The sequence below is a fragment of the Mirounga leonina genome, unplaced genomic scaffold, assembly GCF_011800145.1.
Source record: "Mirounga leonina isolate KUSES-001 unplaced genomic scaffold, KU_Mleo_1.0 Mir_173, whole genome shotgun sequence".
Taxonomy (NCBI): domain Eukaryota; kingdom Metazoa; phylum Chordata; class Mammalia; order Carnivora; family Phocidae; genus Mirounga; species Mirounga leonina.
The window spans coordinates 57649358-57791900 of record NW_023270447.1 but is presented as its reverse complement, the minus strand read 5'-3'; the positions used below and the strand labels follow the sequence as shown (position 1 = coordinate 57791900).

General features: G+C 44.7%; 5 protein-coding genes across 18 annotated transcripts in view; 1 reads left to right on the top strand and 4 right to left on the bottom strand.

Annotated features, from left to right (window-relative positions):
* The window catches only part of MKNK1 (MAPK interacting serine/threonine kinase 1), a 44440-nt gene extending 12142 nt beyond the window's left edge, over nt 1-32298 (bottom strand). The window contains exons 1-9 of one of the 8 annotated variants that reach the window (XM_035018646.1): nt 32213-32298; nt 21932-22102; nt 15437-15507; nt 14163-14269; nt 11916-12017; nt 8818-8915; nt 5814-5893; nt 4169-4242; nt 1501-1605 (exon numbers count right to left, since the gene is read on the bottom strand). In XM_035018646.1, the coding sequence (XP_034874537.1) occupies nt 1501-1605; nt 4169-4242; nt 5814-5893; nt 8818-8915; nt 11916-12017; nt 14163-14178 (475 nt within the window). In that variant the 5' untranslated portion in view covers nt 14179-14269; nt 15437-15507; nt 21932-22102; nt 32213-32298. Of the gene's footprint in view, nt 1-1500; nt 1606-4168; nt 4243-5813; nt 5894-8817; nt 8916-11915; nt 12018-14162; nt 14270-15436; nt 15838-21931; nt 22103-25558; nt 25637-32193 lie in introns of those variants that run through there. The other 7 variants (XM_035018647.1, XM_035018649.1, XM_035018648.1 and 4 more) reach the window with 7 other exon arrangements.
* Nucleotides 32299-36734: 4436 nt separating this feature from the next.
* MOB3C (MOB kinase activator 3C) lies at nt 36735-43950 on the bottom strand. Of its 5 annotated transcripts, none has more exons than XM_035018639.1 (4): nt 43557-43950; nt 39995-40462; nt 37734-37895; nt 36735-37370 (listed from the first exon to the last, which is right to left on the bottom strand). In XM_035018639.1, exons 2-4 carry the CDS (start codon nt 40410-40412, stop codon nt 37144-37146), a joined length of 807 nt encoding a protein of 268 aa, XP_034874530.1. In that variant the 5' UTR covers nt 40413-40462; nt 43557-43950; the 3' UTR covers nt 36735-37143. The 5 variants fall into 5 exon arrangements, with proteins under 5 accessions (XP_034874530.1, XP_034874532.1, XP_034874531.1 ...); XM_035018641.1 differs by having other exon boundaries at nt 43694-43950; XM_035018640.1 differs by having other exon boundaries at nt 43802-43949.
* Nucleotides 43951-59702: 15752 nt separating this feature from the next.
* ATPAF1 (ATP synthase mitochondrial F1 complex assembly factor 1) lies at nt 59703-85104 on the bottom strand. The gene is made up of 9 exons (XM_035018638.1): nt 84761-85104; nt 81795-81903; nt 78227-78277; nt 77551-77613; nt 74297-74347; nt 73111-73158; nt 69591-69686; nt 67393-67500; nt 59703-60861 (listed from the first exon to the last, which is right to left on the bottom strand). Exons 1-9 carry the CDS (start codon nt 85087-85089, stop codon nt 60667-60669), a joined length of 1050 nt encoding a protein of 349 aa, XP_034874529.1. The 5' UTR covers nt 85090-85104; the 3' UTR covers nt 59703-60666.
* Nucleotides 85105-88277: 3173 nt separating this feature from the next.
* On the top strand, nt 88278-89829 carry TEX38 (testis expressed 38). The gene has a single exon (XM_035020167.1). It carries the CDS (start codon nt 89243-89245, stop codon nt 89708-89710), a length of 468 nt encoding a protein of 155 aa, XP_034876058.1. The 5' UTR covers nt 88278-89242; the 3' UTR covers nt 89711-89829.
* A 3299-nt stretch (nt 89830-93128) lies between these two features.
* Nucleotides 93129-130038, bottom strand: EFCAB14 (EF-hand calcium binding domain 14). 3 transcript variants are annotated; one of them, XM_035018637.1, is made up of 11 exons: nt 128910-130038; nt 127318-127466; nt 121474-121619; nt 110870-110968; nt 107154-107264; nt 104910-105014; nt 103747-103938; nt 101984-102068; nt 99427-99540; nt 98269-98394; nt 93129-95001 (listed from the first exon to the last, which is right to left on the bottom strand). In XM_035018637.1, exons 1-11 carry the CDS (start codon nt 129089-129091, stop codon nt 94826-94828), a joined length of 1485 nt encoding a protein of 494 aa, XP_034874528.1. In that variant the 5' UTR covers nt 129092-130038; the 3' UTR covers nt 93129-94825. The 3 variants fall into 3 exon arrangements, with proteins under 3 accessions (XP_034874528.1, XP_034874525.1, XP_034874526.1); XM_035018634.1 differs by lacking the exon at nt 101984-102068 and having other exon boundaries at nt 99427-99538; XM_035018635.1 differs by lacking the exons at nt 101984-102068; nt 103747-103938 and having other exon boundaries at nt 99427-99538.
* Between the last annotated feature and the right edge of the window lie 12505 nt (nt 130039-142543).

Genomic DNA, 142543 nt, shown 5'->3' with positions numbered 1-142543 from the left:
GGTAGGACCAGTGAGGCTGAACTCCCTGCACACATGCCTCCAGCATGCACTGAGCTGCTGGCACAAGGTGGGATGTGTGCCCAGAGCGCCTAGAAGTGGCCTGGGGCTCTCACAACCTATGTGGCCGGCCAATATCCACAGTGGGGAAGGGAGCAGAGCTAAGTTACCAACTATTCAATCCACCCCCTCCCATCACCAGACAGATGGCTTTATTTTAAGGGAATTAATATTAGGAATGGAAATGCTTTCTGTCTGGCGGCGGATCAGGGTGGAGGAAGGAACACTCTTGCAGAACTACTACATGCCGGGCACTGTGCCCCAACTGTGTTATACATACACGATTCAGACACAGGCCCACACCGCTCTGTAAGCGAGCGAGAATAGTGCCGCACGCTAACCAGAGCAGCGTTTAACTACTGTTGATGAAGTAATTACCTCTCTTCTCACTGTAATTCTGCGGGAAGACATCATTACTGAGAGAGCACATAGCTGGTAAAAAGGTAACGCTAGAATCAGTTTTTCCATGGCACTGCTGTTAGGCACGTTTTAAAAATGTAACCATCAGACATATTTATGGAAATACAAAAACAATTTGTAAAAAGATTTAATTCACTATCAAAGTTCTTAAACGATCAGTCTTAGATAAGGGACTGTAAACTGAAGTGTAATTCAGACAACAGCAACCTGCAATTTACCATCATGTTCAACAGATACCTCAAACTTAACCACGTTAGTAGAAAAATGCATTTTCCATTTATTGTGAACAAGATATAAAACTAGATATATACTATCATGCTGATTTTGAAAAGAGAGATACAGGTGACATATTTTAAAAGACTAGAAGGGTGTGCCTGGGTGGCTTAATTGGTTAAGTAATCTCAGCTCAGATCTTAATCACAGGGTCCTGAGTTAAAAAAACAAAACAAAACAAAACAAAACGAGAAGGGGCACCTGGGTGGCTCAGTTGGTTAAGCAACTGCCTTCGGCTCAGGTTATGATCTCAGGGTCCTGGGATCGAGCCCCGCATCGGGCTCCCTGCTCGGCAGGAAGCCTGCTTCTCCCTTTCCCACTCCCCATGCTTGTGTTCCCTCTCTCGCTGTCTCTCTCTGTGTCAAGTAAATAAATAAAATCTTTAAAAACAAAAACTAGAAAACACCCAAATATTTATACTAGAAGAGTATTATGATGAGGCTTGCATCCTTCTAGGACAGGAAAAGGAGATCATCCATACCCACACACTCATACATCTTATTCGTCATGAAATTTAGTCTTTTTCCCCCCGTTCTTTCTCCCGTGTCTCTACCCTTCTTAATAGCACCACATCTGCCTGCCATCCAAATCCAAAGCCCAGCACCATTCTGGCTCACTCCCTCACCCTCATGCGTGGGGCTGTGAACTGCACTAGCTCCCGGCCTAGTTCTCTGCCTGATCTGCCCCTCCCCTTCCGTCCCCAGAGGCTGGCCGGTCCAACCCAATCACCGAGGCAAAGGCCTGGTTCACCTTTGGTGTGCAGGAAGTCAAGCGCAGTGGCCACATCCCGTACCACTCGGCTGGCTTCTCGCTCATTGAAGTGCTTCTGCTTCTGGATGTGGGCCAGGATGGAGCCTGGGGAGCAGAAGAGACACACAGGTATGACGTTTCGGGCCCTAGGAAGTATAAGTTCTCAGAGGTCAAGTCTGCACAAGTTTGGGGTGGGGACACAGCCTTATTCATCACTAAATGTCCAGCACCAAGTGTGGTACTTGGCACAGAGGAGCTACCAGCACAAAACTGGACTGAACATGGGGCGCCAGGGTGGCTCAGTTGGTTAAGCAACTGCCTTCGGCTCAGGTCGTGATCCCAGAGTCCTGGGATCGAGCGCCGCATTGGGCTCCCTGCTCAGCGGGAAGCCTGCTTCTCCCTCTCCCTCTGCCTGCCGCTCCCCCTGCTTGTGCTCTCTCTCTTACCATCTCTCTGTGTCAAATAATAAAATCTTAAAAAAAAAACTGGACTGAACAGAACTGGACTGCCATCTTCTGTGCCTGCCCATGATGAGCACAGAAGGGAGAGAAAACTATTTGCATGACCAAAAATATTAATGCCATTGAGGCAGATCTGGCTTCTGAAATAAGAAAGAACTAAAAGTGAATCCACATGAGGTTGGGGGGCCTCTCCATAGGAACATTTCCTCCTCTGCATCTGATCTCAGATCCAAACAAGAGCACAAGCTTTCAAACAGAAATGCCACACCCTCAACAGATATGTAAAGGTCTAGAAAGTCTAGAAAAAGGGGGAAAAGTGCTTTCCCTCTGACTTTCCTATTTATTATTAATAATATTATTTTTTGTTGGCAACGGCTAACATTTATTGAGTAGTTACTATGTGCCAGGCACTATGTAGTAGTCTTCAAATAGATTATCTTAGCCTTAACCACAACTGTGCAAATTGTACAAAATATAGTTATCTCCGTTTTATAGATGGGGAACCTGAAGCCAAGAATGGCTAAGCAACTTGCTCAAGATGACACACCAGTAAGTGGAGGCATCAGGACTTAAGCCCAGTAAGTCTGGCCTTAGAACCTGTATAGACTGCCCCTCAACTGGATGTGTAGTCTGACTGCTGGGGGCATGGGCTGCCCTGAATCAACCAGTCTCCTTACCTACTGCAATGGCTCTGGCCTCAGCAGGGCTGCACTCTAAGCAATACATTTACAGATGATCCCCAGCATTTTAAATGTAATGTCTTGGTGGTGCTGAGCAGGGCAAGGGCATGAGCACATGGCCTGGCTCCATGTGCTCTGTGCTCATGACTGGAAGTCAGTATTTCTGGGCTGGAGGGGTTATCTCTGCATCTTAAAAATGGCACAGGGGCGCCTGGGTGGCTCAGTCGGTTGAGCATCCAACTCTTGACTTTGGCTCAGGTCATGATCTCAGGGTTCTGAGATGGAGCTCTGTGCCCAGCGTGGAGTCTGCTTGAGATTCTCTCTCTCTTCCTCTCCCTCTGCCCCTCCCCCTGCTCGCTCTCTCTCAAATAAATAAATCTTTTTTAAAAATGGCACATATTTACTTATTGCTGGGTTTTGGCATAGGGAAGGGATAAAAGATCTTCCACTTGTCAGATTAAACAATGAAAGGATCCCGGCATGCTAGGGAACATTCCCAGATAACTGGCTCCTGGCTAGTCTCATATTTGCTCTACTGTAGTGAGTCTCTTGCTTCCAAATTTGTTAAAAGGGCAGATAGACAGTAATATGCTACCCACTTCTAAGATAGCCTTTGGCATACCCAATTGTTTTAATAATATTAATAGCTGACATTTATTGGACCCTTAGTGCCCATAGGGCACTGTGCCAAGCATGTCACATGAATGATCTCACTGCATCTTCAGAGCTACTGAAAGAGGTAAGTGCTGTCATGATCCCTATTTTACAGATGAGAACACTGTTTAGAAAGGTTATGTGACTTGCCCAAAGTCACACAGCTAGTAAGTGATGGAGCTACACTTAAATCCAGCTTTGCTGGGTCTAGAGCATGCTCCCTTAACCACCAAACCCCTCCACATGGCCCCCCACTCAGCTCCAGATATCCTCCCTAACCTGCACCCTGCAAATCTGTCCTCAGGCTGGGTGAGTGACGGTGAGGGCAAGGGCTGCTCTATCCCATTCTCTATGTCAGAAAAGCAACCTGAGTACACGTTCTAGTGACTGTGGGTGTGGGTGATGGCAGCAATGGTGATGGTCAAGAGTGGCATCTTTCCATCTGAAGGATACAGATCCTCAGGCCTCCTCTCTATCCTGGGTCTACTTCCTAAGCCATGGGACCCTCCTCTCCTCTGGTGAGCCTTTCTGGACTTCACAACGTATGCAAGAGTTTCCACCCCATAATTAGTTTAAATAGTGAACACATCAAAACAATGGATTGATAAATTGATGCCTAAATGTATCTATACATGAGTCCTATTACAATGAGAAGGCATTTATAGAATGTCCACACAGGTGACATTCTAGGCTCTGCAAAATGCTAATTAACATCCTTCCCTCCGGCCTCCCTTCTCCCAAATCAAGGGCAGTTTTAAGTCCTTCATCCTTTTTATTAGCTTGACTCATTTTAGAAGTCTCTGGGATTCATGATGGATGATCACCACCCTGGGTCTTAATCAGAAGTCCAAACACATACTCAACAGTAAGTACCTCCTTGCAATTTCTCAAAGACCAAGTAAAACCTTGTGTCATCTTCAAAGAACTCAATCAGCTCCAAAATGTTCCTTAAATAGGAAAAAACAGGAGGAAAGGGAAAAAAAGGGAAATGGTATTATATATTAAAGCCCACTTACAAATATACAATGAAAAAAATATACAATGCCCTGTCGCAGGGCAGAAATCAACCTGAAATCAGAATGCTTATTAAAGACCCATGTTTGAGAAGTAGCCAATGGTGTTAGCAAGACTCAGGTCACCTTATCTTTCTATAATGTTCAGTCTCTGGTGTTTTCACCAAGTCTGTGCTGTCAAACCCCAACCCTAAAACCCACTAGGTAGAGTTATAAAAAAGTCCCGGTCACATTAAACTGAATAAAATCTGCAGCCGACTGGAAGCAATTGCGGCTAATAACACTGAATAGTAGGTGTGTGTCCTGGAGGCAAGCAGCAAATAATTACTTGCCCTCCCTCTTGCCCATAAATCACAGGGCAGTATTTACATTGCCTGGAGAAAATGGAAACATCTGTCAAATAGACTTGGGGCCCAACGTGGGCACCGCTAGACCCTAACTGCTAAGCGCTGCTTAATGAAACAGCCGCGTTCCCGGCCGCCATAGCACTTGCGGCCTTCCCCGGTGAGCACTCTCCGGTGAGCACTCTCCGTCGGCCTGAGCATTACCCCGCGCCGCCAACAAGGTCGTCTCGGAACTCAGGAGGAAAGCCGCCGGCCTGGATATCGGACGTGTTGGGGGCTTTTTTTCTTTTAAAGAACGAAATAAACCAAGTAGAGGCTCCAATGCTGAACTCAGAAGCTGCAGGGCTGAAAATAAAAATCTGTCCCTCATCAAAAAATGCTGACCACTTTGGGAGACACCAGGCTTTCACTAGTGTGACGGCTTCTAAATAAGATGACTAAAATGGCCTGATTTGAAAGAAGATTGTAGAAGCAGCGCCTGGAGTTAAATCAACAGCAGCCCCCATCCTCCAAGCTTAATGACAAAGCCATCAATACCTGGTCACTGGCTCCCCGCTGACCCTGCTGTGCAGGGAAGAGGGGAGAAGCAGAGTCTTAGAGGTGACCCTGATTGAAAGCCACCGCGGGAGAAGCACTCATTTGGAGCTGGTGGTGAGCCGGCTGAGGCGGGGGCGGAGACCACCTTGGCCCAGCTGGCCCGCAGAGTGCTAGGCGGGCGCCCGGAGCCTGAGCGGCGGCCGCACACACGCTAACATGCTGGGTACAGAACACGGTGGTATTCGTACTAGCTCTCATTGTCCTCATCTAGTCATGAAAGCTGGGCCCTCACGGTGTGTGCCGGGCGACACTCGGTCAGCCTTGTTCCCACAGGCACTTGAAGGAGGGAACCCCATCTTCTCCCAGCCCCTCATTCGGATCGCTCTCTCTTCCAGCTTGCCTGGGTTGTTATTTACAGTACTTCAGCCTGAACGGAAGCAAAGGCTCCTGCCGCGTCTCCTCTCCCCTCTCTCTCTTAAACACGGAAAGGCAGAAGGAATCCTCTGCAGTTGTGGCCAAGGCATGTGAGCTAAATGCTGGGGTCAGGAGGTGGTAAGAAATGACCTTTTCTACAGCTAAGCATCCTCCCAAGAGAAGCAGCAAGTAACCCAAGACTGTACTCACTTGTTTCCTTGACACTGATAGAGCGTCTCCACCTCTCGAAATACCCTACTCCGGCTGTGCCCTGCTTGTTTTTCGATGATCTATGGAAAGAATAAAATCTGTCATACCCACCTGACCTTGAAACACCTCTCAGCGGGAGCCCTCTGGGAGAATGCAAGGCCCAATTCAGCCCACATCCAGTTTCAAGTGCGAGCGTGGAGGAGGTCTTGGTGACACAGGCACCGTGACTCTGCCAGCAACACACGAGACCGGCCCAAGCTTTCCAGCCTGGCTGGGGCCTATTTTGACTCTGGCCAAGCAAATACTGTGGAAGCCTATGGGGACACTGAGGCAGCCAGCAAGAAGATAAAGAGCTACCTCTACCCAGGTCCTACCTCAAGGGCATCTCTTCCTGTCTTAAGGGTGAGATTTACAACCTCCACTGAAGGATCTTCCAGGGTTGGAGGAAGAGCAAGGGGGCTGGAGGACGCAGTGGAGAGGAACTAAAGCTCCAAGGCCCAGCTCAGACTCTACACCTGCAGTTCTGCAGAGAACGTGCCCTTTGGCAGTAACTCAGGTACACAGTCTCAGTTAGTTCTTACAGCGCAATCCAAAAGACAGGAAGAGGTCAAACATTTTGTCCACAGCTCTGATAAGTGGTAAAAGTGTTGGCACTCAAGTCCAGAGCTGCCTCCAAAGCCCTTGCTATCCTATCCCTGTCTATGTCCCATGCAGTTTCTCTCAAGGAACCTAGAGACACTGTCTCTCCCACCTGTACCTGGAGATGCTTGGCAAGTAGGAACTGAAGGCATGGGTGAGCCAATAGATGAGCACGTGGTTTAAGCAGGGACTGGCTAACTCTGAACATCTCCACAGACCCATCAAGAGCCCCAAACCATTGCGAGTAGAGCCTGGGGGAAAGCCTTCTGCAGAGCTGGCTCTGCCTTACGGTCCCACGTATGGAGTGGGCAGCACAGATGGTAACACCCTGCTCCTTCATTCCCAGACCGCTGCGTAGAATACTTCAAACCACTCCCGTGTGTTACAGCACAAACACCCAGGACCAGGTGTAATATTCTATACAAGTCCACATCTGGTAGTAAACCACAGTGGGCCCACATTCTAAGCAGTCAGAGAGGTGCAGTGCTGGGGCACAGAAGCTATTTAACTCACTCATTTACCTAGCATTTCAGATCAAAGTCAGGAAGAATCTTCTAGCAGCAAGCTATTCAGCAATGGTATTATTTTCTCTGCAGAAGTAACGGGCTCCTGCTATCAGAGGTTAGGGCGCAGAACATGGACAATTATTTGAGGAGTTATGGAAGAAATTCAGGACCAGATTATCCTGAAACTCCGTTTCAACCCTGAGACTCTAGGATTCATCATTAGGATGCCTATAGGGAAGCCCTAATAAAACCCAATGTTGTGGGGCCATGCTGGGAGAAGTAGACCATCTCTAGGGAGCTTCCAAGGGACAGGAGAGATATGAGATGTGGGTCGAACTGCTCAAACCAAAGAATTACCAAGCCAGGGTTCAGTGTTTGCACCAAAGATGCCCAGGGGCACAGAGGGCCGGGTTTTCCTCTTTATGATCCAACCCTGAAGAAAAAGGTCTGGATGGATGCATAAATGTCCCCAAACCTTTGAAAATCAACTTATATTTGTGGCTTATTACCACACTTAAGCATATTTTTAAAAAATTACTTGTAATTTATACTGATGTTTCCAAAAAGGAATTGAGGTAGTACTTTTGTTACCATATGAAGCAACACTCCAACAAAAGGGAATGTGGCTTAAGCAGAAGTGTTCCCCTTTATTAACCCGCAGCTGGGACTATGGCCAGTTGGTCACAGGAAGAAACACTTCTCTCAGGAGCCAATTTGGCTGGGTTTGCCTGTATGAGACAGCACTTAGACCTGCAGGCTCAGGTGGATGATGTGAAATACATCTGAATTGCCCCCTTGGATTTAATGAGACCTTGTTTCTAGATCCGTGGTTCCCAAACTCTGGTGGGTATAAGAATCACCTGGGGAACGGCATAAAAAATACAAAGACCCAGGCCCTATCCTCTACCAAGAAAACTGGGTCTCTGTGCTATTAGCTCTCCAGATGATTCTGCTCCACACTGAATGTAAAACAGCCCTATATCAGGGCTTTCCGAACTTCAGCAAGTATCAGAACCACTTGGAGACCTGGCTAAAATCATATTGCTGGGCCCACCCCTGGTTTCTGACTTAGTAGGTCTGGGATAGGGCCAGATAATTTGTATTTCTGACAAGTACCCAGGCAATGCTGATACTGCTCATGCAGGAACTACACTTTGAGAACCAATGCTCCAGATCCATCCCTTCTTCCATCTAGAGCTGGCAAATGGAAGCACCGAGGGGTAGGGTGAGTCACCACAAGGTCATGTAGCAAGGAGCCATCTCTCCTGCCCCAGAGCTGAGTGCTCAGTCCTCATTATGGTGATACCGTGCATCACTTTATAGCATTGTGTAATTGGTAGTGTTTCTACTTCCAGTTCATTTTTATTTTCATCTTCATAACCACTCCGTTGAGACAGGAAGGCCGGGTGTTGTTATCCTCATTTTAGAGATGTGGGAACTGAGGCTAAAGGAGGTTCAGCGACTTGCCCAAAGTCAAGCAGTAGTTTGGTAAAACAGAGATTCGGATTGGCCTTCTAATTCCAAATCTGGTTGTCCACTCTGTGAAGTTTGCTCCATTTTTCAGAATAAGAAGCAGCAGCTAGACATTGTTCTACGCACTTTACACATACTCTATCCCCACATCAATACTCTATAGTTCCCATGATTACACCCATTTTACAGAGACGGAAACCAAAGGACAGAAGTGTTAAGTAACTTGCCTAATGTTACACGGCAAGTAAGTAGAGAAACAAAGAGTTGAATCCAGTGAGTCCCGCTTTGGAGTTGCCATACTGCAGAATATGAAATGTATCTGGCTTAGGCCCAGCTAGGACTGACTGCATGGGAAGTCAAGTCTGGCATCCAGATGAGACACTCACTTTGACCGCATACTCTTTGCCATTCTGCAGGCTCACAGCACCTTGAACTTTGGCATAGGCTCCCTCTCCAAGCAATTCAGAGGTCAGCTTGTACATATCTAGAGGTAAAATGGGTGAGAGGAATAACGATAAGTCACGCTTTTGCAAGTTCAGATGGAGGAAGAGCTTTTGTCACTCCGCTTCCCTGGTGTGACAGCATGGGCACACACAGGGACTCTGTAGTGCTCAGTGGCAGGGAAGACCATTAACTCTCCAGCCATCGCAGGACTCAGTTTCTCAACAACCAGACCACATCGAAGGCATCCTATTCCTCATTTTTTTTTAAATTTTTTTAGATTTTATTTATTTATTTGAGAGAGAGAGAATGAGAGACAGAGAGCATGAGAGGGAGGAGGGTCAGAGGGAGAAGCAGACTCCCTGCCGAGCAGGGAGCCCGATGTGGGACTCGATCCCGGGACTCCAGGATCATGACCTGGGCCGAAGGCAGTTGCTTAACCAACTGAGCCACCCAGGCGTCCCTCTATTCCTCATTTTAAAGATGAGGTCAGTGAAAGAGTTTCAATTCGGCCCATGCTCCCTGAGTACCTACTATGTGCCACACAACATATTAAATTCATAATAGAGACAGAGTTTCAATTCGGCCCATGCTCCCTGAGTAACTACTATGTGCCACACAACATATTAAATTCATAATAGAGACAGAGTGAGGAATAAAATATAGTCCCTGCCCTTTGAGGGTCACAGTCCAGTGGGGAAGACAGACATGCAGACAAGTGACTCCAGAATAAACCAGGCACTAGTAAGTCCTATCATAAAAGGACAAGACACAGTTTAAAAAAAAAAAAAAGCAGGGGGAGGGAAAGGTTAAATCTGTGTAGGGAAACTAGGGGATCCTCAGAGAAGGAGTGTGATTTCAGTGGACATGACTCACTCATTTACTTATTGGCTGAGCACCTGCTCTGTGCCCAGCGCTGTGCTAGGCACTGGTGACACAAAGGGGAATGAAGCACTGTTTTACTGTATACCACACACAGAAGTCACTGGAGGTTTCTGAGAAGTTTCCAGAAGTCACCCACAGGAAACAGGAGACAGAAGTAGGATGCAAACGGACACCTTGAGGTTTTTAGGGTGCTGACTCAGGGCGGTTCTAACGGAGTAATAGGCCTGGGGTGAAAGAACATTTAGGTGACCTGCCCAAGCTCACAAATAGCACAGACTCTTTGAGCCCCTTTCAAAGGAAGCCACAGCTCCATCATGGCCTCTGCTGAGCTGACCTCCTCCTCCCTTGACCTCCATTCTTCAGTGTTTCCTCTTGAGGCAGCCCAGCATTTAAACCCACAGGGTGAGCAAAACACTTTTAAACCATGAAATTAGATTTTATCACTCCTAGCATGAGAGGCCTATAATTGTACAAGCCATCCTTGAATAACGGATATACTCTTGTGTTGATTTGGAAACTATTCTAAAAACCTCGAGACTTTTGTCCACCCCACCCCTTTACACATATATCTACAGTTTAAGTTAAAGACAAACAAATAGACAAACCCTACACTAAGTACCTTCTCCAGTCCAACACGGCATGGTCTTGCAGCTGTTTATAAGCATGCACACTGTTGTTTCTAAGTATTTTAAATGACATGCTTCTCTCACAAAGGATACATTGGTATTAGCCTTTCGTGCATGTCAGGATAGGTTGGTCGTTGGAAGTCCAATATCCCTGATTCATAAAGGGCTTGTTATTAGAACCACTCTACGAAACAATCAATTCACTAGTCTATCTGCCACGTTGGAAAGAGGGACCATGAGGGGAAGCTATTTCAGGCTTCACAATGAAAGAAACATAATAGGTGAAGGGGGCACGTCACTCCTGGAGTAGCTACTGACCCTCCAGTCCTTTGCAAAATTGTACAATGATTCACCTCATGCCATCGCATGCCCAGCGATGACAGGACCAGCACTGAGCCTGTGCCTCACACAGTGTTCAAAATCTTTGATGATCCAACACCGTATCCCCTGAACACAGCATGTGCTCTTAAAATGGAGTCAAGGGGCGCCTGGGTGGCTCAGTCGTTGAGCGTCTGCCTTCTGCTCAGGTCATGATCCCAGGGTCCTGGGATCAAGCCCTGCGTCGGGCTCCCTGCTCGGCGGGAAGCCTGCTTCTCCCTTTCCCACTCCCCCTGCTTGTGTTCCCTCTCTAGCTGTGTCTCTCTCTGTCAAATAAATAAATAAAATCTTAAAAAAAAAAAAAAAACGGAGGGACGCCTGGGTGGCTCAGTCGTTGGGCGTCTGCCTTCTGTTTGGGTCGTGGTCCCGGGGTCCTGGGGTCGAGCCCCGCGTCGGGCTCCCTGCTCTGTGGGAGGCCTGCTTCTCCCTCTCCCACTCCCCCTGCTCGTGTTCCCTCTTTCGCTGTGTCTCTCTGTCAAATAAATAAATAAAATCTTAAAAAAAAAAAAAAATGGAGGGACGCCTGGGTGGCTCAGTCGCTGGGCGTCTGCCTTCAGCTCGGGTCATGGTCCCGGGGTCCTGGGGTCGAGCTCCGCATCGGGCTCCCTGCTCCGTGGGAGGAGCCTGCTTCTCCCTCTCCCACTACCCCTGCTTGTGTTCCCCTCTCTCGCTGTGTCTCTCTCTGTCAAATAAATAAAATCTTTAAAAAAAAAAAAATGGAGTCAAACGCATACAGCACAAGTAGCTGTGATCTCTAGGAGTCAACTCCTCTGTTTCTAGAAGATTTAACTTTCATTTGGAGCCATGGCCCTTGGTGTTCTCTCATCCTTTTACACAGTGGTTCTACCTCTCAGCAGCTCCTCCAGGAACAGCCGGGACAAAGATCACATCAGAAAAGGGCCGAACTGCACCAAGTAATCTCACGCCATATCCAAAGTGACGGATTGGTCTTTCTATCCCCTGGTGAAGTGCTGAAACCATTCAGAGTGCACCATCCGAGAGCTCTGTCATCCCACCTTTCATCTCTGTCACACAGATAAGCACAAGCTGACTCTCAGATGACGCATGCTCTGATCTAGACCTATGGGCCACCTGGATGCTCCTCCCGTGCTCGGGGAGCCACAGGCCCAGATCTGAGGAGTCGTGTGACCAACCTTCAAACTTCCCTGGTAAGGAGTCAGTGGCCCGGGCCTTCCGCTTCTTCTTTTTCCTCTTGTCACCCTCTGCAATGGGAAGGGGTTCACTGCTGCCCATCTCTGGGGAAAAAGAGATATAAGGGAAAGATCACTATACCGGTCAAGTCATAAGTTCACCCAGAAGGGAAAAAAAGGGGGGTGGGGGGACCCAGGAGCTTTACACTGATGGTTTTTAAATATCTGTGAGAACTATTGATTTGTTTGACCCAGGAGGCAAAACTAAAGGCAAAGCCATTATTGGAGATCATTAACTGTGGAAAGGAACTTAGACAGACAGGCTAGATTAAAAGAGGATAGCAGAGCCTGCTTTAACCAAGCTCATTAGTATATGGATTTAGATCTGCCACCAGTCAAACTGTAGTTCCCAACAAAAACAATGAAGCCATAAGCAGAATCGCACCTGTGACGTCCTCCTGCCTCAGCACCAGAAAGGCAAGACCCAGGGAGCTAAGCAAGGGCATGGGCTTGGGAGGGGCCCATGCAAATGAAATCATATGCTCAGGGACATCCGAGTGGATGTGCACAGGGATTCACAGGCCTTCGGTGGAGGTACAACAGGGCAGGGGATGGCTTTGAGGATGGCCCTAAATTACTTCAGGTCTAGGAACACAGACCTGAGTACCTGTGGAAGCCCGAGCGTCCTCTTATTTGAGAGGATGCAGTTAGGGTCTATTCAGAAGCCTGAGAAGTTTGCAGTTGACAGGTCTACATCGGGCTGCTGGATAAGGTCATTTATTGCAAAAACATTACTATCTCTCACTGGCCAGCAGGTTAAAGGGAGGCTCCCCATGTTAAAGGGCAGATTTGTGAGGCAGACATTTCGACACTGGGCACACCAGGCAGGAAAGGGTAGGGATGGAAAGAATAAACAGGAGACTGAGAGGGGGAAAGAGAAAGGAGGAACAGGGAACCAGGGCCCAATCAGGGCACTGTTTCTAAGACACTCTAGTAAGGGCCTTCCCCTGTTAAAGATAAATTACTTATAGAACATGTCATGCCCCTGATCCAGAGTGAGCCTTAATACTCTTTGCCTGCAGTTAGAAATAATAAGATTTCTCTGAAGTCTCTGGGTCTAAATCCCCACCAGGGTGATTAAACCTTTACATCCTTCTAAAATAGAGGCACTTGGGTGCTGATGGGGCATGCAGTGTGAGAGACTTTTAGACCAACCTTCAATAAACACAGGCTCTGGCTTGTTGGATTTTTTTTTTCTAAGAGATTTTGAAATGGAAGCTGGCTCTTTGCCCATCAAGGGGAAAGGCCCACTTTCTTCTCAGAGGACCCTGGCTGAACACGGTCAGAAAAATGGCAAGTCTGCTCAGGAAGATTGATTAGGGCCGAAGCACGTCTCTGTAGTGTTCTCAGAAGCAAGTACACAACATCCATTAGGAGAGAGCACACAGAACGATGGCACTTTCCGCACCATAATCCAGAAAGTATGGTTAGGCAGCCAAGTGTCTGACAGCTCAGTTTAGGTGCATTCTTCCTCTCATTTTTGGATCTGATGACAGCAGATTTTCAATTATACTTTAGAGAACAAATAAGCACGTGGATAAAAGGAATCCACAGAGGATCTCAAAATATTACTCTGGCCAATAGTTTCAAACACAAGATCTATCTGGGGACAGCAACACACTATGAATTCAAAGAATCCAACTTAAATATCAGCACCCAATATCCACCCTCACTAAGGTGAGTTAAAGGGAAAAAGCTGCCCAACACAGTGAGAAATTCTACAGAAATGAAACCCAGGGGGCTCTTCAGGAGCCCAGGGAGGGGCACTGGCCACTGGGACAGCAGGCTGAGGAGGAGGGGCCACTGTCCCTCTCGCCCTGCCGTTGTGTGCAGTCCAGTGCCAATCCGTTTTCTTCTCAGGGCTGCGAGGCAAGTGCAGACTGGACCGATTCTGGATTCCCTTCTCTTTCTCCTTCCTCTGCCTGCACTCAGACGGAGGGCCTAAGGACAAGCAAAACAGCCAAAAGGTAGGCAATGCAGAGGAGCAGCAAGAGAGCTGGAAGCATTATAATTCACAGGGGATGCTCAGACATACTTACGACTCTAGCTAGAAAACCCTGTTAGAGGCAATTTATACTTGGTTTTTACCACAGCAGGGCTGAGGGAGCCTCTTGTGGAAGAATCGTACCTCTGAGCACCGCCGCATATTCAATATCAGATTTTATGGCTTCACACAAAAAAATAGAGTACCTGGTCTATTCTGCATGGATTTCAATGGAAGAGGGTACGCCAGAAGGGACAAATGGTTAAGATTTTCCTTGGAAACAGAACTTGTTGAAGGAGAGTTGTTTTTGAAACTAGGAAGAAAAAAATGTAGGAAGGCAGTGAAGTGGAAAAAAAAAAACAACCATGTTTAACTTCCCTGTTTACATGGGGGGAGGGGAGAGGGAGCGGTGTCATAATCTTACCAAGGGGTTGATAGGTTCCCCATCTGGAGCCTGTCCATAATCTCTATTCTATTGCAGACAGTCCACTGGCAGGGTCTATGGGACCTTAATTTATTAAGCATGCAAACACTGGATGAAAGCTTCCTCAGGGGGTGCCTGGGTGGCTCAGTCGTTTAGCGTCTGCCTTCGGCTCAGGTCATGATCCCAGAGTCCCAGGATCGAGTCCCGCATCGGACTCCCTGTTCTGCGGGAAGCCTGCTTCTCCCTCTCCCCTCCCCCTGCTTGTGTTCCCTCTCTCTGTCAAATAAATAAATAAAATCTTAAAAAAAAAAGCTTCCTCGGGGCATAAGGCTCCACAATCAAGCTGGTCCTCGGCTCACCTCCTTCCCTTGGCCAGAGACTTCCTCTCACTGCAACCACTACAACCCAGCTCAAAAGTCTCTGCTCCCCCACCCCCAGTCTCCACCCCTTTGAACGAGTTCAGTTTGTACAAACACTTTGGAAATCAGTTAGGTACCAGGCAAATAGATGGCTTCACTGCACAGAACTAATAGTGCTCCTCCTCTGCTCCTAAACACCCTGCTAGAAGTACCATTAGAGCACTGGTGGGATCTGGCCTTGAGCTCTCTCTCCCCAGTGTTCCTAAAGGCCAGGACTGTTGCCTGTTCATCTCTGCATCTCCTATAAGCCATGGCACAGTGTCAGATACATACCAACCCTCAGAAAATGTGCACTGAAATGAAATGATAGGAAATGCTGCACATACTTAGTGTTAGTTGCAGTGCATGTCACCCAAGCCCTTTAGGTAACAAGTGCATGCACCGAAAGAAATGTGGGTCCACCTCTGCCCTACAGACTGCAGAGTGAGGCTATTCTGTTCTATGAGTTCTCTGACAAACTCTTCCTAAGAAAAAGCCCTGTGGCCCTTGACTTTCTAGCCAGAAGCCTGGTCTCTGCTATAGAATTGGGCAATGTGTTTGTGATTTCAGAAGAGGAAACGAGCACTTCTTTTAAGTCTTCAGACAGACTCCAGCTGGTGTGCAGGCTCCCAGTACTTCTACTACCTCTAGTCCTTACCTTCCCCTTGGTTAGGACTCGGTGGTCTACCATCCGTGTACTGGTGGAGGTGGAGCTGGAAAGGAAGCACACTGTTGACAGGGAAGGACATGAGCTTGGCAACAGGAGACCAGAGTGAAAATCCTGCCTCAGATATTAGCAGACATGGCACCAAGGCTATGCCAAGTTACTTTGCCTCTTAGAGTCTCAGCCTTCTCATCTACAGAACAGGTTTTAAAATAATATCCGCCCTTTTCAGCAACCCTGTGAGGACCCAATGACATACCTGATATAAATGTGCAGGAGAAACATATATGTATGGGTCACCTGGGTGTCTCTGTTGGTTAAGCGTCCGACTCTTGATTTCAGCTCAGATCATGATCTCAGGGTCGTGAGACCGAGCCCCGCATTGGGTTCCACGCTCAGCGGGGAGTTTGCTGGGGATTCTCTTTCTCCCTCTCCCTCTGCCCCTCCCCACCCTACTCGCTTGCTCTCCCTAAAATAAATGAATACATCTTAAAAATTATGAGTATGCACAGGTATGTAGACATATTAGACAGAAATACACAAAAATGTTAATACTACTACAACTTGAAAGAGTGCCTAATATACGCCAGGCACCATGCTATGTATTTTACATACATTATAATAATTCTAATTCTTACAATAATCCCTCAAGGTAAATATTTTGTTATATTTCAGGTGAGGAAACCGAGGCTCAGAGGTTAAACAATCTACTAAACACCAAACATCTGGTTAGTGCCAGTGGTTTAACTGGGATTCAAGCTCAATGCTACCTTTTGCATCCAGGACATTTCTAATCTATAGTAGTTTTCTTCGTGTGATGGGGTGATTTTTATTTTCTGCTTTATATTTTTCAGCATTTTCCAAATTTGATACAATGAAATGTATTACTTTTTAATGCTATTATTATTTTAGCCAAGTTTTATTTTCAATAAAATACACAATAATTTTTCTCCAATAGACACTGGAATTTAGAATCTGAATATACGGTATTTAAAATCATATCTAGATTTCTCTCTACTGAAATCCAATGATCAGTGAGGAAAAAACATTTCAGGAATATTGGTGCCTTGAAAACAACAAACACTATTTTAATTTTAATTTTTTTAAATGCTATTTTTTTTAAAGGAAAAACCTTGTAAAAAAGCAAAATGATGTAATGAGCATTTGAGCCTGCAAGATACCAGTTTAAATCCTGGCTCCCCACCACTGTGTGCACTCTGGCGGCTTGCTTAGCTTCTCTAAGTATCAGTTTCTTGAGATACCAAAAGAGGTCAGAGGCCTGGGCTGCCTGCACCACGAGGCTGTGGTGAGGGTCAAAGAAGACATGATGTGAAAGCACTGATGAGTTACTCATTCAACAAATACTGTATTTACTGGGCATCTATGGATTGTCCAGTGCTAGACAGTAAGAATACAAGAGAAGACAGTCTCTCTGCCCTTAGGAATTTAAATCCACTGACATATAAAACAATTTCAGTAGAGTGGGACAAGTGCCTTATGGCCGGCAAGTACCAGGTGCTGTGGAGCAGAAGACAGGCATCAAATTCAGCTTAGTAACTAGAGGAAGGGACAGCTAAGCTGCCATCTGAAGGATGAGTGGGAACTGGCCAGAGCGAAGCCTGGGGAGAAGGATGGAGAAAGAGCGTGTGCTAAGGCTGAAGAGAGGCAGCATGGCCGGTCAGTGTGAATTCGAGAGAACTCCCAGAGCCGTTGAGGAGGGGCCGAGGAGTCTCACCTATCGCAGTGGGACTGCAATAGCAACAGATATTCCCAACACATTAAGTACCCTTCATCCACTGTTCTCCCCACCGGTGACCCCAAGGCCCACCTCTGAAAGAACTGTCACTTCTCCAAAAAGTCTTATGAGCCACACTGCCCCCCAAAGCAGCAGATCTGTTCTCCATGTTTTGGTGGAGCCTATAGAGAACTGAGCAGCTCCTGCATCTGGCATGTGATACCCAAGATGATCATTTTCCCCCTAAGAACACAACTTTGCTGGCTAACTCAGCTCAGCAAATGTACTTCATGCTCCTTTCCCGAGTCCTCCAGAGTTCTTTTCAAAGTCTATGGTTCACTCCTTTTCCCAACCTATAAGAGTTATTTCCCTCAGTCACAAGGGCTTTCCAAAGAAGGAAGAGTGGTGAGAACAACCTAAGGAGTACAATTATCTGTTGTGTCACCTCCTCAGTCGCCAGCTGGTGGAGGCCCCCAAATAATGGAGACCTGACAAAATCAAAGGAAGGGGGCAGACACTCTTAAGGAAGAGCCAAGACTGAGAAATGGGAGGCTGAGGAGGAGGCAATGAGGAGGGGAAGACGGAGCCCAGACATTTACTTCTCTCTTTTCTTTAAAATTTTATTATGTTAGTCACCATACAGTATATCATTAGTTTTTGATATAGTGTTCCATGATTCATTGTTTGGGTATAACACCCAATGCTCCATGCAATATGTGCCCTCCTTAATACCCATCACTGGGCTAACCAATCCCCCCTCCCCCCTCCCCTCTAAAACCCTGTTTGTTTCCCAGAGTCCATAGTCTCTCATGGTTCATCTCTCCCTCCGATTTCCCTCCCTTCATTTTTCCCTTCCTTCTCCTAATGTCCTCCATGCTATTCCTTATGTTCCACATATAAGTGAAACCATATGATAATTGACTTTCTCTGCTTGACTTATTTCACTTAGCATAATCCCCTCCAGTTCCATCCATGTCAATACAAATTGTGGGTATTCATCCTTTCTGATGGCTAAGTAATATTCCATTGTATATATGGACCACATCTTCTTTATTGATTTGTCCGTTGAAGGGCATCTGGGTTCCTTCCACAGTTTGGCTATTGTGGACATTGCTGCTTTGAACATTGGGGTGCATGTGGCCCTTCTTTTCACTACATCTGCATCTTTGGGGTAAATACCCAGTAGTGCAATTGCTGGGTCATAGGGTAGCTCTATTTTTAAATTTTTGAGGAACCTCCAAACTGTTTTCCAAAGTGGCTGTACCAACTTGCATTCCCACCAACGGTTTAAGAGGGTTCCCCTTTCTCCACATCCTCTCCAACATTTGTTGTTTCTTGCCTTGTCAATTTGACAAGGGAAACAAAAGTGAAAATGAACTTTTGGGACTTCATCAAGATAAAAAGCTTCTGCACAGCAAAGGAAACAGTCAACAAAACAAAGAGGCAACCCACGGAATGGGAGAAGATATTTGCAAATGACACTACAGACAAAGTGCTGATTTCCAAGATCTATGAAGAACTCAAACTCAACACCCAAAAAACAAATAAGTCAAAAAATGGGCAGAAGATACGAACAGACACTTCTCCAAAGAAGACATACAAATGGCTAACAGACACATGAAAAAATGTTCAACATCATTAGCCACCAGGGAAGTTCAAATCAAAACCACACTGAGATACCACCTTACACCAGTTCGAATGGCAACAAATAGACATTTACTTCTCTGAAGGAGCAGTGCACAGTGCTACCAGCTCCAGCACACACACACAGGGCTCACCAGATGCCAATGTCCCAAGCATTTGACAAACACATTTTTTTTTTAATTTATTTGACACAGAGAGAGACACAGCGAGAGAGGGAACACAAGCAGGGGGAGTGGGTAAGGGAGAAGCAGGCTTCCCGCGGAGCAGGGAGCCCGATGCGGGGCTCGATCCCAGGACCCTGGCATCATGACCTGAGCCAAAGGCAGACACTTGACGACTGAGCCACCCAGGCGCCCCTACAAACACATTTTACGTATCCTAACTTCTTTCATCTTCACAACCCTATGAGATATTTTTACATTTTACAGATGAAGAAATTGAGGTACAAAGAGATTAAGTAATTAATTTGCCCAGGGTCACAAAGCTAGTTAGTGGCAGAGCTAGGATTTAAATCTAGACAGACTGGCTTAAAATTCAAGCTTTTAACTATTACGTTACTAGTAGTATATTTAATATTATTAATATTATTTCATATATCAACTATTATTAATATTATATTGAGGCATTCATGCTGAAAGGCAGGAGGGGTAGCCAGTCAGAATTAGCCAGGCACCAAAAAGAATGCTTTTATTTAGAAGCCTCAGCACAGAGTTTCCCTACTGATGTGCTGTGAATGAGACACTGATCCCCTCATGGGGCTGAAGAATATAATTTTCTGTGTGTGCTATGATGTCAAGAAGGCTGGGCAGCCCTGCTCTAGCTTACACAAATACAAAGGCATTATCACCACATTACCATTATTATATTAATCTGAAATCTGATTTATCAGAAGTTTCTTTGTCTTACTTGGAGATAACTTTGTATTTTGTGTTTTGGCATATTATGGAGGATGAGCTACAAACCAGTCCAACCACATTATTTCACGGCGGTTCTGGTATCAGGTACAAGGCTACATTCTTCTTCTATCTGACCTATTGGTTGGTTGGTGTCGTTTCTGATGGTATCATTACTACGTAGGGGACAAGGTCAAGGAAAAAGTATACTCAAACAGAAGCTAGTCAACTTTAAGGCATGATAGATGAAAGGAGCCACCTGTGTAATCAGCTCACTCAAAGGACAGTCTGAGTGTGATTCCAGGGGGCTAGGCTATTTCACAGGTTTCTCCCAAGAGTCCTGTGTGTAGGCAGGCTAGCCAGAAAGAGGCAGACTGCAGTATCTCACACAGCTACAGTGAGAGTTGGCAGTCTGAGGCCCACAAGAGTGCCGGCAGGGTGGTGATTCACAACAGGCCTCAGACAGGGCTGGGATAGCAAGATTTCCAGAGGGAAAAAGTCTGGAGTCAGGCCCATCTTCTTCCTCTGTTCTGACTCTTCAGAGCTGTCAGCACATCTCCTGGCGGAAGGAATAATCAGAGGAAGGACAGAGCGGGTAAAGAAGTATGTGCTTTAGAAAGAGCAAGCAAGAGGGAAGGACTGTATTTGTGTGAGCAGGACAGTATAAAAAGATGAAAAAGGCAGGCTGAAGTCAGATCACCCAACCTTATTAATGTGGCCACAAGGCCTTCCAACATCTGGTCCCTATCGGCTCTGCAGCCTCACCAAGCCTCAGTCATTATTTCAAGTAAAAATGAAGAGTGGCTAGTTCAGCTTGTGATTCAAACAATCCCACAAACGCTTTTCGTTGAGACAACCACCGTACCTCGGTATGCACACAGTGCTTTATGAGCATTTCCACTTTGTCACACAGAATATAAAAAAGATGTGTACTCAAGGGTTGAGATTCACTAAAATTAGCAATTTTTACTGCTTCATAAGGACCTTCTTTAAAAAAAAAACAAAAAAAACTAAGAGTATAGCAATGAGGAATACAATGACTGCAAGGACAGTTCCAGGCCACTGCCTTGATTCATGCTAAGGCATTATTGCTCTGCAACAACAAATAACATCTTAGTGCTGTTACAAAAACAGTTTTGACCTGGTAGATACCCTGAAAAGGTTTCAAGGACCCCCAAGGTCCGCAGAGCCCACTTGTGAACCACCATTCTAGACAGTGGGGAGGGACTAGGCCGTGAAACCGGCTGTGATGTGCAGAACCAATGGGCAGCTGGCTGGGGACTGGGAGAGCAAGGAGAGGCTTCTGTGGCTGGGAAGAAGGCAAGGAAGGCCTGTAACTAAGGCAGGGGTGGGAAGGAAGAGAAAGAGATGAGGGGATGAAGCCGCAGAGGCAGAACTGGTCTTAGTCCTGCCGAGCGACTGGAGACGGTGGAGGAGTCAGAGATGTCCATCTTCTTTGAAGGCAGGGACGGGGCCTATTATCTCTCTGTCCCCTCTGCCCAGCAGGGAGCCAGCACAGAGGGGGACCTCAATATATGTTTATGAACTAAAATCAAAGAAGGGGAGAATTCAGGAAGGGGAGCTAGTTAGGAATGGGGAGAGGGGAAGATGGTGTGTCACTGGGAAGCTTCAAATGAAGAAGGGTGACACACAGCAGCAAAGGAGTAAAAAGGCTCACAGATCAGACTCAAACCATCCTCACCCAACCCTCATCTGACCCAACCTACAACTAAGGCATTATTTCTAACCTGCCAGGCATGATGGAGCCTCAGGCATTCAAGAACACTTCAAAAGAGCATCATATATGTCACAAATATGACAAGTTAAAAAAAACCTGGAAAGATACATCTCAAGCCATTATTAACAATGGTTACTTTGGGAGAACGAAACTTGGTAGGTACAGAATTATACTTTTCATACCTCTGTTGTATTTGATTTTGTTATTTATGGCACAGCTGTTTTACTTTTATAATTACAAGTAAATATATATGTTTTACTTACTGCACAGTTTCCCTTACGACCTTCTCTCCCATTGTGTTCTGGTAGAAATGTGCTCATCCCTACTACATAACTATCTTAGGCACACCAGGCAGCCCAGCCAATCCTAGCTGCCTACTGAATACCGAAATCTCCCACCCACCCTTTCCTCTGGAAGTATCAGATAATTTCAACCCAAAGCAATCTAAAATGTTAAACAAAATATGCATCCAATCTTACCTTGCCCAACTTCTGAGAAGTAAATCCTCTGTAAACTGAAATGAAATAATGAGATAATGCTCCTGTCGGAGGGCTGCTGTCTTCCAGCTCCAGGAAGTGTTTCAATAGTCTCTGTAGGTAGCAGGCATTCTTCACTTCCCCACTGGCTGTTGCTTCATCTGGCGTGAAAATCTTAAAAAAGCAGAAATAGAAAAGATACAAAAATCTGACTTCTTTAAAATGACCAGAGAAGGTAAAGATCACCCTACGTGTCCCCCAAACCTATGTGTCACACAGTAAGTAGATATACACAAGACCATCACAGATTTCCCGTCTTTAAAATCAGGTATTTGAGCATCTGAAAATGCTGATACTAAACATCTGAAGATTTAACGAGGGTCTGAGTAAAAGTTTTCAGATTCTGTTTCCGCTGTGGGAGTCCAAACTTGGACCTGGAGGACAGATCTGGACAGCTCTGTTCACTGAGGAGTGTCCTGCGGAAGGTAAAAGCTGACATTCTCTGTCATCGACATTTTAATTTTTTTTTAAGATTTTATTTATGGGCGCCTGGGTGGCTCAGTTGTTAAGCGTCTGCCTTCGGCTCAGGTCATGGTCCCAGGGTCCTGGGATCGAGTCCCACATTGGGCTCCCTGCTCTGTGGAGAGCCTACTTCTCCCTCTCCCGCTCCCCCTGCTTGTGTTCCCTCTCTCGCTGTGTCTTTCTCTGTCAAATAAATAAATAAAATCTTTAAAAAAAATAAAATAAAGATTTTATTTATTTGAGAGTGCGTGCACATAAGCAAGGGGAGGGGTGGAGGGAGAAGGAGAAGCAGGCTCCCCACTGAGCAGGGAGCCCGACGCAGGGCTCAATCCCAGGACCCTGGGATCATGCTGAGCAGAAGGCAGAGGCTTATCCGACTGAGCCACCCAGGCACCCGTCATCCATGTTTTTAGAGATGAATGAACTCTGGCTCCATCTCTTAGTGGCCAGGTCCAGGTCTCACAGGCAGGAGGCAACAGAGCCAGAAAGATAAAGTAGATGCTAAGAACAGCAGGTGGTATAAACACGAACAAGGTTTTAGGCCCAATGAATAATTATTGCTAGTTTTCCATGTGATAACTTCATTTTCTATATGTCCACTGTAATTTTCAATCTTTCGACTCTACCTATCATATGTCAAAGGTGATTTGCCAACTTCCCTACAAAATGAGTATCTATTTCTCTTTTCTCCACTGGAAAAGCTCTGAACATGCAGTTTAAATCTGAGTTCTGGGGCACCTGGGTGGCTCAATCAGTTAAGCATCTGACTTTGGCTCAGGTCAGGTCATGATCTCAGGGTCCTGGGATGAAGCCCCATGTCCATGCTCAGCGGGGAATCTGCTTGTCCCTCTTCCTCTGCCCCTCCCCCTGCTCATGCTCTTTCTGTCTCTCTCTCAAATGAATAAATAAAATCTTGAAAAAAAAAATCTGAACTCTGGGCCCTTGTGCTAACATTTCTAAACTGGTTTTCTAACTGGAAGCCGGATATGTTTCACCATGACCTCAAATCATGTGTCCCAAACTCGACTTGTCCCAACCCTCATCCTTCCTCCTTTCCCTTCTTCTCCATCAGATTATATCACCCTGCCAGGGGCCCAGCCACACAGGTCGTTTGAATCATTTCCACTGTCTCTTTCTCCTCCAACCTCGTCGTTCCAAATGCTTACACGGTCTGGCTTTCCCTCAGCCTGGTATGCTGCTTCTTGAAAAGAACACCTATTCATCCTTCAGGGCCCCTCACGAATTACTGAAAGTGATCCCACAAATTACAGCAGTCCTTGACTTTTTTCTACTTCACCCAGCATTTCATCACATCCATGGCATGCTATGATAATACACAGAGCTGGGTATTCACACACATATGTGGCTTGTCCACTAGGCCGTAAGCTCCTCAAAGGCAGGGATGGATCTTTTTCATGTTTGTATTTCTAGTATCTAACAGAGTATCTGGCTCAAAAAGGGCTCTAGTAGATATCTGACTACATTACTTCATCCATAAAATGTTTCTTTATTGTCCAATAGAGAGTGTTAGCATACACAATTATTTTTCCTATTGTGCTTTTTATTCACCAACAAATCTCTGTGGCCCAATGAAACTATTTCCAGGGCCCAAAGAAGCTCAGGTTACACTCCCTCTCCTTATGGCCACATCTCCAGGGACAACCTTGAACACCTTTGAGCTTTAACTCTTTGCCTTTAGTCTTGCCACAGGTTCCTTCTTGTTGCCTATAGTAGGAGTTGGCCAATTTTTTTTTCTATAAAGAGGCCGATAGTAAATATTTTAGGCTTTCTATGTTGCATGATCTCTATTGTGACTACTTAATTTTACCTTTGTAGAGTAAAAGCAGCCATAGACAATATGTAAATGAATGATTGTGGCTATGTTTCTATATGGATTTTATTTATTTTTTTTAAAGATTTTATTTATTTGCTTTAGGGACAGAAAGAGACAGCACGAGTGGGGTGAGGAACAGAGGGAGAGAGACAAGCAGACTCCACGCTGCAACCACAGGACTTGATCCCACAACACTGAGATCATGACCTGAGCCGAAATCAAGAGTCGGATGCTTAACAGACTGAACCACCCAGGCGCCCCTTTAATTAATTAGAGAGAGAGAAAAGAGAGCAAGCACATGAGAGGGGGAGGGGCAGAGGGAGAGGAAGAGGATCTCAAGCAGACTCCCTGCTGAGCATGCAGCTCAATGAGGGGCTCAATCTCAGGACCCTGAGATCATGACCTGAGCTGAAAGCAAGACTTGGATGCTTAACCAACTGAGCCACCCAGGCGCCCCTGGAATTTGGATTTTAGATAATTTTCCCATCACAAATATTAATCTTCTCTTGAATTTTCCCCCCAACCATTTAGAAATGTAAGAAGTATTCTTAGCTTGCAGTTCATACAAAACAGGTGGTAAGCCAGATACAGCCTGTAGGCCAACCCAGATTATTTCCCCTCCTCACCAACTCCATGAACATACACACACGAACGCACCTCGTTTCACTTCTACCTCTAGCAGGCCTGTAGTAAAAATAACCTTCAGAATTTATTTATGGATTTTGTGTTATTCTGTTGTTTGGAACTACTCAAGGGCTGGGGAGGTAGAAAGTGCATGGGATTTTGAGCCATGAGGGCCTAGAATCAGACTCCGGCCTTCCTATTCACTAATGAGGTTGTCTTGGACATAATACTTAACTGCTCTGCTTCACCATCATCATCTATAAAATGGGGGCAAGAACACCTATGCTGCAGGGTTATTGTGAGAATTAAATGAGCTAATGTATTCCAAGTTCATGGCACAATGGCACATAGAGTAGGCACTCAATAAATAGCAATTATGACTCTAGCTTGAGATATGGCTTCCCCAGATCAGTGTGGCCCTGGAACGCACTCTATAAACCAAAACTGGGCACCAGAAGGAATAAACTGACAGCAAAGTACAAAGGCAGAGAGAGAGAATTTGGAGGTTTTCAGATTCATGACCCAGGATTCTAAGTGCCTGATTGGCCCTGATTCCTTCTGGTACCATTTCAAATTCCTCTGGGTCTGTTTTCCTCCTTAGAAAGAACTTCTGACTCTCACACTGCCTAAATCTTTTCAGCATCACTTACCAAATACCCCAATGAGCACTGGAGCCCTCTTCTCCTTCCTGGACCTCTTCCTGGGATACGGCTGGGAAAGGATGAATGTGGCCAGACCACACCTACACATAGCGGCCTGCCACTGGGCCTTATATAGGCTGGGAACCCAGTTTCCTCTCATTTCTTCTGAACTTCCTGCCTGTATATGGAATGAAATTTTTCCAGAGTTCAAGAACTAGTTTTTCTATAGAAGTTTTAGAGCAAAAAAGCCTGTATACAAACAAGGGATCCATCATATTATTTTCAAATAATATGAAAGTATCCGTGAAGGGCAGATAAGACTAAGGCTTGTGGTATCTCTGTCCTTGGTCCAAAAAAGCCTGTCACTGCCTTGCTCCAACACTTCTAATAGGTGTTCACTGCCTGGAATAACCAAGCCCCTATGCTATCACTCAGGGCCTCCACAACCTTGCCCCAGATTACCCCTCCTGCATTATGTCCTACCATTCCTCTACAGAAATCCTGACCTACAGTCCAGGCCGAATGGATGATCTGTTTCTACCTAATTGCCCTCGACAATTTCCAGCTCTCCACACTTGTGCATAGTCCAATCACAGCATCTGTAACATGTGATTGCACATCTCCCCTTAGCCTATGAGCCGGGGAGATCAGACTATGATTCCTCTCTGGGTACCTTACACCTAGCACAGTGCCTGGCAGGGGGCACTCACTCAATAAATGTTAATGAATGAATGAAAACACCTGAAGTTATTCTTCCCTTAAACTGTTTTAGCTGGACTCTTATTAGCAGACTAAGCAGTCTGGGTCACTGCCAAGAAACAGAAAAACCAAAAAGAAAGAAAAGAAGCATGACCAATGTGATCCAAGCAACGGAAAATAGGTTTTAAGAGTGAGGTAAAAGAAACCAAGGCTGCTTAGCCTGGAGAAGAGAAGAGGAGGCCTAACTCGATTCTGGCTTTAAGTACACAAAAGGTTCTCATGAGAAAATCTTGATCTCATCCTGCCTTTATAATCAGAAGGAAATTTTCCATATTAATGGAAAATGGAACAAGAAGAAATGGCTTAAGTTAAGGTCAGAGGGGTTTAAGCTGGAGAGAAAGAAGAACCAAATTAGGCACCATTTTTCCAGAGATACTGTTATTGTACTTTTTGGCAAGTGAATTGGAAGGGTCTTACTTAGCACTTTTGTTGAAGGCTGTGCAAAAGGGAATTAAGTATGCTGCTCTGTTCCTGTTTACTATGGAGAGAGGTGAGTGAAAACACAAGTCAGGTAAGATTTTCTAATGAGCCACTGACTCTTAACTGATCCTTTTCCTGCAGGCACTTTCTGTCATGTTACACTTTGCAGCTCTGTGATAGAACAATGTATTATTTCAAAGTTTCCTGATGAAGCAATGGAAGGCAAGAGAAGGCAGCGATAGAGTAAGACAGTAGGGAAAACTGCCCAAATAAATATACAATTAATAATAATTGTTAATATGATTACTATTAAAGCTAACTTTCATTGAGCACCTACTATGTGCTGGGCCCTGTGCTAAGTGTTTGACATAAGTTATATCAATTCTCATAACAACGCTATGTGGTAGGTAATATTTGTACCCCCATTGTACAGATAAAGAAACTGAGAGCCAGGAAGGTTAAATAACTTGCCCCAATCACACAGAGCAAGTGGTAGAGCCAGGACTCAAACCTAGCCAGTCCAACTCTGGAGTCTATATATAACCTAGCTACTGTCAATCCAGAAGAAGGATGAGAGGCTGGAATTTAAAGCCTAATCTCTCAGAATCCAAGGTGCATATTCCCAGCCACTTCCTTACACTACCCCAAGCCAGGAAGAGCAAAGCAACACATGACATTAGCAAGAGACGAGATCTCAGAAGTGAACCCATATAGACCTAATATTACAGAGAAAGAAATTGAGATCAAGGACTCACAGATGATAATGATTAGAACCAGGACTTGAATGAACCAGCCTAGTAACTCCAAGTGTGGATCTCTTTCCTCAATTATAGATTCTTGTTGAATTTGAGGGTGAGAAAATGAAGGAATGGTATCTACCAAATGAGTTCTTTCCCCAGACCCTTCTGTAATGAACTGCTAATCTCAATTAGAACTTATGCCTGAAACACAAGGATGCCAGCAGCCTCTGTAAACTGATTCTGAAATTCTACTAGCAAAAGATGGCAATGCACTTGGTTGATGGTGCTATAGCAGCTGCCAAAAATGCTCACACATTAAACCAATCAAGCACACCTGGGCCAGGCAGCTTCCATATTAGGCTGGTGGTTCACAGTTTAAGCCTTAACTGGACTATTCCAACAGCTTCCTCGTTGATGTCCTCCTTCTGGGACTTTTTTGCTCCAGACTGGCCTCCATTATGCAGCCAAAGTAAACAGAGTCCTAGTCATGGTATTAGGAGCCTTGCAGCATAATGGAAAGAACATAGGTCTTTGAAATCCAACACCCCTAAGTTTGGACCAAGCTCTGCCACTTACTTACTACCTGACCTTGGGCAAGTCACCTTAATCTTGCTGAGGCCTGGCTTCTTCATCTTTAAATCGGGGAAAAATATCCCCATATTGTGGGATAGTAAGGATTAAATAAATCATAGTGTGCAAAGCATCTAACATATTGTAAGCCACAATGCAGAGCAGACCCTCAAAAAATGTTAATGTTTTCCTCCCAACTCCCCTCTACATTTTGGCCACAACCTACCATTTCAGCTTATTTCCTCTCTTTACCAAGTCCATTCCTCTCCTACACACACACACACACACACACACACACACACCTGCTCCATTCCTCTCCTACACACACACACACACCTGCTCCTTTCCACCTCTAGACCACTGCTCAGACTGCAGCTTCTCATAGGAATGAGCTTCTTCCAAAGCCCAGCAAAATTTCCATCTTCAGGAATCCTTTTCTAGACTCCCTTTGGTCATGCTGGGATTGATTTCTCCTTTTCCCAAACTCCCACTTTGTTTACATTCCTTACCACAGTCAGTCTGATTTCAGTTATTTATGTGCTTCTCTATCTTCCCAACTACACTGGAGGGAGAAGGCTCTGAGAAGACAATTACTTATTGGAGGGCAGGAAATGTGTTGTTTTCCTGTGTGTATACTTCTCAATACCAGGGTTTTGTACATACCAAGAGCTCAATATGTGTTTATTGAATTGAATCTTGTCACCCTTGACTGGGAATCTTTACAGAAAGATCCTGGACTAAGTTTATTCTAAAACTGCATTTGATAAACATGATAAACTAATACTCACTGGCTTGCTTCATTTTTTTCATCCATTCTTTCAACGCACTCCGGATTCCTCTCAAGACATCTCCCCAGGTTACAGGGGGACATTGCCAGGAGGACATCTCTTACTCACAGAGGTAGCATGATCTGGGAGCAAGCTCTCTGGAGAATTGTTCCCACCCACTGGTTAGGAGATGACTGCCATTTCCACCATATTAAAAATCAGAGTTGTGGAATCAGAAAGTAGATCTGAATGATTTCTATCTGCCTCAGTTTCCAAGTCTACAAACAGAATTTTAAGGTGTTACATATAAAGCATGAAAACAGCATCTGCTGTATAGTAAGTGCTCAATAAATGTTAGATATTATATTAAAAAGGTAGTGGACTGGAAAAAACAGGACTTTCACTTTTAGTACTATCTCACTTTTAGTACTATCTCCACCACTGACTGATTCCTTGTGCAGTCTTAATCAAGTCCTTCCCCTCTTGGGGCCTCTCCCCATCTGTAAAATCAGAGGTAGAACCAGATGGTTCCCAAGCTCCTTCTACTATCAACGATGTGTATTTCTCTATGATCATCAAAGAACCTTCTGTTCCACATGCTGAAGCTGTTGGCAAGGAAAAATGTGAATTCGTAGTTGCAGGTTCCCAAATGAGAAGGACCAGGGCCAATACCAAGGCCAAAGGCAGAACAACAGATTAATAAACCACCTGTGAGTTTTCCCCTGCATGAACTGTATCACACTCAGTTCAGGTCCTTGAACAGAGCACAACCTTCCTTCCAACAAAACTCACAGCAAAGGCAAGAGAAGAGTAACAGCAATGAAGAATCTTGCCTTGTACAGAATTCCTGCACTTTCTTGCCTTTGATGCCTGTAATCAGGGCATCATCAATCTAAACTAGGGCTCTCCTTAGGCACAAAGAGAAGGAAAAACACAAAGGCCCACTCTGAACCTGAAAGCTCATAAAACAAAGACCAAAGTGAGTAAATAAAAAATGTTAATGACTCATTCAACCACAAACACTGCAAAGGCCTACTATGTGCCAGGAAGAGGGGGGATGAAACAGACATGGTCCCTTAGCCAGTGTACTCAGAGTACACATGGGGTAACCTACCCCAAGGTAGACAGTCATCAGAGCTATATCCGAAGTTCAGCGCCCCCTACAGAAAATGGGATGGAGGGCAACTAATCCAGCAAGGGGATCAGAGAAGCTTCACTGAGAAGGTCACATGAGACACTGACCTTGAAAGATGGGAAGGAAGAGGGAATGTCAGGAAGAGAGTGCAAGCAAAGGAACATGGAGGGAGTGTTTAAGGAACAAAAACGGTTTATTTTGACTGAGGCACAGGGTAGGTTTGGGAGAACAAAGGGAAACAAGGCAGGAGAGATGTCTGGGAACAGATTATGGGGGAACTTGTCTATGCGGCTGAGGAGTCCAGACTCTATATAGTAGGCAAGGAAGCCTGCCAAGGTTTCTGAGCAGAGACATAACATGATGAGAACATTGTCTAAGGAAGATCACATGGCACCCATGAAAAGGATGCAAAAGGAACCAAATTACTAGATTACTGTGAGACCACATAACAGGAGACCACAGACACTTCCTAAGCGTGTGCTGGAATCCAACAGGTCCTGTTCACAGAGCTTCTCTCTGCCAAGGTTCAGCTTCATGCAATCTAAGTTTAAGAGGTGCTCTCTTGCCAGCCCTCTAACCATCAAAATCTGCTACAGCACAAGAGTAACAGGTTTCCCAAAGTCAAGAACCCAAGTGACTCTGGGATCACAGAAAGGGAAGAGCTGAGGTGGGAGAAACTGGGAAAGGGGACGCCAAAGTCTCCAGCTTGGTTCAGCTCCATATGAAAACCCAATCCTGGGTCTCTACATCACTTCCAGCCTTGTCCTTTTCAGAGGGGCTGAAGCAAAGGGCAGTGAGACTGAAAGCACCAGGCCGATGGCTGGTGCTGAGGCCGATGGCCGATGGCTGAGGATCCAGTGCGACAGTATACATCAACGAGCCAGTGCAGTGCTTGGCACATGAGCCATGGGCAATAAGCACTAGTTCCCTTCCCATTCTGCAAGGTAAGTTCCACTATAAAGTCCAAGGAGGCTTCAAGACTTAGGGCACCTCGGGCGCCTGGGTGGCTCAGTTGGTTAAGCGACTGCCTTCGGCTCAGGTCATGATCCCGGAGTCCCGGGATCGAGTCTCACCTCAGGCTCCCTGCTGAGTCTGCTTCTCCTTCTGACCCTCCTCCCTCTCATGCTCTCTGTCTCTCATTCTCTCTCTCGCAAATAAATAAAATCTTAAAAAAAAAAAAAAGACTTAGGGCACCTCAACTCTTCCCCAGGGGCCTCTCTAAAGTACTCCCATCCAAAATGACCTAGTTCCTAGAAATCACACCTGCCATGTCTTCGACACCCATTTGGTGATGGGTGCCATACAAGGTGACCCGTGTAATCCTAGTCAACCTTCACAATGACCTTATTATGCCCTTTTTTTTTTTTAAGATTTTATTTATTTGACAGAGAGAGACACAGAGAGAGAGGGGAACACAAGCAGGGGGGGTGGGAGAGGGAGAAGCAGGCTACCGGCCGAGCAGGAAGCCCGATGCGGGGCTCGATCCCAGGACCCTGGAATCATGACCTGAGCCGAAGGCAGACGCTTAACAACTGAGCCACCCAGGCGCCCCTTATTATGCCCTTTTTATACAAGACAAACCGAAGCTCTGAGGGGGGAAATGACTCAAGGGCACACAGCTAGGAAGTGGCAGAGGGGAGAGCTAAACCCGGGACTACCTAACCCAAAGTCAAGCACGTCCAACATTTCATTCGTGTCACCTGCGCAGGGCTCTAATCTGCCACTGACCATCTGACAGGTAACCTGGAAACTCCCTAAGAAGAGAATACGCCCAGCATCACCTCTCCTCACTGTACAGCAAACCCACACATGTCAAGAGCTTTTGGATGAAAACAGTTACCTTTAAAATAAGGTAGTGCACATAGATGATAAACTCCTCATGTGAAAATCTATTCGTGATGTTGGACTTTGTGAGCCTTGAGCCCAGCCATACAGCATGGGAGGGACTGAGTTTCACACTGGCCACTGACTGAGCTCCGACCTCGGACACCTGTCACAACCTAATCCTGACCCCAGGTACCGGCTGAGCCCCGGCCGGGGGCATCACGCCGCGTCCTGAGCTCGCCACAGACGGAACCCCGCCAGGTCACAGACGGGGTCCCTGAGGAGAGCCCTAAAGAAGCGTTCCCTTCGACGGTCACTCCGCAGCACGATCGGATCGTGACCTCGGGCCACTCTGAAGGCCCTGACTGCCCTGTCCCGGGCACACCGACTCGTTCACAGACCCCCGCCCCATTTTGCTCGGAGGGATACCTCGCTGCGTCGCCTTTACCTCAGCTGCGGGACCGGTCGCGCGCACCCACCAGCAGGTCGCTCCGAGAACGCGGAAGAGGCGGTACTAGACCCGAGGGGCGGGCCCGACCGGAGAGGGGCGGAGTTGCGCATGCGCCCTGATGGCTACGCCGCGCGAAAGGGTGGGGGCGAGCTAAGTAAACTGAGAAGACGCGCTAGAGAGGGGCGGGAAGATTGCTGGGGCGGGGGGTGGAGCTTCGCTTCTCTCCGCGCTGTTTGTTTTCCGAGTGAAGGTCGCGAAGTCGGGGAAGGGCCAGGAGGGAGGCGGCCAAGCGGCGGCAGGTGTAATTACCCTTTACCGAGAGTTTCTGAGAGCTTCCGTGTGCCAGGATGGAATTTTTAAAGTGCCTTTTGCACATGGGGAAATGCTGCCAGTCTTTTCTAAAACGAGGGCTAATTCTGTAAAATTTCTTCAGACGTTTGTGTACCTATCATTTTATTTTTTTTAATTTATTATTTTTTTAATTTATTTATTTGACAGAGAGATAGCACAAGTAGGCAGAGCGGCAGGCAGAGGGAGAGGGAGAAGCAGGCTCTCTGCTGAGCGGGGAGCCCGATGCGGGGCTCGATTCCAGGACGCTGGGATCATGACCTGAGCCGAAGGCAGCCGCTTAACCGACTGAGCCACCCAGGCGCCCCGTTTGTGTACCTATCATTTTACCCTAAGAGTGTTCCTTAAGCAAAGCGTTACCCCCAGTAGTTCAAAATTAAACACTTAAAAGTTCATTTCTTGGAGAAAACCAGCTGCGTTTAAATTAATACTTCAACCAGCCCCCTGCCGCTGCTTGGCGGCCTACTTCCTGGCGGCAGAAGCCTGCAAGTGTAATGAGGGAATGGGAGTGCTGACTTGGGTTTAATTCAGGTCCTGACTTTGAGTGTGTTTCCTCCTTGGTGAAATGGAAGTAAAATATCCCTTCCCTGTCTGTCTCAAGATTGTTGTGTGAGTCTGGTGAGCACTGCTAGTTAAGAGCCTCTTAGACTTCCATCCCACCATCCTGACGAATGTTTGTTCTTTTCCCCTTCTGGGCTCAGTCTTCGCATCTGTATGATGGAAGAAGGTCTGGAACCTGAGAGAACATTCAGGGATTTGCTGCATTTCTCACTCTGGGTGAAGGCTGGAGAGGGGGCCTTCTCCCAAGCTTCTGTGTTGAGTCACTTACAGAATCCCTCAGTCCAACCCGAGGGCCCCTGTATATCCTGACCTTTCCCACCCATCACCTTCTAGGCCCACTCAAACTTCATGTCTTCAGTGCCCACGCTGGCCTGTTCCTCTCTCTGTTCCCTGAATATCTAAATAGCCAGCTGGTCCTGAGTCTCTCAGGCCCATGTTTCAATCCAGGTTCTCAAAATTGTTATGTCTCTATGTACATGGTTCAGTTAATACTAGATGAGGGCTCTGGAGGATTCAGAGAAGGAAGGGCTCCAGGAGGGCTCCCCCAAATCAGGTGGACCTCCAGCTGTACTTTGGCTCCCTTCACCATGCACTACATACAGCTTCTGAGGGTAGGAGAGTGGGAATGGCAACAGGAAACCTCAAAGAAGCTACAGTGTTCACCAGGGCCAAGGGTGGTGGGGTATCCTTTATTCAAAGGTAGATGCTCTGCCCCAAAATCGGGGGAGTGCCTTGCTTCCACCTCATTCCCTGCTCTAAATATTTTTATGGATCTTGAACAAACAGGAAAACAAACCCTTCTGCAGTGACTGCCCAACCAAACTGTCCCTCTACCCCCAACACATTGCCCCTCACAGGACCTTCTCCTGCCAAGTTTTGCCCTATGGGGTGGGGGAAATGCTGCTTGCTTTCCTCTGGCTTGCTGAAGCCCTAGCTCTCTCTTCTATATCCTTTTTCTTTACCTCTGCTCAGTCTTCTCTGAGAATCCCCCTCTGAATTTTTTTTCCTCTCTGAATTTCTCAAAGCAGTTTTGTGATGTCTTCCTGATGTAATCAGACATTCCCATGTTAAGGCCACACAGTTCTGAGATAAATTTACCTTCTCTGCTGCAGTGTATTCCAAAACAACTATGAACGCAGAGCCTGAACTGTGAGTCTGAGCTGTCCAGTCATTGAGGAGGTAGTGGTGACCTGTCATAAGAGGTATGCAAGCAGGGCCACCTTTTAGGATGCTGGGCTGGGCCTCCTCTGGTGAGCCTGAAGAAGGAACAGCAGAGTGGAAGGCCTTCCAGACATTAAAGCAGTGAAAGCAGGAATACTGGGCACTAGGAAGGGAGCCAGGCAGCCAGCCAAAGACAAACCTGATTTGGTAAGCTATTACATGTCAAGCATTTAGAACTGTGCCTGACACTCAGTGAGTATTAGCTATTACTGTTGTGATGGTGAGTGATCCACAGACTGTGAGTAATGAAGGAGCTCAGAGATAAGTCAGTCCCTCGCTCCCACACCTGCTCATGAAATGGACTGGGAAATCGAGGTCTAGAGGGGAAAGAGGCCCACCATTGTACCTTAGGGGCTGGGCTGGGACTAGACCTCAGGATTCTACCTCCCAGGAGAGCCACTGCACAAAGCCAGCCTGTCTCCTTCTCAGGGAGAGGAAAGAGCTCTAGATGGCCCTTTGCTGACTCTTGTATGGGCAGCTGGTGGGTAAGGGATAGTGGAATCATAGCAAGACCTGAGCTAAGGGGCTCAGATGTATCCTGAGGAATAAGCTCAAAAGTCAGCCCCATGTCTTGCCACCCCCACTTTGAGCTCTAGCCAGCACCCAACAAACAGCCTTTTCTTGAGAAAGGCTTCCTTTGCTGTCATTAGGGTTAGGACTATAGTTCTGCTCTGTCCCTTGACCCATTCGCTCCAATAAACCACACAGACTAAGGGGGTGGGATGAGAATAGCCATGCCAGGGAACCTGAGCTGAAACAAGGAAAGACTCCCAAGAGACTGAATTTCCCAAAGGCAAGGGCCAGCCCTCCCTACTCCTGGACTAGGCCAGAAATTCTGGGTCCAGAATTCCTAGAGCCCTGGGAAAACCTTGGTGTCTCCACCCTGGAGAGCTAGGCCAGACATGACCACACCAGCCGGCCCTCCACATGGCCTGGGATCTCAGGACAAAAAGCCCTCCCTTCTCCATTCTGGCCCAGTTCCCTCCACAGCCTGCCCAGGAGCCATGTGGCACCCAGACCACAGTTTCCCACCAGTGCTGCTTTAGTTTGCCTCCTTTATTTTACCAAAAATAACAATAATAAACTCTTCCCTCTGTTTCACAAAAATAGATTTCCCGTCTCCCCACCCCCTCCACAGTCAGCACTGGCCACAGCCTAGAACCCATCTTCCAATCCACAGTCCTCCCTGAGGGAATCTCTGATCCCCCCGGACCTCACCCCACCCCAGAGCCTCTGGCAAAGCTGCTGGGTCAGTGTTTCCCTCGGGAACTTCTCCAGAGGCAGCGGTCTGGGGTCCAGATGGGGGCCCCAGGAGCCCCATCTGCTTTCTCAGAGATCAGGCAGCTGCTGGGCCACGGAGAGGGGCATAATTTTGGAGGCTTGGCTCAGCATACAGCCCCAGCAGACCTGCGAGGCAGTGGGCACTCTGGCATTCACTAGAAATCCTTGCTCAAAGCAGGAACAATTATGCTCTAAAGAGGGGCTGTCAAACCCTCTTTCCACATGCAACTCATCTCCCTATGTAGCAATCCACAGGCCTTGGGGTGGGAGTCAGGACCCCTGTTTGCTAGTCTAGCTACACAAAAGCCTCTCTGTGAGGCCTTGGACAGTTTCTCTCTCCTTTCTTCCTGGCTTCAGCTTCCTCCTACGTACGTAGATGATTCTGGGAGACTGGATGATCCTCAGGCCCTTTCTGGCTCTCCATCCTGGCCTCCCAGTGTAGAGGCTCTGGGAGGGAGGGCCCTGTCCCTGCCTCAGCTTCCCCACCGGTGGGTCTGGGCACAGGGCTAGGCATGGTGGTACAGAGTAATGGAGTGTCGAATGAACATGCCAGGTTCTCTGTGGATAGCTATCCAACCAGTTGGAATGTCTCACGGATGGCTGGGCAGGAGGCAGGTCCTTGCAGGATGGGGGCTTTCCAAGCCTGGAAGAGTCCATTCACTAGCAATACGTCTTCACTGGCCGGGGATGGGAAATGAGTCTCCGGGGTTTCTGAATTCAAGTTCCACTAGCTCCTTGGGTTGGAGGATTATCTTGCACTGGGCTTCAGATCCTGAGAGCCAAGTCTATAGATTCTGGGAGCTAGATGGGAGTGTATGATTCCCAATTTAAGGACCAGAGGACCTTTGTGGACATGAGGGATCGCTCCCAGCCCTCAGGAGGCTGTCTATAATCAGGCTTTCCTAGAGGCAGAGGGATGAGTGAAATGACAGTTCCTGGGCATCTCTGGCTGAGCAGATCAGAACCTGTGTCTGTGGTGGGCCAAGGTTTAGGTACTCAGGGCGACTCCCTTCTTAAGTCCCTATGGCTCCCCAGAACTCATGCTTATGGAAGCTGGTAGCCTGAAGGTTCAAATAAAGAACTACATCTACAGTCATATTTTGTGCACTTACACACATGGTTAGACCACTGACCTGTCATCACTCCCCCAGGGGTCATGGTCTGGTGGTCCCTATCCCTACTTCCTTCCCTGCTTCCTTCTGTTCATTCATTTACCTAGCATTTATGGAGGGTCTTCTATGTGCCAGGGAGTGTCTAAGGCAGCTAGCTCTTACAGACACACCCCACAGTGAAAATCACACACTCACACCCACTCACGCAGAGTCATCTCTGCTTTTTCACACACAGCTTACTTACACTCTTGTACCTTTCTCGCTATCACTCAGCCACATCCACATTCCCCACATGGGCATGGGAACCACCATGGAAGGGTCAAGGACTGGAGCAGAAACCTAGCCTATTCCACCCTAGACTTCATGTGAAGATGTAGCTCCTTCTTTTCTTCTGTTTGCCCACTTTTAAGCTCTCCCCTTCTCCACTGATAAGCAGTCAGGGGGCATGTGGGCAGACTCTTGAGAACCACAAGTCCAGGGGCTTTGTGTGTGTGGAGGGGTCCCAGAGACTTTAGGTTCCTCTGCCACCAGATTCCTGAGGGTCTTCTCAGCCACTCTGTGTTCAGATGGTCCACCTGACAGGAACAACTCTAGGCTTGGGCTCAGTGACAGATCCGCTCTGTCATCTCCCTCTGCAGAGACAGAAGGTAGGTAGGGGTCAGTCAGAGCTCAACCTACCAGGCAGCCCCTTCCCAAACCACGGGGCCTGGCTGTTCTTCTGCCTGAATCTGGCCCCTTCCCGCACCCCCCCACCCCAACTCCAGGCTGTAGATCTGAGTCTATAAACTGAGACTAGAATGAATTCTCTATTAAGTACAGAATCCACTGTTCAATGAATTGCCTTCCCCTAATTTATCCATGTGGGGATTGGATTTTCTGAAAGTAGGTAGCCTTTGGATCTGAAAACTCCAAGGTTAGCCCTGGGAGGGGAGGGCGGCAGGGGCCTGGCCTCACCAGCGGCTCCAGCTCCCGCTGGTCCACCAGGCTGAACTCACGGATGAAGTAGTAGAAGTGTTTGTAGCAGGTGTTGACATGTGCTTCAGCCCCCATGCTGAGGATGCTGTCGAAGTGGTGGATGTAGACATGGACGAAGACCCGGAAGAGGCGAGTCAGGATCTTGGTGCAGACCTGCTGGAAGTTCTTGGGGAAGGGAACTCCTAGTGGGTGGGGATGGGCAGAAGTGGGGGGATCAGCAGTCTGGGGATGAACCGCTGCCCAACCCTGCCCTCCCCACCACAGGCAGCCTTCACCCAGGATGGCCACTTCCTTGCAGGGGACGGAGAGACCAGGGCCCGCTTTTTCCCCACTTTTAAACAAAGCACAGATCTCACTGTGCCTCTCCCCTGCTGAACTACGAATCATCTCCCACATTTCCCCATCACCCAGAGCCAGACTGCAACCATGCTGGGGCCACTGACCAACCCTTCTTCAACTACGATGGAAGTTACGCCTAGATTCCCGCAGAAATATGTGTGTGTGTGCAGGTACTGCCCCGTGATATCTTGGATGTAATTCCAAGGTGAGTTTATCAACATCGCTAGTCCATTTTTAAAAACACAGGTCTTCGGGATTAAGTTCTAACTTCGCAGCATGGTGCCTGCTCAAAGCCTTTCATGATCTGACCCCAACCTCCTTTGCCAGCCCCACCCCAACTCCTTCCTCTTCATAACATTCACACAGCAGGCCCCAGATCCTGCATCCTGAGAATTACAAAATCCTCAAGAACTAGTTCAGATACCTCTCATTGCTTCAACTATTCAATAACACAAAGAACCTTCCATCTTTGAGCTGGGCCCCGTGCTGGGTCCTCTGCACCTTTTGCCCCCTGTGATATGGGTACGGTAGCCCTTCTAGACCTGATAAAGTAGAGGTGCATGATGGCGACCCCACTCGCCCAAGGTGATACTAGCAATTAGTACAGACTGGAGGCAGGATTCAAACCTGTGGGCACTGCCCTGCAGCGACCTGCAGAGACAAACGTCACACCCCCTGCCTGAGAGAGGCTCCGGCACCTGTAAAAAAGGTGTAATTTTGCCACAGTCCCCCCGCGCTGAGGGCAGAGATCTTGGCGACTACGCCTTCTTCCCCGCTGTGGCAGAGCCATCCCCAGGGTTAAGGCACAGACACTGGGGTATCCCAGGCCTGGGGGTTAAGCCTAGAAGGGAATAAGAGCCCAGACATGGGCCCATACTGGTCCACCCTGCTCCATCCGGGTCCTCATGGCTCTCAGGTGGGGTGGAGCCTGCCTCCTTGTGAGCCCTTGCAGGCCCAGCCCAGGTTCCTCAGACTTGTCCTGCCCATCTAGACTTGGGGGCCTGGACCCCAAGAGACCTGAGGTGCAGTTCTGAATCCCTGATTCAGTGCACTGTCCCTCTCTGTTGGCTTCAGTTCCTCCTATGTGAAATGCAGATGCCCACTGCTGGGCATGATAATGCAGGAAATGACAGGCCCCCAGATGGGGAGGGGCTGTGAGCCCTGAATTGTGACTCAGTGCCCAGCCTCCCTCAGTATTCAGACTTCTCCCCTCTGGGCTTGCCCACCCTGCCCCACCCATCTCTGATTCCCATAGCCTTAACGTGGAGAACAGCAGGCCAGGTGGGGGTGGTGATGCTGTGATGAATACAGTGTCATGCTTGCTTGGCTCCTGGGCCGACACCCGCTCTTGCTGCCCTTGGGTGGGGAAGCAGGGCCAGTGTGACTTCACTCATCTCGTCTTGCCACCCTCACCAGGCTGCCCAGCTGAGATAAGAAAAGGCCCCAGAGCTTGGGCCTGACAAGGGAGAATTCTGCCCTTAGACCCCTCTGAGGTACAGATACAATCTGGCCCTCCCAATCCCCACCCCCTTCCCTTTCCTGAAGGGAAGAGTCAGAAGTAACAGGCGACTGCAAGTCCATCAGCCCAGGCAGGGTGACGGGCTAGGAGCACCTAGAGGCATTCTCTTCAAGAAGGTTCCAAAAATCACAGTGGTCTTGCCAGGGTGGCTCCTGGAGGGACATTTAAGCTTCAGATAAGAAGAGTCCCAAGCTGAGAGTCAGGCAGTCCTAGTTCTAGATGCCTGATCTCGACAGACACTTAAACTTTCTGGGCCTCAGTTTCCTCTTCTACAAAATGGGGATGAAAATCATGTCCCGCCGCCCCCCACCCCCAGCCCCACAGAGAACTGCTATGTCAAACTAAACGCCCATCTACAGAACGGGCTCTGGCGGCTCCCTCCCTCCCCGGCCGGGTGTGACTCGCCTGCCGGGAGGCACTCACCAACACGAGTGGGAAAGACGTCCTCGTCATTGATGAGGCCCTCAATCCAGTCCATGAGCAAGGCCATGTAGTGCGGGGCCGAGAGCTTGGCGGGCCGCCGGTACCGGCGCTCATCCTGCCAGCGGTACTCATAGCGGGGCCCGCCGGCCATGACCGGGCAGCTGGTCTCGCTGCAGCGCTCGGCCATGGTGCCGTAGATGAGGTTGATGCGATTGAAGAAGTCCACCACGTGCACGGCGATCCAGTCGTCGATGTTCTCCCCCGGCGGCAGCCTCACCACGCTGCGCAGGTCCAGGCCCGACTTGAGCGATGCTTGCGCCTTCTTATACAGCTCGAAGCGCTGTGTGCCTGGCTCGAAGCGCTTCCGAGGCCGGAATGTCTTGTCCTTGGCGAACACCTGCTTCAGGCACAGCGCCATGGCCGGCTGGGCGGAGGGCCAGGTGTCCAGGGGCAGGACCTGTGGATGCCCTGCCAGGGCCAAGGGCACGGAGGGAGCGTGGTGGTCAGGTCCTCACCAAAAGGCTTTGACTTCCCAACACATCATTTCCCTCGCACCCTCAGCTTTTGGCCAGCCTCTGCAGCCTTCGCCTGGAGTCTAAATCCCCCCGCATCCCCTAGGGCCAGGGCCCCTGCCCGGTCTCCAGGCTACCCTCGCTCCCCCGGCCAAGCGGCCTCAGCCCTCCTAGCTCATTTTGTTTCCTCTCCCCTCTCACTGCGTCTCACAGAGCTCTGGGCCTGGGCTCCAAAAAGGTGCTCATCTGACTTCTTGTTGACCATTAGAGAGGTGGCGAAGGCTTCCTGCAGGCTCGCCAGGAGGCAGGAGCCTGGGTGAAATGACCTCGGGGGCGCCCCGTGGGCCAGCCGGTGCAGCGTGGGAGAGCCTGGCTGCATTGTGCTGGGGGTCAGGGTAGGGGCAAGGCCCCGCCTTCAGCTTCCTCTGGGATATCCCGTAGTCCATCCGGCCACCGGGGATTCCCAGGGAGCAGGAGGGACTTTTCTACCAAAAATGTACTTTCCTTTTATTACCCTGGAAGGGGACAGGGCCCTCATATGGCCAGCTGGGTGACTTCTGAGTGTCGCTGCAGGCGCTGGAGGAGAGGGGGATGTGGCGGGTCCGGATGGGGGCCACTTCCTCTGACAGCGGCTAGAGATCCTTCCCCCGCCGAGCCAGCCTCCTCCTGCCCCAAAGCAAAACAAGCCACTGGCCTCTCCTCCTGCACCTGACATACATGTTCTGCGAGTACCTACTACGTGCCTGGCACCAGGAGGTAGGAGAATGCAGTCAGGTCTACCCAGCTGGGCCTTTCTAGAATTCAGACAAATTTGCTTTGCCTCTCAAATGGAGGGATCCCAGACTCAGAACAGACTTTGGGACAGCAGAGCCCCAGGCTTGGGGGCAGGAGTCCTGGATTCTAGTTTCAGCTCCACCATGGCTGGTGACCGCCAGAGCAAGCACGGGTGTGACCCATACAATGTCCTAGGTCACACAGGCATAGGCCAGGTGTCTGGGACTCACGTGGTAGTCATTTCACCTCCCCTAGGGGTGCGTGAGTCCTCGGGAAACGTGGACCCAGGTACCTGCTGAGACCAGAATTTAGCCACAGACGGAGGGCTAAGGCTGAGCGTAGGCTAAGCACTGAGCTGTGGCTCCCGGCTGACCTCTGACCTGGCCCTGACCCCGGTCAATCTGAGTCCTGACTCTACCCCGAGACTGAGGCTGACTACAGCCACAAACAAAGCCTCGCCTTAACCTCAGAGCTGACACAGGAGCACTTAACCTTCTCACATCTCTCATAATGCTGGGGCGGGATGGGGGAAGGAACGAGGCGACGGATGGAGGGAGATGCATGTCAGACAACAAGTCAGGCTAGTGGAGAAGTCTGGAACAACGATTCTTCCTCGTACCCACAACAAGCAGGCCAGGATGGGGATGGTCAAGTCAATGACAGGCGTTTGGGGAGTAGGGGCAGATCTCCCAGCAGGACCTTGTCCTCTTGAAAAAATCCCTCAAAGATGTGGAAAGTCATCTCATCCATTCCTTGATCCTCGACTTCTACCCAAAGAAGTGTGGATCCTGGGTTTCCTGATCCCAGAGGAGGAATTTCCACACTTCACATGCCACCTGTATTCCACACTCTGCTTGGGGCAGGTGCTTCCAAAATCATTCCTACTGCAGTTAGGTGGGGTTCCTGGTTCTCCTCCTTTGCACAGCCCCCTTTACTGACAGTTACCAACATTCATCACCTCACCCTGTCTTTCCTGCCCACTTCCCTCTGCCATCCCCCCCAACCTTGGTGCTGCTACGTGATCCCTGAACCTATCCCCACCCTCCTGCCTCTGTGTGTTTTCTCACACCAGTCTCTTTGTCTGACTATACATGGTCAGGTTGAATGCTATCTCCTCCCACAGCCCCCTCTACTGAACCCAGATGTCTTTCTCCTGGGTGGGGGGAAGGCTGCTCTTTGGCCACTGTTGTTCCCCCCCCCAGTCCCCCCGCCCCTCCCCCTGCCTAGGGCAGGGCCTGGCACATAGTTGATGCTCAGGCTTTAAGTAAAGCTTAGAGTTTCTTTTTTCTTTTCTTTTTTTTTTTTTTTTTTTAGTAATTTCTTTTTTTTTTAAAGCTTAGAGTTTCAAGAGCCCTGAGAAATCAACTGACCAACCCACTTCTTGCACAGATGGGGAAACTGAGGCCCTCTTTCTGAGGAGCCGCCATTCACACAGCAGTTACTGACAGGGGATCTCCAAAGGCAGAACTGGGAACTGGGATAAGGTGGGGCTCAGCCCATCACAATGAGTAAGGGGCCATTTTCTTGTGCTGGCTGGTCACTGTTCTGGTGGAGGTAAGGGGAAAAGAGGGAAGTGGAGGGAGAGGGGAAGCATGTTCCCACCAACCAGACCAACCTAATTCCTGTTCCCCCAACATGCTGGACCTCCCCTATTCCCCCACAGCACCTTGAGTGTCCTGACCAGTGAGCTAGACTCCCATCGTCTGGATATTTCAAGACCTGGGTCTTTTCCCAGGAAAATGTAAGCTTCAGGAAGGGCAGGGGAGAATCTAGACAAGCCACTTGCCACTTGTCTCTTCCCTTTCCACTCCCATGCCCTTATTGGGTCTCCTTGCCTCACAGAACCTCTGTCCCCTCCCGGAACTATGGCCATTTCTGCCTCTTAGCCCCCCTTTCCTAACTCTGGGTGCCCTTTTACTCCTAAAGTGCCCAGTGATGGCTCACTCCCTGGGTGGGCATCTGGGCTTCCCAAATGAAGACCACAGAGTGGCCCTGCCTGTTTCTGACACTTAGCCCCCTGCCAGGGCCACACCTGCCACTCCCCAAGCCTGGCCCAGGATCTTGGCAGGGGGCTGGCCCCAGTTTGAAACCAGAATGCTGCCTCTGCCTGGGCGAAGTGTGTATGTCTGTGTGTGCGCGCGCGCGGGCGCCCTGAAGGCAGAGATCCAAGAGAAAAGTAAAGGCGGGACTCTGCCCAGCGGCGCTCGGTCCCCCGTGTCCACCCCTAGGCCGCCCCCGGACCCCCTAACCCCACTCGCCCAGCTGCCGGGACACACCGGTCGTAGGACCCAGAGGCGCAGGCCTGACGTTTCCGCGCCTGAAGACACGCCCCCCTCTAGCACCGCCACCCCCGAACCCCGACTTTCGCAGCTCGGAGCCTCGGACCCCGGACGGAGCGCTGCGGCCAGCCTGCCTGGGGGCGGAGGTCGCCTCCGGACGCAGCCACGCCGGGACAGCCGCAGAAATGAAAGTGGCAGCGAGGCTGGGCCGTGCGCCGGCGGGGGCGCGGGCGCTCACTCACGGGGACCGCCTCGGTCCTCCTCTGGCCGCAGGGTCACATCCCCGGCGCGCCGGGTCGCCTCCTGCTCCGGTCCTCCGGCTGGGCCGGTTCTCTCGCTTGTGCGCCCGCCCGGCCGGGCCGCGGTCGCCCTCCGCCCCCGCGGCGTCGCCAGCTCCGCCCCCGCCCTCGCGGGCCCCGCCGCGCCGCGGCCTCCGGGCGGGGAAGGGGCGGGGAAAGGGGACCCCCTCCCAGTGCACAGACGCACTCCGCCTTTCCGGAAAGTCCGAAGCGCGCTCCCAGCTTCCCTCTGGGCGGAGGACTGACTGAGCAGCTGGCCCTGGCAGCAAAGTCCCTGGGCTTTGCCACAGAGGCAGCCTCAGCTTCCTCGACTGTGAAGTGGGGACAGACCCAGCCTCTGTGTGGAGCAGAAACAAAGGGGCTGCTAGGTAATGGTGGTTTCCTTGTCCTCCTAGAATCATCTGTGTCCCAGTTGTCCCTGAGCTCAATCAGGGATGGGGCTGCCCTCTCCACTCTCGTACCCCAAGTTCCTGGCAAAGTGCCTGGCACATAGCAGACACTTAATGCCCATTTTCTGGGTAAATGAATGCTTTGGGAAACACAAGCTGAGTCCCTCACCCAGCACTGAAAGGACTGGCCCTGAGGAATGCTCAGGTGACAGACGTTCACCTCCCCGACTGACCAAGGCTGGGGTCTTTGCTCAGGCTAGGCAGATTCTCCTCACTCCTCACCCAAAGTCACCCCATTTCCCCCCACAAGACCTTTGTTCCAGCTCTGCCCAGTTTGGAATATCTTCTTTACCTCCTTTCTTCCAGCCAAATCCAAACCTTTAAGACCTGACGTGCTCTCTCTGCTTTTCAGCTTAGGTTCCTCCCCTGAGGGCAGACAGATACCCCATAGCAGTACTCAAGGCACTATGGCCCCCAGGCCCAGAGATCAGTTGGCTGACTCTGTTCTGGGATGGGAGGGAAGGTTGGAGACCTTCTAGGATGGGAGGACCAAGACTGAGAGATGGGCTACAGAAGTCACTCTGGAGGGGTGCAGAAGATGAACAGGTGGGGGGGGGGTAGGCATTTACTACTGCACTGATGCCCCACTGGGCTCTCCTTGTGTCTGGATCTTCTGTTTGCTTGATGGCAGGACAACAGACTGAATCCTTAAGAATCCCAGCTCATAGAACTGAAGATTCATTCTTTTGTTAAGCGCCTATTTTTGCCCCAGTCTAAAGTTCTTTTTTTTCTTGATGTCTGAGTCTTCACTCTGTCCCAAATCCCCTACAAGCAAACAATCGCATGCTCTCATGTATGCAGAAGGAATTCTAATTTAGTCCTTCATTTGTTTGATATCCTAATCAATACCCTTTCTGTGCTCTGAGAGTAGACCAGGTGATGAAACTGACCCTGTTGCTGACCTCAGGTGCTGACAAGTTAGCAGTAGGGACAACCCAGAGAGGGATAATACAAGGTCAGAGCTCAGTCATCCAGAAGTGAGAACACGGTTAGGGACTGCTGGCAAGCATTTTAAAAGCATGGGGTTATTCACAGGAAGCACATGGAACACTCAAATTGGGCCCTTTGAGGAGAGTTTAAGGAAAGCACTATTTAGAGGTATAGTCGGGGTGCAGGGAAACCACAGGGTGGCATATCACTGAAGGGCTAGCAAGAGCAGCCTTTTGCTATCTACCCTAGGCCGAAGCTGTGCCCTGAGCTGAAGGGGTGCTGGGAGGGAGTGGTGAAAGTGGGAACTATGAGGAGGGGGCGACTGACAGGAGCTGCGGCCTAAGCTTGACAGGCATACCCAGCTCAGAGCAATCATGGTGCAAAGGACTGGGGGTAAATCCTACGGAAGCCCTGGACAATGGAATGTCTATGCAGCCCATAGAGGTGGGCACTCTGGAGCCTAGAGCTGGAGGGAGGAGGGTGCAGAGTGTAGCCGGAGAGGCAATGGAAGATAAATGCTTGGCACATGGGCCCAGAGACTGTGACTTCACAAAGGAAACAGAAACTGCTTATGCTTTCCTTATCATTCAGTTCTAAATATTTTGAAATTTCATTGTCATTTCCTCTTTAACTCATGGATGATTTAGAAGTATGGTTTTAGTTTCTCAGCCTGTGGGAGGTTTATATTTTTCTTGTTGACTTCTAATTATCATGCATTGTGGTCGGAGATCATGGTCTGTAAGATACTTCGGAATGTGATGTGACTCCCTCTGTGGCTTTGTACATGGTTATTTGCTGTACCTCCGAGCTGGGTTTTCTAGGATGGGCAGGAGTTTGCCTGGTGAAAAGTGAAAAGCACAGAATCTTATGTTGTGGGAAATATAAATGATCCATTTTGAAGGCACTTCATAATTCCCAGCTCATCCTCAGAGCTCCCTGGTGTCTGCCTTAATACAAGCTGACAGGCTGACAGGTGGGATGGGAGGCAGATGGAAGGGTTGGGAGAAGCCAGAGATGACCCCAAATCCCTCAAACACCTGTACCCTCTTCCTATGGCTCTCAGTCTGGGCTAGAGAGACTGTGTTCTTCCAGGAGGCTCTTCTGGGACTAAGACCCAGACCCTGGAGAACAAGGTCCTGGCTATACCACGTATTAGCTGTGTGACCTTAGGTTACTCCTGCCCTCTCTGATGGCATGCTGGAACCCTATAGGACAGGCACTGGTCTGTGCCACTGTGTCCTGAGTATAAGTGGCTCAAATAAGGCCCTGTCTCTAAAGCTTGGCGGGAGCCATCGAGGGCCTAGTTGAGGACGTACTCTCTTGCACCGCACAGCCTGAGCACATGACTCCTCTAGGAGAGCTCCAGGGGGCCGCGGGGCTGTGGCTAGACCTGGGCCCCTGCCCTGCTGTGTGTGTCTGGGGAAGTCTCTGCCCCTCTCTGTGTGTCTCTGGGAAAGTCTACTTTCCCCATTTGTACCACAAAAGTATCTTCGAGCCACACCATTCCAAATGCCTTTTCAGGACCAACTTCCAGCTCCTGCCCCCACAGGCCTGTACCCGGTGACTCCACTGATACAGAGTGACCTCTCCCTGGGGACTCCCCAGCCCTCCTGTGCCAGGAAAGCCCCCCTCATTTGCACACTCCTCCCAGAATGAACTACAGCACCCCCAGCTCACCCCACCCAGGTATCTGGCAGCATCTATAGCCTGATGGCGCCCCTCTTCCCTTCACTCTCCCAAGAAAAGGTTTCTATTTCAGCTTCTGCCCCTCCCTGCCCAGAAGGCAGGATCTCTCATCCTGAGTCTTTCATCCTGGCAGTGAGGAAAAAGTGAGGGATACGTCATGGCAGTAAGAGGAGTTGAGCTGACTGCCTTTAGCTTGAGGAAGACAAGGTTCAAGGGAATGTGACAGGGGAAGACAAGGTCGAAAAGGATTTACAGTAAAATTCTGTGTGACTTTGGACAATGCGTTTATTCTCTCCGAGTCTATTTCTCCTTCTGTAAAATAGAAACAACAACAACAATAATATGTGCCCCACAGAAGAGCTGTGAGGGTCGGATGTGATAGTCCTTGTAAACTGCGGAAAGCTGTAGCCAGTCTTTTGGGGGGTGCTGCCTTCAAGCATCCAGCAGGCTTATGTGCAGAAGAGGGATTGCACTGGTCCCCGTGGTCCTGGAAGCCAGGCGGCAGAGACCCAGGCAACAGGAGACCCGTCAGAGCTGTCCAGCCACATAGCCTGCCCGTGCTCCAAGGTGCTCCTCCCTCCAGGCTCCCCACCCACCCTTGCAGTGGGAGGCAGAGTGTGTGCATAAGGGCCCTAGGACAATGTCACCACCCTCTGCCCTGACCCCCAACATGGCTCTGGTAGACACTGCCCCCTCCCCTAAGTGCACACCCTCCAACCACTGGGGTGAGTTCCCAGTTAGTTCCCAGGGGAGGTGATAGTAAAGGGGGGGTGGTGTTCACCAGTGTCCCAGGCTCAGCCTTCCATAGAGCCCACCACAAAGCTGGCACAGGAAGTTCTGTCCATCCCTACTTGTGATGGAGAATAGACCAGTGGTTGCTAGAGTTAGGGTTGGGGAGGAGAGTGTGACTACAAAGATGTAGCACAAGGGACTTTCTCTGGGTCACAGGTCTGCGTCCTGATTGTAAGTCCATAAACCTGTACATGTTGTAAAATTTCATAGAACTATATACAAAAAAAAAAGAAAAATGAGGGGATATAAAAACTGGTGAAATCCAAATAAAGTCTGTAGTTTTTTTTTTTTTTTTTAAAGATTTTATTTATTTATTTGACAGAGAGAGACACAGTGAGAGAGGGAACACAAGCAGGGGGAGTGGGAGAGGGAGAAGCAGGCTTCCTGCAGAGCAGGGAGCCTGATGTGGGACTCGATCCCAGGACCCTGGGATCATGACCTGAGCCGAAGGCAGACGCTTAACCGACTGAGCCACTCAGGCGCCCTATAGTTTGTTTTTTTAAAAAAGATTTTATTTATTTTATTTGACGGAGGCGGGGGAGGCAGAGGGAGAGAATCTCAAGCAGACTCCATGCTAGGCATGGAGCCAGACACAGAGCTTGATCCCAGGATCCTGAGATCATGACCTGAGCCGAAGGCAGACGCTTAACTGGCTGAGCCACCCAGGCGCCCCTAAAGTCTATAGTTTTAATAGAATTATACTAATGTCAGTTTCCTGGTTGTGACCTTTAGTGTGGTTATGTAAGATGTTGTCACTGGGGGAAACTGAGGGAGGGGTACATGGGAACTCTCTCATTTTTGCAACTCCTATGTGAGTCCAAAATTATTAAAAAATAAGTTAAAAAAAAAACTGACCAAAAGATATATCAGTTGCAAATCTTCTCTGGATCCTGATTTGAACAAATAAACTATAAAACATTTTATGAAACAACTGGGTAAATTTGAATGACTGCACTTTTGATAATATTAAGGAATTGTTGTTATTTACTTTAGGATTTTTTAAAAGTACTTGTCTTTTAGAAATATAAACAAATGTATGTATGGATGAAACAATATGATGTCCAGGATTTGGAGGGAAAGTGGGTGAGGGTATATATGAAACCAGATTGTCATGTGTTAAAAATTTTTTATGCGGAGTCGTAGGGACTTGGGATTTATTACATGTTACACTATTGGCTCTACTTATGTATACATCTTAATATTTCAATAATAAGTTGAAACTTATTAATAAGTAAACTTAATTAGTATTACTTAAATAATAAGTATTTTAAATAAATAATAAGTATTGACTTATTAACAGTAATAAGTAAAGTTATTAACAGTAAGTTTGAAAAAGGAACCACACGAGGGCAGGTTTCTGGGCCTCTCTCATAGCAATTTTGTTTCAGGATCTCTGGGGTGGGTCTCAATCTGCTGCTTAGCAAGCTCCCCAGTGATGTTTATTCAGAACACTGAGGTTTGAGAACATCTGGTACAGACTGAATGCTTACATCCCTCCCCTGCAAATCTGTATGTTGAAACCTAATGCCCAGTGTGATGGTATTTGGAGGTGGGGCCTTTGGGAGGTGATGAGGTCATGAGGATGGAACCCTCAGGAATGAGATTAGTGCCCTTACAAAAAGACACCCCACAGAATACCCTTGCCTCTTTTACCACGTGTGGACACAGCAAAAAGGTGGCCGTCTGTGAACGGGGAAGCAAGTCCTCACCAGACACTGAAACCATGGATGCCTTGACTTTGGACTGCCCAGCCTCCATAACTGTCGAAAATAAATGTCTGTTGTTTTTAAGCCACCCAGTCTATGGCATTCTGTTACAGCAACCCAAACAGACTAAGACAACCTCCTCCTGTTCCCTGTATCACCTGTGGGGCGGGGTAAAGCTGGAGGGCCTCTAAGAGGGTGGGTGATGTCTTCTAGTTATAATGGTAGTAAATTAGTATAGCTTTAACGCCTTATGGAAACAGTATGGTGGAGTGAAAACAGTATGCCCATGTGGTTCATTTGTTCGTTTGTTCATTTACTCTATTCTGTAAGTATTTACTGAGGGCTTACTAGATGGCAGGCACTGTACGTGGCCCCCATGCAGACCTTGCCCTTGCTTTGTGGGTGATAACAAAAGCCTCAGTCTTCTAAGGATTTTCCACCAGGCCTAGGTGTCCCATTTCACAGCTCATAAAACTGAGGCTGCACTGAGGCTCCTGGCTGGCTCAGTTGGTAGAGCACATGACTCTTGATCTCAGGGTGGTGAGTTCAAGCCCTACTCTAGGCATAGAGCTTACTTTGAAACAAAACAAAACAAAAACCTGAGGCTACAGAAGATCATTATATGCAACAGGTCATAAAAGGGTTGGCTCTTAAAGGGGAAGGGCCCAGTGAGTATCATCACTTCTTTTAACTTCCTGAGAGTAAATGGGGAAAATGAGGCACCGGGAGTGAAAGGGATGGGCCCAAAGATAAATAAGGACAATAAAAGCCATTCAGTGAACCTTTTATGTACCGTGCTTGAGATACATTTTCTCATTCCTTCCTCTCATTGACCCTGGGAGGGAGGGATGGAGGGGTGGGCAAGAGAAAAAGAAGTTACACCAAGGGGGAAGAAGGCATTGGACATGTTAGGATGACACCCGACACTCTGCCCTACAGTTCTCTCTGGGAGAATCCCGAGGTCCCATCTTGGCTTCATCTCCCGGAGGAGGGAACACTGCATCCCCTCCCAGCCAGAAAGCAGCGGTCAGGCGGTGGGTGGGGGCCCGCTTCTGAGCAGCCTGAATTCCACCACCAGCCAGCGCAGCTTGTGACGGCTTGTGACTTCCCACAGTTGTCCTCCAGCTCATCGGGGCGGGGTGCGAGTGGGGGGCGGTGCTGTGTTTAGGGCTTTTTCTAGAAGCAGCTGGAGGAGCACAGCTTTGCCCAAGGCAAAGGGAAATAAGGGTGTGCTCTCCTCTTCCAGGGAGTCTCCTTCCATTACACCAGCTGCCTGGAACCAATCCTCCTCACGGGGGAGCCCTTGGCACAGAAAGTTCTTAGCGCTCCGCAGATGGGCTCCCTGGTGAGGCCCATGAGATTGTCTTCCCCTTTGGACAGGAAACCCTGAAAAGTGGGCTGTTACTTATTTTACCTCCTCCCCTGACACCCTGTAGCAACAACTGACAGTTGTAAGGAACTTTTTGGTTTACAAAATGCTTTCACCACCCTGGTCATTTTTGAGTCCTGTAACAACCCCGGGATGCAAGGACTAGCTCCAGAAGGTGAAATGACTTGGCCAAGAGGCAGAGCCTGAAAAGGGCAGAGCTGGGACCCAAACCCAGGCCCCCCACCCCCAACCCCCCCCCCCCCCCCCCCCCCCCCCCCGCCAACACACACACTGAGCACTTAGCAGACATACGGTTTAAGAGCTATCTCATATGACCCACCCAGTTAAGTCAGGGAAAAGGAGAACAAATCAGCTTGGAAAGGGAGCTAGACACTTTTCTAAAAATGGGTCTCCTGGGAAAGTAGATGATAACACAGACATTTGTACCTGGATCCATGTCAAAGCACTTAATAGCATTAAGTTCATCCACATCCTCAGTAACCTTGACACCACGTTAGATTTCTTGCTCACTCTTTTGATATCCTTACAAAATCTGCCAGTGCAGGTCATATTTCATACATTCTACAGATAGCACCCAAGAGAGAAAGTCGTTAGGGTGAGCTGCAGGTAGAAAAGGAGAAAAGGAGAAAGACACAAGGAGCCCAAACACAGCGAGAAAGGGTTCAGGAACAGAAGGCTATCTGAGGGTCACTTGGTTTTTAGAGTGGAGGGTCTCCGCCTCTGGGAAGAAGGTACATGGTAGACCACCACTGAGATACCCAGAGCTTCCCTGACCTTGACAGCAATTCCCTCTCCACAGGGGTAACAAGAGGACACAGTGCAGGCTGTTGGCCTAAGACAAACTGAGAAGGGCGAGAAAGTTCCAGCCAATCAATCCCAGCTCCAATGGGGCGTGTCTCCCCCAGCCGAGCTCCGAGCTCCATAGCTGAGTTCCCATCCATCCCCCATGCCTGCCCAGCTTCCATACATCATCCCCCTCTGCTCCCTCACCACAGGCGAGAGCAAATGTGCACAGGATGGATGGAGAGCTTCAGCCTGTGCAGGCAACACACAATTCTCCTTGCAGCTGCAGGGGCCAGGCACAGATAATCCAGCATTTGGCTCCAGGGGTCATGAGCTGGGGAATTCTCAGCACTTACAATCAGACAGGGAAGCCATCTGGACTCCAAGAGACTGGGAAGGCCTCTACTCTCCTCTGTTATCCTTCAAAGTCCTCACCTGGGACATGCTAGGAAGAGCTAGTCTCATCCCAAAAATCTTTCCTAAAGGAAGATAATAAACAAACTCTTGTTTTTCGGATATTTTACAAATGGGCTGCCTGGAACTGAAGTGCAGAGAAAATACACAACAAGGAGAGAGAAGGAATGTTGCTACCAACACACTGTGTGACATTGGGAAAATCATTTCGCTTGGTTTGGGGCCTTTTTCTTCAGGTGTAAAATCATTAACTTATTGCAGGAGTTCCCAAACCAGACTGAGCCTCAGAATTACCTGGAGACTTTTTTTTTTTTTAAATAAATGGTTTCCCAGGCCTCACCCCAGACCAAAAGAATCCATATTTTTATGGTGGGGCCTAAGAATCAATATCTTTGATAAGTTGTTCAAGTGTTTTTGATGCTCAACCAGGTGGGAAAATTACAGACTTTAGACTCTACGCTGTAAACTGTTATGTCTAATGAGCTAAGAAAGCAGAGGTCTGTAATCTGGAGGAACTTGGTCTCAGATAAGCCATCCACCAATAATCAGGCAGGCCCTGCACTTTGGCCCGAAACTCCAAGTGTCACCCGGTTCCTGACCCTGTCCTAGGTATGGGCCCTGGGTCTAACCAGCTGGTGATCAGAAGAGATAAACAGTGCTCATTCCAACCTGTATGCTCCGGTCTGGGCTTAACCCAGCCTTCCCCTCCTTGCTCCCACCTGCTAGTTTGTGAATCCAGCCTTGAGATCCCCAAATTCCTACTGCCATGCTCTCTGGCATGATATTCCTACTGCCATGCTTTCTGGCATGATACCTGTTGCTCAAGCCTCTTTATATTTGTGGAAGAGAATTTTTATAAATGACAACATAGTGCAGGAAGAATGACACGATAGAAACTTGTGTTTAAAAGTAAGTCTATGTTCTAGAAGTAGATCTATGTTCTCAAAGCAGAAGATCCCACCTCCTCCCTACAGGAGATGTGTGCTTTGAAAAGATGAAGTACTTAATCTAGCAGCTACTCTGGGTGTGTGGGTGGCTCAGTCGTTAAGCGTCTGCCTCTGGCTCAAGTCATGATCCCGGGGTCCTGGGACTGAGCCCCGAGTCGGGCTCCCCGCTCAGTGGGAAGCCTGCTTTTCCCTCTGCCACTCCCCCTGCTTGTGTTCCCTCTCCCGCTGTGTCTGTCAAATAAATAAATAAAATCTTTAAAAAAAAAAAACCTAGCAGCTATTTTGCACTTTTATTATGTGTGAAGCATAGTGCTAAACACTGTATATATGTCATATCATTTAATCCTTTTCTTTTGAGATAGGACTTTTTTTTTTTTTTTTTAATTTACAGATGAGAACACAAAGGCTCAGAGAGACTGGGTAACTTGTCCAAAGATAGACCTGGGATTCTAATTTACACCTTACTCTTAACACCTCTGATGCTGTCTTCCCAGTGTCCTCATTTGTAAAATGGGAGTAATATCCTCATGGTATTGCTGAAAAAGATCAAATGGAAGAAACTTAAGTAGTGGAAGCAAACATCTCAGAGTCTCCTGGGAGTCATGTACCAAGTGAGGCTCAGCAAAGTACCTCTCTGCTCCCTCCCTTCCCCTGCAAAATATAAGATCTGTCAGCTACTTCCCACCATACCAGAGGGAGGTCAACATGGGAGAATAAATGTGGGTTGAAGAAATATGAGTGCAAGGTGGGGATTCGTGCCACATCGTAAATGTGGGAATAATAATGACTCCAGCAAAAGTGATCTGGGGATCACAGTGGACCAAAAGTCAAAAATGGCCCAGTAGTGAAATTGCAAACCAAAGCAGGGCTTTTTTTTTTGGAGGGGAGTGGTTAAGTGAAACACTTGAGGGGATACCACTTATCTCTGATCACTGCCATGACAGAAGTAGAAGACCAAGGAAAAGTGAGTACCACACGTTGAGAGGGACACAGGTGCTGGGCAACAGAGTCATGATTCAAGTCAAGATGTGATGGGCACACTAGCCTGCAACCAGCCAGATGAGAAACCGGGATATGTATAGAAGCCTCGAAGTCAAGACTTCTGGATAGGAAAAACCATGTTTGACAGCAGATCATTGGGAGACAACAGAGAGTGGGAGTGGGACAAAAGTGAGGAAAGGACAAGGTGGAGGGGTGAGTCAGGTGACCTCAGTGAGGGGCAGCAGTGTGGGGAGATGACTGCCAGGTGGGCCATGGCAACTCCCAAAGGACCGCCACCCTACATCCACTCTGGTTACCCCACAAAGTCATCTTAGGCTCAGCTCTAGGCCCCAGTGTGAGGCAGACACTGGTGGGTTAGACTTTCCATAAGCAGGGGCTGGGGTTTTGAGTCATAGAAGGAAAGAGAGAAGGTGGTTTCATCTGCTGCAAAGACTTCAAGGCAACTTGAGAGCTGCTGTGGTGGTAGTAAAGTGAACAGACTTTTCTGGAAGGCCCCAGCAATGGTGTGCAAAATGAAGCCCAGTGAGATGAGAAGTGAGGGGTGGCTAGGTCTCGGTGCAGGGTGGGGAAGAACTTGTCATCACTCAGAGCTGTCTCAGCAGGGCCCAGGTCAGCTAGCAGGGGGGACAGCTCCCAGGTTCTGGAAGTTTTCAAATAGTTGCCCAGGGGCTAGGGGATGCTGTAGAGAGGGCTGCTGTCATGGCGGGAGGTTCAACTAGACCACGGTTTTTCAATCTTTCTTGGAGAAACTGTTTCTTCAAATGACAGCTTAGGGGAAGCCCAGTAAATAAAACCCTGCTTCTCTGGTTGGATTAGGGGTAATAAGGACCAGGCTCCCAGGATCTCTACCTCTAAGGAACTGTTGGTATTCCCTGAAGCATAGTTGAAAACTAGTGACTGGACAGTCTCCAAGGTCTTTTTTTTTTTTTTTTTTTAATATTTTATTTATTTATTTGAGAGAGAGAGAATGAGAGAGAGCACATGAAAGGGGGGAGGGTCAGAGGGAGAAGCAGACTCCCCGCCGAGCAGGGAGCCCGATGTGGGACTTGATCCCGGGACTCCAGGATCATGACCTGAGCCGAAGGCAGTCGCTTAACCAACTGAGCCACCCAGGCGTCCCTCCAAGGTCTTTTTTAATGTTAAGATTTGGTAAGCCAAGACAGGAGCTTGAACATGCTTTAAAATAATGATCTTGCTCCAAAAGTTTGGACACTGTCTCTCAGTTTTTCCTGCTTATATACCCTGAACCTGGTTGCCTCCTCTGAGGGCCCCATGGTTGTTTTCCGCATGCAGCCTCCATAATAAGAGCAAGCAAAATGCCCACTGCCTGGGCTGGGACATTATCACAATATGTTTTGCCAGGGCTGGATCTCATTGTGCAAGGGATGTTTATAGACACAGGTGGTCTGAGTTGAGCGGTCATCAAAGAGGAATTTATTCCACATTCGCTGGGTATCTTCTCTCTCTGTGTAGGCTTCAGGCTGGACCCTGGGAAGATAATGTCCAGTAAGATATGATCCCTGTCTCCAAAAAGTGTCCAGTCTAAGGGAGCGACAGCCTTGTACAGGTGGGGCACAAAATGCTGGGGAAGCACAGAGGAGCACGTGATGGGCATCAGGGAGGCGGGCAGATATCAGGCAAGGCTCCAGATGCTTCCGTGGAGCTTTGAAAGGCATGTAAGTATTAACCTGATGAAGGGGGAATGGCATTTGAGGCAGGCAGACATATCCCAAAAGACCAGCACAGAGGTGAGAAGCTCACAGGTTATTCTGGGAACTGCTGCTCATCCAGAATGACTGGAGCTAAGGGAGTGGGTGGGGGCCTGGCCCGAGAGGGGCCTGGAGAAGCTGACCAGATCCTGAAGTTCCTGTGTCCTGTGAGCTGATCGAAAGGGACTTGGTTCTGAAAGCTTGGGGGAGCCTGGGAAGATTCCTAATGGTTTGAACCAATTTTTCTTGCAGCCCTTTCAGCTCCTGAGGTCCTTAGAGCTCAGAGGTGGTCCTATGAAAGTGAGAGATGAGTCTGCTCACTGGATGTTACAAATGACACCATTAAGTCTGGAGCGTGGACAGTCGCCTTCTATTCCTGGCTTGGCTCCTGATGCAGGCAGTGACCTTTCAGTCATCTCTTCCCTTTTCGTACACCAATTCTCTCCTTCAGCAGAACAGGGAAGAAATGCTGCCACCAACCTGCCACATTAGGAGAACTGCCAAGACCAAAGTGCTCCGGGCAGCACAAAACAAGTTCTCCTTAGTTGGGACACAATGCCTTTTGAAATAGGGTTTGGAGAAATCAGAAATGTCAACACATGCATTTTGTTCTTTAGCTGACGGCAGGAAAAGTGGCATACCTGTGTCTCAGAGCAAGGGCTGATTCCAGAGCCACCCATGACTTCTCAGGGCCTGGGCTGGCTGCTGGAGCTAGGGTTAGGGGTAACTGGGAGGCTGCCGTCTCCTCTGAGCTGGAAGTAGGGGAGGACAGGGCTGGTGCACAGAGAGCAGCCACGCGTCTCACCAACCAGCAGGTTCCTGCTGACCTCACAGGCTTGTGAGAAGGGCAGAGCTGATACATACAAAGGGCTTGCTCAGCGCCTGGCACATAGTGAGCTTCCAGTAACCCATGCTAGTGGTTACCGTTAAGGTGTATAAATTGTGAGGCCAGCTCTGAGCTCACCGGACCTCTCTGCACGGAGCACATATTCTTTGAGACTGTGATATCGTCTACCTGTTATTCTCTTTTAAAACCATAAGCACTTCGTGGTGGGGGCCATGGTCGGGGAAGATGTGCATCCCCACGGTACCCAGTAGCGCTCTCGAGCCCTCCTTGCCCCTTTTCTGGGATAGCATTGGGCCATTTGCCTTATATTTTGATTATTCATGTCAGTGTCTTGCTTGCTCAACTGTGAGCTCCTTGAGGGCAAGGAATGAACCCTGAAATCTGCCCAGAAACACTCATGCTTAGCCCGGCCCTGCTGCAAAGGCCTCACCACTTGCCGTTCTCTCAACCTGCTACTTTCCCTCAACTCACGTATCAGCTCTCTCCTCTGCAGAGATGGCTCTCCTGACCACTAGGTTATTGTTTCCACTCCACATTCTAGCACACTATTTTTTTTTGGAAATTTTCATAGCACTACCAGTATTTGAAATAATCTTATTGGTTTATTCATTTGTCTTCTCCGCAAGGATATAAACTCCATGAAAACAGGGGCCTTATTTGTCCTATTTGTTGCTGTATTCCCCAGTTTCCTGTAACTATGCTTGGCACAGAATAGGTGCTCAATAAATATTAATGACTGCTGACTCAATGCTAAATCAAATGACTGGGGTGGGCGTTTATACCTCTTCTCCAAGACTGAACAAGACATCGGTATTGTGGAGACTGCAAAGAAACCCAGAACACGTAGTTCCTACTTCCAAACTGTTTGAGGAAAGAAGTAGCAGCATAAACATCCTGAGAACAGGACAAGGCAAACTCCGACGAGGTGCTAGATGTGAGGCCCGAGGGAAGAAAGACATGGACAGTGGCCAGAAAAGACCTGGAGAGCAGGGATCATCCTCCTCATCTTCCTGTGTCGGCACACCTAACATGGCGGTTGGAGTAAGGGCTCTGTGAGGGACTGCTGAATTGCCCGGAGCCCACAGCCCGCCAAGGTCATCCCAGAGGATTGGTGAGATACAGAGACGGTGTATAAGCTTGGCATCTTGGCTTGCAAATATTACTACTTAGTAAGTTCCAATCTATGCATGTTGAGAGAGTCTCTTAATTCAGAGTATTTGATTATAGGTACATATACATAACAAGATAATGTTTTGGCTAAAATCCATGTCATTTATTTATTCAACAAACAACTGAGTATCTTCTATGTTCCAGGCCATGTCCTTGGCCCTGGGAATAGAGATAAACCCTGGCCCTCAAGGAGCGCACAGTCTAGTGGGGAAAAAAGATACACACATACATACTTACACTGTAAAGTATGCAAAGGGAGACCACTACGTGGGGCAAGAGCAAAGGAACCAATCCTAAGTTTAATGTCCACAGGAAAGAAAGATCTCGCTAAGGGGTGTTTTTGGTGAAGAACAGATAAGGCAGTGGTTCTCACAGTGTAACTGGTTAATGACCAGTTACACTTGGGCGCAAATCATTTGGAGCACATATTGAACGCAGACTCCCAGCACTTCCTGCGAAGATTATGACCCAGCAGGGTTGGGGGACCTGAGAATCTGCATTTTATTTATTTATTTATTTATTTATTGAATTTTGAAACTGTGAGTTACTTTTTTTTTTTTTTTTAAGATTTTATTTATTTATTCATGAGAGACAGAGAGAGAGAGAGAGGCAGAGGGAGAAGCAGGCTCCCAAGGAGCAGGCAGCCCCATGCGGGACTCGATCCCAGGACCCTGGGATCATGACCTGAGCCGAAGGCAGACGCTTAACCATCTGAGCCACCCAGGTGCCCGAGAATCTGCATTTTAAAGTGCTCTAGGTAATTCTATTGCAACTTAAGGTTTGAGAAACTTCTGAGATCAGGTTTATTTTTTATACCGCAATGAAGAATGATCTGCATGTCTGAAATGGTAATTTGTGTTGGTCTTTAAAGAGAAGAGGGGAATTAGAAAAGAGGAAGGGTGTTGACATTTATTAAGCTCTACCATAGTCTATGTATAAGCCTATTTAATTCTCACAATAATCCTATGAGGTAGATATTATTATTATTATTATCATCCACATTTTACAGAGAAATAGAATCAGAGGGTTTAAGCAATTTGTTCAACAGCACAGAGCTAATGAATCCCAACACTGACATCTGAACCCAGATTCATTTAACTCTAAAGCTTGTCCACTTTCTATAACACCATGTTGCACCTGGGTACAAATTTACTGACTTAAAATTTTCTTTTGGTTCTTTGCCAGATCGTACCAGGTAAATATAAAGAATAGCCAGATGGCATTTTGATCGTGTCCAACGTAACTGTCCATGTATACATCCCCTTCCGGCAAGTGGGGATTTAGGGCAAAGCTGGGAGGAACGAGCAGCCAATTCTTATTTCTTCTCCCATCATCTTTTCACCCTCTGGTGGAGGCGTTATGAAAATGTACAATGGCCAAGAACTGGGTCCATCTGAAGGGAAAAGCAAACATAACCGGATACCCACGGAGGCAACTCCACCTGATGTCAAAGATTCCTGGGACTCAAAACATCCAGACTCAAGTTTCTCAAAAAAGGAACTGTCAGAACCAGAGGCAGGTCCAGAATTTGCATTAGGAAACAGCTCAACCTTTAGAGAAACTGTGAAAGGCTAGCAGCAATTCCAGGTTTAACAAACACTATCTCTTTCTACACACAGACTCAGAAGTACGACAAAACAGACACAGCCCAGAAAATAACACGAAGTCCAATCCCATCTAAAGAGCTTGGGGACAGGTCCAACCTATAAACAAACTTCCGTAATAAAGAAAATACACAAACACACCAACTGCAACTACCGGTTACCTTCCCACTTACCAACTCAGTGTCACACGAGCAGGCCTCAGGCAGGGGTAGCAAAGCGGAGCACACCAGATCAAGAAAAGGAAAGGCATAGTAAAGGGGGTCCCCAACACTACCGGGCGCCCTGGGACCTCAGATTCAGAAGGCTGGCATGTAACCACTGCCCTCTTCTAGCACTGAGCTTGGAGCCAGAGCAGTGACACTACAAACCAAATGTGAGCTTCCAGGGCCGGAGAACGCCTTTCTTATTTTTGGCGTTTCAAGCAAATGCTGAGTCCAAAGATGAGATTTGCCCTGACACCAAGGGCAGCACACAGGTTAGATTTCACTGCTCAGTGTAAAAAGACTGTAAGCCAGACTTTATTTTATTGCTACATTTCCCCCATACCCAGTTCGGGAACATTTGCTTCCACCTACTTTTTCATATAGTACTGGCATGGCTTAGAGTTGTTAAAAAAAAAACGAAATAAAACAAAACATGCAAATCAGGATGGACCCTCTCCTTACGAAAGTGGTGATTTACTTACACTGCACTGATTCACCCTCTCCAAATACACGGCTTCTAACAGGCAGAGTTAGGGGGCAGGTGTAACAAACCGTGGTTTAAAAGTATGCCGGCACCATACTTGTGTGCTTCACTGAACCCCAAGTCTACTGACCCTGCAAACCAGCTACACTAGAGGCAACTCTGGGGACATCTAGATGAAGTCTGAATCCTGATGCCAATATCTGCTCGTTCTAGAGTCTAAACAGGATATTTGCGCTATACCTTTGGCCAGCCAAGGGGCACATAGGAAGAGTATGCAAAGCCCACATCTAACTACAGGTCTTCAAGCTTACTGTCCTGTCACAAGTTTATAAATATGAAGAACTAATCATCTGGGAGCTGTGTGGTCAAAAGGAGATACATAGCACTATTATACTGAGTAAAGTCAAGTCGCCATCCTGTGGATCCTTAGCTCTCTCTGGTTATGACCTCAAACACTTTAAAAGGAAAGCTTAAGTATGCTGGGAGATAATTATCAGAATGTTTGGGTACCTCTGTTCCTGAATGTCAAGTAATAGGGCTCACCTCCACGATTACTTCTTGCAATAAGCACACAGGACAACCCATTAGAGACTGCTCCTTATAGCTCCTAAGCTCCCAAAAGTTCAAGGGGCAGGTGGGCTGTAGAAAACTACCCCAGAGCTAAGCAGGCTCTAAGCCAACCCTCACAGCTCTTAAGTCTTATCCTGGTTCTGGGCACATTTCAGTTCTGCTCCAAGTCCACTTTGCTCCAATTCAGCGATGACAGACATATATTTGAACTCATTTGGTCTGAAGTTAAAGGTCTCCACTAACCCATAGGTCTCCTTCCGGTCAGTGGCATAGAAGAGCTGAACTTGGTTGGCAATGCACTGTGCCTCAGCAACATTCTGTAAGGTAAAAAGAACAGTGAGGTCATTCCCTGCACAGGGCCATAAAACTCTGTGGCAAGTGGAGGGGCCTTACCCAGGAGTCACTGTTTTCAGAAAGCTTCTCTGACTCCCTGACATCCAAGTCTTGGTAAGGTGCCCCTTGTCTATGCACCCAAATTACCCCATGCTGACCTCTACCATAGTATGTGTCATACTACATTGTATCTGTCCTTTTCTCTTTTGCTTTTTTGTCCATCTTCCCTCGTATGAATTCCTCAAAGTATATGTTTGCTTTACATCCCTACACATGGTCATATCCAGCCAATATTTGCTGAATAAAGTAACACATATGTTTGAAATGTCCCTCTTCATTCAGTTCCTTAATAACTATTAAGTATATCTTCAAGGGGGTTGGGGAAGAACAGTAGTTACTCAGCTTCTAGAACCAGTTTGCGAGTCACTACTGAGTTCTTAACTAGCGAGACATACTCTTGAGTAAAACCTGTTCCTGATACCACCTCAGTCAGAAGAGTAGTGCCAAAGCCAGCTGTGTAGTTCGTTCTATAGTAGGTCCCCCAATGCTATGACCCTTCTCTCTTTGAGGGAGCCTAGTTTCCCTTTCCTGAGGGTAGGCTGTACTTGCTGACTTCCTTCTCCAAATGGACCATGGTGAAACGATGCAAGAATGCCCTCTGCTACGAAGTCACAGTAGACACCGCAGCTTGTGTCCTGCTCTCTCTCTTGAATTACTTGCTCTGGGGAAAGTCAGCTGCCAAAGTCATGAGGACATTCAAGTAGCCCGACGAAGAAGCTTATGTGGCAAGGAAATGAGGCTTCTTGCTGACAGCCATGTGAGTGGGCTTGGAAGTAGATCCTTGAGCCCAATCAACCTTCTTCAGATGACTATGGCCTGAGCCAACATCTTGGCAGCAACTTCATGAGAGACTATGCCAGAGCCACCCAGCTATGCTGCTCCTGAATTCCTGACCCATAGAAACTGGGAGGTAATAAATGGTGTGTGTGTGTGTGTGTGTGTGTGTTTTAAGCCACTAAGTTTAGCAGTAATCTGCTATGCAGCTCCCTCTAACTACTCTGCCAACAAAGCTCCAGGGAAGCAGAGGGTCCACCTTCTTTCTTTATAAAGCTCAGTGGCAGAGAAATGGTGCACACTGTGTAACAGAGGTGGGGTCAGGACACAGCTATACTCTACTCTCAAAACCTTATAAAGCAATGTCCTCCAACTACTATTACTTTTGCTTCCTATACAGCTCACTCGTCCTAGCTGGCCAGAGGCACTTATTCATCATCACGGTGTTCGTATGGCCAAACCCAACCCCCCAAAATACTGGAAAATTCCCACTAAAACTATCAAAAGTGTGCTATGTCTAGCTACAGAATGATGAAAATGGATTTATAAATACCATAGGCTCCTTTAGCTCCACTCCCTCCCATAGGGCTTTCAGGTCATTTCTCATAGGCAGGGACTAATCTCTGAGACTGGATTTTCAATCAAAAGCCTTTTTCCAAAACGCTGGCTATTTCAAATTAATAGAATTTCAGAGCTAGAAGGGGCCTCAGAGATCACCCAGTTTTCATTTACTAGGCCAGGAAACCAAAGGAGATGAGGTTCAGGGATGGGCCCAAGGTCATATGGCTAGCAAGTGGCAAACCTCTGGACTTCTAGACTGGTACTCCCTCTACTTCATCCTGATACTGTTCCTGGTGGGGCAAGATAATTAAGACTGATCAAGGTTGATAACCCTAATTCATCAATTTTACCTTTCCTATACTCAAACATGCCTCAAGAGTAAACTGTTTCTAAAGCAAACACACTGCCATTCTTGGAGGTAGATACCACTACTTTCTGGGCCCATGAACTGTAGGGACCTCTGATAACTGACTTTAACTTGAGGCTCAGGATAGTGGAGGTAGGGGTAGTTCTGGCTGTATTCATTCTAGAACAGTGCTGTTCACACTGCAGAGTTCTAGAGGCTCTGTGGAGGTGCCTCAGGTCCCTTCACCTCTGTTTTAGCTGTTGTATCAGAGGTTTCACATAATAAGATCTTGTCTGGGGGCGCCTGGGTGGCTCAGTTGGTTAAATGTCTGACTCTTGATTTTGGCTCAGGTCATGATCTCAAGCACCGCGTCAGTAGACTCTTTCCCTCTCCCTCTGCGCCACCCCCCCCACCCCCCGGCTTTCTTGTTCTCTCTCAAATAAATAAATAAATCTTAAAAAAAATAAGATTTTGTTTTGATAAAGGTTTCTGACCACTAGTTTAAGACCACTAGTATGGTGGGTAAGGAGACATGTGTATTTATCTCTCATGGAGGGTTATGGAAAGCCCTCTCCCCACTGCCTTAGTTCTCACCATGAAGCAGTAGTCTCCTACTTTTCGAGGACCTGAGAAGATAAACATATTAATTCCTATGTTGCTCAATAAGAAGGTATACTAACAAACCTGATTCCTCCCTTTCTTTCAATCTTCATAGATACTATCACCCTACCAAGTCCTGCCCATTTTACTCCCTATATATTTCTGGGGTCATTCTCTCTCCACCATCCTCACTATTCTACTTCACGTCTTCACTATCTCTTGCTCACACTACTGCAACTGTCTTTTAAATGATCACACTGATTGGGACAGAACTAAAAAATATTTAGGAAGCAAATAATTGAGATTAATAGCATTGAAGTCTAACACTTTACATGTTACTCCCTGTTCAAAACCCTTTCATGACACTTTCATGTCCTCAGGATAAAGCCAAACCTCTAAACACAACCCACCAAACCTTTTTAATATATTAATGATACCAAACTGTTTATAATACCTCAAGTCATTTTATGTGTCCTAACATGTACTTATGCTATTCCCTCTATTTGGAACATTCCTCTTCCCCTCCCCCCTTTCTTTATCTGGCTAAACTCCTGCTCATCTTTGAGATTCAGCCCAGGTGTCATGTCTAGGACCTCTCTTCTTCCTCTTTCTGGGCCAGGGAACATCCCCTGCATGAGCATCCTAGCACTCCATCCGAGCACTGGCTGCATTCCGATGAAAGCATCTACTGACACAGAGGTGGAACCAAATGAGGTTTTCAAATATTCTCCTAAATTTCAGCATTAAGGCTATTAGTTCAGAAGAAACCTCTAGTTTCTGTATATTTCTATTCATTTGCTTTACTGTATTTGGAAGTACTATGCCAAAGTGCAAATTCATGCATGAATAGCAAGGGATCATATATTACATTTCTACGTTTCCCATCTCTGAATCGTGTACCCCTACAATAAATTCTAACATCTCTAGTTCTGTACTACATAAGAAGCTCAGAGCCAAATTGATTTCTACAAGGCAAATCTATGTTGTTTGGTATTATAAGGCCAGGAAGCAAATTTTCACGTTGATGAGGCGTGTGTAGCAGTTTGAGACCACCAGAGTGAGGTGGTAAAAATGCCAGAGCAGAGAAGGACCTCCTGTCACCTCCAGAGTCCACTTTCAATATGGTTAGATGCTGGGCTTTACTGTGGGCCTTCTTGTGGGCCAATCTTAAACCTTGTCATTATTGGTAACTATATCCCCTCCAAATCTCAATTTCAAACAGCCACGCTCGGTCTATTACTATTTCCTAATTAATTAATTAGTTAATGATAGGGGCTTGAATTCACGACCCTGAGATCATGACCTTGAGATCAAGAGTCAGACACTTAACCAACTGAGCTACCCAGGCACCCCATATATTTCCTATCTCCCAACTTCAAAAATCCTTGAACTCCACCAGGACTCACAGTTCTTACAGTCTCTAACCTTCCTTATGTTTTCACTTCCCTCTTTATCCAGCTTGCATTCCATGGTCAGTAATTATCATCATTCTTTTGCACTCACCTTTAACTTTCTGGTCCCTGCTTACTTCATTAGATCACTTGGCTGAACCATAACTCCAGTTAAACCCAAATCTCAGCCCTCTCTCTGTGCCTGTACCCACACAGCCATTCTCTCTTCCAGTTTCCTAGACCACACGCCGACACTTTCTGTAAAGGGACAGACAGTTAATATTTTAGGTTCTGCTGGCCCTACAGTCTCTGTTGCAACTACTTAACTCTGGTGTGGACCTAAAGCAGCCACAGATAATATGTAAATAATAAGCATGGCCGTGTTCCAATAAAACTTTATTTACAGACACTGAAATTTGAATTTCAAACACTTTTCACAGGCCATGAAATAATATTCTTCTTTAGTTCCGTCCCTCCCCCCTCCAACCATTTAAGGATGTAGAACACATTTTTAACTCATGGGCCTTCTAAAAACAGATAATGGATTGGATTTGGCCCACAGGCCATGGTTGGCTGACTCTGTCCTAGAAAATCATTTCACACTTTCTCTTTCTTTTCCACTCAATTATCCAACACCTATTCTTCCATCTTCACTCTCATCTGATGACCTTTCACTGAGATAAAGTCTTAAGTCTTTTCACTAAGCAATCTGGAGAGAATTTCTACAAGATACCACCACCTCTCTCCATTTAACTGTATTTGTGTCCTTATATTTTGGCTTCTCTCCTATTATTACATTTCTGGCAAAGATCAATCCCTCATTTCCAGACTTAACCACTCAAAAATACTTTAAAAATTCTCTCCTCTTTCTCCTGCATTATCACTATTTCCCTCTCTACTGAATCTTTCCATCTGTATACAAATATAATGTTATTTCTCTCATATTTAAAACAAAACAAAACACATTCTTGTCTCCACTTCTCCCTCTCCAGCTAGTGCCCCATTCTCTCCTTCCCTTCACAGAAACATCCTTGGAAGACTTGTTTATGCTTACTCCTTACAATTTTTCTTCCCAGCCTCTTTTAAATGTACTCCAATGATGCTTCTATCCTACCACTCCTCTGAAACTGTCCTTAAAAATCTCGCTATGACTTCCATGTTGTAACATCTAGTAAATTCTCAGTCTTCATCTCATTTGCCTTACCAGCAAGTGAGACTTGGCCAGTTGAGCACTCCCAATTCCTTGAAACATTTTATCTTAGCTTTCAGGGCACTTTCCCATCTTAGTTTTCCTCATATCTCACTAACTATTCCTTTTTCATCTTCTTTGGTGATGCTTCCTCATGTCTCCAGGCTCAGTTCTTAGACCTCTTTTCTTTTTATCTTCATTTGCTTCCTTAGTGATTTCATTGTCTCATGGTTTTAAATAATAATCTGTATGCTGACAACTCTCAATATTTGTATCTCCAGCCTGGACCTCTCCCCTGACCTCCAGGCTCATACATCTAACTGCCTACTACTTGGGTATCTAATAGCTAACTCAGATTTAACATGTCCAAAATTGAGCTCCTGATCTTCCTCCCAAATCTGTTCCTCCCGCAATCTTGTCTAGCTCAATTAATGGCAACTCCAGGGGAGCCTGAGTGGCTCAGTCGGTTGAGCATCTGGCTTTGGCTCAGGTCATGGTCTCCGGGTCCTGGGATCAAGCCCCACATCGGGCTTCCTGCTCAGCTGGGGGGGTCTTGCTTCTCCCTCTGCCTCTGCCTCTCCCCTGCTTATGCTCTCTCTCTCTCATACAAATAAATAACATATTTAAAACAAATGGCAACTCCATTCTTTTGGATAGGATTTTGGGTGACTTCCATTTGAGTGTGATGGTGGAAAGAAGAGTTCCAATTCCAGACTTGGGGCTTACTGCTATTGTGAGATACTAGCTGAGTGTCATCACTTTTTCCTTCTCTGTAAGTAGCTGCTAAGAGAGAGAGCAAAAATAAGTGGGTATTGTAATGAAGAAATTAAGGGGGAAGAAGCACTACAGTGTTCACTATCTTGACATCCTGAACTTAAATCCTGCCAGAAGAGGCAGAAATGAGCAAGGACTAGACAAACCGGCTTTATAATAACCATAAAACTGCTCCTGACCCTGGATATACAGAGAAAACAAACACAGTGGGCATCATTATCTATGGACATATGGTCAATGCTCTATCTAAGGAATGGGAAAAGGAGGAAGGGAAATCATTATGTACGCTGAATGTAATACATGTGAGCAGTGTGGGGGAAGAGAAAAGATTGAGAACTATTCCAGACTTTGAACATGTCCTGACCCTTAAGAAACCATTTGTTTGTCCACAGTCTCTTACTTGAAACCCCTAGGGCCAGATGTGTTTTGGAGTCAGAATTACTGTATTCTAGAAAGGCAACAGGTACATAATGTAACTCCCCATGATCAAATACATTAATATTTCCTTAGTAAAATGCATGAATATTCCATACCAAGTGGGATTAATAAGGACTACAAGTGGCCTTTTTTAAGTTTAAATGAAGATTTAGCTACCAAGTAAGTTCAAGTCAGATAAGGTCTTGTGACCAAATGTATTATGACAAAACTTTGTTTTCAGAGCTTTTGGACTTCAAAATTGTGAATAAGTGATTGAGTTAGTGATTGTACTAACTTCAACTTGGAAGAGCTTGTGCAAGACAAAATTATTGTCAACTTTAAGAAAAAAGTACCTGTAGGTCTCTAGAATCTTACCTCTCAGGAGGTAAAAATTAATTCTTACCAGAAATGTGGGATCCATTTCTGCTGTCATCAGCACTATGCCCTTTTCTTCCTTAAGTTCAGGGTAGTGATATAAAACCAGCTGGCTGGCTGCAGCATCCCCTCGGGTCTGTAAGGAGAAACACTTATCAAGGCTCAATAAGGTACCACCACACAAAGCTGCAATTTCAGAGCAATAGAGTCTAGAGGAAATTCGGGCTCCTAACAGCCCCTTGAGTGGCTAGTGAGTCAGAGGACTGGTAGGTGGGGGGATGGTCAGGCTTGCCAAGGCGCAGTGAAACTGACAGTTTGCACAGTGTTATTTGTGTCTTCAATTGAAAAAGGTTTGGCTTTTTTCCCAGAAAATGTTTACAGTAGGCAGTGAATCCTTCATCATGGCCATATATTTAAAAACAAAATGACACAAGCAACTACCAAATCAAGTTCTAAAGAAAGCAATATGCCTGTGTAATTGCCACTTTTATGGACTAGTGCATTTCACAGTTGAAATCTACTCCCCTTGGCTGGCTCTGAAGACTGAGCTCTTTTAAGCTGTAGCAAACAGCTGGAGAGTTTGCACACGGGCCAGATTTGTAATGTGCCCTTTTAAAATATAATCTAGGTGGGAGATAGGGGGGAAAGGAGAACGGGAACATCATAATTTTATGAAGAATGGACAGGGCAGTGGTTATCAGACCTCAGTCCAGACTAGGAAGAGAGGCTGGGTTCAAAGTTAAAGTCCCTATATGTAGGAGGAAACAACTATACATTCAAAAAAGATCTCTGGGTTTCATCTCTAAATTTCAGCAGGAGTCCTTCTAATTATTAATACCTACCTAGTGCTAGGGTTCAGCCTCTCAGTTCTCCCCCATTTACTTCAAATATACTGATCATTTTGATCATAATTATGTTTCTGGATCTTCTTCCCATACTCGTCTATGAGCTTCAGTAGGGCAGGGACCTTGTCTCACAGGTCTCTAAGTCCTGGCATCGTCTCTAACACAGCAGCATAAGGGTTCAGTTCACAGACTGGAATCAATCAAATCCAGATCTGCTACCTATTACCACACTCATCCACACTAGGGACTAACTTCTCTGAGCCCATGCTCTTCTCTATAAACAGAAATAATATCTGTAACTATCTCATGGGACTTTTGTGAGGACGAAATGACATAATATATATAAAACACCTGGCACATAGTAAGTACATCAAATATTGATTATAGGATGTGCAATAAATGTTATTTTATAATTCATCCAATAATCAAGATAAAAACTGGGCGCCTGGGTGGCTCAGTCGTTAAGCGTCTGCCTTCGGCTCAGGTCATGGTCCCAGGTTCCTGGGATCGAGCTTCGCATCAGGCTCCCTGCTTGGTGGGAAGCCTGCTTCTCCCTCTCCCACTCCCCATGCTTGTGTTCCCTCTCTCGCTGTTTTTAAAAAAAAAAAAAAAATCAAGGTAAAAACTGCCCCTTCATTCTGCTTTTTCTTTTCTTTTTTTCTAATCCCCCCTTTTTTTTAAAAAACATAATACAATTTTAGGATACAATCATGAGCAAACTCTCATTCTATTTTGCATTTCCTTTACCCCAACCTTCAAAGCCATTGTAACACAGGCTTGTTTTTTGGCAATTTGGCCTCCAAATACAGAATGCCAATCCCAGTTATGATCTGATTTAAAATACTGACTTCATTTTTAAGAGCTTCAAATGCTTTGGATTGAACGTCTTAATCCAATATTTGGGAATAAAACAAAGAAAAAAGGAAGGAAGGAAGGAAACAAAACAACATCTATGGAATGGAAACTATGCATCTTGCATCTTGGAAAGTGCTGACTCTGTTAATAAAATACAAGTAAGACATGCAGTCTATGTTAGAGTTAAAAAGATAACCATCACAACTCACCCATGTTAGTTAAGTGAGACACAAGCAGTAAACGTTATAGAGATATGGGGAAGAGATGGGAGAGACCAAATGTAGTCAGAGAATATGTTTTGGGGTCTTTTCCAATTTCTAGGTATTGAGTAGGGCTTAGAAAGCTAGCCCAATATGCAAAGTGTAACAATTCATCAACGCTGAAGCAAAACAATTCATCAATGCTGAAGCAAATACTGCTGAGAATTAGTAGATACTCTGTGTCCTCAAGCCTCAGCAAGGGCACACAGGAGTAGGCCTCACAGGAGTAGGCTCTTTCTTCTAGGGGATGAGCACAAGCCACCTACCTGAATATTTATAAGTGCAGTGAAGTGGAGTTCAGTACCTGTCCATTGTCCTACAAAGAACTCATAACCTTCCCTTCTTGGTAGTGCACAGAGAAACTGGGAAACAAATACATGAAGAGATAGGTGAATAAATACAATCATTTGCTCCATGTCCAAGTGCCTAATCATTTACTCTATTTTTTCACTGTCTGGTTTTTAAACAGTTTTTACAACTATGAAATTCATTAAGTGATAATTTAACAAATTCTCATATACTTTCCAACCCAACTAAGAAAGAAAGCATTAGAGATCCAACTAAAGCTTTCTCTGTAACCCATTCCAATCCCATTCCAGAGTAACATTTATCTTGCACTTGGTGTCTGTCATTCCCTTTCGGGTTTTTATTCTTTAAATGCGCACACACATACGCATATCCATAAACAAGAAATACTACGTTTAAAAACTTGCTGCATGTTTAAAAACTTAAATCTTTGATCAAACTATATGCCCATTTTGCAACTTGCTTTTTTCACTTCATGTTACACTTTTGAGATTCATCTATGTTGATAAATACAACTCTAATTCATTTATTTTCACTGTTTTATGGAATTCTACTATAGATATTTACCACAATTTATCCATTCTTCTATTGATGAACATTTGAGTTTTTCAATTTCTAAACTTTCTAATGCTGCTGAGTTAACTTTTGTTCCAATTATTATAATCACTTCCTATTCTATCATCTGAAGCTGATACTGGCACATGGTTGTAAACACAAAGAAATGATTAGTTTTATGCTTAAGATGTTTAGAATTAGGGATGAGTGGTGAAGAGACTGATGTCAGGAGAAAACAAAGTATAATCAGTCCAGTATGCGTTAGTCATGGAACTACCTCCTTATGGCCAACTGCTCAGGCTCTGTTTCATTTTTCTTAGCTGACATAACCTCAGTGCCTAGATAACAGGTAACTGATTTGATTTCTGTCACTCCTGGTCACAGTGCATTTTCTAGAAGTTTGTATAAATGGAGCCAAAGAATCTATACTTCTTTTGGGTATGATTTCTTTCATTTAGTGTAATTGTTTTGTGATCTATCCATGTTGTTACATGTATCTATCAATAGTTCATTCTTCCTATTGCTGAATATTATTCCACTGTAGATGTATATGTACACACAATCCCTCTCCCCCACAATATCTTTATATACCGGTGATAGATATCTTTTAGGATTTGGTTATTACAAATAAAGCCGCTGTGAACATTTGTGTGGTATGAACATATGCTTTCAATTCTTGGGAAAATAACTAGGGAGTAGAATAACTGGGTGGTATGGCAGGTGTATGCTTAACTTTTAAAGAAACGGTCATTCTAAGGTACCTGTACTGTCTCACATTATTGTATCAGCAGTGTATGAGAGTTCCGGTTCTTCCAAACCCTCACCAACACGTGGTATAGTCAGTCTTTTTAATTCTAGTCATTTTCGTGGTATCTCACTGTGGTTTTAATTTGCAATTTGCATGATGACTAATAATACTGAGCATCTTTGTAGGTGCTTATCTGCCATTCCACTTTGTCTGAATCTTTTGCCCATTTTTTAATTGCGTTGCCTGTTTTCTTAAGTTGTAAGAGTTTTTAATATATTCTAGATACAAGTCATGTGTCAATATGTGTCCTGTAAATATCTTCTCCCAGTCTGTGGGTTGTCTTTTCATTTTCATAACAGTGTCTTTTGAAAAGTAGAAAATTTTATTTTTTATTTATTGTGGTAAAATACACATAACATAAAAGTTATCATTTTAACTATTCTTAAATATACAATTCAGTGGCATTAAGTACATTCACACTGTTGGGCAAACATCACCATCATCCATCTCCAAAACTTTTTTAATCTTCCCAAACTGAAACTCCATACCCATTAAATGAGAACTCATTCCCCTTTCCCCCATCCCCCGGCAGCCATCATTCTACTTTCTGTCCATGAATTTGACTATTCTAGGTACCTACACCTAGTCTAGATACGTAAGTGGAATCATACAGTATTTGTCCTTTTGTGACTGGCTTATTTCACTTAGTATAATGTCTTCAAGGTTCATCCATGTTGTAGCATAGGTCAGATTTTCCTTCCTTTTTAAGGATGAATATTCCACTGGGTGTATATACCACATTTTGTTTATTCATCTATCAGTGGATACTCAGGTTGCTTCCATCTTTTGGCTATTGTGACTAATGCTGCTATAAACATGAGAATACAAATAGAAAATTTTAATTTTGATAAAATCTAATTTACTGATTTTGATTTTTTTCTTTTATAGTTTGTGTTTTTTGTGATACACTTAAGAAATCTTTGCCAAACTCAAGATCACTAACATTCAACCTAAGATTGTATTTTGTAGAAGTTACATTTATTTATCTATGATCTATTTTGAGTTAATTTTTGGATACAGTGTGAGGTAAGAGTAGAGGTTCATTTTTTGCATATGGATATCCAAACTGAAGGGATTATCCTTTCCCCATTTAATTACCTTGGCACCTTTGCTAACAAATAACTGACCACACATGTTGGTCTATTTCTGGATTCTCTCTTCTCTTCTATTGATCTATATGTCTATCTATATGCCAATATCACATTGTCTTCATTAGTATAGCTTTATAATAAGCCTTGAAATCATGAAATGTAAGTGCTCTAACTTTGTTCTTTTTTTTTTCAGAACTGTTTTGGGGCAACCGTCTCGAGCCCCCTCTCTTTGGGAGCTTTGTACTCTCACTCAATAAACCTTGCTTTGCTGACCACTGAAAACAAAAACAAACCTGTTTTGTTATTCTAGGTCCTTTGGATATCCAAATAATTTTTTTTAATTGGCTTGTCAATTTCTTTAAAGGAAAAAAAAAAGCCCACTGGCATTTTGACTAGGATGATATTTACTCTAGAGATCAACTTGGGGAGAAATGATGACAATACCGAGTCATCCAATCCATGATCACAGTCCATCTCTCCATTTACTTAGATGCTTTTTATTTTGTCTCAGCAATGTTTGGAAAATCTGTTTGAAAATTCTAGAAATTATTAGAAATTATTACTGACACCAAGTCAGCTGGTTCACCTCACCAATTCCCTTTCGCTTGGGTCTTCTGGCAGTTCATGACTCCAACAAATTCATCATTCCTTAGGCACACACAAGCAGAATAGCATGGCCAAAACGGAAAAGAAACTGGCAATAAAACGGTAACTTAAAGGAGGGTGAAAATGTGAAGGGTTCAGGTGTTGCCTCCCATGTTCACTTGTACTGACAGAGATCCAAATCAGAAAGGGCTGCACCATGTCAGAAAGCTAAAGGGCCTGACACACTTACTGGGACAAACCCACATGATTCCTTATGGCTGAAAATCTCACTTATCAGTACAGTCAACACATAAGCACCTTTGTTAAATAAACAGAGCGCTATAACACATGAGATAGTATGGAGTATGAAGAGATAGGTTAGAAAACATCCTTGTTTGGCAGCACTGATAAGCAATCCTCATCTGGTCACTGGAAACTTACTGTTGGACAGGACTGAGCCCGGGTCCAGATCAAGTCAAACTTCTCTTTCTGTAGGTTAGAAAAGAATAAAATTCAAAACAAGAAAACTTGAGGCTGCAATCATATTTAAATTCACCAAGACTGAACTCTAGGACTAAAATACAACCAAAAATATCTCTTATATTCTATCATTTACAACTCCCTCTTACGACAGAGAGAAAAACCGGGTGTGTGTTTGGCTGCTCAATGTCAGAATTAGATGTGAAGAGTGGATACTCCAAACTCTGCAAGGCACTCTGCCAAGTGTCAGAGACTTCAGGCCACTGAGACTGTCTAAGAGAAAGCAAGAAGGCCTGTTTAAACAATGAGTCGGTATTACAGATCTAAAATATCACAAAAGGTGCAGATCCTTTTGGCCATTGAACTCTTCAAGGGCAAGGGTCGATGTGTGTACCAGGTGGGGTAGCAGTACTCTCAGGGCAAGCAAAAGACCGGGCTTGACTTTTCTGTCTCTGAGTTTTCCTCCTTAATCTTAAACTCACACATGCAAACTCAGTGCTTGATGTAAACTTAACCTAAATGGCTTTCTCTTCAGGGAAAGAAGAACAATTAAAGAACTAGCTGATAACCCAGTACATCAAAAGCTTTCTTATGCAGAAGTCAGTGTGAGGACATTAAACTAGAAGAAGCCAGCAGCACCCCTTCCCAGTCACAAACCTCAATGGTCAAGAGTGGCCAATGACTATCTCCAAGACAGAAAATGCCACTTACTAAGGGAAAATGCCAGAAAAAGCCTAGGAGGAAGCTCTAAGTCAGCTCAGTAATAGGTCACTTATAGACAAAAGGGGAAGAAAGCTATGCTAGAGGCCCTGTCTGAAATTCCAACTGTATGGTTGGAAAACACCAAAAAGAAGTAAAACACATTTGGAAATTGCTCAGCAACATGACTTACACTTACATGCTCTCTTGTCAGAGACTTGAGTAAAAGAGACATTGCTAAACCAGAAAGAGGGAAAACAAGCGCCATAAATATATCATATGGAGCTTCCAATCTTTGGTGCTTAGTGCATAATAAAAACCCTCAGAGTTATAAATGTAAGTTCTCAAGAGGCAATAAACATAGAAAAAGTAAAGGTAACTGCCTGCTAAGGTTAGAGCCCTGACCTTCATGCCATAACACTTCCATTTCCCCCTCCAAGCTACTTACAGGAATAACTGCGTAGACTGTATCTTTTGCTGCAAAATACTGCTGCCAAATCTGTACGAAAAAGAGAGGGTGTCTGTGACATGTGGGTAATCTTTTGAACCTGTGCCAAGAAATGGTGACAGCTTTTATTGCTCAGAGTAACATGCTATTTGATAACAAGGAAGAAAACTCAATGTAATGCTTTTATTACTAGCACATGATTACAAAAAAGATTTAATACCATCTACTCTTCTAGATGATTAAACTGTAACTCTTAATAACAAATTCCTGTCAGACAAATGGATTCCATGACCTTGTGAATCATTTCTCTCAAGACGTGCCTGTATGCAACAGACATGTTCTTTTCTCATACCTTCTCTTTTCCTTCCCAAAACCCATATTCCTCAGCCAACTGTGGGCTTCTCAAGACAGCCAGAACATCAGTCATTCAGAACCCAGTGTCTGAAGTCAGGTGGACCTGGATGCAAATTCCAGCTCCAATCATTTGCTGACCATGCTACTTGAGGCAAATTACTGAAAATCACTAAATAACACCAAGATAATCATCAGTAAAATAGCAATAATATCAACCTAACAGGATTATTGTGAGGACTAGTTGAAACATAGGTTTGTGCCTAGCACAAGAGAATTACAATGCAAACCAGAGCCAAGGTGCTCTGAGGGGAACAAAGAGGCACTTAACCCAAGTTAGGGAATGAGTGCCAGACGAGGGAATACTTGAACTGTATCCTGAAGAATGATCAGGAGTTAGCCAGGTGAACAAGGAGGCTAGGAAGATAAACAGGTAGGATAGAAGAGACACATTCTTTTTTTTTTTTTTTAATTTTTTTTTATTCTTATGTTAATCCCCTTACATTACAACATTAGTTTTAGATGAAGTGTTCCATGATTCATTGTTTGTGCACAACACCCAGTGCTCCATGCAGAATGTGCCCTCCTAAATACCCACCACCAGGCTAACCCATCCTCCCACCCCCCTCCCCTCTAGAACCCTGTTTGTTTTTCAGAGTCCATCGGAAGAGACACATTCTAAGCAGAGAATGACAGCACTAGCAAAGGCATAGAATGCAGGGAAGGCATCACAGCCAAGGTGACACCTGAGTGAGCTTTTGAAGAACAGGACCACCCTCCTTTAGAGATGCTCTGCTTTGTCAACATTTTCATTAAGAATGGAGGGGGGCCCCCTAACTGAAGATACTAATCAAAGTATAATCTAACTAACACAGGGTACAGGAGGACTATTACCTCCCAGGACCTGGGCAAATCATTATCAATGCAGCCCAAGGTTGCTTTGCCTTTTTTTTTTTTTTAATGTCAGACACGGTCTTTTCATTTTAACGACAGCGTATACTGCTATTTTTATTTAATCTATACTAGTAGATAGTTCATGAATCAACACTGAAATTTATAGACAGATAGATGTTTCTTAACATAATTGACCTTGGTTACTCAAATTATTTTAACAAACACAAATTTATGTCCAAAATTATAGGTCTAAATGATATTCATCATATGAATATCAAGCCTCCTGGGCCTGGCTTCTCTCTCCCCTAAAGAGTATGCTTGGTGTCTGCTTTCTATTGGCATCTCTTCCCAAAAACACAGTTTGAGGTCTCCTAGAGACTTTGCATAAGCCTCTATTAACACAAGTTAGAACCTTGTGCTGTTCTCATCTGTGTCTGTCCTTCTACTAGGCTAAAACTCCTTGAGAGTAGGGGATTCTCTCATTTATTTCCATGTCTTGCATACAACCTAACATTTAATAGGTATTTAATAAATGCTTTTGCTGAAACAAATGATACAGCACCCAAAGGAAACTCATGGCAATTGGCACAACTTCCCATAGGGAACAGGATGCAGAGTCAAACAGACATGGGTTTGAGTTCCAGCTCTACCCTAAGTTACTTAATCTCTTGAAATTACAGTTTCCTCAGTTGTAAATTGGAAATAATAGCACCTACACTTCAAGGTAGTTATGAGAATTTAATGAAATAGTGCATGTGAATCACTAAGTACAGTACCTGACATATAGTCTACTGCTTTTATTATTATTTTGATTTTCTCAATATACCTAAAATAATTCACGGAATTATAAGAAATGCCAATAAATAGCTTATTATAGTCTAATTAGAGAGAAAAGAATCACAGACATGAAAATGTAAATAGCAATGCAAATCAAGGTGTATGGAATGACCAAACAGGTAGGATAGATCATGAGTGCTCTGAAGGAAGGTGTCCAGAAAACTTCCAGAAGAAGGTCCTGTAACAACAGAGGACTCTGAATGGCAAGCAAAGGAATACAGGAAGTCACTGAACATTTGCAAGCAGGTCACTGACATAATATTTATTTCTATTCATTTATTTAAAAACACAAATGTAGCACTTACTCTGTGCCAGGCACTGTTCTATGTGCTTTACAAATATGAACTCATTTAATTCCCCAAAGAACTCTATAAGTACTGTTATTACTACTATGAGATAAGTACTATTAATACTACTATTAGTATTATTATCTCCACTTTACAGAGAGGGAAACTAAGGCTCAGAGAGGTTAACTAACTTATCAAAGTCATTCACACAGTAAGTGGCAGAGCTAGGACTTAAAACTGGTGGTTTGGCTCTAGAGTCCGTGTTCTTTTTTTTTATTTTTTAAAGATTTAATTTATTTATTTGACAGAAACAGAGAGAGAACACAAGCACGGCGAGCGGGAGAGGAAGAAGCAAGCTCCCCACTGAGCAGGGAGCCCGACTCGGGGCTCGATCCCAGGACCCTGGGATCATGACCTGAGCCGAAGGCAAATGCTCAACCAAATGAGCCACCCAGGCACCCTAGAGTCTGCGTTCTTAACGAATACACTATGCTTTTTCATAATGAAAGCAGAACTTTAAGAGGATTCAACTGGTAAGGCTATGAGAGGTGGAGGAGCGGGGAGGAATGAGAGCAGGGAAACCTATTTAGATAGGTAGTACAGTAAGCCAGAACATAGTACTGATGATTTTAAATAAGACGTGGGCAACAGGAATGAAACAGAAGAGGGTAATATGAGTTGATTAGACATATAGGAGTAAAATCAAGAAAGACAAGCTTTCTTATGCCATTATGTTTCATGTAACTGATCACTTTTGCTTTCTGTAACCACCTTTCATTTTGGCTAAAAAGAGGTATCAAGAAATGTATGCTCCTTTCTACTTTCAGATTTGGCTCACAGAGCACATGTTTTCATCAAGTATGCCAGCCCATTTTCATTTATTACCTGTCTTATTTCTTCTGCAGTTTTGTCTTTCACCATCTCAATGTTAAAGATTGAACCGAGAGTCTGAATGAGAAAATAAAAGGCAATTAACATCCACAATTAAGAAAATTACAACAGCTTAACTATCTGTAAGCCTTGTGGGAAGCAACAGGTCAGGACAGTGGAGCAGATCTTCAATAAGTACAGAACATGTATAAGAAAACCTGTATGCTCAGAGAAGTGAACCCCTAAGCCCAGGCAGGTTTTCACAGTGCTATTCCTGGGGAGTATCTAAAAGTACTTTCTAAATGCTTTACCCTCACTAATGAGCACTGCAGCATTTTGCAGCTGGTAAGAAGAGAAAATCTGGTTGTCACCTTTAACTGCTATTCTACTAGGGGTGGCTCCTTATTTGCAAATTAAATGAGTAAACATGCTTTGATTTTTTAAAACTACTTCCTATAGAAAGAAAGCATATCACCAGGATTTCCCTCATATTTCCTCCAGCAGCCCTAGGACCCACACTATGCTAGAGGTTGTATCAAGGACATAAAAATTCATAGAAATATTTTTCATCTCCATAGTTGGAAAAAAAATCACAAAATCACAGAACCACAGTAAGTATGTTCAAATTTGCAGCCTCTTGTTATAGATGTTCCATATGACTTCAGACTTAGATCTTTAATTAGAAACCTACCTTGTCCTTAGTGAATCCTCTGCTCACAGGCTGTTTCCCCAGGGTGTCTGTCTGAAATACATGATGAGACAGGACATTTATCTGTACCTTACTCATAAGAAAAAGACCACCATACTAGTGAAGTGTACAATATCTCATTTAGTAATCAGACGCTTGAAAACTCACTTTTCTCCATTCTACATAGTAACTGTACACACTGTTCTATGAGTTATTGTTTGTGAGACAACTTTTGTGACTAAGCTTTTGAGATACAGAGATGAGAAAAGATTTGTTAGTAACTACCACCTACCGGTACTTAGAGACCGTATCCTTACCTGCCACTATGGATATGAGGGACTCCCTCCCAGAATGAGGCCTGCTTGGGTTTCCTGTGCTCTGCTCTCTGATCTGCTCCTTGGTGAGCCGTAAAGGAGGTAAGCAATGGAAAAATGTATTTTCAAAGGCTGCTTCTCATCTGTGACACACTTCTGATGGCAGGCATCCTCACCAGGCTGGTCTTTTCCAGCACTCAATCTTAATATTCCCTCTATCAAATTAGTGATTATTTCTTCTCCTAGCCTACTATCTCGGATAAAGGCCACAGTCAAGAAATCCTATTATGAGGTTTCTGATAATAGGGATGGGTTGGTTCTAAGTCTCTCACTCAATTTCTCAGTTCAAGTCCATTCCTTTCAGGAGTACAATCTATACCTGGGATTCTGAGGCTAAAAAACACCGTCTGCATAAATCCTGTCTTTTGTTATTCTGTGCTTCAAGGAATCCAAACCTTTCATAAATGATGCCCACAGAACTGGTACGAACAAATTAGACACAAGTCTGGTACAGAAAAATCTGTTGGATACACCCTTGTCTTTTTGGTCATATCCCTACACAGTGGCAGCATCCTAATGTAGTCTGTCCTTCACAGGTAAACTTTCCAGAAAAAAGAGAACTGATTTCATTTTCATACCATTCACTTTCAGGTGCACTATGAAAACAAAACAAATGAAACCCTCCATTTGCAGAGCTGTCTTCACCTTTTCTTTTTTCTTTTTTAGATTTTATTTATTTACTTGACAGAGAGAGAGAGCGGCAGAGGGAACACAAGCACGGGGGAGCTGGAGAGGGAGAAGCGGGCTGGAGATAGTCGATCTCAGGACGCTGGGATCACGACCTGAGCTGAAGGCAGGTGCTTAATGATTGAGCCACCCAGGCGTCCCTCTTTTTCTTTCTTTTAACATGGCTTTAACAAACACTGAGTTTTCTAGAAATGCAACTAGTATATAACTTAAAAGAAGGCTGCACATTGTGGAATCTCATGAGGATCACTGATAACAATACCGCTCACGGTCTGGGAGTTTTTAAAAGTACTAATACAACACCCCTATACCAGTCAGTATTTGCTGCTTATATATTCATGGTGATTTCACATATAGGTGAGAGACTCTGATGACTGCATTAGGTTTCACAGCATAGTTGTGCTGAAGAACTTATATACTAAAGTTCACTCGTAAAAATTTCATTTATATCATTCATTCATTTTAGAAATTTCATTCATATCATCTACTAAATAAGTATTTTATTAAAAAGTTCTTTCCTTGGGACATCTGGGTGGCTCAGTTGGTTTCAGCTCTGGTCATGACCTCATGGGTTGTGAGATTGAGCCCTGCATGAGCTCCACATCAGGGCTCCACGCTCAGTAGGGAGTCTGCTTGAAGATTCTCTCCCTCTGCCCCTCCCTTCATTCTTACATGCACTCAAGCACAGTGCACACTCTCTTCTCTCAAATAAATAAATAAATCTTAAAAAAGTTTTTGAGGTGCCTGGGTGGCTCAGTCAGCTCAGCATCTGACTTCGGCTCAGGTCATTATCTTGGGGTCCTGGGATCAAGCCCTGTGTTGGGCTCCGCATTCAGTGGGGAGTCTGTTTTTCCGTCTTCCTCTGCACCTCCCCAGCTCATGCTCTAATAAAATAAATAAATAAATAAATCTTAAAAAAAAGTTCTTTCCTTCATATGACAGCTAGGGCATTATATTGATGCCCCCCCCCTCCGAAATTATGTCTACTAGTGGGTTACATTGTCTAAATTTCATTTCAGGGTACAAAATGGAGAATTAAAAATATTTTTTACAAAAAGGGGATGTTGGAGGGCTCCTGGGTGGCTTAGTCAGTTAAGCTTCTGACTTTGGCACAGGTCATAATCCCCGAGTCTCGGGATCAAGCCCCGCGTCGGGCTCCCTGTTCAGCAGGGAGTCTGCTTCTCCCTCTGCCCCTCATTCCGCTCTTGTGCTCTCTTTCTCTCTCAAATAAATAAATAAAACCTTTAAAAAAAGGCGGGGAGATGTTGGGTCTCATGTGGTAGGGAGCCAATGACTCAGAGCAAAGAAAAGGCTTTGTGAATAGAGTCATTAGCCCCCTTCTATCTAGCTAGATAAGAAAGACAATAAGTCATTATTTACCCAAGCGTTGTCATAATTTAAGCTCCATCCTGACTTATGTTTGCATCTTGTCATCATGAAGTTGAATTTCTAAGTCTGTTTACAAAAGGGGGCAAAGAGCTTTCCAATGTCATACTTAAAGTTTCTAATATAGTAATATTTCCAAGAGCTACTGATTTGTAACCTTGGCACTATAAATGTTTACTATAGGAAACTACATTTGTTAAAATATTTGTAGTAGAGACTTGTTTGTTCACATAAAGTTGTAAACTATGTGTCACAGGAGGTTGAATTTGCTCCCCAACCTTGTAATGATTAACCCAGTGCCTTGCTTTTGTTCTTATGAACTCAAACAGTGATTAAAAGACCAAGTGGATTCTCTTAAAATTTAGAATACCCAAGGCAAAAAAAGTTACTGCCCAAATTAAATAAATATCTTTCATCCTAAACACAATGTAGAATCCCAATTTTCCACTGTATGTTATTTCAGGCCCAAACAGCCCACACATGATTACTGCATATCCTTCCTGGTATTAGCCACTCCCACTCCAATTTGCTCTGTGTACCACCCTAGGTTAGTATTTTTCAAATCACAGGTTGTGAAATCAATTTACTGGACTGTGGCCAAAGTTTTTTTTAAAAGAAAAAAAAGTGCATTGCATGTAGTAAAAATAAGCATTGTTTTGTAAAAACCCTGCTTCAGTTATAATCATACACATGTGTATGTACTGAACTACAGTGTAAAATATATTTCTCACTGTGGATCATGATCAGAAAGTTTGAAAAGCACTGTATTAGATTTCAACATGCTTTTCCCCAGCTTTGATTCTTGTTTAAGGATAAGAGCAGCTTTTAAGCACTTTTTTGTCCCGGATCTCTACAGCCCGCTTCCAGGTATGCTTTGCCTTGACCATTCTACCACATCCCCCAGGAGCATGGACTGCCTTTTTCATCTCTCTATGTCTCTACCATGACCACAGTACTTCGCCAGAAAGAGCAGGATACCATTTATGGATGGAGACTGAGCTGTGTAGAGAGAGGCTACATTCAGTTCATCCAGCTGACCCATCAGTGAGCCCACTCCCAGGATAGGGCTGGTGGGCTCACCAGCACACTGGTAGCCAATAACACAAAGAGGGGGCAGGTCTTACCTTCTGTTCTACACATTTGATAAAGTCACCTTGCCTGGAGTGTCCCACCGGCTGCTTCCGAAACTCCATGCGCTTTTCCAGTCGGGATTCAAAAACAGCTGGATCAGACCTGATTAAAGGTAAACCAAAAGTGAAACCACTTGGGACTTTCTGAATTTCGAAATAACAAAGCATCATGCTGCACTTCCAGAGAGAGAGGACACAGGCATTCAAAGGCTGAAGGATTTGCCTATAAATCAAGAAAGTGGAAAAAGAAATCCAGTTATTTAACTACTGTTAATCTTCAAGGGTCCTGTGTAACATGCTATTTCCTAGGGTGATGCAGACCTTGGTCCCACAGGTACTTATACTCTGGGTACTTGGAATTCAAATCCTCAAGATGGGAAGGGGACTCTGAAGTCATCTTGCTTGATCGTCCTACTCAGGCAGGAATCCAACAGCACTCCCAGTGAGTGTCAAGCTTTTACTTGAACACATCTAGTTCTTGGACATCTTATTCACCCCACAAAAAGGTTAAACATCTGTTTATTCAGATGCAGGTGATTCAGAGGCTTTACACCGCATAGTTTGTAGGAAAAGATTTAGCACCTGAGTTTCTCCCTGACTCTCTCTCCAAAGAACTTGCTCCTGTAGACGAAACATCAGAACCTGTCCTTCATGTCAAAATGAGCTGGTCTTCAGGCCTGAAGTCCAGGTTGGGGCTGTCATCCTTGTTAAGAATTCTTCAGGCTGTGTAGCCAACGATGTGATATTTGGCACTGTACACTTTGATGAAGACATCATACAGGGATTACAGCTCCTGGGCCATGAGACCTATAGTGTCACAGGTGTGGTCTGCAGGATTCAAGGACATCCTGATCACTTCTCTGGTGGAGTGCTTCCTGATCAAGACATTGTACGGGGCCCCTCTTTCATAAGACTCAGTTCCGGAGGAGACATTAAACACTACTCCCTTCATGCCATTACATGGGCAGATCTTCTTCCTCCCCTCCATAGCAGGCCAGTAACTCAGTGCGGAGTCACTCCAGGGGGCCTGTCCTGTGGGGTGTGGCACCTGCTGGGGCTGCAAATGCCAGGACCAGGGTTAGTGCTGCAAGCATCCAGTCACACCTGCACCTGCCATGCTGAGTGGATAGAGTGAGAGGCGGCCTAGGCATTGGAGTCTGTGCATTCCCACTTTGGACATCTTTCATTATTAAAACATTCTGAGCCTAAATCTATCCATCTATATCTTTCACACTCAGGAACAAGAAAAAATGTCTAATCCCTTTTATTTGAGTACTTGGAAATTGCTATTATGTCACCCCCTAAAGTTTTCTGTAAGTTGAATTTCCTTAGTTCTTTTGGCCCCTTTTCATATGTGATTTGTGAGTATTTCCTCACTATAAACCTGCTCTCTGGACACCCTCCAGTTTGTCCACATTCTAGATATAGTGGGCCTGCAGCTAGATCAAATACTCCCAATTCACCAGTGCAAAGTGTGATGCAAAAAGCTAGATACTAGGCTGAAGGAGTCAAGAGGGCACACAGCCTTGTCCTGCTATTGGCTCACACCAAACTTGTGTCTGGTGCTCCAAGGGCCTAGGTTTTAGTGAATAGAGAGAGACTGACAGATGCTACAGCATGAAAACCTTGTGTGGAACACTAAGGAATATGGAGATTATCTAGAGTCAGTGAGGGTGCTTTGGAACGCTCACTCTTTGAGACAGCAGTATGTGTAAATATTGATGGGAATGATCTGGTGGGGAAGGAGAGTAAAACCAGCCATTAGTTGGTTCATGAGTAAGAATGAATGGCAACTGTAAAGTATTCAGAGTATGCGCAGACAGCTCTCCTAAGATGCTGCCTGTGAAAGGGATCCATGAGAAAAGGCTGGAGGGGAATGTAGGTCAAGGAAAGTTTTTAAAGAAGAGAAATCCTCGAGTGAGTATATTTGAATGCTGCTGGAAAGAGGGCAAAAAATACTCATTCCTTTATTCTGTCAGTTTTTTCAAAAAGGGAAGAAAGATCACCACAGCAGCAGTGAGATGGACTGGGGTGGAAGTGGGGAAGAATAGCTAGAGGATGACTGCAAGAGTCCAGAAGATGCTGGAGGAGGACATTAAGGCCATGGAAGTGGAGAGGAGACAGAACTCAAAGAAGTTACAGTATGCAGTTTTTGGTTACCCTTCTAAGACAACTGCCTGCCTACCCTGCCAGACTCTCTCCCAAGCCCCTCTAATTTTCACCTTTCATCTCCTTCAGCTCTTTCCACTTTAACACTTCAGACCCTCCCTTGGTCCCCTTGCACCCACCTCAAGCCTCTTATCTCCAAGTCCTTTTATCTGGAAGCTGAGGGGTAGTGTTAGGAGCCCTGGGTCCCAAATCAGATGAATCCCAACCAGCTGTGTGACCTCTGGCAGGTCGCCGCCACTCCCTGTTTCTGTTTCCTCCTCTTAATGACAGGATTGGTTCAACGGATGATCCATCTGTGACTCCATTAGTCTTTGATGTCCTGCTCCCTCCCCCAACCTCCTTTCCTTGTAGTCAGGGCTGTAGCTAGAAGCCTAGGAACCCGAGCTCTAGGCCAGGCCTCAGTGACTCAATATGTGACCTTGAGCAAGTCAAGTCCCTTCTCTGGAAGGCTCTATGTTCCCGTTTCTGTAATCAGGGCAGGTCTGTTGGAACAGTCTACTTCATCAGGGCCGACACAGGATTCCACCTCAGCGTTTTGAGAACTAGAGCACAAGGAAAGGCAACTTGGGGAAGAGGCAGGACTTTGCAGACACTCATTTCTGAGACGAGCTGTGTGATGTTAGCAAGTCACCTTGCTCCTCTGAGCCCACAGACACATCATCTACAGAGTGCGGAGAGTAACCGGGCCCCACGTCGCGGGGTTGTTCTAAGCACTGAAGGCGTCGGATCCACCAGAGACGTGGGCCGCGCGCCCCCCTCCCCGCCCGCCGCCGGTCGGCCGGGGTCCGCACCTGCGCAGCTGCTGGATCTTGTCCCGGTAGCGGTCGTAGAAGGGGTTGGCCTCGAGCTCGGCCCCGACCCCGCTGCCGTCGGCGCCCCCCGCGGGCCCGCCAGAGCCGCGGCGCACCGGGAACACGCGCAGCTGCGCGGGGGACACGAGCCCCAGGCCTAGGGCGCGGCTGCGCACGGCGCACAGTCCCCGGTACAGACCGGCCACCTGCAACACGGCCGGGCCCGTGCCACCCGCCGCCGCCGCCACGGCAGCCATGGCCGCCCCCTCCTCCTCCTCCTCCTCCTCCGGCGCGTCGGCCTCAGCCCGCGGCCCGCGCGCCTGCTCCATCGCGCTCCGGGTCCGCTGCGCCCCGGCTCCGGCACCGAGGTTCCGCGCGCGGAAGGTTCCGGGCTCTGGGGAAGGCGAGGCGGGGCGGGTAGGAGGGGGGCTCGCGGCTCGGCCCCGGAGCCGCGCGTTCCGCCGCTCGCACGGCCCGCGGGGTGCCGCGGCCCGTCGCCTCCCCCGAGCCTGCCCGGCTCCACGCCTTCCCGCTCGGGTCCAGCAGCCTCTGCGCTCCGTCTCCTCCACTCCCTCTGCTTCCTGACATCCACCTTGAACTCCAGCCAAACCTCCTCTCCAGAGAGACACCTGGGTCTGTCCTAACAAGTCTTGATTTTGGCTGTTTTTGATCCTTGTAATGCTCTGCCACCATCTTCTTCATCCCCTTGAACCAAGCGGGAATTACTGGGGTCAGACACAGTGACATCTACATCTCTGTGCCTCACCTTCTCCCACCATAGAGGGCCAGCCCTGGGGCAAGCCCACCACAATGGCATGATCAGTTTGCCTTCGTGGAAGTCCTTCCTGTCTGGGTCTTACGTGGTAGAAACCCCTCGTGAATGGTGGACTCCTCCGGGGTCGGGCCAGAGCCTTCAACTCTTCTCAGTCCAGCCTGCACTCATGGGGGTTGGTCCTAGGCCCTGGCCTGTGGTGGACTCGGAGATTAGTAAGTCCTTCGAGTGTGCTGACCTATACCTGCCTCAGGATCCTTGCACTGGCTGATGATCCCTCTGCTTGGATCTGCATGTGGCGGCCTCCTCATCATTTATGGCTCAGTTCATAAGTCGGCACCTCAAAGGGACTTTTCTTGATGCATGCTATCCGTTTATATTCTTTATCCCATTACCTTATTTTGTTTTCTTCATAGCAGTTATGACGATTCTTAGGTATTTATTTCCTTGTTTACTAATTCATGGATCTTACATTCTAGTGGGATGAGAGATAACAAACAGTTGACCCTTGAACAACACTGGTTTCAAATGCCCAGGTCCACTTACACGTGGATTTTTTACAACACTGTTAATGTGTTTTCTCTTATGATTTCCTTAACATTTTTCTTTTCTCTAGCTTACTTAATTTGTAAGAATACGGTATATGGGGGCGCCTGGGTGGCTCAGTTGGTCGAGCGTCTGACTCTTAGTTTTGGCTCAGGTCATGATCTCAGGGTCCTGGGATTGAGCCCCTGTCGGACTCCATGCTCAGCACGGAGTCTGTCTGAGTCTCTCTTCCTCTGCCCCTCTCCCCCCTCTTGTGTGCACGCACTCTCTCAAATAAATAAATCTAAAAAAAATATAATACTTTATATATGCATAGTATGTGGGTTTTTTTTTTTTAAAGATTTTCTTTCTTTTTTTTTTTTTAAAGATTTTTATTTATTTATTGAGAGAGAGAGTGATAGAGAGCATGAGAGGGGGAGAGTCAGAGGGAGAAGCAGACTCCCCGCTGAGCAGGGAGCCCCATGCAGGACTCGATTCCGGGACTCCAGGATCATGACCTGAGCCGAAGGCAGTCGCTTAAACAAATGAGCCACCCAGGCGCCCCGATTTTATTTATTTCTTTGACAGAGAGTGCACGCAAGCACAAGCAGGCAGAGTGTCAGGCAGAAGCAGGCTTCCAGCTGAGCAGAGAGCCTGACACGGGGCTTGATCCCAATGACCTGAGCCAAAGGCAGACGCTTAACCGACTGAGTCACCCAGGCGCCCCTATAATATGTGTTAATCAACAATTTCTGTTATTGGTAAGGTTGCTGGTCAACAATAGGCTATTAGTAGTTAAGTTTGGGGGAGTCAAAAGTTGCAGATGGATTTTCACCTGTGCAGGGGTCATAGTCCCTAATCTCCATGTTGTTCCAGGGTCGATTGTAATGTTATGTGAGGATATATGCTATGCAGGAAAACAAAGCAGGCTAAGAGAGAGATACGGGGACCCTTGAGCAGAATGCCGATGGAAATGAGGGAATCATCTGTCTGGGTATCTGGGAGAAGGGCCGTCCAGATTGAGGGAACAGGGAGTGCAAAGGCCTTGATATAGGAGCATGCTTGCCCTACTTGTGGACAAGTGAGATAGGAGAGCCGAGTGTAAGGGGAACCTGGAGGGAAATCTGAGCTGAATAGTGTCCCCAGTCACACATCGGTGGGGGGGTGGGGTGATAAAGGGGGAAGTAATTAAATGGCGCCAGTAGCTGAGCTAGGCCCAGGGGTACAACCTCAGGAAGGCAGACTTGGGCTTCATTAGGGAAGGGCTTTCTAACTGAGCTGCCCCAGGAGGTGTGGCACGTCACACTCAGGTGAGTCCTGCGGCGCTGGCTGCTGGGTGGGGGACATCTACCCCCAGGGCTCAAGCATCTGACTGGAGCTGGACCACACAACTGTCTAGGTCCCTTCAAACTGGACATGATGGGATTTGGGGAAGCCAACAGAAACAACTGTCACGGAGTCAGGGTAACTGAACTGGGCCTTGAAGGATAAGTAGCTGTTCAGTCCAGGGAAGTGGGAAAGGCACTCCTAGGTGGAGGAGCAGTGTGAGCAAAACTCTAGAGATGTGAATAGGCTGGGTCTGTTCCAGAGTCTGGCCTGGTCAGAGGGCAAGGTGTGTGAAGGATACGGAGGACGGTGAGGCTGGAAAGAGATGTAGGGCTGGGATGGTGGGGCACTCCTACAGGGCCTGATGCCCAGGAAACACTTGCTAACACTTGTTAGTTAGAAAGGTTATAGAAGTCTTGAGGGCAGGGTGCCTGGGTGGCTCAGTCAGTTAAGTGTCTGCCTTTGGTTCAGGTCATGATCCCAGGGTCCCGGGATGGAGCCCCGCATCGGGCTCCCTGCTTAGCAGGGAGTCTGCTTCTCCCTCTGCCTGCCACTCCCCCCCCCGGCTTGTGCTCTCTCTCTCTTTCAAATAAATAAAACCTTAAAAAAAAGGTCTTGAAGGCAAGGCTGCCCAAAGCTGTGTATGCTCCCTGCCCCATTCCTCCCTGGCAACAGGTATCCATCAACTGTTTCTTAACCAACTGAGCCACCCAGGCGCCCACCATCAACTGTTTCTTGAAGCCCAGAAACATGGATAGACCCCTGGGACACCTGGGGGCTTCTCTGTGGGTTTACCATAAGAGGTGGGGGGCAGACAATTCAGTGGGTGGGTCAGTCCCTGGCAGCAGAGACACACACTAGGCCTACGAGATACCATTGGATAGAGTCCCTTCCTTCCATCAACCCAAGACTTCACAAGCACTGCCTCTAGAATGTTTAATGCTCAGAACCCAGTGACCTCACCTTTAGGGAACAATGGGACTAAGCATTCCAGGGCCTTCTATTGGCTGGGCAGACGGGTAGGTGAGCTCCCTCTCCCCAGAGCCATCAGCTGGGGACCAAGACTCGACCTTATGGATTCCCAGCAGGAGGACCTGAGCCTCCCTGGTGGTAAATGCCCTTCCAGTCCCTGCCTCTTGCCTTGTGCCCTTAGTGTGGGGCAGACACTCAGGGAAGACCTTTTACGTGGATGGGTGGTGGCCTATATGGAGGAGTGCTAAGCAGTTAGGCTATACTTTCCTCTAGAAAACTAGGGATTGGGGGCAGAGATGTTTCTCTGCTGAACCAGAGAGGGTACAATGAATTCCCTAGGACCATGACAGCTGAATGGATAAGGGGTATGGTGGAATGGGATGGGACACTGGTGTCCCCGTCCCCTATAAACTTACTTCCTTGACGGGTTTTGCCTTTAGTAAGGCTTCTCATCAGATGGATTGGATGGGTCCAGGGTTGGGAACAAGAGGCTTGACCAAGTCTGGGCAGGTCATGGCCCCTCTAGACCTAGCTTTCCTGATCTGTAAAGGGCTAAAGGTGGCCTCTTAAGCTCCCTGGAAATCTAGCGTTGACTGAATAAGAGATTGATGAGGCAAGTCAATGAGGAGGGAAGGGGGGAATGGAGAAAGTAGTTAAGAGGATGGGATAATTGATGAATGGGATAGGGAGAGGAATGAGAAATAGCTCAGGCCCCAAGTTAGAGCTATCAACCAGCTTGCCTCTTATTCTTTCTTGCCTCAGTGTGGGTCTCACTGTACTTCGGATTCCTGGGGCTGTGTTCTGTGGTAACCGGCGGCTGCATTCTCTTTCTGCACTGGAGGAAGAACTTGCGGCGGGAAGAGCGTGCCCAGGAGTGGGTGGAGGTGATGAGGGCCGCCACGTTCACCTACAGCCCGCTGTTGTACTGGATTAACAAGCGTCGGCATTATGGCATGAACACAGCCATCAACACGGGCCCTCCCCCTGCTGTCACCAAGACCGAGACTGAGGTCCAGAATGCAGATCCTCTATGGGATTTGGACATACCGGCGGGCAGGAACTCTGCCGCCCAAGACAGCAGCCCCAAGGTGGAGGCCCCTGCCCCGCTACGACCTCCGCTGCAGCCCCTACCTTCGCCAATGCTGCGGTCCCACACCAGCTCCCCAGTCCCAGTTCCCGTCTTCCAGGAGGTGCCCTTTGCCCTTTCCCTGTGCAACCTGCCCCCAGTGCTGAACCACTCAGTCTCCTACCCTTTGGACACTTGTCCTGAAAGGAACGTCCACTTCCATTCCCTCCCCACTATGGCCCATGGAGACCACTGCTTCAGTGCCAAGCCTTTTGCTTCAGAATTATAGCTTCCTCTCACTGAGGGTGGGGGCTGGAGGTATCAGGGGCAGAGCAGGAAAATGGAGCTAACCCCAGGAAGGTGGTATTGACACAGAGGCCAGAGCCCATCTGGATGTCACATTATGAAAGACTGAGAAAAAGCCCAAGGCTCCCTTGTGTCTCATTTGTCCTTAGGAGGGCAATGTCCTTCCCGTTTGATGGGGGCACTTTGCAAAAAGAGCTGAATGAAGGTCATAAACGGGAACCAGAGGGTTGGCTGTGGGGAGACACAGAGAATCAGTAAACATGAGCTCAACATCCCTCTATTCAGTATTTTAAGACCAAAAACGCATGCCAGACCATGGGCCAGGTACCCAGTGGCACTGCTGGTCTGTGGGACATTTAGCACAGCTGCCACAAGAGTGAGAGCTGTTGGGGGTGCATGAGCCATGGCAATTCACAGTGACCGTGTCACACGCAAAACAAGTCATTGTGAGATCCGTGAGCCACACTGCATTGCTGGCTGAATTGCATTCTTTATTAATATTGATGATGCAGAGTTCTTTTATGGTCGTCTCTACATTATGTCTAATACAAGAAAACTGCCAAATGGACCTCACAATCCTCCACTCATAAATGAGGAGACAGGTTCCAAGGGCATATTGTTTTTATACTGCAGAGCTAGGTCTCAAATTTACATCTGCCTGGCATCAAAATTCTTGGTCTTCTCAGCATACACCATGGTGTCCCTTCCCTAATGATAAGTCTTGTTAGAAAACACTTGGCAAATGTTTTGTGTTTGTGTGTGCACGTGCATGTCTGCAGGGCATAATTAACTTGGTCCATGAATTGGCTTAGGAGGAGGGCAGGTCATTGAACCCTCTAAAATTACACAGAAAATTAATTTTTTTAAATCTTTATCAAAGGGATCCATGGACCTTCCCAAAGTTAATACCCATTATAGGGGATATTTTTGTGCATTTTGGAAACAATCCTAAAAGGAGAGAGAATACTGGCTTTTGGTCCCACTCTGAAGATAAGAAAGCCCAGGGGTGCCTGGGTGGCTCAGTTTGTTAAGCCTGCCTTCAGCTCAGGTCATGATCCTGGAGTCCTGGTATTGAGCCCAGAGTCCCTGCTGATCAGGGAACCTGCTTCTCCATCTGTCTTTGCTGCTCCCCCTGCTTGTGCTCTCTCTCAGATAAATAAAATCTTAAAAAAAAAGAAAGCCCAGTTCCACCCCGGGATATAAATTTTCCCCTTCACTTTGGGAATGAGGAAATCATCTGACCATATTTGTAAATGAGCTAAGCTTTATGTCTTCCCTGAAGGGAAAGGCCACCCAGATCGTGTATGTTTGCTTATGTGTGTGTAATCCTAGAACCCTAGCAAACGTGTAATTTTTCTCATTTTTTTTTTCTGTGTATGAAAAAGCCCCAGGCCCTATATGACCTTTCTCTTGGAATGGGTTTCACCCCCCCCACCCCCTGTATAAAAAGGCAGTGGAACATTCCTTGTCAACATGCTCTTCCACTGAATCTTAAAAAAAAACTCCAAGAACCAAAAAGACAACAAAAAAACCCCCAACTAACCGACCAAACCAAAAAAACCCCCAAACGCAAAACACCATGGAGACCCAAGTGGAGCTTGGCTGATACAGAGAGGGGAAGGGACTCCCTCTCCCCTTACCACCCCCCACAACCCTGCAGATGCCCAAGCAGCAGCCTTCACTCTTTCAGGCTAGATGCTGCAGTTCTTAAGGCAGATTCTTCACCATCTGTTAGTTCTTGCTTTCAAAAGGAGAGTCTATACAAATAGGGATCAAAGCAGATTTTTGTTTTCTTAGTAACTGAAGGTATGGCGGGGGAGGGGGGAACCTTTAATCACAGACACTGGGAGAAAAAGGAAATGTTTTATTTAGATAAATTAAAATAGCTGTATTACTGATATGAAGTAAGCAAAGCTCAAGTCATAGAGACCTTGAATTCACTCTCCAAACAGAACCAAAATTGCTCATACATTACCAAAATAGCTCCACTAAAGCAAAGTAGATTTACATTTCTTAATATGAGAAAACAACAAGGTAGGTTAGGTTCGTATAACAAACAATACACACTCTATAAAGTCTCAGGAATACCCAAATGTGTTCTGGTTTGGATATGAAAGAAGGGACCACATCTAGCTGGTGTTGGTAAGTAAGCCAATGAGGTGTGTAGCAAACAAAAGCTGTCACTAAAAACAACTCAACAGCAGGCCATTATGAGTATGAGCCCATCACAGTCAAAGTCTTCAACTGTGACCGCAAGACCAGCAGTGGGAAGTGGGGGCAACGGAGTTGCGTCTAGCAAAGCAACATAAAGTGAGGAAACACCACTGGCAGGAAAAGTAGCCAGCAGCAGGTGAAGGGTGTACTGTCCTAGGTGCCAGGTCCCTCTCTGCCCTTAAGAGGACATTACCCTTATCCCTAAGCCAGGTTCTCTATTCCTTTGATTCTTCTCTTCCTAGAACACCTTTTTGGTCCTCTGATTTATAGGGAGGCTCTTGAAATAAACATTATCCCAGACAGTACAGGCAAAAGAAAAGAAGGACCGAGAAGCTGTGCTTTGGGTCACTTAAGAAAGCCTCAGCAGAAGCTGCCAGGGTGAAAAGGTGAAAGTATTTGAAACAAACATCAAAACCCAATCTTCCTCTCAGAGCTGAGATAGGAGGCAAGGAGGCTTGAGTACAGCTCAAAAGTCACAGGTTGGGGAAGTTCAGACAACTTCCAAATAAAACTCCCAAATAAACACTGAAGAATAGGCTCATCAAACTCTTAAGCCAATGGATCTCCTCAACCTGATGCCCTCGTTCTGCCTGGAAGCTAGGGCAGCAGCACGGCAAGGGTAGTCAGTCTGAGAGTGTGGTCAGAAGACCTCTGCCTGATGTGACAGCAAGTGGCACGGTCCAGCTAGCTCCAGGATGATGCGAACCAGCTGAGCTCGAGGTGGGACAAACAGGTGAGAAACTGAAAAACAAAACTGCCTTCTCCAGGTGTAGCTATCTGATACAAAAGAAAAGTACAGACAACAAAGACTTAAGCGGTCCTCAGAGTATCTGCCTATGAATTAAGAATTTGAAACTAAAATGGGCAAGCTACATTACCCTCAAGTATATTTCATATAAATCAGTTCTCAAAAAAATACCTTCCAGGTACAGACATACTATTTATGGTACAGTATATACAAATATAGCAGTATAGTTCAATTTATTGCTAGAATTTTATTTGGTTGTTACAAAATCTATAAGGGTATATATATTTAAAAAGGGGGGAGGTGCAAGGAAGGCAGCCAGAAGAAAAAGAGTGGTCTTCAAGTTACCTAAAGTGCCAGGCTAACTTTATGCTCTATTTTAACCTTTCCAAGAAAGAGAAATAGCTCAGGTAGACAAAAAAATGTTGTTTTTTTTTAAAAAGAGAAGCATAAGCCAAATGAGGTAAGCAGACACATTCATGGGGAAAGACTTCATCTTGCTTTAACTAAATGTTAATACTTTCAGAAAAAAAGTCAAAGTTAGCCAACACTAAACTGAACACTACATAAAGAAAAAAACCAGCCCTTAAATGTTTAAAGGTGCTCGATGGCATCCCTGGTAACAGGGGAACTTGGATGAAGTGAAAATGGAAACAAGCTCTACTAAAGTCTGTGCCATGAAAGCTCTAGTTTCTCCCTGACTTGGCCTATATATAGAACAGTTAAGTTCCACGACATTCTTCCTTTCGTGTTGCCCAAAGCCTGCGTCTAAGAACAGCACAGCACACACACAGGTGACACAGACGTGTGATTCCTTCCGGTCTGGGACCTTTCGTACCAGGCCTACGGAAGTATTTAAAGGGAAGAGTAGTACACTTGCTTGTTAAGAGATTTGAAAAACCTTGCTGCCATCGTGTGATGCCCCCCTGCTCCAGGCCTACTTGATATGGTTCGGCATCCTCTGGACACAATGCCTCTAGCTACTTCTGAGCTGACACCTGTAAGGGAACCTGATGTGATTTCATGTGCTGCATTTCACAACCCCTTTGGCTTTAGCCCACAGAGGAACATACTACGTTCTTCTTGGTAGGCCTCCAGGTAAAACGTCAAGGAGTTTCCTGGTCACAATGAGGGGCAAAGCTATGCCCTAAAGCCCCTCCTGGGTAGCCGGGCGGAGATAGTGAGCTGAGGAGCGCAGCCCTGCCATTCAGAATGGAGCCTGCACCAGAGGCGGCCGCCAGCTACAGCTAAGAGAGGTTTGAGTGGGAGGGTGGGGGAAGATAATCGAGCTTACTCAGTGGGGAAAATGTAGCTCCCCAATGCATAACTGTTTATGCTCATAAACCCTGAAATAGGATTAAAAGTGAAAAAACCCCCAACAAGGCTTCTCTGGTTCACAGGTTGGGATCAGCTGAGGGGACAGGAACAAACAGCCAGAATCTTACTTTTCTGAGCCAGGAGGCAGCACTGTCCTTACAGGGTCACCTCCCCAAATCTATTCATCCAGCCTCCAAGGCAAACCCCACAGCAGCACCTGAAGGAGGTGCCTTAAGGAGACATGGACACAGCTTCAGCTGTTACCAACATTAGCGATTTTTAATAACAAGTCATTTGTTCACAGCCTGTTTCAAACCATTCTTCCGACTTCCCACAAAATATGCACAATTCTTTCTTTCATTTTAAATATTTACAAACAGAAAAGGTCTAGCTTTTAAAAGAAAGACATTTTCTGAGTCTGTATAAAGTGCAGCTAATTTAAGGCAAATTTATGTGAAATATAAAAGGTGGCTTATTCTCTCTATATACACACTTTCCAGTTTTAAAAGATAAGGTTTCCTTCCCTAAAAAAAAAAAGGAAAGAGAAAAAAAAAGAGGGCTTGACTTTTTTCCTGGCAATTTTGAAATTAAGATCTTACTGGTTGTAGGAAATCATAGATTTCTAAATATCATATAGGTAACATGGCCTTCTTTTTTAAAAAAATAACTTTTCTTTATAGCTTTTTCAAACAAGTTAAAAGGTGGCAATGAGTCTGCTACAGTAGTTTGGAGGACTGGAGGATCGATGGGCTGTTTGTGTTAGGTGAGTAGGTATTAGGTAGTCCTGGGTATGTACCCATTTCTAAAAGATGTCTGACGAGGCTAGACACCTAAAGCTACCCTTAGCTCCAGGAAAGAGTATCTTCCATCACCATCAGAATCAAATGCTCTCAAAGTCTCTAGTTCTGGCACAGCAGAACCTAAGGAGTTCCAGATTTCCTGGTAGGTCAGTTTCCCATCCATGTCCTGGCCAGTCTTGTGGAATAAATCCTGAAGATCTGTTAAAAAGGAATTACAAAAAAATGAGTATGTCTATACATATAGCTAAATTTACTCAACAGTTTAAAAAGGAGCCTCAGCTGAATGCAAAGTACTAAAAGCTATTTTGCGGACTCTGTTTCCAAAAGGTAAGGCTTACTATCTCACTAAATCAGAAAGACCAATTCTTGACCCTTTAAGAATGAGAGGAACACTGGCACTATCCTTCCAAAACAGAAGCAGTGACAGATGATCACAGAGAAATGAATGGGCTGGCATTCTCTCTGTCCAAGGCTTTCCTTTTAGATTTACCAGATTCTATTCTTATGTTGAATGGGTAAAAAGGACTGGAGAGGCCTTAAGAGCTAATGACAGGAGCTGAGCCCGTAAAACAGACTGTTAGTCAGAGTTACCGTATCACCCAGCAATTCCACTCCTAGGTATATACTCAAAAGAAATGAAAACATATCCCCACACCAACACTTGTACATGAATGTTCATAGCGGCATTCTTCCTAATAGCCAAAAAGCAGAAACAATCCAAATGTCCACCAACTGATGAATGGATAAAATGTAGTATATCCATACAATGGAATATTATTTGGCCATATAATGGAACGAAATACCGCTACATGCTACAACATGGATGGACCCTGAAAACATTACGCTAAGTGAAAGAAGCATGTTGAAAGAAGCATGGATATGAGGCCATGGATCATATGATTCCATTTATATGAAATACCCAGAACAGGCAAATCCAAAGATTTTGGTTGAACGATTAGTGGTTGCCAGGGGCTAGGGCATGGGGGAATAGGAAGTGACTATTTAATGGGTACAGGATTTCTTTCCAGGATGATAAAAAAATGTTCTGGAATTAGATGGTGGTGAGGGTTGTACAACATGTGACTATACTACAAACCACTTAATTATACATTTTAAAAAGGTGAATATTGGGGCGCCTGGGTGGCTCAGTTGGTTAAGCGACTGCCTTCGGCTCAGGTCATGATCCTGGAGTCCCGGGATCGAGTCCCGCATCGGGCTCCCTGCTCGGCGGGGAGTCTGCTTCTCCCTCTGACCCTCCTCCCTCTCATGCTCTCTGTCTCTCACTCTCTCTGTCTCAAATAAATAAATAAAATCTTAAAAAAAAAAAAAAAGGTGAATATTATGGTATGTTAATTTTATCTCAATTAAAAAAAAAGCAAAGGACTACAGATCTCTTCAAAGTGTTATTACAGTGTATATGAAGCATCAGGCACCTGTGTGCTCTTTCTCTCTCTCCTAGCTAAGAGAGAGAGTAGTATCTGTAGCTTCTTTTCAATTTCGAAGGTAGTATTTGAGCCAAAAGGATTGGACAGTTTCTATCAACAGTCTCTTCTGGTATTTTCTCAAAGGCCCATAATAAAAAGGACTGATTACTTACATAATGTTTTAAAAGGACTTGATTGTGTCCCCACAGAATGACTTAATAGATTTTGTCTCTAATACCAGAAGACAGTCAGAGGCTTCTGTTTCTTTAGAAGTCTTCCTAAATCCTTTTCCTCTCTTCATTTAGTCAACCCCACACCTAGATTCTATAGGCCTCCTGCTGTTTGGTACTTAGGAAGAATGGAAATGGCCTGAAGGGACAGAAAGCAGTTGCAATACAAGGTCAATCAAGGAGTTTTGAGCTTTTGAAGAAGGCCCTACCTTCAGTCCTGAGACAGATCCAGTGAAGCTGCTAGAGAATCTCAAAAGCTCTGAAAGCCAGGAAAAGCAGGTGGGATGCTTGTTCTCAATGCCTGCCACCAAGTGGCTAGCTGGAAAGTGTTGTTTGTGTGTATAGTGCATGAGCTTATAAAATTGTTGTAGTATTCAAATAAAAATCTTATTGCTGCTTTGGGTCATTTCAAAAGTATAGTCATCCAAAGTACATAAGGCCTATGTTAGAGACTGAAGTACAAATGTTAAGATGGCTATTTCTTAATCTGCTCTAACAGTCTTTCCTCCATTCATTCTCAATTTTTGATGTAATAAATGGCAAGTGGGAGAAGGCACTTGTATTGCCAATCAACAATTTAACACTCTCCTGTCTCCCCAGAAAATAGAAAGAAAAAAAAAACTGGGGTGGGACGCCTGGGTGGCTCAGTCGGTTAAGCGTCTGCCTTCGGCTCAGGTCATGATCCCAGGGTCCTGGGATCAAGTCCCACATCGGGCTCCCTGCTCCGCGGGGAGCCTGCTTCTCCCTCTGCCTCTGTCTCTCTCTCTGTCTCTCATGAATAAATAAATAAAATCTTTAAAAAAAAAAAAAGAAAAGAAAAACTGGGGATAAGGGGAAAAAGTAATTGCAATTATATGGCAATATAATTTAAGTCTTCTATGTTTTAAGCATTAATTATAGACCGTAGATAACTCATTCACTTAACAAATATTCACCTGTACCAGGCACTATGCTAGGGGCTGGGAGTAAAGTTAATCTTCTATCTTCCCAGGAAATTACAACAGAGTGACATGTGCTAAACGGGCAAATATACAATATTATAAGACAGCAAACACAGGAAGCATCTAATCCAGTCCTAGGAGATAAGAAATTGTTTCCTGGTGGAGCAGTATCTAAGTTAAGGTGGAGAGCCAGACAAAGGTAGGTGGGGGGGAATGGGTGATTTTACAGGCAGTTATCCAATGCAAGATCAGGTGACTCTAAACATCACAATGAAGAACAGCATATACGCTGCTGGAAGCAAGGCGAACATGTTTTACTGGGAATCATCTCCTTCCTACTAATGTTTATCTTGTTGATTTTCAGCCAAAGGACCCCTCCTCATTTTTGGAAGGCCTTAGCAAATAGGGTTAACTTCCATTTTGCTAATCTCACGGTATTGTGGTTGCTTATTTGCCTTCTCCACTAAACCGTCACATCCTTGAGGAAAGTGAGATCGTATCTTACACTGTATTTTTACTGCTTAGCACTGGGTCTAATTAGGCACTCACTCAATGAATGAAGGCTCTATAGTGCACTGGTTAAGAGTGCAAACTTTGGTGTCAGATTGCCTTGGTGTAAATTCTGCCTCAGTCCATTATTTGCTGTGTGGACTTAGGCAGTTTCCCTATCGAGAAAATGGGTATAACACATGAATATTTATGTTCCCAGGACTATTAACAGGATTATATGATGTAATGCATAGCATATCAAGTACCTGGCTCACAGGAAGTGCTCAATGTTAGATAGGATTCTTTGTCCTATAAGTTAAAAAAATTACAAAATTTGAGCTTTGAACATTTTCCCTATTACTCCATGGTATAAAAATTTACCTTTGATGCTAGAAATTCCTGGTAGGGCAATAGGTCTCAGCTGCACAGCTTTCTCAGTTTCATCTCCAAGAGACTGTGGGAATTTTGGCAATGCCGACGGCTTTGATGTGAAACTCTGTATTTGCTCTGTAACAAACACATACTGTTATAGTAGTATCAAATGCGACACCAAATTAAACCAGTACTGAAGGTCACTTTTTAGGGCAATTGCACATGTACTTAATTTAAGAGAAATAGTTCAGAATTAAGTAGCACAGTGACTACCTGAAGTTAAAGGCATGGACTGAGATATGTTGTGTAGGCAAGTGAAGATCAATCAGTATCATATAACATTAGGGTTTAAGTTGTGGGAAGCCCAGGGGCAGCTCTTATAGTACAAGTCAGCATTATATAGGTTTAGATGCTAAGAGTTTAAGCTGTAAGTAAGAACAGCATTGGATATTTGATATCCTAGGAGCCATACTATAAGCCTGACCTGGGGTATGTGCCACCAGATCAGCTGGTGCTGAAAGAGGGCTTTCATACAATTATGCAGCATGATGTTAGGACAAAGCCTCCCACTGTAGTCTGCCCCCATCCGAAAGAGAGTAAGAGAGGTTGTAATGCTTTCCCCCAAATGAAAAAATATTTGTGGGGAGTAGGGGTCAAAGCCAACCCAGTCCAGTGCTTTGGTTACATCCTTGTGGCATCTGCTAATATTGATTAGGTATGTCCCTACCTAGAGCCAAGGGCCTTTCCAAATCAATGATCCTATCTATCATTATTTGTTAATGGTTTTTCAGAAGGACTAGTATTTATTTTTAAGTAAATTTTATGCACTTAGAGTAATGAAAAGACTCCGTAAACAACATTTAGGGCTGGTTTAATATACACTATGACAGTTACATTTTTGCCTATAATTGGATGCAGACAGCATGGAGAAGTCTATTTCAAGCTAAACATTACCCATTCTTTCCTTAATAGTCTGGAATACAAATCATGTACAAAATGGGCTTTTTCTAAATGAAACCAAAGTGTATCAGCTTCATCTCGATGCACTCAGGCATCATTCCCTCAGTTTGATCGGTCTTGCTGGAACACCTTTCCCCACTCCCTGTGTGGGAGGCAGGCTGCCCAAGCCTGCGTGAAATATTCAGAAGCCAGCCCTGAGTATCTCACCTTTGTTAGTGGTGTCTGGAGGCCTGTTGCTCTCAGGTTTGTTTGTGAGAGCACTGATCAGCTGTAGTTTTTCTCTTAGCTTAGATACTTGAGAATCTGAACTATCTTCTTTCTGCCCAAAACAAAGATCACAGAAGGCTTAAGGTGGAAGTAAGACCTTATCTGATTCCTCATTATATTCCCAGAGCCTATTTAGCATGTAGGGCTTGACTTCCAGTAGGTTCCCTATTAAAAGTAATAAAAGAATGAATCAACAAATACTATAGAAATACCTTTGGTATTCAGAGTTGATAAGGGCCTAGCGGGATTTGAGGCTAGATCATTAAGGGAACATTATGCAACAGATGACCTGATTCACTGTGAACATTTGGTTGATGGGGGAAGGTATGCATGTGTCAGCAGTAAAGGAAATGTACCCTTGCTCAGGTGCCCATGCAACACCAATTTCCTAAATGAGTAGATATTATTTTCTAGGAACTATTTCACACTAAATAATTTTCCTGTTATCGTACTTCACCTTGTGACTAGACAAATTTAGGGAGTGTTACACTCTTATCACCTTTAAAAAAAAAAAAAAGCAACCAACCTTGGCTTTTCCTTCTCTCCCCACTATGGTGAGGATTCAACTGGTGGCAGGAACTGCTGGGAACACACAGAAGGAACTGCAAAATTCCTAATTCGTTAACTTACTTATATCTTTTAAAAAGTTTCTTCTCTATGCCCTTTCTCATTCCCAGGATGATCCAGAGTGGCACATAAAAAATACATTTAATTGTAAAAAAAGAGAAGTCTGATTTCTATGAGGCTTAGGCTTTTCTAACTGCTTAGCCTAGTGTGAAAGGTCCTAATCCTATGTTCAATGACAGCACCAACTTATTACATGGTTTTTTTATTCAGTTATTTCCCTCTGATCTTTATTTCTACTCTTATAGTTACCATATAGAAGATTGCTCTTGGTTTATTATGGAGCTAATATATGGACACAGGTGACTAAAGCTAGGTACTAAATACTTGAATTTACAAAGAAATTAGGGAGAAATTATATCCAGTTAGGATGCTTAGGACAAAGGGACCAACACACTGGGATGACAGTTTAAAACAAAGGGTCTGAAAACAAAACCAGGAAATTTAGGCAAAAAATGTGCATGAGCTGCATTTGATTCTGAGGTTTACAATTAAAATCTGGACTGTTGCTGAAATCACTAAGAATCTCCAGCAGTAACCACCTGTTACTTTTTGTGTTCAACATGTATATCTGGATCTTTGGTTTTTCTTGTCATTCCCCAGGTGGGTTATTTTTATTTATTTATTTTTTCAAAAGCAGTTAGAAAACTCAACAAAAGCCTAGCTCACAAAGCATTAAAATCTTAATATAGCTAGACTATATGAAATAGTTAGGGAAGAACGAATACAGATGGAAAGTATTACATCGAAAACTGCCTGTACTATGTATGGTTCATTTCCAAGTGCATTTCCTCTGAACCTCATATCCTTGAGCTCCTCACACACAATGGGCATCTCAGATGGTATTTTAGCCACTCAGCCACAATCTTCTGGGCTTTTACTTTATCTTAGCCCAGATCTTATAATATTAACCCTCTAATCACAGAGAATGTTGCAAATAAACTTTCTTTCCTGGGATATCAAAGCATATCACAGATTGTCCTACCTTGACAATTTGTCAGGGAAGAACTTAAAAAAAACAGGGAAAGAGACAAGGTGAAAGGAACAGGCTGGGGCTTAAATGGACTACATATGTACTGAGACTGCAATCTAAAAATAAATGCTGATTAGTCACCAGTTTTCGATGATCTCCGCCTCTGTTCTCTGTCATGAGTACAGATAACTTATTGTCTTAGCTTAAAAGTCATTTCCTGGGATGCCTGGCTGGCTCACTTAAGCATCTGCCTTGGGCTCAGGTCATGATCCCAGGGTTCTGGGATGGAGTCCCACATCGGGTTCCTTGCTCAGCAGGGAACCTGCTTCTCCCTCCCCCTGCTTCTGCGTGCTCTTTCTCTAAGACAAATAAATAAAAAATCTTAAAAAAAAAATTCATTTCCTTAGGGAAGCTTTCCTGATCTCTGCTAACATCCTCATCGTACCTTATATTTTTCCTTTGTAGCACTTATCATCCTTGTGCTTAATTATCTGTTCAATTATGTATTAATGATTTTCTGGCTTTGAGCTCCACCGGAATAAGGGTCACATGTCTGTCCTGCTCACTGTGGTCACCCCAAGTCCTTGCACAAGGTAGATGCCTGATAAAGTACTCCCTTATTCACTAATATACTAATTTACTAATCACTTTGTCCTGAAGTTGCAACAAACGGAGACTAAAGTACTCCTTTTGAGAAAGAAACAGTAGCTCATAAGCACAAATATGCTGTTGTGGTTTGTTTGTTTTTAAGTAATCTCTACTCTCAACTTGGGGCTTGGACTCACAACCCCGAGACTGAGAGCCTCATGCTCTATCGACTGAGCTGGACAGGTGCCCTTCAAAAGCATAAAGATGCTGATGCATTATTTTTACCTCAAAATAAGCCCCCCTTATTTATCTTTATGCTTTGGGTTTTTAATGTATCTGTTCTGTTTGTCACTTGACGCAAGGACTCTCTTTTCAGAGTGGTGGCTCTATCATCCATCTTAAAGGGTAAAAACAACAAGATTAAAGGCAAACATTAAAACAAACATCAGGACGCCTGGGTGGCTTAGCTGGTTAAGCGTCTGCCTTTGGCTCAGGTCATGATCCCAGGGTCCTGGGACTGAGCCCTGCATTGGGCTCCCTGCTCAGTGGGGAGCCTGCTTCTCCCTCTCCCACTCGCCCTGCTTGCGTTCCTTTTCTCGCGGTCTCTCTCTCTCTGTCAAATAAATAAATAAATAAATAAATATTTGATAAAAAATAATAAAACTTAAACATCTAACACTTTTAAAACAAATTGGTCAAACTTCTTTAAAGGCTCTCAGAGCACTTTCAACAGAAATTCCAGTAGGAGGATGAGAGGAGAGGGAAAGGTTGCTGAGATACAAAGCTGAAACTGGGGCTTCACAAACCTTAGAATTTCTGAAGCATGAACAGTGAGAGGACTTATACCCAGAAGCATGCTAGGTAGGATGCTGCTGGAAGACACAGCAGGACAGATGGTACTACTAACAATTTCCTCTTCTGGAGGAAAAGAAAGTGGAGAGGAGAGGGACAGTATGGGGAGTTTGCGGCAGAAAGTTTTCACTATAAGACTTGAAAACCTTCAAGGCCTACTACTCATCAAATCACCCCAAATTCCTAGCCCCTACTTAGCTGAGTTCAAAAGGGCTTTTTAAAATAAGGCTCCTTTAATCTTCACAGCTTTGTAGTAAATTACACACCCTTGTAAAGCAGGAGGGGGAACAGGTCTTCTGATCTGTCACCCTCCAAGCCACGTCAAGCAAGCTGCCAAGGCTCCACTGTGGCAGAGCCTGTTCAAACCCTGATGTCCGGGGGCCGGAGTTCAACTTTACTTGTGGGCTTGTTTCTAGCTCTGCTGCTTACGTCAATTTATGGTATAATTTCCTGTTTTAGGTCTGCATTTCTTTACATATGCCTGTGTCTTCGTTGTATGAAATCTTTAAGGGTGGGGCTTGTAGCTATTAAAAAATAATCCCCAGGGATCTCAGCACAACGTCTATATGAAGGGGATTAAAAAGCACACATTTTATTGACAATAACATGAAAACCAGTAAAACACATGGTCTGCCAGCATCAATGACTTAGGTCACTCAGTATTCTCATGTAAAATGGCAGGATGGACTCAATGATCTCTCAAGTTGAGGAGCTGGTCTAGTCTGGTCTGTTTTAAGTGGCTTTCCTGCGTTATATGCAAAAGGTTCACCCAAACGTGCAAACCAAGCAGGATAAATTTGAAAGTCAAGTTCAGACTTAAAGAAATGGCAAAAAAAAAAAAAAAAAAAAAGAAATGGCAAAAGATTCTTCAGTCATTGTCACTGTTAATGCTCCCACCCTTACCAACTTAAAAAAGAGCAAGAAGACCTCCCCTGGAAATATGTGCCAGAGCTTCCCTACCAGACAACGGCTTGGGGTGAGGCCCTGGCAAGCAACCAACTCCTCTACACAGCTCCCCCCCCCACCCCCCGGCCACTTCCAGATCGGGGCTAACTCTGCCTGTGCCACTCACATCACTAAGCTAGTGTGAAGCATGGTACGAATGCATAGCCTCTCAAATATGCCAGGGGACTGGATCTGAAAAATCTGTGGAGTGTCATCCATGTACAGACAAAACACACTGCAACACAGAACATACCACAAAAGATCCAAAAAAGGCTTACCATGCTGAGGGACAGGTTCGCTTGCTTTTCTACCTTGCTCACAGCAACCAGATCTGTTTCTATCAAGTTGACTCTCTGGGTAAGGTTACTGACCGTCTCATTCATCCCCTCGAGTTTAAGATCATTCTGTCTCTGGTACCCCACTAGGGCACTGTTTACCTCCTCTAAAGAGTTGTGAAGGTACAGGATATCCTGGAGTGGAAATAAATCAAATTGTAGAATCCAGCTAAAGACATACACGAGACAAGCAGGCCAGCAGCACTAAACAACTATTACTATGTCACGTTACTGAAGTAAACTCCTTTTCCTGGTTTAGACCATTGATTGTCTGTCTTGGGTTTGTCCCTCCACTCTAAATTGCTCCGAGTTCACTCCCTCTGGAATTGTTTGACCTCAGCTAGACAAGAGGGGAAAGGGGACTACCTACATGATTCACTCTCTGGTCCCAGAAAGCTGAGAGCTTGGGAATTGATTTCCCAATGTTTACCTCACCTGCTGGCAGGAAAGCTTGCTGGGTTATTAACTGAAACGCCTATTAACCTAATTTGTCAGAACAAAACTATCTTAGGAACAATACCAATTACTGAATTGGCTCATGTAGCAAAACCATAACAAGTAGTGCATTATTTAGTACAAGATTCAATTATTTTTATTGACATTCTCCAGTACTGATTGCTACTTAAAAAGGAATGATGACTATAGGTTTTAGAGGGCATTAAACTCAGGACAGGAATTCTTCTTAGTGAAGATTTCCTTTATTTTCTTTAATGTGATTCTGAACTCAATAGCCTTTTCCCTCCTCTTGTCTTTAGAAAATCTTGACTTCCAGGGATATGCTTTCCAACATTTTAGAAATGTTAAACTTGCCCAGATTGCTATTTTTCATAAACAGTTTCAGGGTAATTTGGCTATTCTATGTCTTCCAAGATGTGAAAAGGAATTTACTCCACTGATTGACATGCAGGGAAAAAAAGCACAGTGCCAAAGAAGAACCAGGATGGCATCTTGGATTCCTAAGATAGCAACACATATTGCTGTCTGCTCAGCTCTCAGGCAGGCAAATATATGCATGGGATGAGGCATGACAACACTGAGCCCAACTATTCAGGTGGCCTCCAGAGTCCACTGTGGGCACAGGGAGTAAAGCCAGAGACAGAAAGTACCTGTTTCAAATTCTCACTGTGGGTTTTATTGTCAAATTCTGATGTAGCCGAAGGTGATGGAATGATCTGGTTGCTTCCACTGGTGTCTTTCAAGAAGTGCCGATTCTGTTAACAGAAATGGAGGTTAGTAAAGGCAACAACTAGTTACCAGGTCTACTTAACCATTTGGGATGGTCCTAGAACATTCTAGCTTCCCAGAGGGGGCATTCACAGATTAATCAACAATTACTTCCCAGGAGCCTACAGTGTGACCAGTCTTGTGCTAGGCCCCAAGGGCACCAGGTACTCTTGGGGATTCCAGCCTGAAGCATGGACTGGACCAGCAGCATCCAGACTCATCAGGGAACTGAGATCCTCCCAGTCTGTTTCTCATCTCTGAATGGAATGAACTCCCCAGAAACCAGTCCTGCTCTTCTCCATTACCTGTACTCCCAGAGAAACTACAGAATCACTATCACTCCCAGGGGCCAACTCAGTCTGGACCTGGCTAGTGTCATCACTTCCCCAGGACTAAAGAGGTTTGTGCACTCAGAGTAGCCAGTCATGTAACCACTAGCCTTGGGCACTGAGTACAACAACCAAGCATGCACATTATTTATTTTTCCAGTTTTAACAGCACATGCCAAGATTTATGTCTGAAGGTTACCCTTCCCTACCCATCCCCTTCCCACCACTCAAGTCTCTCTTTGCAGAGAATGAACACATTTATATATACACTTTTTCCCTCTAGTGGAAAAACTTTGCATGGCTTAGTCTTTCAGAGCTCATATCTATGACTTAGTATAAAATGTGCCAGTGGGGAGGATTACCACTGGCAACCATGGAAGTTTAAAAGAGGCAGATTTAATTACAACAGATTGCAATTAGGGAAAATAAATGGTTTTCCCTGAATTTTGAAATCCTAGACATTTATCAACCCTGCTTTTAGAAGAAACAAAAGGCAACAATAAAGAAAATAGAAAGGTGGGAGAAAAAAACCCCATGGTTCTCTAAAGCATGAATTTTTGACTTAGGGAACATGTATTTTGGAAAATATTTATTACTTTGAGAAAATGCTCAAGATATTAACATAAGAGTAATGAAAGAATTGAGTTTATTATTATGGATCCCACAGTTACTCAGCAACAGAGGTGGAACTGGAATCCAGAGTGTCTGAACACCAGCTCAACAACTGTTCCTCCGGGTCAGCCCCATTAAATACCAGTGAGGAGTACTTGTTCTGAAGAAATGAAAAACCATCCCCTTCTAGAGCTCTAATATAGCCCTGGTCTCCTTGGTACAAACTGCCCAGTTTAAACCTGAAACTCCGAAGCTGGAAAACAGCATGTGGGATAGACCTAGAAATTAGTGGAAAAGCTGGGGAACTTTTGTGTGCCTTGAACAGTCCTAATTTCATGTACACATAACTCATCTCCCCAGCAAGACGGCGAGGGCTATGCCATCCTTTTCTCCCTTCGTAAATCTTTCATGGAGCAGACTACTCACTAGGTGATTGATTAAGGCCTCGGAATGACTGTAGACCACTTACACCCACACAACACGGAGAGACATTTGAAGACAATTCCTGAGCACTGCAGGCGTTTGCTTCTGTCTCACTTATCTGCTGCTGCGTAACAAATCATCCCCAAACTTTGTGGTTCAAAACAATTTATTATTCCCATGATTCTGTGGGTTGACTGGGCTCAGCGGGTATGGGGGTATTCTTCTGTTTCACATGGTGCAGGCTGAAATCTTTCTTTCTCTCACACTTTCATACACACACTTGCGCACGCGCACTCACGACTGCATTCAACTGGGAATCTGGCTGGAGCCGGAACATCCCAGATGGCCTTTCATTTCTAGAGTCCTCTTCACTTGGCCTCTCACCATTTCATAGTCTGGGAGCTCCATCCAAATTTCCGACCCACAGAACAGTGAGAAGTAATAACGTGTTGTTTTAAGCCACTAAGTTTAGGGTGATTTGTTATGTAGCAATCAATACCTGTGACACTTCCCTATCCTTCTTCATTTTCCTTCCTACCCATTCCACCCAGGACTGCATCTTACTGTCATTTCCCCCAGTATGCTTGCAAAAGACTCAGCTTTTAATTTTATCCTCCTTAACTGCGTAATTTACAGATTACATCTTTTAAAAAGGTGCATAGTAAGGTCAGTTCAGACGAAAGGGAAGATGGCATCACTCCTATTACACAGAAGAGGGTAGGCAGAATGCTGACTTCCCGCAGCATTTGTAGATTTCCTTACCATGTCACTCTGCAATGACTCAATGGTTTTCTTGTGTTCATCGATAGTCTTCTGTATTGCCTCCACAGCAAGATGGACGCTGTTTAAAGTGTTGCCAATGGTAGCTACACTCTGAACAGAAACATGTTGTAAGACCAGCGTCTTTTCCTTTTTAAAATTTCTAATAGCGTTACTAAGATATAACTGATACACAATGAACCACACAAATTCAAAATGTATAGGTGGTAAGTTCTGACATATACACCTGGGAAACTATTGGCATGATCGAGATAATGAACATCCATCACCCCAAGTTTCCTTAGACCCCTTTGTGATTCTTCCCTTCCCCACCCCCAGGCAGCCACTGATCCACTACATATCAGTTTGTATGCTCTAGAATTTTGTATAAATAGGACCAGTGAATGATTATGTGGGGTTTTTTGGTTTTGTTTTTCGGATATGGCTTCTTTCACTCAGCTTCATCTTTTAAGATTTATCCATACTGTAGCCACTGAGCTTGTTGCTGAGAAGCATTCCATCATATGGATACAACACAGTTTAACTACTCACCTGTTGATGGACATTTAGGTTGTTTTCACTATTTGACTATTACAAATAAAGCTGCTGTCAACATTCATGTGCAAGTCTTTATGTGGGCATACGTTTTTATTTCCCTTCATTGTACGCTTTTTCATCATAATGCCTAGGTGGTGAATGGCTGATCATATGGTAGATACATGCTTAACTTTTTAAAAAAGCTGCCAAGATGTGCTCTAAACTGTTATACCACTTTATATTCCTACCGGCAGTGTAGGAGAATTCCAGTTCCTTCATATCCTCATCAATACTGCTACCCTCAGTCTTTTTCATTTTAGCCATTCTTTTAGGAATGCAGTGGTCTATCACTGTGATTTTATTTTACATTAAACACTGACCTAATGAAGCTCAGTGTTTTTAATTATTTCAAGTCTCTTCAAACTGAATTTCATGTAGCTTATGCAGACACAATTAACAGGAAACTACACGTTTATGTTTATATACAGCTGACCCTTCAACAACACAGTTGTTTGATTTATATTGAAAATCTACATGTAACTTCTAACTCCCCCAAAACTTAACCACTAATAGCCTGTTGACCAGAAGCTTACCGATAGCATAAACAGTTAACACATATTTTCTATACTGTATGTATTATACACTATATTCTTACCATAAAGTAAGCTAAAGAAAATGTTAAGGACATCATAAGAGAAAGTACATTTACTGCATTGTACAGTATTTACAAAAAAAAAAAAAAAAATTCCACATAAGTGGACTGCATAGTTCTAGGGTCACCTGTATATATAAAATTATATATATATAACAAATAATTTTCCCAATTTAAAGGACTTTTCCTAGATAAAAACCAAGTCTTTTTCTTAAAAAACAAAAACTAGTTCATAAATCTGGGACCCACAGATAAAGGTCTCCCACAAACTGCCTACGAAGCCCTGTGGTAGGTGGCAGAAGGCCACAGCTAACCCTGTAGACTGCTACTGTGTCAGGAGCAAATGATGACTTCTGAATGACAGTGGGTGGAACCCTTTTTGGCTTTGGGAAACCCAGTGTTGCAGAGACAAAGGAAAAATTCCATTTGGCAGCATTTGTTCCTTTTTGCTTTAGAATCCCAGTAGCAACTGCTGAGTGGAATGAGATGCGAGTCTTCTTTAGGCTTAAGGAGCCCAAGTGGACTGGGACTTGGGAAATATGGTTCAGAAACCACCATTTTAAAAAGGCCTGTCCTAAGGGAATATCCAAAAGAGTGTTACTATTTGGTGGGTGTTGTCCTCTTATTAAGATATATTGACAGTTTTATAGTTTTATTTTTTCAAGATTTTTATTTTTTTATTTGAGAGAGACAAAGGATGAAAAGGGGGAGGGGCAGAAGGAGAAGCAGGCTCCCGGCTGAGCAGGGAGCCTGACACAGGACTCAATCCCAGGACCCTGGGATCATGACCTGAGCCGAAGGTAAAACACTTAACTGAGTCACCCAGGCGCCCCAGTTTTATAGTAAATACATTAGTTTTTTTTAACCAAGGTTGTTTTTATTATACTGACAGCCAAGAACCCAAAAGACCAAGAGATGACATTTTCAAAACTAAAAAAAATCATGAGATATACTGAAGTCAGGTTATTTGACTAACCAAACCATGACCCTCTACTTCAAAATGGAGCCACTTGTATTAAAAGTAGTATCTGATATTATAAGAGCACAGATTTCCAAAGAGAAAACACACTGGGTAAGTCTCTAAGCTGGGGTGTGTTCTATGTGAGCTCTGTTGTTACAGAAGCTACGGACATTCAAAGACATCTACTGTTAGACGATCCTCCCTTGCTGGATGTATGAGCCCATTAGGATGCAAGATAGTAAGCTCTTGTTTAAGATTTTTTTTTTTTTTTTTTTTTTTTTTAAGGAAGCAGCTGACAGAGCCATGTGAATTCTAGAGCAAAACCCTGAAACTAGTATTCTCACTCACAGCAAAGTGCCTGGCACAAACTGGAGGAAGCTCCACTAATGTTTATTGAATTAATGCAATAAACCAATGTCATTTTCTAATGCAAGACTGCCAGAGTTGCTTCTGAATTAAAGACCACAGAGGCCTACCTTTTTTCCATTTGACTCCTGGGAAAAATGGCAAGAATTCGCCTCATCACATTTCTCTCCCCACCTTCCCCCATCCTCCCCTTTTAAGTTGTGAGCAGATGACCATCTTGGATAAGTAGCAAACTGTGGAGACTGAGCACACACAGGTGGTATGGTTACAAAATAGCAAGTTCTGTTTCTGCAAGTGACAGATGACTTTTCCACTCCTTTGTGGAAACAATTTATATGTTTATAAAGCCTGGCATATAGTCAAATCAAACTTCTTATACACTAACTTTGAAAAGTCAAAAATCTTAGATTTGACACCCATTCTTTAGGGTTCCCTGAAGCTCCAGAATCCCTTCTTCCATTTCCTGCTGCAGGGTCTGATTTGCTTGTGTTCCAACTAGGTACCCTTTTTTCCTTCCTACCCCTATCCACTCTCCCCATCCAGCTCTACAGATTGCTGCATATTATTCAGCTGTTTGGTTACTCCCTTCTGCTCTGGGCCTGAATCCTAGGGATCAAGTAAATGGGACTGCCAAATTGTTTTTTGCCTAGGCCCTAGAGTTTAGGGCACACAAGAGTGAATTGCTTAAAGGAATTTATACTCCCAGCAAGAGTGTTTTGAAAGTTACCTTTGCTCCACATCCTTGCCAACACTTATCATATCCTAAACTTCGAATTTTTGCATTTTCCCCAATTATTATTACATTTTTTAAAAACCTCTTTCTCAACCGAAAAAGGTAGCAATTTAGAGCAACTTTCTTCTACAGTTGGTCTGCTTTCATGAAGACACTGTGGATGATGAATTGAGAATACAAGCGATGAGAAGCAAACCCACGTATGTTAACCTTTAAGAGCCCCAGAAGAGCAATCTCGGGATTCAGAGAGCCAAATAAAAAAGTGTAAATCCATAAACTCACCTGTTGCAAATTAGAGGCCCAACTAACCAAACCAAAACAGAGAGGTTCTGAACTGTTTAGAACACAGTGATATACTCTATTAATGCCCTCTTGGAGTAGCTGATTTCAAATGCCATGCTTTCAAAGAAAACTTGTTAGAAGCAACAGCAATAGGTTGGTTAATCCCAGTGCCCACATGTAGCACTTACCTTCTGAAGTCCCTCTACAGTGGCAGGCAGACTAATTAAGTCTGCAGCTGACTTAACGTTGGCTTTGAGGTGGTTTACTGCAGAAGTCAACAGAGATATCTGAAAGGAAGAGAGTAACAATGAAAAGAAAATTTGGAGAATGAATGCTTCCTGCACAGACTCTGTAGCCGAGGATAATATCAAGGCGCCCTTGGCTTTTATGTGTTTCTGGGACCCAGGCATTATACGCTGTCTGCTCACAAGAGTAGAGGAACTACAATATATTGGATAGAATTGAGATCTGGAAGGCAGCAGTAATACCCCTTCCTTCCCTGCCCTCCCTTTTTAAAAAAATAAAGATTTATTTATTTGAGGGAAAGGGAGAGAAGAGGGGAGAGGGGGGTAGAGGACGAGGGAGAGAGAAACCCAAGCAGATTGCATGCTGAGCACGGAGCCCGATGCAGGGCTCGATCTCAGGGTCCTGAGATCACGACCTGAGCTGAAACCAAGAATTGGAAACTTAACCAACCGTGCCCAGGCACCTGTCTCCCTGCCCAATTTAAACACTAGTGCCAAAGAGGGAAAGGCAAGTATTACTCTTTATCCTACTCCTGGCAGCTACAAGATCCAAAATCTTAAGTTACCGAAAAGTTGCAGTGATTACAACACAATCCCTCAACAACTGGACAGGGAGAAAGCTAATGATCAAGGACCCCTGAAAGATTTCATTTTGGTAAAAAATAACATCTTGGTTATTTACTGAACTTTTGTTCCTGACCAAGTGGGAACATACATTATAAAGCCAAAGCCCATCATCACAAAATACAGTCTACAGGAACTTGGACAACACTTTAAACTACTTGGGGATTCAGTTTTGGTTTAACAATGTGATTAATATTTCAAACTCAACAGCTCAACCAAAGTACTACTCTGTACCTGAAGGGGCTCAATAAATACCCACTGACGTGCTGACTGATGCAGTACATGTATTAAAATAGGAACTGAATAAAAATAAAATGTGTCTTCCCTTCTGCTATGTAGGGGTAGAATTCTAAATAGCTGGACTTCTCTCTTGAATGAGGACTGGGGGAACTTGTACAATACATAATTTCAGGCAGCTGAGATCATATTCTAACACCTCTGTAGTGTGGCTCAAAACATTCTTAAAAGATTCTTAGTTCCAAACTGATTTCTTGCCCCCAAAGTCTAGGATGAGGACACAGATCTACTGATAGCAATTATATTCAGAACGGCCTCACAGAGTAACCAGTGAAGTTTCTGGGCACCTGCTATGTGTCTAACACTGTGGCGGGCAGCAGATGGATAGCAAACAAAGTAAACCTGATCCCTTCTTCCCTCCAACCAGTGCTGGGCGTCTCTGTGCTGGGCATTGCCACAGGCACTGTGGAGACAGTGGCCAACAAGACCACGAGGTTTTGCTCTCAAGGAGCTTACACCCTAGTAGAAGGTGAAAGAAAAACAAAGAGGGAAAGTATCAGATTAAGTACTAGCAAAGAATTTCAACAGAGTTCCTGGAGCAAGCAGCAGCGTGTTCTGAACCACGGAGTCCAGTAAGAAGCCCAGGAGCTCAGGAACTCAGGCCTCTTTCCTTCTTTCCTTTTAGGAGGCGTACGTTCACGAGCTTCAGGCCATTTTTCATTCATTCATTAATGCAACAAATGAGCCCTATTCCATACCAGTGATCTTGTGGTATTTACATTTTAGTGTAAGGAGACAGACAATTTTATATAAGAAAAACACTGGATGGTGGGGTGTATTAGAAGAAAATTAAAATAAGGTAACCTGATTAGTGACTGGGGAGCTACTTTAGATTAGATGGTCAGAGAAGGCTTCTATAAGGAGATGAAATTTTGGGGCGCCTGTGTGGCTCAGTTGGTTGAGTAACTGCCTTTGGCTCAGATCATGATCCTAGAGTCGCAGGATCGAGTCCACGTTGGGCTCCCTGCTCAGCGGGGAGTCTGCTTCTCCTTCTGACCCTCCCCCATCTCATTCTTGCTTTCTCTTTCTCTCTCTCAAATAAATAAATAAGTAAAATCTTAAAAAAAAAGGAGGTGAAATTTGAACTGAGATCTCAGTAACAAGAAGGACTTAGTCAAAGACTGAATGAAATACATTTCAGGGCAGAGGGAATTGCTAGGACAAATGTCCCAGCACAGGGAGGAGCTTGGCATATTTGAAGCATAGAAAGAAGGCTTGGTGGCAGAGTGAGAAAGGGGGAGGAAGAGGGAGAGACGGAGGGAGGGAGGTAGAGAGAGAGAGGTAAAGGGGTAGAGGTAGGTAGGTAACATTAAAGAAATAATTACTAGATGTGATAATACCAAATAAAGTTCAAAGAAAAGAATATTTGTGTAGGCTGAAAGGGACAGGCTTCACTGAAGTGGGACTCAAATTAGACTCTGATGGAGAAGTAAGCCTTTTATATATAAAAATAAAGCAGGTTTTCTTTCTAGGTTAAATAGGTAAGTGTGGCATTAGGAAATAGGTAGGGAACAACAGCATGAATAAGCCCAGGAATACCTTTTCTTCATGGCCTTTCTCAAAGTGACAGTGATTTATTTATTTGTGTGATGACTTGATTAAGGATTCTCTCTTCCACTAGACTGTAAGCTCCATGACATCACGGACCATGTCTATTTTAGCATTTTCCATAATATGCCTGGCACACAGACAAGCATCAATAAGTATTCACTGAATGAATATGTGGCTGAGAAAGAACAATCTGTCTAGGAGGGACAGTGAGAAGACTAGTTCAAGCAGAGTAGAGAGGGTAGAGGCTAGGGAGGAGGAGATAAGCCTAAATAAGTAGTCAACTAATTTTTCTCACCAGTAAAATGGCTGAAACAATAAAAACTGTTTAACAACAATCATCTCATAGGGATGTATAAATGTTTTAAAATATGTCTACAAATTTTTTGATAGTCTTTCCCTTCAACAGGTGGAACCTAATCCCCTTCCCTTGAATGTGGCCTGTCCCCAGTGACTCACTTTCAGCCAATAAAGTGGAAGTAACAATGGGCGACTTTGGAAACTAGGTCGTTAAAAGCACCAGGGCTTCTTCTTTGCTTCCTTTTGGATCACTCACTCATGGAAGCCAGCTGCTGTGTTGTGAGAACACGCAAGCAGCCCCGTGGAGAAGCCCACGTTGAGAGGAACTAAGACCTGTGGCCAACAGCCATGTGAGTAAAGATCCTCCAGTCCCAGGGAAGTCTTCAGATGATACAGCCTTGGCCTAGATCTTAAAGGCAACCTTAGAGAGATCCTAGCCAGAACCACTGAACTAAGCAGCTCCCAAATTCCTGACCCGCAGAAACTCTGAGGCAATAAATGCTTGTTGTGTTTGGGACAAATCTAACACAGCGACAGATGACTAATACAGGCAATGAGAATTAAATGAGATATATAACTAAAGCTCTCTTTTTTTCTTTTTAAGACTTTATTTATTTATTTGACAGAGACATAGCTAGAGAAGGAACACAAGCAGGGGGAATAGGAGAGGAGAAGCAGGCTTCCTGTGGAGCAGGGAGCCTGATGTGGGGCTCGATCCCGGAACCCTGGGATCATGACCTGAGCTGAAGGCAGATGCTTAATGACTGAGCCATCCAGGCACCCGTATAACTAAAGCTCTTAGCACAGTACGTGGTACAAACAAAATACCAAATCAGTGTTAGCTCTTTAACTGCGAAATTTAATAAGCACTTAAACATGTCATTCTCTACAAGTGCTCCAAAATATTCAGACGAATCTTCAACATTCCAACTCTATCCATTTAAAAACAAAATGGGTGAGAAACCTCAGCCCACGGAGAGATACTCTCAGCAAACTATAAACATCTTAAGAGTAGCAATTACATCACGGAGATTGTTTTAATCCATACCTTTAAAAAGATATGAATAATACTGAGGTTTGAAAAGGACTTAAAGGAGGGGTGCCTGGGTGGCTCAGTTGTTAAGCATCTGCCTTCGGCTCAGGTCATGATCCCAGGGTCCCGAAATCAAGCCCCGCGTTGGGCTCCCTGCTCGGCGGGAAGCCTGCTTCTCCCTCTCCCACTCGCCCTGCTTGTGTTCCTTCTCTCACTGTGTCTCTCTCTGTCAAATAAATAAATAAAAATCTAAAAAAAAAAAAAAAAAAAAAGGACTTAAAGGAAACAGGCTTTTTTTTTAATTAATTTTATTTATTTTTTGACAGAGAGAGAGAGACAGCGACAAAGGGAACACAAGCAGGGGGAGTGGGAGAGGAAGAAGCAGGCTTCCCGAGCAGGGAGCCGGGAACCAGACATGGGGCTCGATCCCAGGACCCTGGGATCTTGACCTGAGCTGAAGGCAGATGCTTAATGACTGAGCCATCCAGGTGCCCCAGGAAACAGGCATTCTTATGCATTGTTAATGGGAATGTAAATTGGAGAAGACCCGTAAGAAGGTTATCTAGGAGTATCTGTCAAAATTTGAGTGTTTAGGGATGCCTGGGTGGCTTAGTTGGTTAAGCATCTGCCTTCTGCTCAGGTCACGATCCCAGTATCCTGGGATTGAGTCCTGAATCAGACTCCTTGCTCAGCAGAGAGTCTGCGGCTTCCCCTGCCCCCTGCTTGTGCTTGCTTGCTCTCTCTCTCTCTGGCAAATAAAAATAAATAAGTAAAAATTTGAGTGTTTATATCCTTTAATTTAGCAATTTCATTTCTAGAAATCTATCTACACATTACTTGCTCATGTACACAAAGATGTATGCACAAGAGTATTTACTGCTTCCCTATTTGTAATAGCAAAACACTAGAAACCATCCAAATGTCTATTGCTAAGGATGAGGAGATATATTATTATACATGTATATATTAAATATATTATATTGAATATACATACATATATATATTATATTGTAGAACAATATACACTGAATGACTCCATCCATTTGGTCTCTCTCACACTCACACACACACACTAATGCATAAGCTAATTCTTATTAAAAGCTATTAAGATTTTCATAGAAAGGGGGCTAGAAGAATGCAGCCCAGACAATGGCAGTGGACATCTATGGAGACCGGCAATGTGTGTGTGATGGGGGAACATACAGAGGGGGGTTGAAGGGAAATTTTCATAAAAGTTCCTATGTATTTTATTGTTTAAACCTTATATCAGAATACATACACGTATTACTCATAAAATTTTAAAGACAAAAGATGGGCAAGAAATACACACATAGGAAAAAGACATCACGACTCCGGAAGCATTTAACAGATTTTCTAGGCTGGCCCTTTCTTCCATGACCTTCACTGGGCCTTCTAAGACTATCTTAAAGTGCTCAATCATAAAGTTTGAGGAAGGAGGCCTTCCCTCAGGTATGTTTTACTCAGCACCCCAAAGTATGTATACAATTGACTCAATACCAACTTGATGGGCAAGAATATGGTTATTCCAAAAGCCCTATCAATTGTGTGGTTATCTTTTGGCCACCAAGGGAACAAACTGCTTCCACTGACAACTGGCCAGATCCTAAAAGACACAAGCTGTGTTCTGGGTGGACTGATCTAGGTAGAAACTATTCTTCCAGGTACTACAATATCCTGAGGCTAACCAGAAGCATCTCAAAAATGGTGTGGCCTCCCAAATGGCCAGTGTGGCTGGAGGCAGCTACCATTTCACCCAAAACCAGAGGAGTAGGTGCAAGTCAATGCAAGTAGGATAAAGTGAAGTACTGTTCCACTTCTCCCCACCTCCCAAACACCCCAGGCCTAGGGTATCAACTGTTTCCCTGAAAGAGTATGCCCTGGAGAGTGGACCATTCACTCTCTAAATACCAAACATCACTTAGGACTTCTTACTCATTTACAAGACCTGGACCCACACTGGTCACTAGGACTCAGCTACATTCCCATAAACTGCAAAGCCGGATTCCATCTTTCAGCATAATCCTCTCGTAAGAGCAAAGAAATGTCAGTATCTCTGGAAAAGTACAGCAAAGCTGTATGTGTAACTGTAATGGAGAGACAAGGGGCACTCTCCTTTTACTACCTTTGGGACTGCTCTAGTCTCTGACAGACATTCTAGAATGTCAGATCAGATTCAAGCATTATAGAATTTATCTCTAAAAGTCACACAATATAGTTCAAAGAGTCTAAAAAGTTGAAAAGTTAAATAGAAAACATTAAGAAAAAAACCCCCATTCCAGCCAAAAGATGAATCATGACTTTTATGCATATTACATGACTTTTCATTAGCAGCATTAAAAATAACTACTGTAGACCATTTGCTTATTAGACCATTTTATACTATAAAGTCTGAAATGCTACTTTTTTTTTTTACTTTGGGATTAAAATTAAGGATTCTTTAAATAGTAAGTAAAAGAGTTACTAAAACAGATAATCATCAATGATGAATGATTATGAGCCCCAGGGACCTGACATCACAGCCTTCCAACTTGATCTACTGAGCACTTACTGCATCCTTAATATAAAGATGTAAGGCAGAATGGAAAACTGGAAAGAAAACAGGCTCCTAGGCCTTAAATATTTTAATATTAGCACTGCTATACAGCCGTGCAACCTTGAGCCAACTACTTAACGTCTTTGAGCCTTGGTTTTCTTATCTGTAAAGTGGAGATACCACCTCCTACTTCACAGGACTATAGAAGCAAAAAAGGAGATCTCACATGTAGTGCATCTAACTATGGCCTGCACAAAGAAAACATTTAATGAATGGCAGTTTATCATCTCAATTCTCCTCATCATTGCCATCATCATGCTTAAAGCTCCAAGGACAGTGTATAATCTTCTAGTGTAATTAGATGCATACATAAATAACTATCATACAAAGTATCAGGACTGAGTGCCAAGAGACAGAGAGTATACAGAAGGGCACTCAAGGTCCTTCTTGATATGGCTCTTGCTGACATATCCTTACTTCTGGCCTCTTTGCACCAAACTATAGCTATAATGAACTACTAAAATTCCCTGAATGCACTGTGTTTTTCATTTGTCTATTCTTTTGGACATACAGTAAATACTCATTATTCACAATAGTTATGCTCTGGAAAGTTGCAGCAAACATTGAATTAGTGAATACTGAACCACTGCTCCTAAGAGAAATATAGGGTTAGGTTCTTGAGAGCTGTTTGGTCACATTTTTGTCAACTGGTCATTGTAATACATAACCTTGTTTTATAGCTGTTTCTGTTTCAAGATATCTTATTAATTAAATATATATTGCTAAACTCATGCCTGAAGCTTATCTAACACATGTATTTTCTCTGTAAGACACATCACAGCCTCGGGACGCCTGGGTGGCTCAGTTGGTTAAGCATCTGCCTTCGGCTCAGGTCATGATCCCCGTGTCCTGGGATAGTCCTGCATGGGCTCCCTGTTCAGCAGAGAGTCTGCTTCCCACTGCTTGTGTGCGCTCATGCGCTCTGACCAAAAAAAAAAAGACACATCACAGCCTTCTTGCATTTAGGAGTACTAGACAGTACTTCAGCACTATACTAGGGGGACATTACAAGCAGTGCAATCACCAAAAAGCCCCCAGGAAGTGTGAAAACATGGCAATAAATATCATTCAAAAAGGAAAGCTGTTTACAGTATGAGAGCTGAAACAAGGCAGAATGTCACCTTGTTTGACATCAACTGGAAACACCTGTGTTGGGTGACTCAAATATTCTGCCACTGTATACCAGTTGGTGAAGGACTACAAAAGCACCACAAGTATAGATATTGGGGTTACAAACAAATTTTAACAAGTAGGCGAATTCACAAATACGGAATCTGCAAATGAGGATCAACTCTACTAATGTTTTACCTAGGACGCCCTTCTCTTTCTTCAGAATTCACCTGGCCAACTCTTATGTGCCCTTCAGGACTCAGCTTAAGATGTGAGAAGCCTTGCCTGGCCCAGCCATTCTGGTTAGATAAATCCTTAAAAATGCCCCCCTAGCTTCTGGACCTGCTTATTTGCTCATCAGGCTGTTTTACAATTGTTTACTTTTCTGTCTCCTCCGTTTGGCTGTAAGAGCCTTGGGGGCAGGAATCATCGTTTTTGGTTTTGAATCCAAGGCCTAATTCTATAAAAGCAGCTCATTAAACATTTGTTGAATTAACAGTCTTCAAGGAAGGGGGAGGACACTCCCTAAACTGGTTGAGAATGGCTATGGGTATGAAATCAGAGGTTTCATGAATAAAACAGCAAAGTGAGTGAAATTTTTAACTATTAGTTTAAAGGCTTTCAATGCAAAATTTGATTTTAACTTATTTCAAACTTAATGGCTTTTTTTTTTCAGGTAGCATTAACTTCAACTCACATTGTGATAAGGACAGTTCTTGTTAAGTGATCTGATCCATTTTCTTATTAAGCCACTTTGAATTGCTTTTTAAAAAATAATTTGCCAATAAGAGCATCTTAACTGACAGTTACCCTTAGACATAAAAACATAGAAATTAAATACCAATTTTATTTTTATAGCTATTCTGATTTAGGACAAGTGCCTTTTACTTGAACAGACCGTTAGATATGCATAACATTAATTTTAGAAAATCACTCGGAGACCAATGAGCTCCCCTTGGACCAACATAAAGCTCACTTCACTACACCATCCTCCTGCGCAGTCACTCCCCTCATCTCTGAAGATCTACGGAGACTAAAATGGAAAGGGTTTCAATTCAATCTCTCCCTGCTTTATATATGAAGCCCTGGGGCTGGAGTAAACTTTTCCTGCATACCTGCCTTCCCAGGTCCTTCTTGCATTAAAAGTAAGAGCCAAGCCAAGAACAAAATGATTCTTTTGTTGCTAAATTCCTGGTTAAAGAGGATTCAAAAGCCAAAATATGTAGCAAAGATTTGAAAACCTGTATGTCCTCTCACACTGAATACCAATTTCCCCTTTTGATTCTTCCCACAATGCTGATTTACATGAATGAGATGAGAAAGACCTAACATTGACTCTTCATCTTGAAAGATTTCATCCCTACCTCAGAACAGCGATCTCCATGATAGACTCTCCCAATGGAATCCACGGTTTGCCCCAGTGAGAGATGCTAATGAACTACTGGCAAATCAGTAGTTCAGTGCTTCACTGTGGTCTATTTTCACTTGATATAATCTCTGACCAAACTGCTAATTTGCTCTGTCAATAAAAGCAAGGCCACAATTTATCCTATTCTTTTTACAAAAGGGAGTGAGTACTGGCTTTTCCCTAATTACTGAGAGTCCAAAGATAAATGATAACGAGCAAATACTGGGTGCTATAGCCCATCAGTTATTTCATCAGTAATTTAAAAAAGTGAAATAGAACTAAGGGGAAATATCATAAAGCATACTAAGGGTAAATTATGGTTTTCAGAAACTTTTAGTTACACATATATGTATGTAGGGATGTGTTTAGTGGGTAGTGACATAAAACATTTCTTTTTGTGGGTTTTGGGCAAAATCTGAAAGCCACTGTTGCAGCCCCTGATCCCTGATCTTAAGTGCTGACCTGCCCCGCCGCCCCCACCTCCACTCCCCCACTGCTGCTGAGAGCTGACGGTAGCTTTGGAAATGTGTGTAAGCACTTGTATTTGGGCACAGTGCTCCCTGCCAGTGGCTGATTCTGAACTTTGGGACTCCATTCTGAAGAAGAGAATATCTGCTTAGCCCCACGAAAATGGTGTATCTATTTTTTTAAAGATTGATTGATTTGCCAGAGAGAGAGAGTGAGAGAACACAAGCAGGGGGAGCGGCAGAGGGAGAGGGAGAAGCAGGCCCCCCGCTGAGCAGGGAGCCCAATGCCAATGCGGGGCTCGATCCCAGGACCCTGGGATCATGACCTGAGCCGAAGGCAGACGCTTAACTGAGCCACCCAGGTGCCTGGAGGTTTATCTATTTTTAAGCACTCTGCAGGTGTAGCATTCATTTGGTACTTGAGTCTTCTTGCCAGTGCACGTCTTTTCTAACTAAACCTCAAAAACGGAGGACAGAGGCTACAGCACCTAGTGACAACTCTAGCACCTTATACACAGGAGATGCTCAATTAACATCCTTTGCATGAGCCCTTTCCCTCTGGCAGAATCCCTCTTTTGGAATCAAGGCCTACTGAGATCTGGCCAACTTAGGGACTGAAAACGTTTTTGCTCTAGGCTTGCTTGCCTGGCCAAGGTATTTCACCAACTCTGCTACCTCCTCCTGTGCTAGTCTAGAGTAACTATCATTAGCTACAGATGGTTTACAGATTAGTTTTACTACAGTGTACAGCACTACAGCCAAGGCTGCATCTGTAAGTTTGTGAACTCTATTAAACAAAGTAAGCTCTCATTATCTTATATAAGTAGACTACCCATTTTTCTTCGAGGTTAGACTTTATTTGATACTTACACTGCTCCTTAGGAAAAACTGACTCAAGAATTTCCAACTCCCTACAAACTACTCTACTTGATAAAACTGTTCTTTGCAGAAAGGGCTAACACCTTATATATTTGGTAAATGCATACTATTACCCATTTTACCTGACCTTAATGTGCTGGGATCACAGTATGCAAAACATCTCAAAAAGTAAAACAATCAGAGGTGAGTGCTCTATACCTATAAATTCATACTAAACAAAACTAAACATTCCCAGCTTACACAGAAATAAAATCACACATTTGCTACCTGCTTATTCATTTCTGTGATGTTTATCCAGACTTTGTTCAAGCCCAGCTCCCCAGATTCAATCTTCTCGAGTTGTTTTTGTTCGCTGAGTAGTTCTTCATTAAGTTTGGGAATTTCTTGGAATGAACTTTTCTGATTAGATTCCACTAAAAGCAAAAATAAGAATAATAATAAATAACCACAGAGTACTCCCTTGATTCCAAGATGAAAAAATGATCTTACAGTAGGAAGGAAGACAGGTTAATAGAAGTCAATCCTGGTAGGATGACTGAATTCCTATCTACCAGCTACACTGTTTTTTCAAATTTATGTAAATATATAATTTTAATACTAAAGCACCATTTTAACTGGGGCTATTTCACTACTGGGGGTACAACCTTTTAAAAGTCAGATGGCTAAAAATGACAACAAAGTATCAGCAGAAAGAGTTGGACTCTGTAATTTACTGTGATCCTGAGTAAATTACTCCAATTCTTTGAGCTCAGTTGCCTCATCTGTATTACAGAGATAAAATACACTTCACAGGATTTTTAGAATTAAGTGGAAAGAATGGTTGTAAAGTACAAAACAGGGCTAAGCAGGCATACAACAAGTGATAAATAAATATAAGTATTAACCAGAGCAATTAAGGAGCTTTGTGATTAGTCAGTGAAGATTTATAAACCTTACTCCATTAATGCTCAAGGTGATGTCCAAAGTTACCCTAAATGATTAAATCTAACTTTTTTTCTCTCTCAAACTGGTAAAATGCAAGATGGGTTCTTAACCACCTTTCAAGTGCTATTATGAGGATTACGATTTTAAATTTTTTTCATAAACAGCAAACAGTGTTTTCTTAGATCTTAAATCAACCCAAAAGCTCAAAGTGAAATAGAAGATAAAGGAACATGTTAGGTGAAGTGTAGGCTGATATTTGGCTTTCCTTTGGAAAACAGTATCTCCTGACTGGTTTAGAGATTTGCCAGCCTGAAGGCAGAGGCCTGAAAGAGTGCTTTCCCTTCTGTCTTTAAAAAGTATTTTTCCTTTTTATGAAAAATAAAATATTGATCATGGCTGGTCCTCCAGAATAAAGCCCACATCATTTTTTTTAAAGCTACAGATTGCCCGATTAGTTGTTATATACCTTCTTTAAAACCAAAAAAAACTGGCATACAGGACAGATACAAAACAACTGACTAAAATTTAAGTGCCATGATTTTTTTTGTTCCTCTCTGTGGGGTCAGCATTTGGAATACACCTGGCCATTTTAGGCACTCGGTAAGTATCACTGACTGCATGCTCCCAACCACATTTCTCATCACTTTACCTTCCTGTTCGATCTGTTTTCTGGTAAAGTGGATTCTCCAGACACACCAACCTTTTTAAGTCTCAGTGACTCTATACACACTATTCTTTCTGCCTAGATGTCCTTGGCTTGCCCCTTCTCCATTTCTGTTACCTTAGCCTAGTTAGTTTCTTTTAAGATTCACCACAAATAGCTGGGCTCCCAGGTTGGACGCCCACCACCACTTCACCATTCCAAACTCTATCTAGCACTTAACACACTGTGCTGTAACTATTTACTCATGTGTCTCCTTTAGCAGACTAAGAGAGAGAAAGAGCTGCTTAAGGATAAGGACCAGGACTTATTTGTCATGTATTTCCAGGGCCCAGCACAGTGCCAGGTATACAGAAGCACTCCAATGCCTTTCCAGGGAAATAATTGTAGGGTATGAAATGGAGTTAATGTTGTCCTATTAAGTTAAACAAAGAAAATTCAATCAAACAAACTCAACAACAAAAAAACCCAGCAAAAATCAGGGGCGGGGTGGTGGAGGATCCCTGCCAGAAACAAGCCCACTCTCTCAAAATTCAGATTTTTTTGTTTTTTAAGATTTTATTTATTTATTTGACAGACAGAGACACAGTGAGAGAAGGAACACAAGCAGGGGGAGTGGGAGAGGGAGAAGCAGGCTTCCCGCTGAGCAGAGACACAATGTGGGGCTCGATCCCAGGACCCCGGGATCATGACCTGAGCCAAAGGCAGATGCTTAACGACTGAGCCATCCAGGTACCCCCAGATTTATTTAAAAAAATATATTTTTATTAATTTTTCAAAAATATGCACGAAAGGATTTCTTTATAAATGAAAGATTTCCCTCAGTGCTTTTAATGCAACATTTGGTTTACACTGGTTTGCAGGAATTTTGTCAGTATAAATTAATACTGTAAGAGTAAGAAAAGAAAGAAAAGAAAAATGATTTTCTTTTACATTTTCAGTGAGGTTGTAAAGTAAAACTTATCCCACACATCTGCCATTCTCAGGTGGTCAAATGTCCCAAGTGGGGGGTGGGGGTGGGGGTCTCTGTCCCACGGTCTAGACGAAAGAAATAGAAGGTAGAAGTAGAAGAGGAAATAAGACAAATACATAAATAACCTGGGTTGCAGTTATTAACTAACAACATATTAAGCTGACAAGTCCTGAAAACCCTCTGGATACTTAGGATTGTATGAGCCAAGAGAGGATCATTTTCATTACATGACTTGGGGCTTTTTAGGAGAGAGTAGCCTAGTCAAGGCACTTTGGCTACATAAATGGGAGGAAGTGCAGCAAACAACTTATTATAATTTATGTTCTTTCAACATGGAAAGCAACTCATTTACAATCTAGTGTATTAATACTCAAAAGAACTTACCTAGTTCTTTTCCTGATCTCTAAGACCAGGAAGTAGAGATTTCTGCATACACTCTTTAGACAGAACACATATAATGCTAACAGCAATATTTTAAACTTAAACGTCTTTAGTTTGCATAAACTTTTATGTAATCATTCAACTTGTTATTGAGTCCCTATCATGTGCCCAGCCCTGCACTCAGCACTAGTGCACGCTGAAGACCCTGAGGCGCTCAGTCTGGGGGGGGGGGGGCGCGGGGGGGCAAGGTGTCACCACGGAATTACTACGCAGTGGGATGGATGGTATGACAGAGAGATGCCCAAAGTGCTCTGGTAGCATAAATATGTCTTTGGGTTTTATGGATGGGAAAATGAAGGCTCAAAAAGAAGAAGTGACTTAACCACATTTTACAGTTAGTAATGAGCAACCCAGGATTCGACAGTCAAACATTCTGCTCTTAGGACCAGCACTCTCTCTAGTATACTCCAGCTGTCAGCCACTTACACCCTAATGCCCTCATTACCACAATTTTTAAGTTCTGTACTAAATGACCAACTGCTACCCTGCCTGTGTGACCGAAAAGGAAACAGCCTGATTTATTCTTTCCTTCTCTTCTAAATTCTCTTCCCCCACTCTAGCGTTTCATTGTTGAGTGACAGGGAGAGATGGCTGAGAACAGAATCTTCCTTAGAATAATTGTGGAGGTCTTCGGAAGTACCTGGTTCTGGAAAGAATACTAAGTTTCAAGACCAGTGAATACCTGCAGCTTAAGGATCAAGTTGTTCCTTGACCACAAGGAAAAATACCAAGTCTATCTGTTTTGTTTTCTATTTCAGATATTCCAGCAATCCTGCCTCCTTTCCTGACAAGTGTCTTTGAAAATTTGAAATAAAGAACAAGGGCTCTGAATTTCTCAAAAAGGTATTAAAGCCAGACCAGCAGGTGGTCTTCTTTGAATCCATGACTTCACTGTCCTCTTGAAAAACAACAAATAAAAATAAACTTACTGAAATATATCTAAAGTAGAAATGTAATTCAAAGAAAGACTATTTAAGCTTAACAAGACTGACCTCATTTACTCAAGATGATGGTTTTCACACAAAGCTATTGGGCAAGTGGTCCACAATGGTTCAGCCAATGGACTGACTATGCCCCACGCTCCACCCCCTTGAAATCCTGCTTTAGACATTACAGGGCTGGCATTTCTATTGCAGCAAACGAAAGATGACAAAGCAGCTGGACTGACAATTCCAAATCTGCTTCATTCAGCTAGATGACAAATGTAATCAGGATCCCAGGGGCCTGTTGCTCAGTGGTAGAAAGCAGGTCTCACAGTTCAGGGTACAAGTCCTGGCATCTCCTGAATATAGTGTTTCCAGGGATTGGTATTAACGAGTATTCAACAAATATTTGTCGACTGATTGACTGCCAGGTCTATTACCTGTATACACTTCAAATATACATTTCTAAAAAAAGAAATTCCCTGAAAAGCTCAGCCAAGGTATAAATTACATGGGTGTCCTGTAAACACAGGCACAGAGCAGTCAGGGAAAGGAATCCCTGGAGTGTAGAAGTGAGCAAAGTTTTGAAATGTATAAATAAATAATTGCTATATGTGATCAAAACAAGCTGTAGCACAAACCTAGGAGGCCCAATTAATTACAGAGAGATGAGGGCACAGACAGGTGTCTTTAGTGATTATTTATAGTTAAACACTGTTTCTGAGAACCTCATTTCCAAGTATGATTACCACTTACAAAGAAAACATGGCCTTAAAAACATTTTGCAATACTGGTATGGACAACCATTAAGGAAGAAAATTAACTAGAATACAAAATCTCATTCTTTCTTATACTGTACTCTGATTCCACCAGTTGATTAAACATATAAGTCAAGATGATTCTGGCAGAGAATTGTGCTTTACCCTACTCCTTTCCTTGAATCAGAAGAAAACATTTTTTTCAAGCAACATTACTAAGAACATCATTAACACAGCAACTAAGGATTAGCTGTCCCTAGGTCAGGTTCAGAACTTGAATAACTGCAGGCAGCAAAGAGAAGCTGGGGTGAAGGAAAGCCCGGAAGTTGTGATCTCCTAAGGCTTAAGATGGGAAGTGAGGACACAACTTTAATTCCAGTTCTGGGGCCAGATTTTGTTGACCTTGAGAAAGCCTAGTGGTCAGTTTCCCCATGTGTTAATGCTGCTAAACTTAAGGCATTTGTGATTAACTTGAAACTGGTTCTTTAGCTTAGAAAATTAACCCTTGTGGGCGCTTGGGTGGCTCAGTTGGTTAAGCGACTGCCTTCGGCTCAGGTCATGATCCTGGAGTCCCGGGATCGAGTCCCCCATCGGGCTCCCTGTTCAGCAGGGAGTCTGCTTCTCCCTCTACCCTCCCCCCTCTCATGCTCTCTCTATCTCATTCTCTCTCAAATAAATAAATAAAATCTTAAAAAAAAAAAAAAAGAAAATTAACCCTTGAAACCTAGAACCAAAGATCGGTTTGCTAAAGGAAGACAGGTCAAATGTGGCTGAAGCTACTCTGCAAACACACCTTTCAGATGAAGTACCTTGAATGTGGCAAAATACAACTTTGTAATTTAGAAACTATAAAACTCCTCAACTTAAAAAGTCTCTTAAGCTTTAAAACTCACGAGACAAATATTTATTTGTCATTTGGTACACAGTAAGCACCCCATAAATGCTAGCTATTATTATTGTCCATTCCATACGTTTGTCTTAAGCAGGAAGTTGTTTGACAGACACTCCCACATTGTTTCTCAAATGGCCCTGTGAGGAGGAAGGAAACAGCCCAATGTTGCTATTGCCATTTTATACTTGGGGAAGTATACTTGGGGAAGTATAAAGTGGCAACAGGTGGAGGTTAACCAAGGTTCTAGAATCCTGGACCTTAGCACTTCCTTTCTGCACCTTAGGTGTTGACCGCGATGCCATTATTTCAGATGCTATTTGTCCTGATGGTGCATAAGCACTGTTTTTTGTTTGTAGGTTTAAAAACTAGCAAACAAACAACTGTTCCCATATTCAAGCTGACAGCTAAGAAAGAGTATAAGAAGGCTGGAAGGAATATATAATTGCTTCATCAGAGTGGGCAAAACTATTCAGCGTGGTCCACTTTGTGGACCTAGAACCTGGAAACAAGATAACACTCTGAAAAGGGCAACCACTTACTTGTTCTAAATTTTTCCTTGAGGGCATCCAGATCCTCCTTCAGGGCAACTTGCATCCACACCAAGCCAACGCAGGCCACAACACAGGCGGCAAGGATGACAAAAGCACAGAGGGGATAACAGATCTTGCAGCATCGTAAATAGTCTCCCCTGATCATAAGAACAAATTCAACCAGGAGTACAAGAGTGATTATGAGTACAGCTGTATTAGAAATAGCATACATGTGTCACCATATAGCTATTTACAAGGGAACACTGGGTACCACATTCTTAAATCTGACGAGCAGACTGCAAGTGACTAAGTAACATGACCCATGAAGAGCTCATCTTTTGGATACAAAGGTTTCAAACTTCACATGAGAGAGAAAGAGGTCTTGTGGGCATTGCAGCCCACAACCGTCATCATGGATTCAGGTCTTTGGGGACAAGTTCAGGTTAGGAAAGTGTCAAGACCAGATCTTCTCTGCAATAAATTACAGCACTGTAATTTACCTATCTATTTCTTTCTTTCCAACATGGATCCCCTCCGGGGGAGCCTGTTTCAGATTACTGAAACTTCATAAACTTTTGAGCAAGTTTTACTGCAAATGAATGAAAGAAATAGGAACTGTAGGTTTAAGTGGACACCTGGTGCACTCTAGCTTATTGGTTTAGAAGGCAGGAAACACGGAAAGGGGTTAGATTTCACACCAAACTTCAACTAGCACTCAAGGTCTAAACTAACTCAACAGGGCAACTATCCCAGTGGAACTGTTCCATTTCATCAGACCTTCATATCCCAAATCTAAGATTGCCCTTAACTACTTAACCTGACAAAGCTCATTAGAAACCAAACTCTTCCTTTAACAAAATAAAAGAACAAAGACACTCTAAACAAAGAAAAAAACCTCAAAGGATTTAATCTCCTTCAGCACCCCAACCTTCTGCCTAGCCCTTGCTTCCACATCCTCAGCACAATATTTTCTTTCAGTGTGCTCCCTGAGAGGGTCCAACCTTCAAGATTCCCTTCAGCCTTCTGCCCCTCTGGGCCCCAATTCCCAATGTCCTCAAAGCTCACTACTGGATTTGCCTAGTGGCTGCATCATCTAAAAGTGGTTTGGGAAGAAGTTGCCTCTTCTTTTTGTTTCCTACCCTCCACGTACTCTCGAGGCTCATACTTTTGTAAGTTCCTCACCATATCCCCTCACCTTCAAGATCTGGACTGCAAAGAATAACCTGAAGTCTTAAAGTCCCTGTCTCTACTACACTTTTAAAAAAGGTCTAGTCCCAAAAGTTTCTTTGCTCCCAGGTACCTCTTCTTAGCTTTTCTGCCACCCCCAACTTGGGTCTCTCTGGGCTCTTGGCACATTCCCCACGTCAGTATCTCCACCCTAGATTCAGAGTTCTTCCTACACTTACAGACAGATCTCTAACTTATCCTTCATTCAGAACCCGAGCTCATCACCCTAACATCTTTTCTTTCTGTTTGCCGTCCAAGGTCTACACCCTTTTTCCTTTCTAAGTACACCCTTCTCCTTCCTTTCAATTTTCCCCCTTGGTAGTATAAGGAAATGCCTTTTCCCCCATGCCACCCCTCACCACTGCATCACTCACTTGACAAAACGAGAGCGATTTTCAACTAAACCGAATTCCTCTTCCTCCTCGGAGCTGGATTCAGAGTCTGAGTCAGGAGGCTCAGTGCGAAGGAGGCGGTGGCCTGAGCCTTTCTTGGGCTTCTTTCTCCGACTGTCCCCAGCCAAGCCGATCAATGCATTGAGCTCTTTGCGCTTCTTCATCTTTTTGTGTGGGGTGAGTGGTGCACCCACTCCTGAGCTGCCAGGGTCGTACCCGATGCCCAATTCTCTCGCTACCTTGGAGCTGCCTTCCAGGGTGGGGAATTTGGGCCAGAGCCCTGGGTCAGTCCCACCCAGGGGTGGGACTGACCAGATCCACTGGGGGCTAGAGATTGGAGCCCAGAGGAAAGTGGAACTCAGATGGGTGGGGGAAGTCACACAGAGATGGCCAGGCAGCTGGTGATAAAAATGGGTAAGGCTCTGGGCATGGAGTCTCAGATAAGAGGGTGGTAAGGGGAGCAACCTTTATCTTCCGATAGGTATGTAATATTTCTAAGTGTGCTCCAGGAGCTGAGGAAAGACACACCGATGGGTGTTTTGGCCTTCCGGGGGACTTCCAGTAGAGAGCGAAAAGAAACTTGTTCTTGAATGGGAGAAAAGGGGGAGGTGAAGAGCTAGACAGTGAGAACGCGCTAGTCGCTCCCTAGCTGGAGAGGCGGCAGCAGAAGGGGGCTCGCAGCCGCTGCAACCCCGACACAGCTTGGGCGCCAAGAAAATGACGGGGTCTTAGGGTGATCACCGTTCTTCGGCCTCCGCCTTGAGTTTGAAGGGGGCCCGAGACTGAGGAAGGCCTAGAGCACGGCTCGGAGGGCTCAGCCTGCCAAGTGCCAGTTCCGCACCTGGGAGACCCCAGCCTTGCTGTCTGGGCCTGGGGGGTAGGGCGGTGCGGAGGGGCGACGGCGGCTCAGCCCACCTGAAGCGCTCCCGCCCAGAGTTTGAGGTGTTCTGGCAACTCTCGGCAACTCACACGCGCCGCCTCCACTCCAGCCGCGACTCCAGCCCCCGCTCCGGCTGCAACCGCAGCTGCTCCCAACTTGCTGGTGGTGGTGGCGGCGGCAGCGGCCGCGGGCTCCAAACCCGGGCCATCGCTCCAGCCCCAGCTCACTTCCTCTTTGGCAGCAGCCGCCGGCACCGCCTGCCAGTAAGCCGCGCTTCCATTGGCCATTTGCCGGGTGACGTCACACCAGGGGGCGCGAGTGGCGGCGGGAGGCGGGGCGTTAAAGGTGCCGTGGCTCCGGCGGGGGGCTGGGTCTCGCCTACCAGTTGAGGAAGCCCCGCCCCCAGGAAGGCCACCTGGGAGCAGCGGCTCACCTGGCCCGGGGCGGAGTTTTCTTTCGCGAGGAGCAGGGGTACTGGCAGGCAAAACACCCAGCTGCTCGACATGCTTGCAAAGTTCCTTGGAAAGATCCTCCTTGTGATCTGGGCTGACACAGCCTAGAGGCTCCGCCCTTCTGACTCGCTTGCTGTTTATGAAAAGTTTAGGCGTGGTACAGATTAATGGCCGAATTGAATACATTCATTCATTCCATAAATATTTATTGAGAGCTTGCTACTTGTCAGGAGCAGCTCTGACACTGAGGACATAGCGATGAACTAAATAACCATCCGCTTTTCTGCGTAGGATTGCCAGATTAAAAAAAAAAAAATACAGGACACCAGGAAAACTTGAATTTCAGATCAACAACGAATTTTTTTTCAAAGTATAAGTATATCCCATGCAACATCTGGGACATCTTCATAATGAAAAGTTAATTCTTTTTTTAATCTAAAATTCAAGTTTAACTGGGTGTCCCGTATTTTATTTTATTTTTAAGATTTTATTTATTTATTCATGAGAGACAGAGAGAGAGAGAGGCAGAGAGAGAAGCAGGCTCCCAAGGAGCAGGGAGCCCGATGCGGGACTCGATCCCAGGACCCTGGGATCATGACCTGAGCCGAAGGCAGACGCTTAACCATCTGAGCCACCCAGGTGCCCTGGGTGTCCCGTATTTTATCTGTCAACCCCATTTCTGCAGCTTATACTTTAGTGGGAGGAGAGCAACAATAGGCAAATACATCAAATGTCAGGAGGTGATGAATGTTATGAGGAAAATTGAAATATGATAAGGGGATAGGGAGTGGCTCATGATAAGGGGACGTTTGGTCAGATACCAGGAGGAAGGCAGGGAAGGAGTTGTGTAATGGCCTTGAGGAAGAAGTGACCTGGAAGATCTGGTGTGGCCGGACCTGAAGAACAAAGAGGAGAGTGGTAGGAAATAAGGACAGACAAGCATCAGGGGCCAGATCTTGTGGGGCTTTATGGACGATAGACCATAGGCCAAGACTTGGGGAAACCATTGGTGCTTAAAGCTATGTCAAAATTTCAGAAATAACAGGGCACCTGGGTGGTTCAGTCGTTAAGCATCTGCCTTCGGCTCAGGTCATGATTCCAGGGTCCTGGGGTCGAGTCCCGCATGGGGCTCCCTGCTCAGCGGGAAGCCTGCTTCTCCCTCTCCCACTCCCCCTGTTTGTGTTCCTGCTCTCGCTATCTTACTCTCTGTCAAATAAATAAATAAAATCTTTAAAAAAATTTTTTCAGAAATAACAGAAGTAAAACCAACGGATCATAGAGGTAGTAATTAGTAAAAGTGTATTGTGCACACACCAAAAAGACAGTTTGCAAACTAGGAGCACTCAAACCAAATCTTGGAATTAGGCTCAGGAGTATATTGTTATAGAGAAGCTTGAATAGTGACAAAATAGTGACTGTTTATTCTTCACAGTGATTGATTATAAATATTAAAATTTTCTTGAGTGATAGGGAATTGGCCAGTGGTTACCTCCTATCAACCTTGGGAAACAGTCTTAGTTTTTTTTGCTTATGATTTCCAGAGGCACAAGCAAAATATAACCTAGATCAAGTTACCCTTGCTAACTTAAAGCTAAATGAAGCTTTGTTTGTATGTTAAACTGGCTTTGTCTGCTCAGGGAATTTTCAAGCCTGGTCTCCATTTGTTTTTTATTTTAATAATCTGCCCCCCTCAGTCATTGTCTCAGCGTGCTGAGAGTATGACCAATCAGTATAGCATTATTTTCTGTTACCACCTTTGATGTAGTCAGGCCGAAGAATCACACATTCTGTGTTTCCTCTAGTTGAGTCATCAGGCTGGAGGGCCATGTAGTTCCCATCTTCATCATTTATGTGATTATTGCTGATTTCATCCAGTTGTCTGATCCTGATGGCTACCATTTGGTATGTGAGTGGCTGCCGACAGGCATTTAAAACCCTCTAGAGTATACAACACACTAGAGAGGTTATATGATGACTGTAAGGAAAACCATAACCAAGGACTGAGAAATTTCCCGGAGCAGAGATTCCCAGGAGCGAAGATTTAACCAACTAAATAACTCAAATGGGTTATAATCAGATTCATGTTTTACTTAAGCCTATCTACATTTTTTTGAATAACGTGCAATTGGGTTTCAGTTTTTTCTGAGTTATTTATTTACATAGGTACAACATGACATATTAGCAAACGCATACCCTCATGATTAGTTAGTACAGGTTGAACTTGAGGGTGTTGTATTTCAGAAGGTGATGTTGCAGGTGAGCTTCCCCCTAAATTTGGCTTCTATTAATGTGAGCAATCAGATAATTTAATTTCTATGGAAACAAAAGAAAAACAAAGGTCAATAGCTCAAGCAAATTTTAAGTACTGTTTCTGAGTTTGGAGAGGAGCCAGTTGAGCCAGTTGAGAAAATTTCTAGACATCAGGTTTGAAGCATTTTCAGGTGGAGTGAGGGCAAACATGGCAATCAGACGAGTTTTCCTGGTTTGCAGTGTGAATGTCTCTGGTGATTTTCTGAGTGGCCACATAGGAACAGGCACAAAGATTGTCCACACATGAGCTGTTGTGTTGATCTGTCTGAAGTTTAGATCAAGTCGTCCTGCTTTAGCCGGCATGGCTTCAGGAAAAGGGCAGTTTTTGTTTCATAGTGATTCCAAGTCAAAAGAGTAGGAGAAAATTGAAAATGCTAGTCTGGAGGGTTCTGGCCAAATACTGAAGGAAAATGGAAGAATTCAGGATCCAGTATACAGATAGAAAACAAAACTTCAAAGACAACAGCACTAGAATCTGATATTCCCAAAGATGTATTACTGAAACATAATTTTTCTCTTTATAATCATCCCCATTTCTATCAAAGATAAGCACAGTAAGACTAGTTCATTTACAATTAAGTAGTTTCTATAAACTGGGCCTGATTATTTATATAAGTGCAATAATAGGGGTGCCTGGGTGGTTCGGTGAGTTAAACGTCTGTCTTCGGCTCAGGTCATGATCTCAGGGTCCTGGGATGGAGTCCTGAATTGAGCTCCCTGCTCAGCGGGGAGTCTGCTTCTCCCTCTCCCTCTGCCTTATTTTTTGACAGAGAGAGAGAGAGACAGCGAGAGAGGGGACACAAGCAGGGGGAGTGGGAGAGGTAGAAGCAGATTTCCTATGGAGCAGGGAGCCCGATGCGGGGCTTGATCCCAGGACCCTGGGATCATGACCAGAGCCGAAGGCAGACGCTTAACGACTGAGCCACCCAGGCGCCCCAGAAGAACAGATTTTTATTGAACTTATATAAATACATATTTTATCATAAAAATAAGAATATCTAATAAGAAAAAAACTAATGATGTAATGTATGGTGATTAACATAACATAATAATTAAAAAAAAAGAATATCTAATAAGAGTTTCTGAATACTGGAAGGATCAGGTAGGAAGAAAAATTTCTTAACCTTTGTCACAAAGACATTTTACCAAATTGCTCTAAATTATAGATAGCATAAAAGAGAGGAGAAAAAGGGACCCTTTAATCTGGAAAATAAAACATTAAAGAACCATCAATGTTTTAAATGAAATCATAAAAATTATAATCATCTCATCAGTTCATTCTGTGTTATGTAAGTAATCCGTATTTTGCTTCATCCTGAGTTAGCAGCTTTATGAATCAATCAGTTCTCAACTGGAACTTTAGAAATTCTTACCTTATGTTGTGTTATGATCTTAAAGATGTCAGAAACCTGAATTTTAGAGTACTTGTCAGGGTCTTTTCCATAAATCTCTTTGAAGATGAAGCATTTTTGCAGGAATACTTTTGCAAAAGCATCAGAGTAAAACAATAACTGTTATAAGTGACAAAAGACCTTAAAAGATCTGGTGAGAGTTCACATGCACATACAAAGAGAGTGATGAAATTGACAACTAAATTTGGTTATTTTTGTCACATACATTTAAAAATCATGATTGATAACATTATACCAGAAAACACTAGATTTTTAGGAACTTCACACCATCTCTGGAACACTTGTGTTAACACATATAAGTAGAAGCTAAAGAAAGTTTAGCATTACTTCTTATTTTACAATGCTTCCCATGTAATTTAACATTTCAAATGACCCTAAATAAAGTAACATTTCTCTTATCACTTTATTCAGAATTTCATTGTTTCATCACGGTGAAATAATACTTAGTTATCCATTAAACCAAAGTGACAGTTAAAAGATTTAAAAAGCAAAAACATAAGTTACACAGTTGTAAAAAAAAAACAAAAAACAAAACCTTAGCTCTTTTAATAGAGAAGACTTAGGTTTTTTGTTTTTTGTTTTTAAATAATCAAAGAGTTGATAAAGACAAAACACAGAATCTTTTCTAGGCAGATTACATTGAAGGTAGGGCACCTGGGTGGCTCAGTTGGTTAAGCGACTGCCTTCAGCTCAGGTCATGATCCCAGGGTCCTGGGATCAAGTCCCGCATCGGGCTCCCTGCTCTGAGGGGAGCCTGCTTCTCCCTCTCCCACTCCCCCTGCTTGTGTTCCCTCTCTCGCTGTGTCTCTCTCTGTCAAATAAATAAATAAAATCTTAAAAAAAAAAAAAGATTACATTGAAGGTAAAGAAAAACCTTTGTTTATAATTTTTTTATTAAGAGCAGACTAATAATCTAAGAAACCTTTGTCCTTTTAACAGAGAGAAAACTAAATTCTAATTTTGCATCAGTGTACTTTTGATATTAAAACTCTTTTTTTTTGGAACATAAATAAATCCATTTCAATCTTAATCAGCTTGACCGAAATTCTCTTCTCAAGATTTCTTTTCCACAAACCTTATACAACTTCCTGTACCCATTCAGGTTTTGTCTTATCTTTTTCCTTTCTTAATCAGGAATAATAGTTTTACTTTAGGACAAAATTACTTTCTTTTTTCTTTTAACAAGACAAAACAACCAAAACCCAAACCCAAAATACCCCCATGTCTTTCATACCTTTCCTTATCCAAAAAACCCTTCCAATTTCCTTGCCTGCTTTCCATAGGCGGTTGTTTTTTCTTAACCCTTATTATTTCTAGCAGTTTTCATTACATATATTAATTAAAATTCTTAACCCTTAGATCCTTAATTCCTAGTGAAAACTAAGAATTAAGTAATTGTTGGACTAGCAAATTTGTAAACACATTTCATAAACTTCTAGAAGTATATCTTCCTCATAGTAAATTTTTAAATGTGGCACAAAACATGGTTAATAAATATCTTTTGCCTCTCTGAAAAATTAAAAAGTCAAAAGTAGATAAACTTATGTTTAGCATTTAATGCTTATTTGTAGATGATTTATATATTCAACTGAATATCCCTTATTTAGCTTAATTTTGTATAAACTTTTAGTTATGTTTATTTGAATTACTTGCTTTTAACAATTATGCTTGGATTAGACATTAAACAACTAATCATCCTGTTATTTTTCTTGTTGACAAATTTTGAGGACAGGCCTGCTTTTATTAAACCAACAAATTTAAACTAGCTTTTATTTACCAAAATTATCTCAAATCACATGAACTTGAAAGACATTTGGATTTGTTTCTATATTTCTGAAAGTATACTTGATTTGTATAAATGTTTAATTTTCTTTTTTTAAAATCTTGCTCAGTATGTGATCTTCAGTCTTTTATTTTATTTTTTAAAGATTTTATTTATTTATTTGACAGAGAGAGAGGGAGCAAGAGAGCACAAGCAGGGGGAGCTGTGGAGGGAGAAGGAGAAGCAGACTTCCTGCTGAGCAGGAACCGCCCCCCCACCCGCCCCACCGCCCAGATGAGGGCTGAATCCCAGGACCCTGGGATCAAGACCCAAGCCAAAGGCAGACACTTAACTGACTGAGCCACGCAGGCGGCCCTAAATGCTTAATTTTCTTTAAGCCAATTAAATAGAGCTCTCTACAAATTAATTTTGGTAATATCATCTGGAGTTAGAAAAATATCACATACATATATGGACATACATGAACATACAGACAGACACAAACAGAGATCTTACCACTTTTGTTTTAAATATTTTAGCCATGTCTCAGGTACAGAACTCAAAAGAATAGTTGGATCCAAACTGTGTCTCTGGCAGATGGACTAAGTTAAGGCTATCTGCTCAGATGGCCAGAGAGTTTTTACTTAAGATTTTTTATTTGCATGCTATAAGAATCCTTTTAGAGCTGTTTTTGGAATCTTTGTCTTTTAGAAGCTTCTACATATCAATTAAAGAATGCATCCTACTGTCTCTGAGAGGTTTGGAATCATCTCTTTTAAGGGTACCCCTTTAAGGTGGACTTATCTAAGTGAAAGCTTTCACGATTCCAAAAGTTCACCCATTTTTTTGAAATGGCACAAGATCATGGTCCATAGATCAGGTGGAAATCATCTTTACTTTAGATTCTCTAAGACATCCTAACTACGAGGTGCCATATTTTCCAATAGTTGTTCCAAAACACAGGGAATCATGTACTTCCCACCCCCTGCTTTTGAACACAATAGGGTGACTTACTAAGAAGCTTCAACAAAATGCAGTATGTACAGTAAAGTTGGAGAGCTCAAAACACAGAGAGTGGAGCTTGGATCCCAAACAGACTCACCGTCAAGCTCTAGTGTGGGTGAGAAAGCATTGAGCTCAGTGGGCTCTGTGATACCAGCACTTGTTGCTTTACCAGCTTTGAAATTGTCGGAGGTCTTCTTTGAGACCCACTTCTGATGACCTGAAATGTCAAAAGTTCAGAAAGAAGTAAAAACAATGGATCATCGAAGCAGTAATTAGTAAAAATGTACGGTGCACACACCAAAAACACATATTGCAAACTGGGAACACTCAGACCAAAACTTGGAATGAGGCTCAGGGTTATGTGATCATAAAGCAGTTTATATAAGAAAGCAGTGACTGTTTATTCTTCATCGTGATTAGTTATAATATTAGAATTTCCTTAAATGATAGGGAATTGGCCCAACCTTGGGAAACAGTTCAAGTTTTGCTTATGATTTCCAGAGGCACAAGCAAGAAACAACCCAGGTCAAGTTAACCTTGCTAACTTAAAGCTAAATGAAGCTTTGTTTGTATGATTAAACTGGTTTTGTCTGCTCAGGGAATTTCCAAGGCTGGTCTCTGTTTTTGATTCTAAAAACTAAGAGGAGTCATGCTCTGGCTTAGATTTTGAAAAGAGCACTCACTCTGGCTTTTTGAAGACAGAGCTAACAATATTCGCTGATGGATTACATACAAGGTATGAAAAAGAGAGGAATACTAGATGACTCCAGAGGCTTAGCATGGAACAAATGGAAGAAGGAAATTGCTGTTTACTGAGATGGGGAAGGGCAGTTTGGGGTAAACTTGAGAAGCCAATTCAACATTCAAATGAGCTGTTTGGTATCTAGGCATACCTTGGAGATATTGTGGGCTCAGTTCCAAACCACCACAATAGAGTGAATTTCTCAATAAAGTGACTCAAATGAATTTTTTGGTTTCTCAGTGCGTATAAAAGTTATGTTTACACTATATTGACAACTCTTAAGTGTGCAATAGCATGTCTAAAACAGTCTACATACTTTAAATAAAAGTACTTTATTGCTAAAAAATGCTAACCATCATCTGAGCTTTCGGTGATTGTAATCACTGATCACCATCACCATAACAAATATAATAATGACAAAGTTTGAAATACTGTGAGACTTACCAAAACGTGACAGAGACACAAAGCGAACAAATGCTGTCGGAAAAATGGTGCCGGCAGACTTGCTTGACTCGGGCTTGCCACAGAACCCCGGTTTGTAAAAAATGCACTACCTGTGAAGTGCAATAACATGAAGCACAATAAAATGAGGTATGCCTGTGTCCATTTGGAGTTCTGGGCGAAGGCTGGGGCCTGAAATATAGATCTGAGAGCGATCAAATGTAGGTGATTTAAAGCAAAGTGCTGGGGCACCTGGGTGGCTCAGGTGGTTAAGTGTCTGCCTTCGGCTCAGGTCATGATCCCAGGGTCCTGGGATGGAGTCCTGCGTGGGCTCCCTGCTCAGCGAGGAGTCTGCTTCTCCCTCTGCCCCTCCCCCTGCTCATGCTCTCTCTCTCTCTCTCTCTCTCTCAAATAAATAAGTAAAATCTTTTTTAAAAATAAAGCAAAGTGCTTTGAACTATTTGGAAAAAAGTCACTTGAAGTAATTTTTAAACCCACATTTATTGAAGTAATTTTTATACCCACATTTTATATGCGCACAATAAAATCTGTCTTTGTCTGGAATACCCACCCAGAGCCTGTGCCTGTCTCTTATTTGTCTGTTTCTAGCCCAGGGCTAGGCACCTAACAACAATGACCCGATAAATATGCAATGCATACATAAGTGGACAGCACTGAGTAGAGGTACTAGCAGAGTTTTGGAATCAAGAGATGTGGGACGAAATCATGCTTCCAGTACGACCTCTGTCAGCACGAAAGCTATTTACATTCCCTGAGCTTTAGTTTTCTCCTCTGCAAAATGGGGATTAACATCTGTTTCACAGGACAGACAATGAGAAGATGCTTGTGAAAGTGTTTTGGGAGCTCCGATTAGGGTGCAGTTATTCTGTTTTTTGTTGTCTCCTTTTGTTTCTAGAACCACGCTGCCCAATATGGTAGCCACCAGCTACACATGGCAATTTAAACTAACATTTAACTTAATTAAAATTAAATAAAAAGTTTTTTTAGTTCCTTAGTCTCGCTGGCTGCTGTGTTCTGTAGTTATATGTGACTACCAGGCAGCACAGAACATTTCCCTCACTCTAGAAGGTTTTATCGGACAACTCCGTTCTAGTGCCTCCCGGAAGGTCTGGGGGTGGACAGGAAGGGTCCTGACTTCAGGAACCACTTCACAAATACATTCTGGGGCCATGCAAAGCCCCAGGCAAGAGAGGTGGCTAGCCCAGGCTAGCCCAGGACAGCCCTTTCCGTGGCCCTCCTGCCTTGTAGATGTCACATCCTCATCCAGGGAACCAGGGGCTGAGGAACTCAGGGGAGTAAGGCAGGGCCAAGGATGCATGACCTAGCTGCAATGACTTCTGGTCAGTCAGACACTGGCCTCTCTGCAGATGGGGCCCTCCCCCAGGGCTGGCCAGTGGGCTAGTTGTGGGCGGGGAGGCTTGAGGAGTGGAGCTGAGAGCTAAGGGGATGCTTCTGTTCCATCTGTCATTTGGTCCGTCTGCCTGTTTGATCTATGGATAACAGCCCTCCTGTGTTGGGTGAACAACCCAAAGGATTCTGAGGACCTTTTAAAGTTGCTGGCCAGGTGTCTTCTCTCTGGCCTCCTCTCTCATACCTGGGACTCTGAAAACCAGAGATGAAGCCAACTTTCTCAGAGCAAGGGTTCCCACATTGAGAAGCCCATGGTGCGCTCCCACACCAGGACTCCCCAATGTTGCGACCCATCTTTTCATTTGGGGATGTTCATATGTCTGTGGAGCCCTTCCAAAACTTGCCTGAAATGCAGTGTGAACTTGGCTAAGTCATTCTGCAATTCTGGTGCTCAACTTTCCTGTCTGTAAAATGGGAGTAAGAATATTCCTTTCCCTGCTTTCTGCTCAGTGCTTTTTAGGGGAGGAAGTGGCATGAAAGTGCTTGATATGCTCTGAAGGATCCTGCGAGATGGGTGATGCCTACTAAATCCTCTTAGCAGCTCTGTGGGGAAGGTGGGCACAGATGACATTCCTGTGCTCAAAATCCCAACTTGTATAAGTGACAAAGCCAAATCCTGAGACCCTTCTTGTGTTGTGGCTCTTTAAGACCTCAGAATCCTCTCCTCTGGGATCTAAGTCCATGCCTAAACTGTGTCACCTGGTAGCTGTGTGATCTTGGGGAAATTACTGAGCCTCTCTGGGCCTCCACTTTTGCAAAATGGTGACAATAATAGTAATTAGAACCAGCTACGTACTTTATGGGGCCCAGTGTAAATGAAAATTCAGGGCTTCTTGTCCAAAAAGCAGGAAAAGGAGGTTTTTTGGTTTTTTTTTCTTTCTTCTATGATTTCTCACTCAGCCTGTTTATTATTCACTATTTAATGTTGCATTCCTTTGGGCATGGGGATACTCACAGGGGCATGGGGCCCTGCCTCATGACTTGGCAGGCATCCTCAACCCAATTTTCCCTATGCCTGCATCCAAGCCCCTGCCTCGGCCAGAGGCCAGGGAACAGGCAGCCAAGAACACATTCTGGGGAGGGAGAAGGGGGGAGACAGTGAGAGGCAGAACTCTGTGTCAGCTGCGTTTCCAAGTCCCCAGTGCATGCTCCATTATTTCATTTGGACTTCACTTACAAAACCCGAATTCAAAGATGAAATGTTTAAGAATTTCAAGATAGTGACCGGAGAGCTTTAGACCCTGGTTGCGGAGCATCTTTCTGAGTGGAGGGCTCTGTGCACCAATACTGCTTACACGGATCCATGAAGCTGGCCCTGATAATACCTAGCTCACAGAGGAGCTCTGAAGACTATGCCTGTCCCCTAGCAAGTGTCAATAAATGTCAGCTGTCCCATTAAGGTCATTATTAATTATTAAATGTGATTTATTACAGATTTTTAAAATTTGATTTTGATGATGACTCCGTGGGTAATACATCTTCATTTACTTAATAGAAAGTGCTGCTTCCATCTGCTATAAGAAGCCTCTCTGCCATCATCTTATTTCTTGTTGGTTTGCTATGGTTAAAGTGGGGGACGGAAGATACATGAACATTTAAAATACTTGAGGGGGGGGCGCCTGGGTGGCTCAGTCAGTGAAGCTTGTGACTCTTGATTTTGGCTCAGGTCATGATCTCAGGGTTGTAAGATTGAGCCCGGCTTTGGGCATGGAGCTTGCTTGAGATTCTCTCTCTCCCTCTCCCTCTGCCCCGCCCCCCTCATACTCTATCTCTCTGTCTCTCTCTCAAATAAATAAATAAATAAATACTTAGGTATCAGGCATTTTTGTGTTAATCCTCACCACAAGAAGCCAATCCTCGGTAGGCAAGCTTCTTACCCTGCTCTAACAGAAGGAAACTGACGTTCAGAACAAGAGTCTTGCCCAGAGACACACAGCACATCAGTGGCAGATGCTGGGGCCTAAATCTGGATCTGTCTGCCTCTGAAGCCTGAGTTCTGCACCCAGGGAGCCTGCTGCCTGAGGCCTTTGTCTGCAGCTCATCTGGGAAGGGACCACCAGTAAGTGTCTTTCCTCTCCCGGGATGGCCTCATCTGCTTCCCCCAACCCTTTCCACCATTCTTTTTGCTGCTTTGCCAGCAGCTGTATCCTGTACCCTGATGAGAGGCCTAAGGACAATGGGAAGGGGAAGGATTGGGTGGTAGGAAAGGGGCCAAGCTCCACGCTCAACAATGGTTTCTCTCCCGGTGGCTCCCAGGCATCCGGAAACAGCAACTGGTTCCCAGCATTATTGTGGGCTGGGGTGAGAGCTGCCGCCGCTGGGATTCTCTATCTATTCTGGGCACAGCCTCCTCTGAGTTGCTGCAAGCTTTCATGCCTTGGCTGTGTAGTAGCCTCAGTTTCCCCCCTATCAACTGTGTCTTTATTTATTTATTTATTTTTAAAAGATTTTTTATTTATTTGACAGAGAAAGACACAGCGAGAGAGGGAACACAAGTAGGGCGAGTGGGAGAGGGAGAAGCAGGCTTCCCGCGGAGCAGGGAGCCCGATGCGGGGCTCGATCCCAGGACCCTGGGACCACGACCTGAGTTGAAGGCAGACGCTTAATGACTGAGCCACCCAGGCGCCCCTCAACTGTGTCTTTAGCCCCCAAAACAGGACCCAGTGCTGGGAGGACCTCAGGGACTATTTGCTAAATTGAATTATTGGAGGAGTAGGGGAAACCCTAAGGAGTTTCCGGGCATTGTCTTTTTCGGTAACTCTATCCATCTAGCCACCCATCCAGCAACCCTGCTCTGAGGGAGCCCCTGCCACATGCTGCAGGGAAGCTCAGGAACATACCAGTAATACCTACACTCTGCCCTGCTAGTGTTCCCAGGAAGCAGGTCATGGTTCCCAGGGATAAATGCCACAAAAGAGGTTTGTTTACACTGGAAGAAGAAGAAGAAAAAAAAAAAAGCAAGTCTGGAGTGACTGGGCTTATTTTAGGATGAGAACAATAATCCCGAGAGGAAAGAAGCTGCACTGGGGACTCCAGCCCACCCACCCTCTTCCCCTGTGGCTTGAGCTGGAGAAGGGGCTGCAAGTGGCCACAGGAGCCCTGGACTCATTTGGGTTCAGTTCTCACCCTTTCCACCCACTAGCAGTGTGACCTTAGGCAAGTTCCTTTTCCTCTCTGAGCC

What these genes read in the sequence shown, in the direction of transcription:
- MOB3C (XM_035018639.1), bottom strand. Translation starts at nt 40,412, where the DNA reads ATGGCGCTGTGCCTGAAGCAGGTGTTCGCCAAGGACAAGACATTCCGG. An exon ending in CGTCTTTCCCACTCGTGTTG is followed by an intron (nt 37,896 to 39,994) that starts GTGAGTGCCTCC and finishes CCCACCCACTAG; the next exon opens with GAGTTCCCTTCCCCAAGAAC. An exon ending in ACACTTCTACTACTTCATCC is followed by an intron (nt 37,371 to 37,733) that starts GTGAGTTCAGCC and finishes CTGTCTCTGCAG; the next exon opens with AGGGAGATGACAGAGCGGAT.
- ATPAF1 (XM_035018638.1), bottom strand. Translation starts at nt 85,089, where the DNA reads ATGGAGCAGGCGCGCGGGCCGCGGGCTGAGGCCGACGCGCCGGAGGAG. An exon ending in GGGCTCAGTCCTGTCCAACA is followed by an intron (nt 69,687 to 73,110) that starts GTAAGTTTCCAG and finishes TTTGTTTCCCAG; the next exon opens with TTTCTCTGTGCACTACCAAG. An exon ending in CTGCACTTATAAATATTCAG is followed by an intron (nt 67,501 to 69,590) that starts GTAGGTGGCTTG and finishes TTCTCCTTACAG; the next exon opens with ACCCGAGGGGATGCTGCAGC.
- TEX38 (XM_035020167.1), top strand. Translation starts at nt 89,243, where the DNA reads ATGAGGGCCGCCACGTTCACCTACAGCCCGCTGTTGTACTGGATTAAC.
- EFCAB14 (XM_035018637.1), bottom strand. Translation starts at nt 129,091, where the DNA reads ATGAAGAAGCGCAAAGAGCTCAATGCATTGATCGGCTTGGCTGGGGAC. An exon ending in AGTCATTGCAGAGTGACATG is followed by an intron (nt 105,015 to 107,153) that starts GTAAGGAAATCT and finishes TTCTGTTAACAG; the next exon opens with AATCGGCACTTCTTGAAAGA. An exon ending in ATTAAAAACCCAAAGCATAA is followed by an intron (nt 99,541 to 101,983) that starts AGATAAATAAGG and finishes TTTGTTTTGGGC; the next exon opens with AGAAAGAAGATAGTTCAGAT.